The sequence below is a fragment of the Arachis ipaensis genome, chromosome B2, assembly GCF_059453495.1.
Source record: "Arachis ipaensis isolate K30076 ecotype BB chromosome B2, ASM5945349v1, whole genome shotgun sequence".
Classification (NCBI taxonomy): Eukaryota; Viridiplantae; Streptophyta; class Magnoliopsida; order Fabales; family Fabaceae; genus Arachis; species Arachis ipaensis.
In genome coordinates, this window is record NC_142437.1 from 119,219,274 (window position 1) to 119,363,452 (window position 144,179).

Sequence of the window (144,179 nt, forward strand, 5' to 3'; positions counted from 1 at the left end):
TTGAAAATACATAAGAACAAGGTCTAGGCATGGCCGAAGGGCCAGCCTTCAAACGTGTCTAAGATAGCATAAGACTTATCAAAGATGAAAATACAATAGCAAAAGATCCTATTTATAGAAAACTAGTAGCCTAGGGTTACAGAAATCAGTAATTAATGCAGAAATCTTCTTCCGGGCCCACTTGGTGTGTGCTCGGGCTGAGCATTGAAGCTTCCATGTGTAGAGACTTTTTTTGGAGTTAAACGCCAGCTTTTGTGCCAGTTTGGGCGTTTAACTCCAGCTTTTGTGCCAGTTTTGGAGTTAAACGCCAAAATTCTTGAGCTGACTTGGAACGCCTATTTGGGCCATCAAATCTCGGGCAAAGTATGAACTATTATATATTGCTGGAAAGCCCAGGATGTCTACTTTCCAACGCAATTGAGAGCGCGCCAATTGGGATTCTGTAGCTCCAGAAAATCCACTTTGAGTGCAGGGAGGTCAGAATCCAACAGCATCTGCAGTCCTTTTTCAGCCTCTGAATCAGATTTTTGCTCAGGTCCCTCAATTTCAGCCAGAAAATACCTGAAATTACAGAAAAATACACAAACTCATAGTAAATTCCAGAAGAGTGATTTTTATTTAAAAACTAATTAAAATATACTAAAAATATACTAAAAATAATGTCAAAAAGCGTATAAATTATCCGCTCATCACAACACCAAACTTAAATTGTTGCTTGTCCCGAAGCAACTGAAAATCAAATAGGATAAAAAGAAGAGAATATACAATGAATTCCAAAAACATCTATGAAGATCAGTATTAATTAGATGAGCGGGGCTTTTAGCTTTTTGCTTCTGAACAGTTTTGGCATCTCACTTTATCCTTTGAAGTTCAGAATGATTGGCATCTATAGGAACTCAGAATCCAGATAGTGTTATTGATTCTCCTAGTTAAGTACGTTGATTCTTGAACACAGCTACTTTATGAGTCTTGGCCGTGACCCTAAGCATTTTGTTTTCCAGTATTACCACCGGATACATAAATGCCACAGACACATAACTGGGTGAACCTTTTTAGATTGTGACTCAGCTTTGCTAGAGTCCCCAATTAGAGGTGTCCAGAGCTCTTAAGCACACTCTTTTTGCTTTGGACCACGACTTTAATCGCTCAGTCTCAAGTTTTCACTTGACACCTTCACGCCACAAGCACATGGTTAGGGACAGCTTGGTTTAGCTGCTTAGGCCAGGATTTTATTCCTATGGGCCCTCCTATCCACTGATGCTCAAAGCCTTGGATCCTTTTTATCACCCTTGACTTTTGGTTTAAAGGGGTATTAGCTTTTTCTGCTTGCTTTTTTTTTTTTGCAAGCTTTCCACTGCTTTTTCTTGCTTCAAGAATCAATTTTATGATTTTTCAGATCATCAGATAACATTTCTCCTTTTCCTTTTATTCTTTCAAGAGCCAACAATTTTAACATTCATAAACAATCAAATTCAAAAATATGCACTGTTCAAGCATTCATTCAGAAAAACAATAGTATTGCCACCACATCAAGATAATTAAACTGTTTTAAAATTTGAAATTCATCCACTTTTTTTTCTTTTTCAATTAAAAACATTTTTCATTTAAGAAGGGTGATGGATTCATTTTCATAGCTTTAAGGCTAATGATCATGTAATAAAGACACAAACATAGATAAACATAAAGCATAATTTTCGAAAAACAGGAAAATAAAGAGCAAGGAAGTTAAAGAACGGGTCCACCTTAGTGATGGCGGCTTGTTCTTCCTCTTGAAGATCTTATGGAGTACTTGAGCTCCTCAATGTCTCTTCCTTGCCTTTGTTGCTCCTCTCTCATGGTTCTTTGATCTTCTCTAATTTCATGGAGGAGGATGGAGTGCTCTTGGTGCTCCATCCTTAGTTGTCCCATGTTGGAACTTAATTCTCCTAGGGAGGTGTTGATTTGCTCCCAATAGTTTTGTGGAGGAAGATGCGTCCCTTGAGGCATCTCAGGAATTTCATGATGAGGAATTTTCTCATGCTCTTGATGAGGTTCTCTTGTTTTCTCCATCCTTTTCTTAGTGATGGGTTTGTCCTCATCAATGAGAATGTCTCCCTCTATGTCAATTCCAACCGAATTGCAAAGGTGACAAATGAGATGAGGGAAGGCTAACCTTGCCAAAGGAGAGGACTTGTCCGCCACCTTGTAGAGTTCTTGGGATATAACCTCATGAACTTCCACTTTCTCTCCAATCATGATGCTATGTATCATGATAGTCCGGTCTATAGTAGCTTCGGATCGGTTGCTAGTGGGAATGATTGAGCGTTGGATGAACTCCAACCATCCCCTAGCCACGGGCTTGAGGTCATGCCTTCTTAGTTGAACCGGCTTCCCTCTTGAATCTCTCTTCCATTGAGCGCCCTCTTCACATATGTCCATGAGGACTTGGTCCAACCTTTGATCAAAGTTGACCCTTCTAGTGTATGGGTGTGCATCTCCTTGCATCATAGGCAAATTGAATGCCAACCTTACATTTTCCGGACTAAAGTCTAAGTATTTCCCTCAGACCATTGTAAGCCAATTCTTAGGGTCCGGGTTCACACTTTGATCGTGGTTCTTGGTGATCCATGCATTGGCATAGAACTCTTGAACCATTAAGATTCTGACTTGTTGAATGGGGTTGGTGAGAACTTCCCAACCTCTTCTTCGGATCTCATGTCGGATCTCCGGATATTCGCCCTTTTTGAGCTTAAAAGGGACCTCGAGGATCGCCTTCTTCTTGGCTACAACTTCATAGAAGTGGTCTTGATGCACCCTTGAGAGGAATCTCTCCATCTCCCATGACTCAGAGGTGGAAGCTTTTGCCTTCCCTTTCCTCTTTCTAGAGGTTTCTCCGGCCTTTGGTGCCATAAATGGTTATGGAAAAACAAAAAGCTTTAGCTTTTACCACACCAAACTTAGAAGGTTGCTCGTCCTCAAGCAAAAGAAGAAAAAAGAGAGTAGAAAAAGAAGAAATAAAGGAGATGGAGTGGGCTTTGTGTTTCGGCCAAGGGGGAGAAGTAGTGTTTAGGTTGTGTGAAAATGAAGGAGTGAAGATGGGTTTATATAGGAGTGAGAGGGGTGTGTATGGTTCGGCCATTATGGGTGGGTTTGGGAGGGAAATTGGTTTGAATTTGAATGGTGAGGTAGGTGGGATTTTATGAAGGATGGATGTGAGTGGTGAAGAGAATGGTGGGATTTGATAGGTGAGGAGTTTTTGGGGAAGAGGTATTGAGGTGATTGGTGAATGGGTGAAGAAGAGAGAGAGTGGTGGGGATCCTGTGGGGTCCACAGATCCTGAGGTGTCAAGGATTTCTCATCCCTGCACCATGTGGCGTGCAAAACGCCCCTTGCTGCCAATCCTGGCGTTAAACGCCAGGCTGCTGCCCATTTCTGGCGTTTAACGCCAGCTTCTTGCCCATTCCTGGCGTTAAACGCCAGTCTGGTGCCCATTTCTGGCGTTAAACGCCAGTTTGGTGCCCTTTTTTGGCGTTAAACGCCCAGAATGGTGCCAGACTGGGCGTTTAACGCCCATTTTGCTACCTTTATAAACGCCAGTAACTATCTCCTCCAGGGTGTTCTATTTTTCATTCTGTTTTTCACTTTGTTTTTGCTTTTTTAATTGTTTTTGTGACTTCACATGATCATCAACCTACAGAAAACATAAAATAACAATAGAAAATAGAAAATTATCATAGAATAGTAACGATTGGGTTGCCTCCCAACAAGCGCTTCTTTAATGTCAATAGCTTGACAGTGGGCTCTCATGGAGTCTCACAGATGTTCAGAGCAATGTTGGAACCTCCCAACACCAAACTTAGAGTTTGAATGTGGGGGTTCAACACCAAACTTAGAGTTTGGTTGTGGCCTCCCAACACCAAACTTAGAGTTTGCCTGTGGGGGTTCTGTTTGACTCTGTATTGAGAGAAGCTCTTCATACTTCCTCTCCATGGTTACAGAGGGATATCCTTGAGCTTTAAACACAAGGGAGTCTTTATTCACTTGAATGATCAATTCTCCTCTGTCAACATCAATCACAGCTTTTGCTGTGGCTAGGAAGGGTCTGCTAAGGATGATGGATTCATCCATACACTTCCCAGTCTCTAGGACTATGAAATCAGCAGGGATGTAATGGTCTTCAACCTTTACCAAGACATCCTCTACAAGTCCATAAGCTTGTTTCTTTGAATTGTCTTCCATCTCCAGTGAGATTCTTGCAGCTTGTACCTCAATGATCCCTAGCTTCTCCATTACAGAGAGAGGCATAAGGTTTATACTTGATCCCAGGTCACACAGAGCCTTCTCAAAGGTCATGGTGCCTATGGTACAAGGTATTGAGAACTTTTCAGGATCTTGTCTCTTCAGAGGTAATCTCTGCCTAGTCAAGTCATCCAGTTCTTTGGTGAGCAATGGAGGTTCATCCTCCCAAGTCTCATTACCAAATAACTTGGCATTTAGCTTCATGATTGCTCCAAGGTACTTAGCAACTTGCTCTTCAGTAACATCTTCATCCTCTTCAGAGGAAGAATACTCATCAGAGCTCATGAATGGCAGAAGTAAATTCACTGGAATCTCTATGGTCTCAGTGTGAGCCTCAGATTCCCATGGTTCCTCTTTAGGGAACTCCATGGAGGTCAGTGGACGTCTATTGAGGTCTTTCTCAGTGGAGATCACTGCCTCTTCCTCCTCTCCAGGTTCGGCTGTGTGGGTTGTGGTTATGGCCTTGCACTCTCTTTTTGGATTCTCTTCTGTGTTGCTTGGGAGAGTGCTAGGAGGGAGTTCAGTAATTTTCTTACTCAGCTGACCCACTTGTGCCTCCAAATTTCTTATGGAGGACCTTGTTTCAGTCATGAAACTTTGAGTGGTTTTGATTAGATCAGAGACTATGGTTGCTAAGTCAGAGGAGTTCTGCTTAGAATGCTCTGTCTGTTGCTGAGAAGGTGATGGAAAAGGCTTGCCATTGCTAAACCTGTTTCGTCCACCATTGTTGTTGTTGAAACCTTGTTGAGGTCTCTGTTGATCCTTCCATGAGAGATTTGGGTGATTTCTCCATGAAGGATTATAGGTGTTTCCATAGGATTCTCCCATGTAATTCACCTCTTCCATTGCAGGGTTCTCAGGGTCATAAGCTTCTTCTTCAGAGGAAGCTTCCTTAGTACTGCCTGTTGCTGCTTGCATTTCAGACAGACTCTGAGAAATCATATTGACTTGTTGGGTCAATATTTTATTCTGAGCCAATATGGCATTCAGAGTATCAATCTCAAGAACTCCTTTCTTCTGAGTTGACCCATTATTCACAGAATTCCTTTCAGAGGTGTACATGAATTGGTTATTTGCAACCATTTCAATGAGTTCTTGGGCTTCTGCAGGCGTCTTCTTCAGATGAAGAGATCCTCCAGCAGAGCTATCCAATGACATCTTGGATAGTTCAGACAGACCATCATAGAAAATTCCTATGATGCTCCATTCAGAAAGCATGTCAGAAGGACATCTTTTGATTAATTGCTTGTATCTTTTCCAAGCCTCATAGAGGGATTCACCTTCCTTCTGTCTGAAGGTTTAGACTTCCACTCTAAGCTTGCTCAATTTTTGAGGTGGAAAGAACTTTGCCAAGAAGGCATTAACTAGCTTTTCCCAAGAGTTCAGGCTTTCTTTAGGTTGTGAATCCAACCATGTCCTAGCTCTGTCTCTTACAGCAAAAGAGAAGAGCATAAGTCTGTAGACTTCAGGGTCAACCCCATTGGTCTTGACAGTGTCACAAATTTGCAAGAATTCAGCTAAGAACTGATGAGGATCTTCCAATGGAAGTTCATGAAACTTGCAATTCTGTTGCATTAGAGAGACTAATTGAGGCTTAAGCTCAAAGTTGTTTGCTCCAATGGCAGGGATTGAGATGCTTCTCCCATAGAAGTCGGGAGTAGGTGCAGTAAAGTCACCAAGCACCTTCCTTGCATTGTTGGCATTGTTGTTTTCGGCTGCCATGGTTTCTTCTTCTTTGAAAAGCTCTGTTAGGCCCTCTAGAGAGAATTTTGCTTTAGCTTCTCTTAGCTTTCTCTTCAAGGTCCTTTCAGGTTCAGGATCAGCTTGAACAAGTATGCCTTTATCTTTGTTCTTACTCATATGAAAGAGAAGAGAACAAGAAAGTAGGGAATTCTCTATGTCACAGTATAGAGATTCCTTGAGGTGTCAGAGGAAAAGAAGAATAAAAGGAGGAGGTAGATAGAAGAGAATTTGAACTTATCAAGAGGGATAGAGTTCGAATTGCACCTTGAGGAGGAGTGTTAGTCCCTTAATTAGAAGGATGTGAGAAGAGGGGAAGAATTTTCAAAAATAAATTAAAAAGATTTTGAAATAAATAAAAAGAAATTTGAAAATTTGATTGAGATTTTCGAAAATTAAGATTAGGAAAGAAATTAAGTGATTTTTGAAAAGATTTTGAAGTTAGAAATTAAAAAGATATGATTGAAAATTAATTTTGAAAAAGATGTGATTGAGAAGATATGATTGAGAAGATATGATTGAAAATCAATTTTTTAAAAAAGAAAGTTTTAAAATTAAAGTTGATTACTTGACTAACAAGAAATTAAAAGATATGATTCTTAAAATTTAAAATTTGATCCTTTCTTAATAGGCAAGTAACAACTTAAAAATTTTTTAAGAAAATCTTGAATTGAAGCAAGGATTTTTGAAAATAGTAAAAATAAATATAAAATAGAAAGAAATTGATTTTGAAAGAGATATGATTGAAAAGATATGATTTGAAAAAGATTTAATTTTGAAACATTATGAAAACTTGAAAAAATGTGAATTAAAAACAAAATCTTCCCTCTAGTGTCATCCTGGCGTTAAACGCCCAGAATGGTGCCCATTCTGGCGTTTAACGCCCAAATCTCTACCTTTTTGGGTGTTAAACGCCCAGCCAGGTACCCTGGCTGGCGTTTAAACGCCAGTTTTCCTTCTTCACTGGGCGTTTTGAACGCCCAGCTTTTTCTGTTTGATTCCTCTGCTGAATGTTCTGAATCTTCAATTCTCTGTATTATTGACTTGAAAAGACATAGTTTTTAAAAAATATTTTTGAATTTTTGATGATGGGAATCAATAAAAATGCAACTAAGATCAAATAAACAATGCATGTAAGACACCAAACTTAAAAGTTTGTATACTAAGGACTATAACAATGTAAAAATGCATGTAAGAAACAACAAAACATACAAAACAAGAGAATTTGAAGATCAGAGCAATGAAATCATCAAGAACAACTTGAAGATCAATGAAGAACAATATGTATAAATTTTCGAAAATTAGAAGGATAAAGACATGCAATTGACACCAAACTTAAAATTAGACAATAGACTCAAACAAGAAACATAAAATATTTTTGGTTTTATGATTTTAAAAATTTTTTGTATTTTTTTTCGAAAATTATATAGAAAAGAAAATAAAGAGAATCAAAACTTTTAATAAGAATTCCAGGAATCATGCAATGTTAATCTAAAGTTTCAGTCTAAAAAGGATTAGACATGTTTGGCCAAGTTTCAGCAGGACATAACATTCAATAGCTAAATTGATGAGAATCAATCAGCTTTTGTGATGGTGGGAACATCACCTTGAAACTCTAGGATTCATTCTTAAAAATTCTGAAGAAAAGATACCTAATCTAAGCAACAAGATGAACCGTCAGTTGTCCAAACTCGAACAATCCCCGGCAACGGCGCCAAAAACTTGGTGCACGAAATTGTGATCATCAATAATGGTGCCAAAGGACTTGGAGCTCTCAAACGTGAATCACACTTTGTCACAATTCCGCACAACTAACCAACAAGTGCACTGGGTCGTCCAAGTAATACCTTACGTGAGTAAGGGTCGATCCCACGGAGATTGTCGGCTTGAAACAAGCTATGGTCATCTTGTAAATCTCAGTCAGGCGGATTCAAATGGTTATGGAGTTTAAAGTGATGAAAATAAACATAAAATAAAGATAGAGATACTTATGTAATTCATTGGTGGATTTCAGATAAGCGTATGAAGATGCTTTGTTCCCCTTGAACCTCTGCTTTCCTATTGCCTTCTTCCAATCATTCATACTCCTTTCCATGGCAAGCTTTATGTTGGGCATCACCGTTGTCAATGGCTACATCCCGTTCTCTCAGTGAAAATGGTCCTGATGCTCTGTCACAACATCAGCTAATCAGTTGTCGGTTCTCGATCATGTCGGAATAGGATCCATTGATCCTTTTGCGTCTGTCACACGCCCCACAATCGCGAGTTTGAAGCTCGTCACAGTCATCCCTTCCCAGATCCTACTCGGAATACCACCGACAAGGTTTAGACTTTCCGGATCTCAGGAATGGCCGCCAATAATTCTAGCCTATACCACGAAGGTTCCAATCTTAGATTAGAAACCCAAGAGATACGCATTCAAGCCATTGCTAGTAGAACAGAGGTGGTTGTCAGGCACATGTTCATAGGTGAGAATGATGATGAGTGTCACGGATCATCACATTCATCAAGTTGAAGAACGAATGAATATCTTGGAGAAGAAATAGACTTGAGTTGAATAGAAAAATAATAGTACTTTGTATTAATTCATGAAGAACAGTAGAGCTCCACACCTTAATCTATGGTGTGTAGAAACTCCACCGTTGAAAATACATAAGAACAAGGTCTAGGCATGGCCGAAGGGCCAGCCTTCAAACGTGTCTAAGATAGCATAAGACTTATCAAAGATGAAAATACAATAGCAAAAGGTCCTATTTATAGAAAACTAGTAGCCTAGGGTTACAGAAATCAGTAATTAATGCAGAAATCTTCTTCCGGGCCCACTTGGTGTGTGCTTGGGCTGAGCATTGAAGCTTCCATGTGTAGAGACTTTTCTTGGAGTTAAACGCCAGCTTTTGTGCCAATTTGGGCGTTTAACTCCAGCTTTTGTGCCAGTTTTGGAGTTAAACGCCAGAATTCTTGAGCTGACTTGGAACGCCTATTTGGGTCATCAAATCTCGGGCAAAGTATGGACTATTATATATTGCTGGAAAGCCCAGGATGTCTACGCAATTGAGAGCGCGCTAATTGGGCTTCTGTAGCTCCAGAAAATCCACTTTGAGTGCAGGGAGGTCAGAATCCAACAGCATCTGCAGCCCTTTTTCAGTCTCTGAATCAGATTTTTGCTCAGGTCCCTCAATTTCAGCCAGAAAATACCTGAAATTACAGAAAAATACACAAACTCATAGTAAAGTCCAGAAGAGTGATTTTTATTTAAAAACTAATAAAAATATAATAAAAACTAATTAAAATATACTAAAAACATACTAAAAACAATGCCAAAAAGCGTATAAATTATCCGCTCATCAGATGTCTTTTCCTTAACTTTTGTTGAACGCAAAAATCCATGACGAGCATTCTATGTTGTGTTGTTAAACTCTCTCCCGAAATAATTTACAATTAATGCAAAATTTCTAGTCGACTCTTTTCTACAAGAAGAAATCGATTTGAGAGCTTGTCATGCCACTCTTATAGGTTATAAGATGTTCGTCTCTCTTTTTAAAACATGTATTTGCGATGAGAAGATCAAAAGTTGAGAAAAAGTCCAAGATAGTTTTACCCTCGGCATTGATCAATCCGAAACCATGGCCTCCGTAAATACTTTCATACCCGGTCACTTCTCTTCCACCATGGCCATTTAAATCTCCTCCTAAGAAAATCTTATCTCCCGATGGTATGTCTTGGACTAAACTCTCTAGATCCTCCCAAAATCTTATCTTGTGTTGTTCGTCCGAACCCACTTGCAGTGCGTAGACGCTAATCACATAAAAAGTACCTCCCTCCACCATAAGTTTGATAGAGATGATCCGATCTCTCACCCTCTTGACATCCACTACATCCTTCTTCCACTGCTTATCCACAATAATACCCACTCCATTCCTATTCTTCACATTTCCTGTATACTAAAGTTTGAATCCGGAAGTATCCAACTCCCTAACCTTCACACCAACCCATTATTTCTTGTAGGCACATAATGTTAATCCTCCTCCTTGTCATGGTGTCCACCACCTCCATGAATTTTCCTATTAGAGTGCCTATGTTCCATGTCCGAAATCTCAACCTTCTATCACTCCGATCTTTACCTTTTACTTTGTGAACTAGCTTATTTACCCTCATCCGTTCACGAAAATGTGGGAACTCTTGCTCATTTAACACTACATCCGGACATCGATGCAGTGGCCCTTGCTCATTTGACATTGTACTCGAGCCATACAGCGCGTTGCTTCCGGACAACAATCTAGCTTTAGCGCAATAACGCCTTTGATTCATGTCATGAAGATTCGACTAAGTTTCTATATTGGTTGTCGAAAACCTAACACAACCCTCCTCTTTTATCCGGACTTGGGACCGGCTATGTATCACAAGTGTAACTTAGGCGGAGTTATCTCAAATTTTTTACCATTTGCTAATTAACGATAGAGAGGGAGAGAGAGAGGGGGAGAGGAAGAGAGAGAAAAAGAGGGAGGAAAAGAGAGAAGGTAACTACTTGGTAACTGCCATAAGCTTGTTGTTTTTAAGTTTTGTTTCCATCTCAAATTCTTAACCATTTGCTAATTAACGATATAATAATAATAATAATAATATAAAAAAATTCATAAAGACAAGAGAAAGCAAGTAGTGAAAGAAGCTAATGTAACTTATGAAAAAATATAGAGTATTAATATACTATTTGTCAACTTATTGCCAATAATAATTAATTATCATATTTTAATTACAATTAACATTGACACATTCAGGAGACACATCTACAAAGACACTTTCATTAGACACAGTCATAAAAAAGACATTTCTATTAGACACATCCACAAAGACACTTCCATTAAACATAATCATAAACAAGAGTTGGCAAAAGTTGGTAAAATCCTTGTTAGTTTGGGGTTGACTTAATTATTTTATTTTATTTAAGGGTTAATACTTAATACTAGCTATATCTTTTTTAAAAATTTTGATAGGTAAAAGTATTCAACAGTTTCGATTTTAACAATAACCCATCCCTAATCACTCCAACATATATATACATGTTACAAACAAGACAAAAGATGAAAATATTGTTAGTTCAGTTGTCGCCAGAAGACAATTTTTGCTTCTTCTTCCACTGGTATGCAGCTTCTAAGATCTTAAGATTAGTCGTCTGAATTTCTTCAGGGAACAAATAGTCGATATTTTCCCCAATTCTGCCAAATCAAAAGAACAGGAGTTAATATGAAATCTAGTAAAGGCTTTTATAACCAGAATGGCAAAAATAGAATATTGACAGTAACAAAATACAAACCTGGCAGAACCATCTTCAGTAGTAACTTTTCTTCTCTTTTTGAGCTTCTTCGGCAGCTTAGACTGGACTAAGCTAATATCACCAAGCTCCCCAGAAGAAGCCTCCATGTTGAGCCATTTCTCCAATAGCATTGCCCTTTCTTCCTTCAGTTCCGGAGCTGACGATCTGAAGTAGTTAAGAGCTTCCTCAAACACCCCTGATTTAAGCACGAAACAAAAGTAGAGTGAATCAGGATATCATTCCAATTCAGATAAAAGAATAAACAAACAACAAAAGCATCGGGATCACATACTTCTAGCACGCTGAAGGCATTCCCTCCCTTGCTCTTCTTCTGTCAAGTCTAAACTGTTCTGATCTATTGCTGTAGCCTCGAATTCCACATAGCTTATCCATACCTTCAAGTGCTTTGTTTTATTAAGAAGCCTTTCATAAAGCGCTCTTGCTCTCTCAAATTCACCTTCTGCAGTCTCAAAGTCAATATATGCCTGATTTGAAATCACAAATTGATAGACAGGTTAGCACAAAAATGCACATAGCATATTAGAAAAATTATGCATTACATAAGATGTCATAATACATCAGAGAAAAGAAATGATGAAAGAATGATATAACAAGAATGGTTAGGCATTGATTGGTACAAGGCATTAAATGTACCTTCCACAATAGCTCAGGCATATCCAATGCTGGTTGAGCGATTGCAAGCTCGAATATTGCTCTAGCTCGATCAGTCTCAGATAAAGATCTCTCCAATTCTGCATACTTGCTCCAAGCATAGCAATTTTCAGGCGACCACTCCAGATACTTTTCATATAGTTTTCTGCATCTATCTATGTTACCAAGCTGCAGTTCTATCTCTATATACTTCTTGAAAATCTGTTGTCCAGAGAGCAGGGCTGTGTAAGATAACCATGCTTCAATAAAAAGACATCATTGCATTTACATCAGCATATATATTACCTTGTCTTTTGGAGCCTTTCCAATGGCATTTCCTAATATCTGTCAAGCACCCTTGAGATTCAGCTGACGTATTTCAAACTGGGCTGCTAGAAGCCATATCTTTGCAAATGAAAACTTACTATGTGGTATCAAGTTGAGACACTCCCTATAAGAAAGAAAGCCACAGAGAGGAGCAGCAGTGTCAATATACAATACAAAAGATCAACACTGGAGTTTGGCTTCAGTTCCACAGATGTTGTGATATTCATTCATAATTATTGAAATTGCAGTGCTATGACCATTATCCAAATCAAATCACTATATGTTAGACAAGGTTATGCTATATCATAAAGCTAATTATCATGGTAACTCCAACCAGTCAATTTGATAGGGTTCAAAATTGAATCTATTTGAGTCTACAGTATCTTGAAGCACATAAGATACTTTAAATGCAGTACATATGCTAATTGAAGTAACACATTCTCTTTAGACTTGAGTCCACCTATTCACTAATACCAAAATTACGAAATTTATGAGCAATTTTATTTTATTATAAGAACTTAAAGATTGAAGCAAGAGCCACAAACAGATGCGAACATTATATTGAAATTTAGAAGAATTCCAAATTTAATTTCTGAACTTCAGTATTACAAGGCACAAACCTGTATACATCTCTTGTTCGATCCACATCTTCAGCATCAAGCTCTTTGTAGAGTGCATAATTAATCCTAAGTAACACAGACAAATGGCAAATATTAGGGGGCAAATGAAAAAAGTAAAAATCCCGAATAAAAACACATTAAGGAATAAAGTTAGTCGAATCAAACAAACCACAAATAGATATATCGCTGCCAGAATCGCTTCTCCTCTGCAGGAGGAACATTGGCTATAGCTCTCTCATACACCTCCTTGATCCTTTCCTTATTGCCCACACTCTCCTCCAATCGTATATAGTCAAACCATGAATCATAGTTCAACGGATTTTTCCTCACTTCATCCTCATACTGAAACCTCCTTTTTCCGACAATAGCATCCTCAATCCCTTCCCTGTCACCATACTGCTTCTCAAATGCCACAAATTTACGGTACAAGTCTTCTGCCCTCCCCTTGGGAATATGATCAAGAGCAAACTTATATATACGCCTTGCACGCTCAGTCTCCTTACATCTCTCCTCAAACTCAGCAAAAGCAACAAACAGCTGCTCAGCTTCCTCATCATCAGCAAGCTTCTCCACCGCTCTCTCATAAACATTCCTAGCCTTTGCCACCTCCCCATTCTTCATCTCGAACTTGGCATGCCGAATCCACGCCCCAACCCTAGGGTGGCACTGCACAAAACGCTCGAATATCCCCCTGGCTCGCTCAATTTCATTGTACCTAAGCTCAAACTTGATGTAAGAGAGCCATCCCTGCTGATCAGGCATCCACTTCATCCACCTCTCGAAAACCTGCCATTGTGAAAAGTCAAGTTGCTTACTCTTCATATAATCAGTAATATTTGTTAGCTATTAATTGTTTCAACTTATGCAGCAGTAGCATTAGAGACATATAAAGTGTGATGTTATATAAACTGTAATCCATGTGTGAGTAATTTAATTCAGTTCATTCACTCATAAAATACCTGTCTGGCACCAGCAACATTGCCAAGCAGTTCCTCCATATGTATATACTTGTACCATAACTGGTCGACCCTCGGTAGGCGGGTGACAGCGCGGTTCCACACGTTTCGCGCATGGTTGATGAACTTGTTCTTCATCTCCATCTCTGCATACTTGAGCCAAAGGGTGTGGTTCTTGTTGTCAACTTCCAGTGCTTTCTCCCAAGCAGAGCGTGCTCCCTTGAAGTCCTTCTGAGACTCTTCCCACTGTGCATACTTAATCCGCACGCCAATGTTCCGTCTCACACGCCGAATCAAGTCCTCAAACTCTTTTCGCTTGCGGAGGCGGTACTCGCCAAGCTCAGTGGCATCGGGGATCTTCTGCTTTGGCGGGCGGATTTCAAGCTCTTGCCGCTCCCGAGCCTCCCGGAGAATCTGCTCCGCTGTGATTTGAATCGGAGCAGGTGTCTTGTTCTTGACCCGCGTTGGCCGTGGAAGCTTCACCTCCGTGTCCTTGAGCGTGAGGTAACCCAATGTTGAGTCTGCTTCTTTTGACAAAGACATCGCCCCAGTTGAAAGGTGCAGTAAAACGAAGGATTTTGCTGTAAGAAAATCGCGGTTGCGGAATTTAAAGCGTTTGTTTAGTCAGCTACAATTTCTTTGTCCAGCTGGTTTGAACTTCAGATGTCCTGTGTTCCAGCTGCATTATAAATTACAAATTGAAAGTTGAATTCAGCAACACAGATCACATAACAATAGCAACGGCAATTCACATAACAAATGCTAAGTTGAGTTCTTCTTTTACATTATCTTGATGATGTGCCAGGTTCCAAAAGCATCAGTATGTGGTGAGGGCAAATCATTATGAGGGAAAATTCTAACTAGTTACTTAAAATTAGAATAATTTTAAACAAATGCTATATCGAATTATCAACTTTGAACTTCAGAAAAATTAACTAGCAAATAAGGAAAAATAACAAGGTTTTGTACCTATCTGGCTAGAACGGCAACAGTCGAGAGAGAAAGAGAGGAGAGCAGAGGCATAGCTCCGAAGGAAAGAGCAGAGTGGATAAGGAACGGCGGCAAAGGCGGTGGCGAGGCAGACGCAAAGGCGGCGAATGACACCAACAACACGACCCTGGGGAGTACCTGGCGGCGCGATTGAGAAGCCTTGGCGACACTGTGGCGCGCCTTGATCGACGGGATCCTTGGCGGTACTGCCGGCGGCGGGGTTGACGGGAGGATTCCTTCACTGCTCGAGCTCAGGCTAGAGGAGAAAGGAGAGACTGAGACTGAAAATTGAAATAGGAGGGGGTTAGGGACTCGCGGTATAGTTCTAAACTTAGGAGTATTTTAATAATTTCAATTTCTAGGCTTAAAGTAGTTTTTTTATATTTTTTTTTTTATATACGAAAGAAAGGAGACTCGAACTCTAAACCTCTTAATTGAGTATGAGGAGATTGTGTCATTTGAGCTATAAGTCTATAACTCATTGGCTAGGCTTAAAGTAGTTTAATTGTAATTAAAACTTAAATTTGATTTTAGAAAGATTAAGATAAAATAACTTTGTAGTTAAAGATTAAATTATCTTTTTAAAATTTATTTTTTTTAATTGTATTATACATTTGAAACAATAGTTCAATTTAAAAATACTAAAAGATTCTCTTAATCATATTTTAAAAAACAAAATATTTTTTTAAAATTAATTTTAAAAGACTAAAATATCCTTTCTGAATTAAAAGTGTTTATACAACCATATTTTAGGGCTTGTTTGGGCCATTTTTGAAAAAGATATTTTTTAAATGAAATTTTTTTTAAAAAAAAATTACAAAAATAAAAGAGATTTTATATTTGGATAACTTATGTAAAAATATTTTTTTATTTATTAATCATTTAGATAAAATAAAATAAAAATATTTTTTTGTTCATTTATTATATGAAAAAATATTTTAGAAAAAAGATCTTTTAAAAAAAATATAAATTATAGTTTCTCAAAAAAGATGTTTATTTTATTTTTCTAGTATTTTTATTTTTACTATTAAAATATTTTCAAATACACTAAAAAAAAGATTATTTTTCATTAAAAAATATCTTTTTATCAATTTAATAGCGCTCAAACAAGCACTTAATCTTTTAAAAATAATCTTAAAAGATATTTAGTCTGTTTTTTTAATATACCTTTTGTTTGCCTAATAATAAAACCCCATCTAGTTTGTTGACAAATTAGGCAAGTTACTACATATGAAATGTTTTGCTTGAGTTTAACTATTTATCAGAGGATATGAAATGTTAAAAAAATATATATATATATATATTATAATCTTTTCTTAATTTTTTATATTTAAGCTTTTTTAAAAAATTAAAAATAATGGATGTTGCAAGGAAAAAGAGAAAATGAATTATACGTACCTCTTCAATACAAGCTTTGTTATTATTTAATTAATATCTTTTGTAAATGAAACACTACATACAAAGTGTAGCGTTCTTTGCTTTTTTTTTATGAATTATGAAACACTGCATTCTTTGTTATAGAATGCGACACTCCAGTCAGAGCATTTAGCAAAGTGCTCAAAATGATGTCATATATATATTAGTTGTTTAAAGTGATGTCATATTTTATTCGACATAAATTTCAAAAGATCACACTTATATAACCTATTTTAAAATATTACATATTGAAATATATGTTTATTTTTATTATCTTGGATAATTTTCTGTATAATAGATAATAGATAGGTAAATAACATATTTTCCCCCTATAAATAAGATCATTATTTCTTGTTATTTATTTGATCTTATTAGAAAACTTCAGTTAGCACTTAGCAATTAGCTAACAAAATAGTAGATAAAAATATATTAAAAGTGAAAAAATTTGGCCAAAAAAAGTTGATTTATTGATGCAAACAGAATTATAGCATTTTAGTTTTCATCAAAATCTGAAGAAGTTCTGTACATTACTGGACAAAAATCACCTTAGGTTTTTCTTTTGAATTTCAACTGATGAGAAATTTGTAAACTACTACACCTTTATTGGTTTTCAATAGGAAGGGGTCAATGTATTTTAGAATTTAGAGTAAGAAACGACAATATCATGATAATCTTGGTTTGAAAAAAAGAAAAAGAAAAAATTAAAGTGTTCTAAATATTAAAATCATTAGCCTAGACTTGTTCATTTTCTTTATATTACTTTTGTGTTCATTGTTGTTTAATCTATTTCTTCTGTATTATAGTGTGAATTTGTGATGGATTAGATGATTCGGACAACAGTGTATTCCTTGAAATTGCATGCTTTTTCAAAGGAGAATGCAAGGATAATGTCTTAAGGTTTCTAGACTCATGTAGTTTCTATGCGGATGTTGGAATAGACAATCTTGAAAGTAAAGCTCTTATAATTATTTCCTACAATAGAATACAAATGCATGACTTGATATAGCAAATGGGTTGGAAAGTCATTCGTCAAGAATCGAATAAAGATCCTACAGAGCTCACTCGAATAAATAAGCCTGAAGATTTCCATAATTTATTGAAAAATAGCAAAGTAAAAACACACAGTACACTCATTTTGTTTTTCCTTGTTTTGAATTAATACAATAGCCTTTTCTTACCATAAGTTTTTGTTTTTAAGGAAAAAAATTTAATTGAAAGTATAATAATAGACTTGTGTCAAATTAGAGATCTACACTTAAATGCTGACAACTTCAAAAATACGCCTCAACTAAAGTTTCTTAAGTTTTATGCTCCATGGGATGAAAAACAATTGAATGTGTACATTCCATACCCCTGAAGCCGTTTTCTGCTAGACTCAAGTATTTGGAGTGGAATAGTTATCCTCTGAATTCTCTATCATCAATGTTCTGTGTGGAGCAGCTTGTTGAGTTTAGGATGACAAACAGTCAAATTTCTAAACTTTGGGATGGAACGTAGGTACTAATACCAACATGAACTTCATTTTTAGCCGTTTTGTTTTGATTGGAAATTGAAGATTTTTGAATGTGATGAATGTATCTCTGAATTGTTACAGGAACTTCCGAATTTGATAGTGCTTTACCTTTATGGATGTAACAAGTTGGTAAAGCTTCCAGATTTCAGTAAAGCAACAAAGCTTAAAATGATAGATCTTTGGAATTATGAAAAACTATATCAACTTCATCCATCTATTTTATCCAACCAAACTCTTGAGGAATTATATCTTACTCGTTGCACAAAATTGGAGTGTGTCAAAGGCAATTTGAAGTCTCTTAAAACATTTTATGGTTATAATTGTTCAAGCCTAAAGGAATTTTCAACGTCATCAGAAAACTGCCGGATTTGGATATCTCTTTGTGGAGAATTAAAAGTATACCAAATGAAATAGGTAGCTTTTTTTCTTTTGAGTATCTTTGTCTTAGTAATTGCAGAGAACTAATTGAGTTCCCAAACAACATCAAAGCTCAATCAAGGTTAAGGGCTCTTGATGTAAGTGGTTGTAGTGGTCTTCGATCTATACCAGAGCTTCCACCAAAAAATGTCACTCAGATTCAGTGTTGATAGACCTAAGAAAGGGAAGAGAGTCCAAATAAGGAGAGAAAATGATGGGGTTATTCCAATGTATGCCTCAACTCTCTTGGATGCCATTCAAAATCTTGAATTGGAGTTCAACTTGAAGCCTCATCATAACCCCATCCCAAGGATAAATTTGGACGAAGTAAAAAGTATGATGATCTGGAAGAGCAGAGGAAAATCAAAACTCCACTGATATCGCTTGCTGTATGAATATGAAATTAAAAGAAAATTCTTCATCAACTTATGACAAACTTTCCTGAGAATGATTCATTGGTAAATGATTTTAATAAGAAAGTTGGAGTGACTCAGAAGAAGAATGAAAGAAAGTTAGTTACTTCATCAAAAGGTATTATTAATTAACCCCTGTATATATATTAGGGACGATGCAAGTGCCTGCGATATACAACATTTATGGTGGTGTTTTTATTCCATCCTTTAAAGTTCAACTAAACAGGGAATTCGAAAATGTGCATTCATTACTAATTACTAGTACATACTAGATAGATTTCCATGTAAATTATCAGAATAAGCTATATACTTACTCCCATGAATGTATGTATTTGGGTTCCTGGTGATTGGGAACTGCTTCTGAATAAAGTGTGCCTAATTTCATTTAAGATGTTATTGAAATATACTTATTTATTTGCTGAGGCAGCAAGGGGGAACACTGCATTAGCTTTTTTAACATTAGCAAAAGCTTCATGGCTGTAATTCCACCTTGTAGTACAAACTGATGTACCTACATTCACTTTTGTGTATCTCAATGGCTGTCTGAATACTGGGCATTAATGTGGATGGATAGTATCAAAGGCAATTCAGGAATTCTTGCATTTGATGTCATCCCCTAAGTAATAGTATAAGGTAAATTCTGCTTTTTTGAAAAAAGTACTCATTGTAAATATGTATACAATAATATTGTATATGCACCTTCCTTTTATATCTTCTTTTACCAAAGTATTGACCTTTAAACAGATCAAGGTACACATTCCTAGTAAAAACACCACATTTTAAAATAAGTTTTGAGATCAGTTTGCTCTCAAACTAAGAAACCTATATGATCTGTAATGATTTCCATACAGAGTTGATAACAGAATGCACAAAAGACTATACCATAGCTAAAAGAAAGCTAGTGCATCTAATTTGAGGAAGAAACTTAAAAAAGTATGTAATTACAAGAAAACAGAATCTAAACCAGTGAACCCTCAATCCGCATTCTCCAGGTGATTTCATATGCCCCTTAGATCAGCCTTGTCAGTTTTCACATAGTACTTTTTTGCATTTTCTTCTTGGTTAATTTTGAAGACTAGTTCTTGTCACATATCACCTTAGTTTCTGCGTTATTGATACTTATAGGCCCATGCATTTCTGTAGTAGTTTACAAATTGCTATTTTTTCATCGTAATTTGCAGTGATAGTTTATGCATATTATATTATAGTAAGATGTGATTTCTATTTGTTACTATGTGACAATTGGCTTTGCTAGGTAGACAACGGAGAATCTAAACGACGTGAATAATAGGTTGGAAATTTATGGCGTAATTGAAGGGGGATGAGCCCACGGAAGAAAAGGAAAGCAAAGCATGGAGTTACATCAAATTTATGGCGGATTGGGAAAAAGTAGCCACCCACGAAACAGAGGCACAACCACACGATATTCTGTTTTAGATTTCATTAAAAGCTATCATAATAGAGAGCTCCAAATCTCCAATAATGAAGAGGAATCAACGAAGAAACAAGAAGGAATTGAAGAACCTAGCTACCTATATATATCTTGGTTGACTTGACTTAACTTGCTTCTTTATTTAACCCTTAGCAAGCTAAGGAATCACACGCATACAACAACACTACAAGCATCATCAACTCCAACTTTCAATGGCATCTTCTTCTTTCGATGTTCCTTTAATCAAACATGATCTCTTCATAAGCTTTAGAGGAGAAATTCGCACTTCTTTTCTTTGCCATTTGATAAAAAGATTGCGCGATGACGGAATCATTCGTTTCTTTGTTGACGAGGAAAATCTTGGTGCTGGAGATGAGATCTCATCCGCACTTCTTCAAGCAATTGAGGAATCTTCCATTTCATTGGTCATCTTCTCGAAAGATTATGCTTCTTCGAGATGGTGTATGGAGGAGCTTGTGAAGATTATTGAATGCAAGGAACAATATCAAAGGACTCTGGTACCTGTTTTTTACAATGTTGATCCTTCTCATGTAAGGCACCAGAAACGAACTTTTGAAGAGGCTTTTGATGTCCACACTGAGAAGTATAGAGAAAACATGGCAAAGGTGCAGAATTGGAGATCTGCATTAAGAAAGGCTGCTGATTTGTCTGGAATCCATTATCCATCAACCTTGATCAGGTCAAACTTTACTTCCAAACAAAGGAAAAAACATGCTTTCGTTGTTTAGACTCTTTATTTTATGTTTTAATTTATTATTCTGGCATATGCATGCATGCATCCTTAGATCCTTTAAACATGTTTTCTAGTTTAAATTCTTCACGTAGTATAGTGTTACCCCTAGTTTAATACTATTGTGTTACATTTACACACACAAAAAAAAGGATACATTATATATATACATATCTAGTAGTTGTTAGCTCATTTTTATGTAGTTTTCAAGTATTCATCATGGAATATATGCTTGTGTGTAATAACTAGGTTTAGATCCAAACAATATATATAAATTCAGGATTGCTACACATTCAAGTATTTTTTTATCCAAGTTCATTCAAGTAAGTCTAATACTAACAAAAATTTTCTAGTAGTGTATTAATTTTAATTGATCTATTGTAATATTATATTATAACACAGAGAAAATTATTCAAAAAAATTAAAATATGTATTATAATATTTTCTTAATTTTTTTATATTTAAGCTTTTTTGAAAAATTTAAAATAATGGATGTTGCAAGGAAAAAGAAAAAATGAATTATACATACCTCTTCAATACAAGCTTTGTTATTATTTAATTAATATCTTTTGTAGATGAAACACTACATAGTAGTACATACAAAGTGTAGCGTCGTTCTTTGCATTTTTTTATGTATGAATTATGAAACACTGCATTCTTTGTTATAGAATGCGACACTCCAGTCATAGCATTTAGCAAAGTGCTCAAAGTGATGTCATTCATATATATATATATATATAGAATGCGACACTCCAGTCATAGCATTTAGCAAAGTGCTCAAAGTGATGTCATTCATATATATATATATATATATATATATATATATATATATATATATATATATATATATATATATATACACATTGGTTGTTTAAAGTGATGTCATATTTTATTCAACACAAATTCCAAAAGATAACACTTATATAACCTATTTTAAAATATTACATTATTGAAATATATGTTTATTTTTATTATCTTGGATAATTTTCTGTATAATAGATAATAGATAGGTAATAACATATTTTCCCCCAATATATAAGATCATTATTTCTTGTTATTTATTTGATTTTATTAGGAAACTTCAGTTAAAATTTAGCTAACAAAATAGTAGATAAAAATATATAAAAGAGAAAAAATTTGGGCAAAAAAAGTTGATTTATTAATGCAAACAGAATTATAGCATTTTAGTTTTCATCAAAACCTGAAGCAGCTCTGTACATTACTGATGAGAAATTTGTAAACTACTACACTTATTGGTTTTCAATAGGAGGGGGTCAATGTATTTTAAAATCATTAGCTTAGACCTGTTCATTTTCTTTATATTACTTTTGTGTTCATTGTTGTTTAATCTATTTCTTCTGGATTATAGTGTGAATTTGTGATATATCTGCCTTTTTTTTGTTCTTTATGGGACATGATAGAAATGAAGTTGAGCTCATTGAAAAAATTATTGAAGTTGTGAATGAGAAGTTGCCGCCTATTTGTCCAAATAAATCCAAAGGTGTTGTTGGAATTGATGAACAAGTTAAGTCTATTGAATCGTTATTGGCAAAAATGGAGCCGAATGAAGTTGGAATCCTTGGAATTTGGGGCATGGGCGGTATAGGTAAAACAACCATTGCTCAAGTTATATTCAATAAATATTCCTCACAGTATGAAGGTTGTTGCTTCTTGAAAAATGTCAGAGAAGAATCAGAAAGGCACGGTCTGGATTATTTGTATGAGCAACTCTTTTCTCAACTACTGAAGAAACAAAATCTCCTTGTGAAAGGTTCTGCCAATGCAATATCTGCCATTTACGAGAGAAGATTGAGTCAGAAAGAAGTTCTCATAGTACTTGACGATGTGGATACATCAGATATATTAGATTATCTAACTGGAGAACAAACCTGCTTGGCACCAGGTAGTAGGGTCATTGTAACAACCAGAGACAAGCAGATACTCATTGCTGCAAGAGCACATGGAATATATGAGGTCAAGCGATTGAGCTTTATGAGCTCCCTTGAGCTTTTTTGCATAAAAGCCTTTAACAAAAGCTATCCTGAAAATGGATATAAAAAGCTTTCACAAATGGCAGTTAATTATGCAAATGGCATTCCACTAGCCTTAAAAGTATTGGGTTCTTTTTTATGCTCAAAAAGTGCAGTAGTTTGGAAAAATGCACTAAAAAAACTCCAGAGTTGCCCTGATAAGAGGATTTTCAATGTGTTGAAATTGAGCTACGATGGATTAGATGATTCGGACAAGAGCATATTCCTTGACATTGCATACTTTTTCAAAGGAGAATGCAAAGATAATGTCACAAGATTTCTAGACTCATGTAGTTTCTATGCGGATGTTGGAATAGACAATCTTGAAAGTAAAGCTCTTATAACTATTTCCTACAATAGAATACAAATGCATGACTTGATACAGCAAATGGGTTGGGAAGTCGTTCGCCAAGAATCAAATAAAGATCCTACAGAGCTCACTCGAATAAATAAGCCTGAAGATTTTCACAATTTATTGAAAAATAGCAAAGTAAGAACACGGTACCTCCACTCATTTTGTTTTTACTTGTTTTGAACTAATACAATAGCCTTTTCTTACCATAAATTTTTTGTTTTTAAGGGAACAAATTTAGTTGAAGGTATTATGATAGACTTGTCTCAAATTGGAGATCTACACTTCAATGCTGACACCTTTAAAAATATGCCTCAACTAAGGTTTCTTAAGTTTTATGCTCCATGGGATGAAAAACAGTTGAATGTGTACATTCCCATACCCCTGGAGCCGTTTTCTGCTAGACTCAAGTATTTGGAGTGGAATAGTTATCCTCTGAATTCTCTATCATCAATGTTTTCTGTGGAGCAGCTTGTTGAGCTTAGGATGCCAAACAGTCAAATTTCTAAACTTTGGGATGGAACGCAGGTACTAATACCAACATGAACTTCATTTATAGCCGTTTTGTTTCGATTGGAAATTGAGGATTTTTAAATGTGATGAATGTATCTCTGAATTGTTACAGGAACTTCCGAATTTGATAGTGCTTTACCTTTATGGATGTAAAAAGTTGGTAGAGCTTCCAGATTTTAGTAAAGCAACAAAGCTTAAAACCATAGATCTTTGGAATTGTGAAAAACTATGTCAACTTCATCCATCTATTTTGTCCATCCAAACTCTTGAGGAATTATATCTTACTGGTTGCACAAAATTGAAGTGTGTCAAAAGCAATTTGAAGTCTCTTAAAACATTTTATGCGTATAATTGTTTAAGCCTGGAGAAATTTGCAGTGTCATCAGAAAAACTGTCGGATTTAGATATCTCTTTGTGGAGAATTAAAAGTCTACCAAATGAAATATGTAGCTTTTTTTCTCTTGAGTATCTTTGTCTTAGTAATTGCAGAAAGCTAATTGATCTCCCACGCAACATAAAAGCTCAATCAAGGTTAAGGGCTCTTGACGTAAGTGGTTGTAGTAGTCTTCGATCTATACCAGAACTTCCACCATCTATTGAAGAGCTTTATGCTGTTGATTGCACATCACTTGAAACAATATTCAATTTGAAGGCAGTATTTAGTTTGAATAGGAGAAAGATCTCATTTGCAAATTGTGTGAGATTGGAACAAGAGTCAGTGAATGATATTATGGAAGATGCTCATCTCACAATATTCAGAAATGTTTTATTGTTGTCAGCAGATCCAGATCAGATGATAAATTATTATTATTATCATAAAATGTTAGGTTGTGTTTGTTATCCTGGGTACAAAGTTCCAAAGTGGTTCGGATGTGAAACAAGAGGAGCATCCATAATAATTGAACTTCATCAACCTTACTACGAGTTGTTGGGTTTCTTCTTCTGTTGTGTTATTTCTCAAAACTTACCTTCTTATTATTTTGAAGAATTGGATCTTGTCAATATCAAGTGTGAATACCGCCACTTCGGAGATGGCGTAAAGGACACATTTGTAAGTAAAAATCTAAACTTTGTTTCTAAACGACGATGTAGCTGTGATCATGTTTTAATATGGACTGATCCATTTGGTAGTGAAAACATATTGGGTGAAATTGAGAGGTGCAGACTCAGAGGTGGCAGTGATGATGATGATAGCACTTGCAACCAAAAGATGTCATTCAGATTCAGTATTGATAGACCTAAGAGAGGGAAGAGAGTCCAAATAAGGAGAGAAAATGATGAAGATTGTTTTATCAAAGGGTGTGGGGTTATTCCAATGTATGCCTCAACTCTCTTGGATGCCATTCAAAATCTTGAATTGGAGTTCAACTTGAAGCCTCATCATAACCCCATCCCAGGGATAAATCTGGACGAAGTAAGAAGTATGATGATCCGGAAGAGCAAAGGAAAATCAAAATTCCACTGAGATCACTTGCTGTATGAATATGAAATTGAAAGAAAATTCTTGATCAACTTATGACAAACTTTCCTGACAATGACTCATTGGTAAATGATTTTAATCAAGTGCTTATATAGTGTTTAATATAAAAGAAAGTGAATATTCAATCAAAGATTCTTATTTCATTTTTAACGTTTTCAATTGTGTATCGCAGTTTAAATCACTAAATCAGAGACAATTCAAATATATTTTTCAAATAACATTCTACCTTATATAAATTCTTTGAGTCATTGTCAACTATAAACTCTGAATATTGAAAATTTTTTATTATATAATTTATGGTCAGTTAATCTCTAGTCTATGAAATCACCTTTTCTACCAACTTTCAATGGAATCTCCGATAAACTATGCTGTGGCTAATGATATATGAGTGCAATTCAAAATTAATTTCTCAACCAAAATTTCTCATATTTATTTATTGTTTTGTGTGGCTGACATATCCATGTATTCTAAGAACTAAAATAATGACCATATAATAAGACAGCAATATCTTTTATTAGTAGATATGAGTGTATGGTTTGAGTAATCATTCAAGCCCTGAAACCAACATAATACAACCAATAATCCGAGTCTGCCTCCATTGAATTTTCAAGAAATAACATATCCTTACTTTTAACTACCATGTTTCTTCATAAAAAATAATGATAACATTCTTCAACTTAAAATGAACTAAAATCCTACATCCACATACCCGAAAACAAAAGAGAAAAATTTACTATGATCAACTAAGAATACAAAGAGATTACAAGAATTTGAACTCAATTGGGGAAACTAGCCAAAGCTTCTAATTATGAGAGCTATATTTTTTTTTTTTTAATATTTTCTCAAATAATTAATTACGAACTTATTTATTTATATAAATAACAGCCTTACCATTTTCTGATTTCTCATTTCTCTGTACCTTCTGTTTTCCGCATTAATAGTTAATCTTAAACTCTTAACCATGGAAGCACATATTAAAGAAAGTAATAAAAATAAGAGAGACAAAACTTGCTCATACCTATTAGTATTATGTATCTTTTTCTACTTCCTAAGTCTCACTGTCACTGATGAGACTTTCTTTGCATGTTAAATTTAAATTTTCATATGACACACTACACTTTGTTTTGCTGCCACAATTTTAAGAAATTACTATATTCGTAGCTTGAATAATTGAATCTATGCAATAACATAGCCAACTGCTCATCAAGCCAAAACATTCACAATCTCAGTGCTGGAAAGTAACCAAGACTTCTCAGCTTTGCTATCACTTCACCAAAACCCATGGCCCATATACATCCAACAAATTCAGTGTTTCTTCGAACTTTTTCGCAACCACGCAGTTGGAGGTAGTACTCAAGCAAGCCTCAGTACAGCCAGAGCTAGTAACACCACAGCTCGAAAGCAAACTTCTTTTACACTCTTATCCACCTTTCGAATTGCTCCCTCATCTTTTAGTCCTAACTTCCCTGCATGCTTGCTTATGTTGATGATTGTATCCCTTAGCTTGCTTACTGCCCAAGAAAGCCAAACTAGCCCAAATCCAAATCCAGTATTTAAGAGCTTAGATGTGCAAAAGGGAACTCTCCCACATGCGAGTTTACAGATGACAGAAAGCAGGACAGCAAGGTCAGTACCAGTAATGCCAACAGAAAATTGTGTCAGAAGGTGTGGAAGCTCGGGGCAGGATTTCTTTAGCGAGAGAATTGCTGTTTTCCGGTGCTGTCTCTTGCAAGGATAGAAGACTCTCACACGCGTGTAAGTAGTTCTTCTTGTAGAGATCCCTCTCGGTCGCAACTTTCTTGTTCTTTTTCTTCAATGGCTTGCCTTTAACTCTCTCAGGACTGTAAATCAAGAGAAAAGCATTAACTTAATACATTTCGTTATCAAGATATTACATTAGCCATTACATAAGAAAGATTATACAATTTCTTTTGTTCTTTTTTGGTTTGGCAACACAAGTGGAAGTTACGCACAATAAGTGGTTCATCTTTAAACAGCAAAGGAAAAAAAACACATTTTAAATGCTACGAAAGATGGAAAAAATTAATTTTCTCAGAGTAACATTGAGCAAAAATAAGGAGAAGGGTTCAACTGTCAAAGAAATCATGTTTTGAATACCTTCTTAAAGGAACAGTTATTGTAGAATGAATATCCATTGTGGAGGAATGACTTCTGGTTTCTGCTTCATACATGTTCATGATCAACCTGTCCATAGAAAAATCTCAATAAATTCTGTTCGTTGATACGAACTGAAAAATCTACTCAAAAGAAGGTTCATTAAATAATGATTAGTAGTGTGTTACAAACACAGTTGACATATTCAAGTGCAACTACAAAATAGTATGCTTTTAGTAACATAAATAGTCCTTTTTTTTCTAGAAACAATCAGAATTTCAAGCATGGAGTTGAAGCTAAATCAACAAAATTATACCTACTGAAGTGTGAAAAAAGAATAGACTGTTTCTCTCCCTTATGAGATTTGTGATAAGTATGACTCAGCAACTAGAGAAAGAAAATCTTTCATCTCAATTGCGAAACCCAAAAAAGTAACTTGACCATCTGGATGAACTTGAATCTTTGAACTTAGAGCAGGGTCTTGAAAAACATCTAGCAAAGGCTTCAATGTATAGCCGATTTGATAGCTAAGAGGTGTAAACAGTTGTTGACACTCATCAATGTGAAAGCTGAAAATAATTGTGTTTGGGAATGTTGCTGCAACAAAAGATGAATGAAATTAAGCAAAATAGATTTCATCAGAATAAGTTACATTTATCAGCTAATGAAGTCTAAAGACGACAAACATAGTGAAGAAGCTTTTGTAACCGGGTAAACACTAATAGTTAAACATCATGGTCATGCTTTCTTAATGCCGGTGCCTTAACCCACAAGTCCTTGGAGCTTATACTCTAAGAGAACCTTTGATCACCCTTCTGAGAGTTGAAATAGGTTATTGGTGCCTTGATCAGCATGTCGAAATAACATAACCTTTCTTGTAACTACAATATTTTTTCATAAAAGTAATGATAACATTGTTCAACCTAAAATGAACTACAATCCTACATCCACATACCAAAATACAGAAGAGAAAAATTTAATATAATCAACTAAGAATAAGAGGACATTACAAGAATTTGAACTCGTGGAAAACTAGTCAAAGCTTCCACATTTGCCATGAGACAACTACGAAGAAAATAGAAGAATACATAACTCATGTACCTCACAAATATTCTAAGTTCTAATAGTACACGGAAAAGATTCGCGAAACTATATAACACTTCAATGAGCAGCATGCACACCTTGGGAATCAACAAGCATAGGCCTTTGAGCTGTGAAGTCAACATTGGCAAACTGGTTCAAATTTCACCATTCATTTTTGTGATTTTCTTGATTCCTCGCCAAGAATAGGACTAAGACAAGGATATTGATATCTAACGATGGTTTCCATGCAACAGAGGAAAACAGCTGTTGAGAACCCTGTCATAAACAAGAATTCAAGAACAAACAAACAAATTATGTTAATCAACTGTAAAACTATGCATGTATTGATGCTCAAATTTATCAGTCATACAACTGTAACAAAAAAAGTTACTAAAACAAAGTCACAAAACATAGCATAGCCAATTTTGTCTTTTAATTGAGCTACTCTATTATGATTTGAGTTAAGCCAGCTTACAATCCAAGTTGCATTTGGAGGAAACCAATTCATTACTGCTAGCATACTTGAAATTTTAAACAAAATATAAAAATTATACATCAAAACCCCAATATTATTACACATTAAAAAAACTAAAAACTTTGCCATGACTTTTGATACTATAAAAAAAGGTGTTAGTTACCTTGAAAATGTTGCTAAACATGCAAGTTCTTGCTGTAAGACAAGCCCTGCTGAAGAGCAACCAAAAGAAGCCATCAAACACAGCTTCTGAACTATTTTTTGTGTTTTATATGAGAGAATTAAGGTTTCTTTTTAATGTTTTCCTTAAAATAACAAAAATTCTCCTACTTGTGTGACTTTGTGACAATCCCATCAGTTTATCCCTTTCCTGCACCTCAGAATCAAAAGGATATTTTTACAAATTGGACTTTTGGGTGACACTGAAAAAGTTTAAGTAGGAATATAAATAAATGAAAATAAATGATTTTCTTCTTTTAAAAAAAAAAGAATAAATAAATAAATAAATAAATAAAGATTTTTATGTGAGCCATTGAAGTCTGAACCGTAATCATCCAAATAAATAAATGAATAGAGGTTGGAAATTAGGAACCGTTTTTGACTTTTTGCTGTAGCTTAAAGGATTATGAGATGAGAATTAATTTCAAACATGTTTCTGCTAATCAGTCTAGCCTTTGGTCGTAGCTAGTTTCTGCTTTTTCTTTCTGGACCCTTGACAATAAAAGTTTTATTTTTCTTATGTAGATATGCTTCCGAAAACTAGTAGGAGTTTTGCACTATATTTATGAAAGTTGTTTAATTCGATTTATTTTTATTGTTTTGAATTGCATGATATGAGTACCTGATATTCAAATTGTTGTGCATGTAGAGATTGGTTTCATAAAATAAATTGCTTATAAATATAGTCATACTTGATAAATAAAATTTTGTGTTATTTATCAAATTATCAATTGCATCGTTTCGATTTATTGTTTTCTGGTGTTGCTATGCACTGGAGTGGAGAGATTGTCACTGAAACCGGAGAAAAGAAAGTACTGATCAGGTTAATGATTTTCTACCATTATAATACTGGCTACTAAATTGGATAGCTTAATACACTGCATATCTATCATCATCAGGTCTTGTTCACTATTCACATGTATGGTATACTTTTTAGTTTTCTTTCTCTTAATCTAATAAAATATGGATTTGCCAATTGATGAATCAGCTTAACTTAGATACAAAAATATTATTTGTGTCCATCTTAATCCTGCATCTTGTATTCTTAATGTAAAAAAAAATTAAAAATACTATTAATAACGTCACATTCATCCCAAATTGAACAATTATTGTGAAAATTGAATTACAAAGGAATTCTTTCAAAAATTCAACCCAATTCTTTTTCCAAATCTACAAAATACAATTAGAAGTAGCATGTCTTTTTAATTCTTAAACCATAAATACATCAAAGCAAAACCTAAACAAAATATCAATAAAAGAAGTATGTTAAAATAGAAATAACTCTAGAAGAGCTTTGGCCTCTTTTGACTCAGGAGAAAGAGAATCATTTGACTCCATCCAAGAAAATTTCTTAATTTAATCTATAAATGGGTACAAGTCATCCCTTCTTAAAAGAGCTCTCAAATCATCTACCATGGAATAGACATGTTTACTCTTTATATTAACAGTTAAGAAGTTTTGAACCTTTCGAGAAGCAGAACTGTTAATGTAATACATATCAATAGCATCCTCCATGAAAGATAATTGAAATACAGATACACAAATCAATGGACATTTAGATTTATGATGCTCATCTGCAAAGCCAATTAACATGGCACAAACCAAGTTGCTACAAAGGTAGACGAGAGCCGGACATGCAGCAGAAAATGCAGGTTGGATGCCCTTAAAAGAACCCTTGATTGGCTGAACAAATCGAACACCTTTTTTGTTCACAAGCAAGGCATGTAAGGTTGCTTTATACCCATTTTTCCATTCACCAAAATAATCGGATCTTTCAATGTGAGAAGTAGAGAAATGAAGACTATAATTCCCGAGAACTGCAACAAAAAAACATAACGAAACTGCTTTATCGTTATGTTTTTTGTTGCAGTCCTCCGGGATTATAGTCTTCATCTCTCTACTTCTCACATTGAAAGATCCGATTATTTTGGTGAATGGGAAAATGGGTATAAAGCAACCTTACATGCCTTGCTTGCTTGTGAACAGAAGAGGTGTTCGAATTGTTCAGCCAATCAAGGGTTCTTTTGAGGGCATCCAACCTGCATTTTCTGCTGCATGTCCGGCTCTCGTCTACCTTCTTAACAACTTGGTTTGTGGCTTTGTGCCATGTTAATTGGCTTGCAGATGAGCATCATAAATCTAAATGTCCATTGATTTGTGTATCTGTATTTCAATTATCTATCATGGAAGATGCTATTGATATGGATTACATTAACAGTTTTGCTTCTCAAAAGGTTCAAATTTTCTTAACTGTTAATGTAAAGAGTAGACATGTCTATTCTATGGTAGATGATTTGAGAGCTTTTTTAAAAAGGAATGACTTGTACCCATTTATTGATCAAATTAAGAAATTTCCTTGGATGGAGTCAAAGGATCCTCTTTCTCCTGAGTCAAAGAGGCTAAAGTTCTTCTAGAGTTATTTCTATTTTAACATACTTCTTTTATTGATGTTTTGTTTAGGTTTTCCTTTGATGTATTTATGGTTTGAATAATTAGGAAGAAATGCTACTTCTAACTGTATTTTGATTTGAAAACTTCACACCGAAGGAATTGGGTTGAATTTTTGAAAGAATTCATTTGTAATTTAATTCTCACAATAATTGTTCAATTTGGGATGAATGTGATGTTATTAATAGTATTTTTAATTTCTTTTACATTAAGAATACAAGATGCGGGATTAAGATGGACACAAATAATATTTTTTATCTAAGTTAAGCTGTTTCATCAATTGGCAAATTTATATTTTATTAGATTAAGAGAAAGAAAACAAAAAAGTATACCATACATGTGAATAGTGAACAAGATCTGGTGATGATAGATATGCAGAGTATTGAGCTATCCAATTTAGTAGCCAGTATTATAATGTTAGAAACAGAGATCATTAACCTGATCAGTACTTTCTTTTTTCCGGTTTCAGTGACAATCTCTCTAGTACATAGCAACAGAAAATAATAAATCGAAACGATGCCATTGATAATTTGATAAATAACACAAAACTTCATTTATCAAGTATGACTATATTTATAAATAATTTATTTTATGAAACCAATCTCTACATGAACAACAATTTGAATATCAAGTACACATATCATGCAATTCAAAACAATAAAAATAAATGGAATTAAACAACTTTCATAAATATAGTGCAAAACTGCTACTAATTTTCGGAAGCATATCTACATAAGAAAAATAAAACTTTTATTGTCAAGGGTCCAAAAAGGAAACGATCAAAGGCATTGATTAGCAGAAACATGTTTGAAATTAATTCTCATCTCATAATCCTGTAAGCTACTCCAAAAAGTCAAAAACCGTTCCAAGTTTACAACCTCTATTCATTTATTTATTTAGATGATCACGACTCAGACTTTTAGTGGCTCACATAAAAACCTTTATTCATTTATTTATTTGTTCTTTTTTTTAGAAGAAGATAATCAATTATTTTCACGTATTTATATTCCTACTTAAACTTTTTCAGTGCCACCCAAAAGTTCAGCTTGTAAAAAAATCCTTTAGATTTTGAGGTGCAGGGAAGGAATAAATTGATGGGGTTGTCACAAACTCACATAAGCAGGGGAATTGTTATTTTAAGGGAAACATTAAAAAGAAACCTTAATTCTCTCATAAAAAACACAGAACATATTTCAAAAGCTGTGTTTGATGGCTTCTTTTGGTTGCTCTTCAGCAGGACTTGTCTTACAGCAAGAACTTGCCATGTTCAGCAACATTTTCAAGGTAACTAACACTTTTTTCTATAGTATCAAAAGTTATTGCAAAGTTTTTAGATTTTTTTTTATTGTGTAATAATATTGGGGTTTTGATGTATAATATTTATATTTTGTTTAAAATTTCAAGTATGCTAGCAGTAATGAATTGGTTTCCTCCAAATGCAAATTGGATTGTAAACTGACTTAACTCAAAGCAAAATAGAGTAGTTCAATTAGAAGACAAAATTGGCTATGCTATGTTTTGTGACTTTGTTTTAGTAACTTTTTTGTTACAATTGTTGACTGATAAATTTGAGAATCAATACATGCATAGTTTTACAGTTGATTAACATAATTTGTTTGTTTGTTCTTGAATTCTTGTTTATGACAGGGTTCTCAATAGCTATTGCCCTCTTGTTGCATGGAAACCAGAGATCGTTAGATATCAATATCTTTGTCTTAGTTCTATTCTTGGCGAGGAAATAAGAAAATCACAAAATGAATGGTTAAATTTGAACCAGTTTGCCATTGTTGACTTCACAGCTCAAAGGCCTATGCTTGTTGATTCCCAAGGTATGCATGCTGCTCATTGAAGTTATATAGTATCGCGGATCACTTCCGTGTACTATTAGAACTTAGAATATTTGTGAGGTACATGAATTATGTATTCTTCTATTTTCTTTCATAGTTGTCTCATGGCAAATGTGGAAGCTTTTACTAGTTTTCCCAATTGAGTTCAAATTCTTGTAATATCCTCTTTTTCTGAGTTGATTATAGTAAATTTTTCTCTTCTATATTTTGGTATGCGGATGTAGGATTGTAATTCATTTTAGGTTGAACAATGTTATCATTACTTTTTATGAAAAACTATTGTAGTTACAAGAAAGGTTATGCTATTTTGACATGCTGATCAAGGCACCAATGACCTACTTCAACTCTCAGAAGGGTGATCAGAGGTTCGCTTAGAGTATAAGCTCCAAGGACTTGTGGGTTAAGGCACCGGCTAAGAAGGCATGACCATGATGTTTAACTATTAGTGTTTACCCGGTTACAAAAACTTCTTCACTATGTTTGTCTTCTTAAGATTTCATTAGCTGATAAATTTATTTACTGCATTTGATGGTGAGATAAATGTAACTTATTTTGATGAAATCTATTTTGCTTAATTTCGTTCATCTTATGTTGCAGCAATATTCCCAAACACAATTATTTTCAGCTTTCACATTGATGAGTGTCAACAACTGTTTACACCTCTTAACTATCAAATCGGCTATACCTTGAAGCCTTTGCTAGATATTTTTCAAGACCCTGCTCTAAGTTCAAAGATTCAAGTTCATCCAGATGGTCAAGTTACATTTTTGGGTTCCGCAATTGAGATGAAAGATTTTCTTCCTCTAGTTGCTGAGTCATACTTATCATAAATCTCATATAAGGGAGAGAAACATTCTATTCTTTTTCCATACTTCAGTAGGTATAAATTTGTTGATTTAGCTTCAACTGCATACTCTAAATTCTGATTGTTTCTAGAAAAAAGAAAAGGACTATTTATGTTACTAAAAGCATACTATTTTGTAGTTGCACTTGAATATGTCAACTATGTTTGTAACACACTACTAATCATTATTTAATGAACCTTCTTTTGAATAGATTTTTCAGTTCGTATCAAGGAACAGAATTTACTGAGATTTTTCTATGGACATGTTGATCATGAACATGTATGAAGCAGAAACCAAAAGTCATTCCTCCACAATGGAGATTCATTCTACAATAACTGTTCCTTTAAAAAGGTATTCAAAACATGATTTCTTTGACAGTTGAACCCTTCTCCTTATTTTTGCTCAATGTTACTATGAGAAAATTAATTTTTTCCATTTTTCATAGCATTTAAAATGTGTTTTTTTTTTCCTTTGCTATTTAAAGATGAACCACTTATTGTATGTAGCTTTCACTTGTGTTACCAAACTAAAAAAGAACAAAAGAAATTGTATAATCTTTCTTATGTAATGGCTAATGTAATATCTTGATAACGAAATGTATTAAGTTAATGCTTTTCTCTTGATTTACAGTCCTGAGAGAGTTAAAGGCAAGCCATTGAAGAAAAAGAACAAGAAAATTGCGACCGAGAGGGATCTCTACAAGAAGAACTACTTACACGCGTGAGAGTCTTCTATCCTTGATGGTTGACAAGAGACTGCACCGGAAAACAGCAATTCTCTCGCTAAAGAAATCCTATCCCGAGCTTCCATACCTTCTGACACAATTTTCTGTTGGCATTGCTGGTACTGACCTTGCTGTCCTGCTTTCTGTCGTCCGTAAACTCGCATGTGGTAGAGTTCCCTTTTGCACATCTAAGCTGTTAAATACTGGATTTTGATTCATAATAGTGATAATACTAATAGGTATGAGCGAAATGTGAAATCAGAAAATGGTCAGACTGCCATTTATATGAATAAATAAATTTCTAATTAATCATTTGAGAGAAATATCAAGTGAGAAATATTAACCAATCTAACACAAAGCATCATTTTAAAAAAAAAAATCTAGACCATTCAAGTTGGGGGGATTGTCACATTTGTCTAGACTCTAGACCAATAATTATATTGGGTACTTTTTCTCAAAAAAAAAAATCAGAATTATTTGCCTTATGCTGTAGCTTCTTGCTTGCTGTTTCTTCACGGGTTCCTCTTCCTGAAGGGGAAAAATTATTAAAAAAAAAAAAACAAAAAACGATTTGCTTTTGTAGCTTTACTTAATTATTAATTAATTCTTTTATAATTTAAAATAAATAAGTTGTGTGCATATATATATATATATTGAAATGAAATTTATAAATATTTCAAACAATATACTAGTTATTACGAAAATAATAAAAGAAATACTAATGTGACATATGATGTGGTATTACCCAATTAAAAACAGTTGTTACTTAAAAAAAAAAGGAAATAAGGTTGCTTGAATTTTAATATCCGATGACAACCTATATGAATTATATCGATTTAATTGAGTTCTTATTATTATAAATAAGGCCATGATATAAATCAATCCGTTTGTCCATTACGATTTCTGTCTCTATAACTTGATTTAATGAATCTTAATAGATATTACCGGAATAAAAGCTAAATTATATTAGTTATTATTAAAATGACACTCTTCTCTCCTCTATTTGTAAAATATATATTTTTCTCTCTTATAACTTTTAAAAAATTTCTTTAATCAATTTTAAATTTTTTGTCTTAACTTTATCTATTTTTGAAAAAAACATTATTTTTTACAAAAATACCGTTTAGCAAAAATTTAAATTTTTTTATTAAATTTTAGTTATTATATTTTTACCAAAATATTTTAAAACAAAATTAATAATTAAATTTTTTTTTCTAAGATACTCTTCAATAATTTTTTAATTATTAAATTGTGATTTTGTTAAAATTTTCGTTAATAATTATTTTTTATATTTTACTATTAATTTTTTTATATCAATATCTTACTTTAACATTAAATAAAAAATAACAATTAATATATATTATTTTTTATGAAAAATGAATAAAATTAACATTAGTTAATACACAAGATTGAATGAATTTGAGATGAATTTGAAAGGTTTTGAGCAAATAAGATGATGACAAGAAGGAGCTCTTTACCTTCAAAGAAGTGGACTCAATCTCTAAACCACCTATACATTTCGGTAAGAATGTGTACGAAAATTAGAGGAGATTATTATTTTATTGTGTTCTATACTATCAATCTCTACCGTCTCATCCCCTCTTGGACGTCAATCTTCATAATGTACTTATAATTTATTTAAAAGATAAGGCACAAAAAGCATTTATAAGCAAAAAGGCTCACATCCTATATTAGAGATTTTGAAAGTGTATTTTTCTATTAGTTTGATACATTCATGGGAGATAAGACATGCACTATACCTTGTGAAATTGATGAATTCCTAAAATCTTTTGGCTTCATCGATTTCAAGTATAACTATCAACAATAATAATGAATGAATTAAAATTTTTATGTATTTAGCTTTGAATACATTGTTAAAGTATACAATTTATTTTAATTGAATTGTATTAGATTATTAAGGATGATAATATTCATATTTGTAATTGAATTCAAATCTAACCATTATGGTTTTTTACAGACCTCAAGAGGAATTATATCTCTCTATTTCTCACGTTGAAAAATCCGATATTTTTGGTGGATAAAAAATGGGTATAAAATCACCTTACATGTCTTACTTGTAAAACAAAGAGTTTGAATTGTTCAGCCAATCAAGAGTTGTTTTGACCACAACCAACCAACATTTCAAGTTCTCATTTACTTTGATTACAACATGATTTGTGTCATGTTAATTGAATTTTTAAGAGAACATCATAATTACAAATGTCCATTTATTTGTGTATCTATATTTCATTTATCTATTGTAAAAGATGGTATTTACGTGAATTACATTAACAGTTTAGTCTTCAAAAGTTTTAAAATTTCTTCATTGTTAAGATAATGAGCAACCATATCTATTACATGGTTGATTATTTGAGATGTCCTTTCTCCAAAGAAGATTTTATTTATTTTAGATGAAAATATGAGATTTCTTTGGGTAGAGTTAATGGATCTATTACTTCCTCCTTTCCTAAGCCAAAAAGACCAAAGTTCTAGAATTATTTCTATTTTAACATGTTTCTTTTATTGATGTTTTGTTTAGGTTTTCTTTAGTTGTGTATATGGGTTAAGAATTAAAAAGACATGTATAAATTTAAAATTAATGTAATGTTGTTAATAGTATTTATAATTTTTCTTTACTTTAAGAAAACAATATATGTGATTAAAATGAACACAAATAATATTTTGACAACCAAGTTACGCTGATTCATCCATAGACAAATACATATTTAGTTAGTTTATGAGAAAGAAATTTCAGTTTATCATACCCTACGAGAGAAACTAAGAAAAAAAAAATTCATTTGATGTATTCTTACGAAAAAAATTACTTAGAGGTACTAAAAAGTATATTTTCTCTCAATTATTCTCTAATTAGTCACAATTTTTCCCCTATGTTTTATCATTTCCAAAGAAAAAGTACATCTTATTCTAATTCTATCTGCTTTTTTAAAAAAATATTTTATATACTTCTATTATTAGTTATAAATTTAAATTGTGTTGTTTAAAATATAAATAAATATCAATCATTTTGATACTATTAGTATATACTTAGCAACTCAATAAAAACAAATTAATATATCATGAAGAGAAATTTTCTAAAAATAAATCATATTGTCAATCCTTTTCATTTTTAATGGATAATCAAATAACATTATAAAATATATTATTAGCAAATTAATATTTTTTTTTTTTAAAATAATGTTCCATCCTAATATACAAAATAATTGTTTGAAAAATGGTAACCCTATAATGAATTCATATATGTAAACATTATAATATTATATGTGTGACAAAAATATACCCGTTCTATTTTCTTCTGATGACAGATGTGCAGCGTTTCAGATTCTTAAAGCATCAATAAGCAAATCAGCATCTCCATGTTACTTAGGCCGCCAGACTCTTCATAGACAGGAATTTGGTATGTTAACTCATCTATCTAAGAATAGAACATAGAGGTGCATGGGAATGTTGAACAATGATTGGTGTGTAATTCTGGGTAGGTTTTTATAATTGTTTTATTAAATTGGTTAACTAAAATATGATTATGATTTTTTACCAGTTATTTATATACCCTAGTGCTAGAAAGTGAAGAAATCCCAAGTAATGTCACAAATCACAAGACCACATATTTCATCACTAGTAACTTGGTAAAAAAACACAGGTATCGCCAGTAGCAATTTAATAATACATATGATCACACTATAATAACAAGTCATCGATACTAATCCAGGTGAATATAAATCCACACAAGTACTAGTTGGAAAGTCCTTGGAGAAATAAAAATTAAACTACATATTAAATATAAATATAAGTTACACAGAAAAACATAAGAGGTATGAATCATGCAAGAAAATAATTAGAAACATAAATTCTGAAGCAAAAACTCTCTTCCAGAGATAAAAGTTAAGCAAAAGAAGTGGAATAAGATGGCAAAGAAAAAACTTTAGAACATAAATTTAGATGTGAACTTATGCAGGTTTCGATCAAGAACTGTGAAGCCTTAATAATCTAGGATTGGAGAATACTCATTCTTTAGGTCCAAGTATATTTTTTATTTTATTTTCCTCTTCATTTGCCGTTCTCTTGGTTTTTTGTTAGAAAATTCGTCCAAAAACATAGGATAGACGTTGAACAGAAAAAAAAATGAGGAAAAAAAAGGAATATCTCAAGACTAAATATAAAATTTGAAATCTTCTTTTTAAATTAAAATTAGGCCAACAGTTTATGAATTGCAATCCATTTCTTTTTGTAAATATATATTTGGAATGAAATAAAATTAAGCCATAAAATTTATCATACTCTAACACAGAAAAATACATTTATTGAAATGCAATGTTGCAAGTGAAATGCAAATATTCTAACACAGAAAAGCTAAGGGAATGAGTAAATAGATAATTTAAGCTAAGGGAATTAATTTATGCAAACATTCTATGCTTATTGACTCCAAGGTTCTCTTAATTTTTCATATTGACGCAGAGTAGTATGTTACATAAAATATCCTATTGGAAGTATTGGCATTCAGGTAACATGTTTAGATAAAAAACATTCTTTTAGTGTGTTTGAAACACATTAAGAAATAAAAGGCACTAGATTCGGATAACATTAGCATATTGGTAGTTCAACCCAAATATAGGATAGAGAGACATTTGTATCTAACCTGATTCGGGACATTTGTATCTCAAGTTGTTCCAACTCACCATTACTCCATCCACTTTGGTCTTCCTCAATTGTTCCTTCTCATCCTCCTCACTATAATCATTGACATCAAAATCATCTTTTGCATGCTCCATCTGCATTACAAAAACAACCTGTCAATCACAAATAGAAAATAATGAACCACTATACTTGCAAAACATTCTAGAAATCTTGCATCACCAACATTTACCTCTTCAAGATTGATATCACTGTACTCATCCGAAACATTGTCACTTTTTCACATCATCTTAGATTTCTTTGCGGAAAATCCCACTATCAAGCCTAACTTTCAAAAAAGTAAAAAGAAAATTTTCCATCAAATTCAGAATAAAGTAAAACCATCGTTAGGAAACAAACATTACAGAGAGAGTAAATGAGTAAGCAAACAGCTAAAGTAGGCCTTAATCCATGTAAAACCTTAGCACTAAAAGTAACCCCAAAAAGCAAGTAATCAAAGAAGCTCTATCTGTATTCGACTATTCGTCTTGGCAACTACAAATAGTTCAAGTCGCACAGTCAATGTTCCACTTGATGCTCATAAAAGATAGCATTTTCTATGCTCTAAATTGTTTTAGAATTCAAATTCATTAACATGACAAACGAAAAAAAAATAACAAAGAACAAATTGGAACAGATGGTGACATCTTTGACAACAACACTGTACAAAAGTTTTTTTTTTTTGGCTCCTCTTTAAGGATTTGGCACTCATGCAGCATATCACCAAGAAAGTTTTTTTCAAACGTTAATAAAAAATAGAAAACAAAAATGAATTTAAATTTTGATACCAGAGAATAACAGCACGGAGAGACGAACAAATCCCCAGAGATTCTCAAAGGCCTTTATCGAGAACCCACTCCACGCGTCCCCTTTTGTGCCGCTCAGGATGTACACAATCTGTGCCACCACTATGAACCACCACGACCTGTTCAGCGCCGCCGCCCCCAACCGTCCCCCACCCCAGCCACAGCAGATAACAGCTTCTCGTGCTCTTCATTGTACACCTGAGGCTTAGCACCATCCTCGATTCAAAGCTTCCAATGATCCCCAAAATCTTATTTCTTCATAGGAGCCTCAAAGTACAGATCCTATATTAGATTTTTATGCAAAAATGAGATGTAGGTACAGCTTCTCCTTGACCCGTGTTTGGCTACATAGCATGGATAGAGTCACCAATCAAGGTCACACAAAGATAAAGGGCAGAGCAAAAAGTTGAGTTTGTAGGTGCCCATTGAAATGGAGGAGCAAAAATTGGAGTCTCAAGGGATTTAGGGTTTGTTTTGAAGTGGGTGGTACGTTTTGGGGAGGTGAAATCTGGTGAGACTTGAGACTTGATAGTAAAGAGGAGAGAGGGAATGAATTTGAAATGGTGGAGATATCTCGTCGTAGAATAGCCTCCTCTTCTGTTGCAAGTTGCAAGTAGCAAATCTCCCTCACAAGATGATCTTCGCGATGATGAAGATCCCTAAAGCTTAGTTTTCTTTTCTTTTGTTGCTTTTTAATGTTCAATCACCAAAAGTAAAAGGCGAGAGGGAATTTGATTTTGAGAATGGATTTGTACGGGAAGATTCCCGCTTCGACGCAATGGAGGAAATGCTGTTCTTTGCCTGCCACGTGTCGTCACCACCGATAATGCAAAATAGGAGGGAACATTGTTCTTTGCTTCGTGTACCCAACTGCATAACTATAACTATAAGTCTATAATAACTACTAGTGTGTTTCCCGCGCTTCACTCTTTTTATAAATCTATTTCATCGTATAATTTTTTAATTTATAGATAAAGAATTTTATAAATGAATAATAAAATTTTTACACGTTATAGGAAATGAGAGATTAGTCTCTTTATATTATATTGATATAAAAAAATACTATTTGTAAAATAAAATTAGTCACTAATATATTTATATATAAATATATGTATATTTTTATTTATTTCAATATATATTATATTACAATATATATTTTATTCTGATAATTGACTTTGATAATTAATTAATATGCATAACACAGTTGATTAATATTTAATCATATTATAAAAAATAAATATTTAAAAATTGGAATAAATTTGTTGTTATATAAAAATAAAATTAACTATTAAAATTGTTCCTCTTATATATTAATAAATTATATTCATCCAATATTTAAATTATCTCTTTTTATTTGTAAAACTATTTCGACATAATATTTAGTACATATTTAATTCATTTGTTTTTACTTCATCAGACACAATTCTTTGTATGATAAATGACAATATAGAGTATAGAAAATATTCAAATAGCAATTTTTTTTAAATATATTACTTGAAGAAAATACTTTAATATCATGACACCTAGTGAGCTCTTTTTCATCTATGATGTATGTGTATAATTCAATTAGTTCATTCATCATTATTATAACAATTATGTATTATTTTTCATTTAGTAATTATATCATCCTGAAAACAAACTATTAATTATATCATCCTGAAAACAAACCAAAAGCAATAGCGAAAAGCTAACTTAGAATAGCAATACAATTTCAAGCAAAAGAAGCCCAGCAAATCACCACATAAAATTTCCAAAATCAACTGCTTTTTCTCAAATCAAATAATCGATACACAACCTTACCCTAGTTCAAAAATAACGAAACACAAATTATCAACATATATAAAATCAGAAATTTGAACAAATGGAAAATTATGTTTAAATTTTAAAAAACCAAGAAACAAAGGTCAATGCAACAACTTCTGGAATAACAAATAATAAAGGGCAAAAATGGAGGAACAAAACCAACTCAAATATAGATTAAAAACTTCATAGCTTACATGACTGACCTGGTTGTGATGAATAGCAGGCACAATCATGGATGCCGGCCACAATGCAGTCACAGCAGCGGCAGGATCAGAGACAGCAATGAACAAGAGTTGCCACTTGAAGCTTTAACTGCCGCCACAGCAACAGCAACCGGACCACCAGCAGGAGCAGCCTTTGGAGGATGACTTGGGTTCCTCTTCGAGCTAGGAGGATACCATATCCGACACAGCATAGCAACAACTGGCCCAACTCATATACTTAGAATATATACTTTAGGTTCATCGCACCACATCTATGTCCACCACCTTCATCACGTAGAAAATAAGAGAAACAAAATAAAGGAATGAGAGCATGGGACATTTTCAAATGAATGAAATGATAGATTCAAAAGCTTTTTTGGGAAATTTTATGCTCAGCTAATATCAAGTTTCAAAAATTAAATCTAGATAACATAAGCATTAAGGCCAAAAGGATGAAGAAGTTTCATGTCAGTAGAAAATGCCCCATTACTCTCCATATAAAACCAAAAAAAAATGTTAGTATCCAACTCCAGCTAGACAAAACAACAATGCCAACATTCATTGAACATTTTTTGAATTCCAGTTATCATTCTATTGGAATTATAGAACTTCTGATTACCTACCTATATTCACTTATATCTTATTGGTATTTAAATAAAATAAAATAAAATACCCCCTTGGTGAGCTACCCAATTTTCTTCCCCTTCCTCTCCAACTCCGAACTAAGCCCCAAAACCTTGACATCCCACCTTTAAGACACTATCAATAAGAAAAGCCTTAAGACAAACTTCAAGTAACTATCTTCCACTTGCAATCACTATCATTGCTAAAAGAAAAACATATCTAAATGCCCAATTGTAACATGGATGTCAACAACCCAAGCAATTTGTGATAATAATGTGAATCTTGGTTATGGTTTTAGCAAAATAAATCACAGGCAAGTAAAACTGTTTATAGTGTTGTATTTTTTAAATATATACCAAAAAAACTGATAGTGACATTTAAAGATGTTGATATGCAGTTCTCAGTTGATGGACACAGAGATAAAGATGGAGGATTTTCTGCACTCCAAGATAATCAAGTTTATTTTCACTGTACAAATATTCAATAAGAAAAAACATAAAATCTTAAATTAAGATATTCCAAATTTGAATGAAAATAATTACAATATAAAAAAATTGAACAACTTTTAACGGTGATAATGATAACCAGGGGGAAAAACGAACATAGATAAGGGGTTACCTAAAATTGAAGATGGGTAATGAAATGGTAAAAAGATTTGAACTTCAGAAATTTTAGAAAATGGGTAATTAAATTCAATAGTTTCATATCTTTAACAAAGAGAAGATAATAAAGTGTACCTTCAGTTCAAGTCGCTGGAGAAGCTTTGTTGTTGTTGGGTTTGGTGCAAAACTTGAGGTTGGTGTAGAAGCTGCAGAAGAAGACGCTGCCATTGAAGCCATTGTTGGTTGTTACTTGTTAGAAGAAAAGAGCTTAGAAAATTGAAAGGCTGTGTTTACAACAAAGCATTATATATATATATAAAATAATTGTGTCAATTTATTGTATTCTGAAGGCATCTACAAACAGATCAAAGTGTTTTTCAGAGGAGAAACCCTGGAATCAGAGCTGCATCAGTTAAGGGTACAACGGAATAGAAAAAAAAAAAAAGCAGCTTCCATTGTGCTTACCTGTAACATCCTTTGAGTATCACCACCGGTCTCACCTTCCTGCTCGGATCCGACGATCTCTTCTAGAAGAAGAGATCAGCATCCCAGTTATCAGTGCCACCAAGGTCGTCACCGTCAGGACCACTGAACCCGACACGGTGTTGCCGAGCGACACGCCCAACACTGACTGGAACGTATGCACAAAACCGGTGTTCGAAATATCGCGAGCGAATGTGAGTGAGAAGGACCGATTCTCTGTTTCGGTTGTGACCTATTAGCTGAGAATTGAATTGAGAAACAAACAAAATGTGGGCAAAAAATATATTTTAAAGAATAAATTTGAAATTAAAAAATTTTTTGGAAGAAGATTCCCGCTCAACGAACGCGTTTTGTCTGAATATTGAACCGAGGAGAGAATTGTTGAACACAACACTTCTCATTTATTGGTAATAATAACAAGAAAGAGCAACTGTGGCATTGTTCCATTTGAGTGATATCACAGTCTTTCTCAATATAATAATATTCCAATTTTAATGCAGGAATACTTGCATTTTTAATAATCCAACTGAGGAAACATAATTCAATTAAGCGAGCACGTTTTCAATGAATGCACAACAATTATGGTTCTGTTTCTTTTATTTTTCCTAGAAATTTTGTCTATAGTAGTGCAGATTCATAAGAAGGGAAAGAGAAGAGGGGAGAGGGGTGTTAAGAAGCTGAGCTTGCTTGCACAATATTTCATTCGAAAACTTGAATTATCATCAAATAAGTTAGTAATATTTTATTGGTAACAGTGAGGAGCATAAATAAATAAATAAAACTAGAGAGCAATGGTAGTATATGTTGCCAAATGTCCTTTTAATTCCATACATCTAAAGAAAAATATAGATGATAAATAATAAAGATAAAAAATTTTAATACTGGATCAACCAGATAAAATACACGTAAAAAGAAATTAAAATAAATTAATTTAATTAATTTCTAATTATTTCAGATTTTGAATTTAAAAAAAATAAGGATTTACAAATGATGCAGTTATATTCAGTATTATGCTAACCTTTTTTGTAATGTATTTTTATTTTATTTGGCCAATTTTAAAATTTATTATTCATATTGTTTACAAAAATTATTGTTTTACTTAACAAAATCATAATGTATTTTTATTTTATTTGGCCAATTTTAAAATTTATTATTCATATTGTTTACAAAAATTATTGTCACTTAACAAAATCGTATATATAATAGTACTACGAAAATAAATCAGCAAACCGAAAAATCTCCATTCAATTACAGTACAAAACAACCCAATATAAATACTATACACCAAACGTAACAGTTGGGTATGACTTGTGATGCTATACATATAAGGAAAAGTAGCAACAACTTTATTAAATTCTGACCAGCATATAATTAGCAAAAGAAAAGTGAATAATTCTATATTATTGGATGAAATCTCACATTATTAAAAATATCATTGATGACTGCAAATCACAAAAATTGCTGACCCCTAACACTCCTCTAAATATAATGGTTACATTAGAAAAAATAGTTTTGTCCAAATTTTATGCATGATTTCAATCTCTGACAAAAGTAAACTCTAAAATCTTCAAGTTACTAGTTAGAAATATATATAATTTAATATTTTTGTATTTTTCATGTTAAAATAGATATAATTTAATATTTTAAAATATAATATTTATATTTTATCTTATTTATTAAATATAATTTTATATTTCTATATATTTTACTTTAGTGTTCTGTATTTATAAATACCGCCTTTATGATTAAAGTAATTTTTTCTTTGGTTTAGAAGGATTAATTAGATGACCATTTCAAATGAAAAAATCAAATCACATAGCAATTATGCTCATTTCTTAATCAATAATGTAACTTGTTAGGTGAAAATAACAGGTCTCGTGTAAATGTGTAATGCTCTAATTATATTAAAGTCTTTTCATTTTTTGTTCAAAAGAACTAATTGGATTTTAATTTATAAGTTTTCCTAAACAAGTTAAAATTGTTGTGCAAGTATGATAAGCTAACAATAATTTTATCTTAATTTCTTTTTAATACTTCAATAAATTAAATTTACTTTTAATTACAACTTTTTATTTATTTTGGACTTGCTTTTGATTAAAAATATTATCTCCATAATTTTCTTTTTCTTTTTAAACAATTGTACCATGTTTTAAATTTATTTTCCAAATAATAACATTCTCTTTTTGGAGTTGCTCATAAAATCTTAATTAAAAGTATATTTATCACAATATTTTTTTTAAGGATAAACTACTAAAATAGTCACTAATTTTTGAAAAACACTCACAAAAGTATTCTTTATTTTGGTTAACAATAATTTTTTTTAAATTTTAAAATACAATAAAAATACCAACATTAAATATATATATTCTTAAAAAAAATTAAATTTAAATTTTAATGTGATTTTTTGCAAGTATGATTAAAAAAATAAGATATTTTATTTTAAAATTTCATAATTTTATACTAAGCATTTTTTTTGTACTTTTTTTTAATAACCAAGAATACTTTTAAAAATAAAAAATTATAGAGATTGAATTTTATCACTTTTTTGGTATGATTTTTTAAATAGTTATCCAATTATTCTTATAAAATTTTAGATAAAATATATAAATGGTATGATAATATAAAAATTATTTGTCATTTATAAAAAAAATAATATTTTAATTATTTTTGTCATATTTTAAAAATATTTTTATTGTTAACAAAAAAGAAAAATTTCGTTGTCAATATTTTTAAAAATTGATGCTGAATTTAGTAGTTTATCTTTTCTTTTTAGTTACAATAACAAGATTCATCCGCCCTATAATTTTTTGAAGAATTTGAGAAGAGAAATGGAAAGTAATTGTTACCGTTGACAGCTTCAGGTTGTCATGTTTTTATGTTTGTAATTGATAATTGATTAGTAGTTGTAATGGGTTAATGTGTAACTTTTTTTTTTATTAGCTGTTCAAATGGGCTAAAATTTTTATATATGATTAATTTTAATGTGAAATACAAAAATATTTGATTATTTTAGTGTTTTATATAACTGTGATAATAATACAAAAAATAAATTTTTAATTATAAAAAAACAAAATGTCACTGATATTTTATAATAAAAAATATTATTTTAATTATTAAAACACAAAAATATTATTTTAGCTGTAAAAACACAAAACGTCATTAACGTTTTGTAAATAACCATATTTAACATATAATTTAGTCTATCATGGAGGATTTCATATTTAGTAATACAATGCAAAAAATAAAAAGTTCGATCCTTATATTTTGTATATTTATTTTTACAAATATAAATGAATATATAATTAACTTTGAAAAAAAATTAAAACAGTGCTTTGAACAAGAAAAATTACCTGAATTTTATTTAAACAACTAATTTATCCTCACTAGTTAGTAGAAAAAATTACTGATTTGAAATAAATATTTATTTTATTTTTTGACTTATTTGTTTGTGCTAATTATTAAAAAATATAAATAAAAAATAAATAGTGTTTTGAAATTTTTGAGAAGCAAATAAAGACTTGCTTTTGGCAAAAATAATATCAGTAGAAGAGAACAAATATAAACATTTATTATCATTAATGTTATTAATTAATATTTTTTATTTAGAATCGTGTATAGGACTATAATCGCTATAAATCGATTCACTTTAATCATATTATGTCAAATTAATCCAAAAAAATTCTACTAGCCTAATTAAGTATTGCTATACTAAGATTTATTAATTATTAATTATTAATTATTAGATACGTTTTATAATTTTAAAAAAGTCACGTCACCGTCGAAAGCAAAAAATGTGTCTAGGATAAGCATATGTCAGTGGCTCCCTTGTTTATTAGGATGCTAATGTTCCAGTATTTTGGAGGAATATCTTAGATGTGACTAATTAAATAATAAAGTCTCTACACTCGAGGACAAAAGAAAATTTAGAGACCAATAAAAAATAAACCAATCAAAACAAGTTGTTCTAAATACATGAATCATCGAGTGAAAAAATAGCATGGGAATCTCTTTTCTTATCATTATTTCAGTTTTTATTGCCAATAATAATAAGAGATAATTTTTTAGTACAAGTCTATCTAAAAGAGGTGTCACATAACTCCTGATGTTGTAAGACCGAAAACCAAGAATTTAAACTTGTAAAAGCATCACATGGACATGAACTTCTCAGTTCTCATTTATAAGGGTTGGGCAGGGGTGATTTTTAAAGGACCTTAGAGTTGACGGCTCATCCTTAAACGCTCCTTGCTAAGTATGGAGTGCTGCACACCTTGTGAATTCATTAAATCTGAACTCTTCATTTATTATATTTTATTTGAATGGTCTGGATTTAAGAAGATAACCTATTAATCAGGTTAATCATTTTTTTCAAGTTTTAGATTTTTTTTGTAAGTCTCAAATATTGGACTGAAGTTCAAAATAAAAAAATAGTATATAAATATTAAAAACAATATGTCTGTACACAAAAAAAAAGTTATTGGACTTTATAATTAAAATAAATAATACATAAAAAATAAGTTGAAAATTCATGTACTAAATCTAGAAAAAAAAGATATATTAGAATCTTAAAAAAATAATATTAAATATATATTATGTATATAATATTAAAATTTAACTAAATTTTGTTTTGTGTGAAATAAAATTATAATATTAAATATAAACACAATGATAAAAAATTTTGTGTTACATATATATTATGTATATAATATTAAAATTTAAATAAATTTTGTTTTATGTGAAATAAAATTATAATATTAAATATAAGCACAATAATAAAAAATTTTGTGTTTTATATATATATTTATTTATATATATATATATATAATTTTATTTTGTGAGAAACAAAATTAAAACATTAAATATGAATAAAATGATAAAAGATTTTGTATTATATTAATTTAATTGAAAAAACATATATACAACGTAAAAAGCAAACAAACATATAATAATTTTATTTTGTGTGAAACAAAAATTCATATAATTTTTTATTAACAATTTTTTTATTGAAATATGTCATTTTACTATATTTATAATATATTATTTGGAATAATTATATCATTTTAGTTAATATATATTATTTAAAAAATATTTAAAATTTATTATTTTGTATTAAGAATATTATTAAAAATATATTATTAATTTTTCTTAAAATAATACTTTCTTTTCTTTGGTTCAAATACTATGACAATAAAAAAATTTTACGTAACTGCGTCTACTCAATAAATATTATATTCATTTATTTTTATATTGTATGTAAAATAAATAATTAATGTTTAAAAAAGTTAATAAAAAAAGAAGTATTCTTTTTTTTTTTTACCAACTCTTAGGTGAATATAGAGACTATGTCATTTGAACTATAACTCGTTGACAAAGAAACAAATACTCTTAATTATATATTAAATAGAATAATTATTTATTAGACTCATTCTTATACAAATAAAATTTTTTTTAGTTTTATATTTGTAATATTTTATACCAATTAGCTTCAAAATTTAATTATTTTTTGAATAAATTAATAAAAAAATACAAATAATTGTTTAAATATAATTGTATTTTAATTTTTCATTCTATTACGTACACGTTGAGGATAATTTGAAATAAAAAATAATGGACTTGTTGTAACTGTCATGTATTTGCTTTGACTGCGTCGTCATCTGAGAATCATGGCGCCTTCATGGAGACCAGGTTCTTCTACAGAATCAATTTTACGTTCGGAGTTAGCCAACCAGCAGCGGCGATAGACAACGTCTTTCTTTTCTATGGTAGCAATTTTTCGGGCTTTGAAGGCCAATTTATGGTAGAGGTGAAATGGGGTGGGTTCAAGAGCGTCAAAATCTGTGCCTAGACAGAACAATAGTGGAAGAATTCGATCAATTTTTTCTGAGTACTTTTCTGGTGTAAAGATAGTCCTATGTTAAACGAGCGAATTAGTTTTTTTTGTTAGTGTCGGTTTGTTTGTTCAACCCATGACAAAAAAAAATAACAATAATAAATAAATTTAATTTACTTGATCACTTTTGATAATAGGTTAACTTTTAAAGAGTGCTGCACTCCCTACTTTGTCTGGAGTGCACTAGCTTTCGCCAGAGTTGACAGCTAAAAAAAAAAAGTTGCTGTTAGTACTACTGAAATATTTTCTCATGTTTTATTTTATTCATACAACTAAAAACACTTAGCAACAAATTAATATAATTTAAATAATAAAACTTAAATTAAATAGAATCTTTATAAAAAATAATTTTAAAATTAAAAAAAAATCCATTTCAATATAAAAATTAAATTTTTATTATAGAAACAAAAGAGTTGGTTTTAATATATATACAATTTTGTTTCTGATCACTTCATATTTAAATTTTTTTATAATTTAATAACATATTTAATTTTTTTATAATTTAATAAGATAGTGATATATATATATATATATATATATATATATATTTTATAAAAATTATATAATTTTTTTGGTTGTCCGCGGTATTCCTCCAACCCGACTGGCCAATGGGTTGCTGCATGCATAAGGCGGGATTCGAACTCCCCGACACTTGCTTAAGCGAACGAATGAGCTGACCACTTGACCAACCCAAATTGGTTTAAAAATTATATAATTAATAGTGATTAACCCCTCACTCTATTAATTTTTTCACTTTAAAAGATTTAAATACAAAAGCCACATTATGTTTATTTTAGTGTCATTGTCTTGATAAAAAAAATTTAATAAAAGATATTTTTTATTTTTCAGTGAATTTATCAAATTTTTAGTAATAAAAATAAAAATACTAAAAAATAAAAAAATATTTTTTTAAAAAATTACAATTTATATTTTTTTAAATTTTTTTTTAAAAAATGATATTTTTATGTAATAAATAAAAAAATAATTTTATATTATTATAACTAAACATAACTGATAAATAATAAAAAAATTTTACATAAAATATCCAAAGTTGACCGGGTTAACTGCCGATTAACTTTAAAATGTGTCTAGCAAAAAAATCGGTCAAAAATCGGTCGAACCGGTGAACCGGCAATACCGGCCGTTTTTTTTAAAAGTTTTTCGGTTTAAAAACCCCTTCAAAACAGCGTCGTTTTTGGCCTTTAAAAAAAAAACCTAAATAATCTACCCGAAGCCCAGACACCCAACAAAAGTCCAACACTCCCAATCATCTCTCTCTCTCAAAAAATCAAAGTTGAAAGAACAGAAAGAAACCCTAGCGGACTAGCCGCCGCACCCACCGCAACCACCGCAGCCCCACAGCCCCGCGGAACCCACAGACACTGAATCTCCTCTCCTCTGCTCGAGCGTGCTTTCTCTCTGTTCTCCGGTGTCGCGCCGTTGAAGCTCCGTCGCCGTCGCAGCAGCTGTGTCGCCGTCGTAGGAAGCTCCGTCACCGTCCTAGGAAGCCGTGTCGCCGTTGTAGGAAGCTCCCTCGCCGTCGCGTGGAAACTCTGGCCGTCGCCGTCTCCTCTGTTCAAGCGCTCTCTCTCTCTCTGTGTTTGCCGGCGTGGCCGTCTCCTTTGTCGTCGCCGTCACTCCCCTTCCTCCTCGCCGCCGGGAAACAGTAAGCACTCTGACTCTGAGTGTTGATGCAGGTCCCAATCTTCATATATGCAATTCACTTCACTCGAAAGCATGGCAGCAAAATTTTCATTATTTCTAAAATTGTGAATGAGTACATAGTCTCTTATTTTATGAAACTGGAATAATCCTGTTGATTGTTGATTTATGATTCTAGAATGATTTTCTAAAATGATGATGTTGTTACTGATATGTTGTTGGCTTCTTGTTGATTTTCCGATGATTACTGATTAGTGATGATTAGTGGCTTTGTTTAATTCTGAATTGGAGTTGGATTTAGTTGTGAGTTACTGGTCTGAGTTGCTGAGTTAATAATATTGATTTTGTTGATGTTTGCTTATTCTGAAATTCTGATTTTCTGATATGAGGATGATGTTGCTGGTTTTCTAATGATTACTAATTAGTGATAATTAGTTCCTGTGGGTAGTTGAATTTTGTTAATATTTTTTTGGTGTTGAACATTAGGTGAAATTTTGAATTTTATTAGGTTAGAAATGATCAAATTTAAATATTTGAAACTATATATTAAATTTTTAATTAATATTTAATTAAACCGGTCAAATTTCGGTTGAACTTCGATCGAACCAATGAATCAGTGAATCAGTTATTCTACCGGTTCATTGACCGGTTCGGTTGATCCAAACATAAAATACTTTTATTTTTGTAAATTATTTTTTTTAAAAAATAACTCGAATTTTAAAAAAAATTCAGCCAAATAAAACCTATTGTCTTCTTCAATTTTACCAAGTATTCCAAAACACCCTGGCCATTTTAAAGAAAGCCTTGCTCACTTTTGAAATTGTTTTTCTCTTTTCCACGTCCAAACTAATTTGGATTCTACTAATAAAGGTGCTCCTACTAATTTGTTTTTCCCTTCCCGTATCTTTATATAATCAATGAATCAATCTATATCTTCGTCCTTTTAGATTTTCAGCAAATTTGTTTCCATTTCTATGAAAACTAACAAGGGTCATGCATTACACCATTAGGTAAAAGGGCTGGCCATTTGCATTTAAAGTTTCTCTCATAAAGTCTCACCAACAAACTGTCCTTGTAGAATTTGGACTGTGTCTTTTATTGTTGCTTTCGTGAGCTTGCTCTCTTTTACCCAGTCTCAGTAGCACGGTTATATAATAGAGGTGTTCAACTATATTCCTCTAACTCAAACTATCACACCATTTCTTCCTTTGCCTTCTTTTTTTTTTTCTTCCTCTTCTCTGAACTTTTTCTGTATGTATCTTTCTTTGTTCATTTCTTTTCTTGTTCTTTATAATGTTGTTGTGCTTAAACTTTTCTTGTTCTCTAATTATTCTTTTTACTTTGTATATTGTTGGAATGTTTTGCAGTTGTTTTTGTTCAATATCTATCAAGATGGCAACTGGTGAGTAATATTTTAAATTTAATATTTTCAGTTAAAATGTTTATTTTCGTTGGTCTCCGGAAGAGTGGACCAATAATCAATCTCATGCATGGACCAAAAAGTTACAATCTTCAAAGGTTTTACCTGGTGGCCTATAAATCAAGCAATAACTAATAATTATGAAGGGAAAAATATTAGAATTGTTCTCGTAGCTAATTTTTTTAAGAAATAATAATACTAATTTTTTTTATAATTATTTGTCGTTAATTATTTGACCTGTGATTATCAAATTAACATTTTCTAATACCTATATTCTTTTTTGCATGCATCAGGTAGTATTCCATTATCATTGTCAGGGGCCAATCTTATTGAACAGAATTTTGAGAGGGGTTATGAATTATATGAAGTACTTTTAGACAGAGGATTTCAACAAGAAGAAACTTTAAAACTGAAAAAAATTGATTTCCAGAATGTTTCTATTTATGATCAAGAAACATTATTTTATAAAAGTTCAATTGAATGGAATCATAATAACATAATCAAGGGAGAATATTTTTGCAATGATAACAATGGAAATCAATGTTTTTATTATGAAAACTATGAAAGGTTGGATAGTGCCATTGATCTCAATGTTAGGACTATCAAACAAATCATCATAGAATTCTGTTTAGCATTAGATTGCATTCACAAGAATGGTTACTGTGTTAATGAGTTTTATAAAGATAATTTTGTGCTACGGAAAAGGAGTCATAAGGTGGAAGGATGTCTTGTCAGCTTGGACCTACAGCCAATTCCGCAGATCCGAAGTCATGCACAATGTGCAATCAGAAAGGATTTTGGGAATCTGGCCAAAACAATTAAAAAATGTCTGAGTCAAAATCAATATGCACAAGTGGAGTTACTTTTGCAATTCATCAATGATTTTGGAACAAGGTTAGTATTTGAATAATATTTTAAATGATTATCTTCAAAGATTAAAGTAAACTAGTACTGTTTTAGAGATTTAGTTTACACTTTTAAAATGTGAGGCAGTTTATTTAGTTTTCCTATCTTTTATGTGTGTTTATTTTCTTTTTGAAAATTTTATGCATTCTATGAATATATAATTTTTTTTATGATAATTTATTTTTATTAAGCTTATTTATGAATTTATTATGTTTTATTAAGGACTTGTGTCTATGTTAAAATATTTAGGTTATTGTATCTATTGTCTTTGTTTAGTTTTTCTCTTTGTCCTTATCTTTGTTTAGTTGGGTGTCATCAAAGTTTAAATTTTTATTTTTAATTTTTTTATTTATGTTTAATGATGTTATTTTTGTAGTGACACTTTATGGAGTTTTCCTTCCTTATTGAGCCCTTCGGACAGAATCTATTATTACAACAAAATTGGAAATATATTCCAAGGGTTAGGTGATGATATTCAATCAAAAATAGAAGTTGATTTCATGAAAAAAATTGGACTAGAAGGACAATCTTTTGAGTGGGTTGACAAGGCAAAGAGGAATCAATATCTTATAGCAGTCCTAACATATGATTCAGAAAAAACTGGAGATACTTCAGTAAAATATGAAGATGGATATAGACAATTCATCCGGTTTTGCCAAAATATATCAGCACATGTTAGGAGAACAAATTTGGTAAGGTTTTTATTTGTTTATTTTTGATTATTCTTAATAAAAATTCTAAATATCTATTTTTGTTTTAACAGGGATTTCTGATAGATATTGAGAATCAAATTGATGAAGCACTCACTCAATTGTGTCCAAATTTTTTGGATGTGATGCACCTGGTGCTATACAAACATTATGTTTTCATTGTGAAGAAGTAAGTATTGATAAAGAGTTTAAGTTTTTTTATTATTGTTAAATATTATATTAATTAATTATTTTATTTATTTATTTTAGGCAACGAGAATAGACTTGAGAAGGATCACAAAGAACTCTGACTTTGGAATTAGCTTTTATTGATTTTTTATTATGGATATTGCAAGTGTGAGTCATTTAAATTTGACAGATGTTGATTCGTGTTAGTCTTTTGTAATTTAGTTATTTAGTTGTAACTAAGCTCCAGGTTTTACTGTGTTTCTCTTTTGTTGGAGCATAATACTTTGTTAATCCTTTTAATTATTGGATTGATGCTAGTACTTATTTATTGGTTTGTTTTGTACTTTTATGGTTATTAAATTATAATCTTAAGAATTGTATTCACATCATGGCATCCTGCGGATTTACGTGGATAACCGTTAACTGTTGACCCCTTTTGTATTCGCGCCTTTGCTGCCCTGCCTTACGCCGTCGTGCCATCGCTGCCCTGTCTCGAGTCGTCATGGGGTCTCCTCCCTTGAGTATGACTCACTGCTCGCGTCTGCTCACCTCTGCTCTCTTAATTTGGTTTTGCTTTTGTCTTAAATTTTGATCATTCTTATGGATTTGATTAGGTTTTAAACATGCTACCCTTGCTGAAACTTGGAATAGGTGTGCATCATTCTCGTTCACATACAATTCTAAAGGAAGTGATTGAGATTTTATTTCAAGAAGGACTAATAAAGGTTGGTAGATAAATTATGATATAAGTTGCTTTGTTTATCTCGAAGCTGTGTACCTGCAACACAATTTTTTACTTTAATTTTGTAATTTACTTTAATTATTTTCCCCAATATGATTTTCATTTTGTAATTGATCTTTCCGTGTATGATGTGTGTATATGTGAGGCATATTGAACCCAAAATTGTTGAGTTTTATAACTACAGCTTCTCTGAATTAACATACTGCTGTGTTCTTAGTCAAATGAAGATTAAGCTTTATTTTAAGGGTTTTTTGTACTTTTTTTATTTAGCTCTATTTGCAAGCTGTCTTACTTGTACTTTTCATGCTTCTGCAGTCAGTTAGTGAGGATTATTTCACAAAGAAAAATATTAGTTGTTGAAGGACCTCACTGGAAAATAAACTTGTGTGGCCATTCATTGACACATTATTGCACAGAGGAAAAATCCATTGTTTGAAGGATACTCACATGTTTGGTTCTTAGGGAAGAAGATTTTAAGGATAACAACTTCTTTAATGAGGATTTGGAAGAAGTTTTCTGATATTGTTTAATTTTGAGTAGTATTTGATTGTTGTTAATTTGAAACTGACTTGAAACAATTGTAAATATTATGTTAGCATCAATGACATTGTTTATATCATTAATGTTACTCTCATTGTTGATTTCATAGTGCAAAAAATGTTCATTTATGTCTGATTCTGTATACTATGTTGGGCGTGTTCAGGTTTTTACATGTGTTGGTCTCACCATAACAAAATCTGTCACATATAATATAATATAATCATTATAGAGCAGGTCCAAGAAACCAAAAAAGATCATTATATATAATGTTTACAAGAATGAAAATTTCAATTTGTGCAGAGTCTATTACTCTATTACAGTAATGCATTATATTTAGGATGTTGTTAGCATTAGTATTAAGTCACATTATGTCTATTATAATTCTGTTATAACTATAGTTTGTTAATTAGATGATTTTATTCTGTTTATTAGGTAAATCAGTTATAGTTCTGTTATAAGAATTTCTTATGTATGGTTGTGAATAGCTATATTAATTATTAGATTTTCTTATAATTTGTGTGATGATGTAAAAACACATTGGCCTTCTTTAGGTATGATTCTCTCATGTAATGAATGTTATATTTGCATGAAAGCACTTGAATACAGCAATAATTGCTAACCTGACCTAATATTGTTACTTAATCTACAAAATTGGCCTTCTTTAGTTATGATTCTCTCATGTAATGAATGTTATATTTGCATGAAAGCACTTGAATACAGCAATAATTGCTAACCTGACCTAATATTGTTACTTAATCTACAAATGTTGCTTTGTATGTAACTATGCTTTGTATATTAGCATGACATAGCATCACTTTTTGTTTTGTATATTGGGTTGATAATGATATTTTTTTGGATTATAGATTATTGGGATATTAGTATTAAATGTGACATCGTTTAATTTAAAATATAGAAATCGAATCTTCGATTTTTTAAAAGAATAAAAATCGGACCATTTGATTTCCACTTCAAAAAAAATTTGAGGTACAAAAACTTTTTACAATTTTGAAAAACTCTCAAAATTACAATGATAAAAGAAATACTCATCTACCTTCTACCAAAAAAAATTAGCCACGTAACACTTGAAATGTTGCACTTTAATTTTTACTTATACAAGTGGCCTGAGGCATCTCTATAACGGGCATCCCATCCCAAAATAGAGAAAGTTTCAAAGCTCAAAAAGCAATTATAGGAATACTTATGTTTATCTTGCAAAATTATAAGCAAGGGCTTGAAATTGCAACTTTGTCTAATGTGGTATTCTAATTTATATTGGCCATTGCTACGGTGCTTAAGGTAGATTCCTTCATTAGGTGTAGAAAAGTGGTGGCGAAATGTGAGGATGACGCGTGTGAGGGTTAGGCTGACACTCAGTGGCAGATTCTATGCAAAAGCAAAAGGTGCAGTAACTCTTGGGTAATGAAGTTAGATTAATCCACACTTAAATCATTATAATTATGTTAGTGGACTTTTTTGGTGTCGATCCATGACCGTTTTTGTAAGAGGGCAGTTGGTGTACAATATAAAAGGTACAGCATTTTGGGCCTCCGAAAATTTGATAATTCAAAAATAATAATAATAGAAAGAGTAATTTGAATGTCAACCCAAAACAAATATATACACACAAAACATTACCCTACTTTGTGTTATCACCGTTTGAGTCTTTAACGAAATCTCCCCTGCATCATAAGAAATCTTTCGAGGTACTCATACGGATTTAAATATTTAATTTGAATTTTGAACTAAATTGATAAGCCATTTACAAGGAATAACAATTTCATTTTACTGCTTAAATATGATTTTTAAAACATATTTCTATATATAATTATGTCAAAAAAATATTATTAGTATTGAGACAATTTAACCTATTTTACTTCAATAATTAGACCCCTAAATAACAAGAGTGTTTCCCAAAAAAAATAAGAAAAATAGAAGACAAGAATTTGTATAAAGAAAAAAAAATTTATAAAAAAATAATTATATACCGAAAAAAAATAAGAATTTGTATAAGAAAAATTTTGTTTAATTTTAAATTTTTCCTTTATTTTGACAATGATTTAAATTTAGAAAAATCAAAAATAAAAATATTGTTGAAATATAAAACATTGTGGTCTTTTGTTAAAATTTTGTAACATTTTAAAGAGTTAATAAATATTGTATAGTTATAGTGACAAGAAAAAATATTATATAATTACTAGAAGGAATTATAAGTGTCATTTATTTAAAAAGTATAATGTCTAAATTATTTATAAGTATGAGACAATGTTCAATTCGTCTCTTAAAATTTTAATTCTGTATTTTGACTCTGTATAGTTTAGGATTTATGGTTTTAGTATTTATTATGTAAGGTTTTTAATGATTGAATTATGTGTGTTGTGTAGGATAGCAAGTATAAACTTCAGAGTTTAGACTTTAAGATTTTGGAATTTTAATTTGTAACGAGTCAATTATATTTATCGTTTTGTAATTAAATATAAAACATAATATATAATTATGTAATTTATAATTGAAATTAATTTGTAATTTTATAAGTATGGTTACTATTATTATTATCATTATTTATTTTTTCGGGCTTTACCTTTTTTTTTATGTCAACACCCAACATTTGTTGGACCCAAAAAATGTCATGTCGCATAATTTTTGGATACCTCAAAAAAAGTCTAACAATAAAATATGCTATCGTAATTAAAGTTAAATTATATTTAGAAATTAGAAAAAAAAAACTTTTTTTAGTATTTTGTAATTTGATGATTTTGATCTTTTAATTTTTTATAAAAAATTTGAAGAGTACAGTATATACAAAATAATTATTAGTTAATGAATCATTAAAAGTTTAAAAGAATAGTGAATTTATGAGAAAACAAAACTAAAAGAAATATATATTGGATTTAAAATTAAGGATAATTTATGTTAATAAATTGATTGGAAGTCAAAATTACACCGATGTTCTAAATAAAAATTGGTTACATACATATCCTAAACAGGTTTATATAAATTGAATCAGACAAACTTGATTTTTAGGTATTTATATATAAATTAAATCAGATTGAAACAATTTATTATGCACAAGATATACACAATAAATCGAATACATACATAATAAATAAGTATGAATTAAAATAAAAATTTTATTATAATTAAATATTTATTTTAATTGATACATTAAAATTTTGTAAAGTATTTATTAAAAAAAATTTATATTTAGGATTTATAATAATAATTTACATATTTATATGAATAGACATGTTAACAACTTAATATTTAGTTGTATGAATATAAAAAATGAAAATAATAAAACATAAAAGTTATTATTTATATTACAAATTTAAAAAATATATATTTGGAATCAAATTTTTGTATTGACGTTTAAATATCTATATGTTAAAAATATGTGTAAAATAATGGGGTAAAAAACTAAAAATAGGCATGATGACAAACTCTTTTAGGAAAGAGGTGATAATAAATTTCATCTCATTTTTTTTGGCCCCCTTCGTGAAAAGAAGGTGAGACACTCCGAAATGTGAGTTTTGCTTCAAATAAAGTTCTAATACTCACCACATCTTTAGTTGTTGTTATTATTATTATTATTATTATTATTATTATTATTTTTTTTTTGGTTAAGGTAAGGGGCCAGAAGCCCAAACAACAAAAGGAACTACACTAAATTAATCATTCTGGGCCAAGAGGTGCCAGTAATATCACTAAGTACCCAAAGATCGCTCCCTGGAGGAGGGGAATTCCATACCATGAGGCTTTGTTCTTGTGCCGCTCCAAGATTGGCGAGAAAATCTGCACAACCGTTTGCTTCGCGATAAACGTGCTCAATCCTAACTTGCCAACCCCTGTCAAGGAGCTCGCTGATCCTGTAGTAGAGGACCGACCCAGAATTCCTCTTCAAGGAAGGGTTTTTGACACTGTTTACTACTGCACTTGAGTCACAATCAAGCCAAATTCTTCTGAACCCCATCGTCCAGGCTATTTCCAGGCCGGTGTATACCCCCCAAAGCTCAGCAAGGTGTGCGGAACAGACACCCAGATTTCTGGAAAAACCCATGATCCATCTTCCTTCACTATTTCTTAGAATACCACCGCATCCCGCCCTCCTTGGATTATCTTTTACTGCCCCATCTGTGTTAATTTTAATCCAATTACTTTGTGGGGGTTGCCACTTGATACTGATAGTCATTCTCCTGTGAGTATTGGTCCCAACGAGATACTTCTCAAAGGCTTTTTGAATGGTGTTAACATAATCCTGAATAAGATTGTACGCTACCACTGGTCTCTTGAAGGATCTTTGGAATATTTCCATATTTCTCCAATTCCAAATCCTCCAACAAGCAACCATATAGATACTAATCCATTCCGCTTGAATCGAGCAACCCCAATCCTTGTTCAAACACTCATGGAACCAATCAGACGTTGGAATGGAAAAGAACTCCAACGCTAACTCGCTTCTAACCAGCTTTTTCCAGATAACCTTTGCCCCCTCGCAATCTCTCAAAACATGCATAGTGTCTTCAACTTGATTTGTGCAATAATGGCAGAGGGGGGAAGTCCCATACCATTTACTCCTTCTGTAGTTAGTGATCAATCTACCATGTATGGCTTGCCACATGAATATTTTTATTCTTTGAGGGCCGTGCCATTTCCAAATCTTCTTCCACACATTGCTGGTACCAATAGGAGGTTGGATAATAGCTTTATAAGCTTCTCTAACTGAGAATCTTCCATCTGAGGAATTCTTCCATGCTCTGCTATCAGGAGGATCTGAGGGTCTAGGGGCAGGGATGGCTTTAATTAAGGGAATGCACTCTGTCTCAATTACAGAGTTGAGCACCTCCAAGTTCCATTCTCCCTCTGAGTTCACATAATTCTGGGCACTTGCATCCATATCTTCAATTTGCACGTTAGGCCTAATATGGTCCGCAAGGCACCCATCCATGTTAAGCCATTTATCCTTCCAAAATTTGGTATTTTCCCCGTTGCCAATTCTGTGAACAATATTCTCCTCAAAGGTTGGCCATACTTGCTGCAAAGCTCTCCAAAGGTTGGAGCATCCCACTGTAGGGTTATGAGGTCTATTAGTGTCCCCATTACAATACTTATACCATAACACCCTCGCCCACAAAGTGTCAGGATCTTCGTTCAAATTCCAACAAATTTTAAACAAGAAGGCTTGATTCATCACTTCCAGCCTTTTGAACCCCAAGCCTCCAGCATCCTTCGGGAGACAGAGGGTTTCCCAACTAATGAGATGCACCCTGCGGTGATTTTCGTCCGAACCCCAAACAAAATTACGTTGAGCTTTCTCCACTTTGCTGCAAATGCCTTTTGGCAATTTGCTGTGTTGCATCGCAAAATTGGCAATCGGGCCAATAGAAGATTGAGCTAGCACTACCCTTCCCGCTATGGACAAGCTTTTCTGCTTCCATCCCTTGAGTTTATTCTTCACCTTGTCTAGAATGTGCCCATAATTTCTCTTGCTATCCCGTCCCTCCACAATATAAGATCCCAAATACCTTCCAATCTCTTTTGTTTCTTTATAGCCTGCCTCTTTAACAATCATTTCTCTACACTCATTATTCACCTTTTTTGAGAAGAAGATTTGTGTTTTCTGGGCATTGATCACTTGACCCGAGGCCTCACAAAAAATTTCAAGACATTTCTTGATGTTACGAATTTGTCCCTGAGAAGCTTCAGCAAACAACATGATGTCATCGGCAAACATCAAGTGGGATATAAGAGGTCCGTTTCTCCCAACACGGAAAGGAATCCACTGCCCCTCATTTACCATGTCCTCAATCAGATGAGACAGCCTATCGATACATATGACAAAGATATATGGTGAAAGAGGGTCACCTTGGCGGATGCCGCAAGTTGGAGAGAAGACATTAGTTTTTTCCCCATTCCACAAAACTTGAAAGCTGGTCGACCTAATGCAATTCATAATGACACTGATAAGCTCTGGAGGTATTGAGTAATCTTGAAGACATCTCTCAATGAAGTTCCAACTAAGTCTATCATAGGCCTTTTCTAGGTCAATTTTGATCGCCATGTGCCCATGCTTAGCTGCTGACTTCCTCATCGAATGGATGATCTCATGTGCGATAATAATGTTATCTTGAATTTTTCTACCCGGGATAAAGCTAGACTGAGCAGGAGATATACGGTTATTCAAGGTGGTTTTGATCCTATTAGCCAAAATCTTTGTTATGGTCTTGTAAGATACATTACAAAGAGAGATTGGGCGAAATTGATTCACAAACTCAGGGTGGTCCACTTTAGGAATGAGAGTCAGGAGAGTGTTATTCACATCCTTGATGCCGCTTGGGTTCCTCCATGAGTCCAATACAAAATTAATGACACTGCTTCCAACTACCTGCCAATTTTCTTTAAAGAATCCTGCCGGGAGTCCATCATCTCCGGGAGCTTTGAGGGATCCCATAGCAAAAATTGCATCCTCAATTTCCTTTTTGTTGACGAATTGACTCAGGTTGTGTATCTCCCCATCTTCCATCGGGGGGTAGAAGGTTGTGGTGTTGATCACACTATTTCTTCTAGGGTATTTGTCCTGGAAAAGGTTTTGGAAATACTGACAAACATGACTTTTTAGAGCTTCGTGGTCTTCCATCCAGACCCCACTATCATCCCTCAGCTTTAAAATCTTGTTCCTCCTCCTCCTAATGATGGTTTTGGTGTGGTAATATCGCGTGTTGCGGTCCCCTTCCACAATCCAGTTCTCCCTCGATTTTTGGAGCCAAAACGTTTGCTCCCTATCAAGAATAGCTTCTAGCTCGCCATTGAGCCTTTCCTCCAAACTATCCAAAAATTCACTCTTCCCATATCTGGGTGAGTTTTGGATGCCTCGAAGCCTGTTCAAGATGGTTCTTTTTTGCTTAAACAGATGCCCAAAATTATCCCGATTCCACAATTTAATTTTTTCCACAAAAGAGCTGATGGCACTAGTCAAATGGTGGTTGCCGAGCCAGGCTTGTCTAATAAAGGGTTGGAAGTCATGGTGTTGCATCCACATAAACTCAAATCTGAATGGTTTTTCCCTAGGGTGATTGTGCGTACCTTTGCATTTAATGAGGATAGGGTGATGATCCGACCTAACCCTTGGCAAAGTATCTACCACCGCTTCCTGGAATCTGAGTCTCCAATCCACATTGCACAAAGCTCTGTCCAGACGTTTGAAAATACGCTCCCCATTTTGCCAAACTGGTCCTCTCCAAGTAAATTTTGTGCCATTAAAACCCAAATCAATAAGACTGCAACGGTCAATCCACTCTGTAAACCTCCTAATTTGAGCTTTATCTGGAGGAGCCCCACCCTTTTTCTCATCTATTCTTCCAATATCATTGAAGTCTCCACAAAGTAACCAGGGGCCTTGGACTGTGTCTGCAATGTCGCTAATGAAGCTCCTAATTTCTCTTCTCTTGGTCTCCTGAGGACTAGCGTATACCACGGTTAGATTCCAATGCTCCATACCATTCTCAATCTGAACGTGCAAGGCTTGGTTATGCCTGCTAATTTCTTGAATGTGAAAATTTGGGTTATTCCACAAAAGCCAGATCCCTCCAGAGAAGCCTTGGGCATCCACCGTCAGATGAAAATTGAAGCCACAATTCTGAATAGATCTCTTTGCTACTTCTCCGCCACACTTGGTCTCCTGAATCGCAACCAAGTCAGGTTTAAATTGCTGAGTATATTCCTTTAATGTTTTTGCAAAGCTTGGGCCAGCAGCCCCTCTAGCATTCCAAGAAAAAATGATCATTAAGACTTATTTTTAAAGAAGCCCAAAGCTTCAAGGATCCAAAATTCAGAGACAAGTTAAACCATGATTGGCCCAACTAGGCCATGTGCACATCGTTCCCCTTCGGGGCTTCTCTTTTTCCCCATTCCACTATTGTCGTAGTCCCTTCGGCCATGACTTCGTCCAGATCCGAGCCCGAAAGGAAAGGTTGCCTTGGGTCTGGGGGTTTTGGATCCATACAAAGGTCCACTTGGGTCTCCAACACCATATGAGTGTCAGATGTCTCTAAAGATTGAGACACATGCGATAAGATTGGGCTGGGGGTAGGGTCAGAAATGGGGGCTATAATATGGGCTTGATGGGTCATGGGCTGTCTTAGGGACAGTTGAGGGGTTGGCTGTGATGAGGCTGGAGTAGCTTGGTGGTGTTGTTGTGAATAAGTTGGGCTTTGGGGTTTGCGTTTGGATGATTGGGCTAGGTTTGGATGGTCAGAAGGATATTCATCATTGATCTGCACTGAAGTGGTAGCCTTGGCCTTTCTCATTTGGGAACCTGTTAGAAATTCCTTCGAAACAATCTCAGCCTGCTTCCTAACAGGGGACACATTGTTTTTCTGAAGACTGCCTTGATCATGCATTGGTTGGTCCCCTTTGTCCTTTTCTGCCAGAATCTCGTACCTTCCTTTTTCCTCCACTGCCTCTATTTTGTCTCTTTCGCTTTTATGCTTCGACCCACTACTTATGTTGGAGGTGTCCTTATTAGTGGGTGTTCTTCTTGTCCTTTTCTGCTTTTGTACTATCATCCATACACCAAAATTTTGGCTTGTTACAATGACTTCTTTACCCTTGTCGTTACATTTCCCTCCTTCTTTGTTCATAGGATCAGCCTGCATCTCTTCCGTCGGAGTATTCTTTTCTGCTTCTTGATGCTGCACTTCTTTAGCCTTTCCTCCCTTACCTTCTTGATTGGTATTAGCCATGCAACTATCACTCACATGGCCAAACCTTCCACAACTGAAGCATACCATATGCAGGCCCTCATATTCTATGTAGAATCTTTTTCCATTCACCAAGTAGGAGGCTTCCAAGGGCTTGCTCAAGTCTAGTTCAACACAGAGTCTCGCGAACTTACCCCGGGATTGATTCGCTGTGTTCATGTCGACTTTAAGCGTCTTACCAATCTGATCACCTACTGTCCCCAGGAAACGCTTGTCGTAGTATTCAATGGGAAGGTCTGGGAGCCTAATCCAAGCTGCCACCTTATTGATGGTAGTTCCGAAGGGGTTGAAGTCTGGGGTCCAACTTCTTATCGTTAGATAATGATCGAAAAGTAGCCAGGGACCTCCTTCCATCACATGCCAGTAATCTTCTTCATTAAACAATCTCACCACATAGAAGTCATTACCAACATCGATGAGGTCCATGCCTCCTGACTTGGCCCACATGGTGTCTAACCTTCTTTTCAGCACTCCATACGTAATCTGCCTCCCCAGGAGTTTCACTATCAACGTGTGTTTCCAAGGCTTCTCTAACCTTTTCTTCTCTGTTTTATTAACTGTAATACTGATGGTGCCGTTAGGGAGTCTTTCAACAGAAATTGATGGTTGACGGTTGGCCTCCTTTCTCTCCTTCTTTAGAGCGTCTCTTTGCATCTGGCTCATATTGAAAAGCTCTTCCATCGGTATTTGCTCTTCCGTTTCCTCTTCAGAATCATCTGATGAACTCCTATCAGAGTCAGACTCTTCGTCATCCGATCTTGGTTCTGCACTTCCATTCATAACAAGATCGGCATACGTTCTTCTTTTGCCATTAGTTCCCACAAAAGACGTTTTCTCGCACATCCACTCCTCTTCTCTAGCTATCCTTGATGTCTCCCCTTTAAATTCTCCTCTGTCATTACGGAGTTTCTTTTTGCTTCGTTGCAGTTGATCCGCTTCTTCAGCGGTAGTTACCGGTGAATTCATGGGAAGGGTTTTTCGATTCCAGTGTCCTACGATTCCAGTGGCTGGTCAAGTGTAATATGACCTTCATTATTATTATTATTATTATTATTATTATTATTAGACTGGGACTAAGCCCAAATAGGAATAAGGCAGCACCCCAATTTATTTTTGTTGAATGAATAACCTAGGTTCAAAAAAATTTTATTGGACTTGAAATAGAAATAACCCAAACATTTAATCACAATAATTAACATAAAATAATACTTATCTCATAAATCAGTTTCAGCCTGCTGTCTCTTCTTTTGTTCAGAATTACTGTTTCTTGGGGAACAACTCTACACACGTCCACCAATTCTCTACTCCACGTTACTTCACCATGAAAGAAAAATTTTTCCTTTCATCAAGATAGCACTGCCCATATTTCTTTTGATTTATGGTGCAGAGAGGTAGACCTACCTGTATGTGTATGCTACTGAATGGGACCCATCCTCCTCTCAGATTGTACTATACGATTGTCGCCTCTTTTTCTACAAAGATCACATTTATTTATACTTGCCTGCTTTTTACCATCTGATCTTGTTTTTACAGAGTTTCATTCATCTATCATCTTGTTTGAAATTGCAAAATGAAAAAAGAATTGGCAAAAAGTTGTTATATCCAAATGAAAGGAGTCAAAATTAGAAGCTAATAATCTGCAACCAAAAGCAAAAAGACTTTATGTTTTTTGGTAAACTATAAAATAGTATCCGAAAATGTACTTAATTTACATAATTGACAAAAATAATTTAAAAAAATGTGAATGATAAATAAATTATAAAAGATTAAAAATGTGACTAAAAGAATTAGATATTAAATATATTCTAAATAAAAATTTTATGGTTTTTATAAATAAATAAATTAAATATTTTATTTATTAATATATATAATTTATGTAGTATTTGTATTTTTAAATCGTATAAAATCTTGTTTACAATGTAAATAAAATCAATATATATAGTTATACTGTTATAATTTTTAAAATGTTATCTTAGATAAATACTCTTCAAAATTACATATATTGATAAATAAAATATTTAATTTATTTATTTTTAAAAAATTCAGACTTTAGAAATCAAATTTTAATATAATTTTTTTAAATATTATTAGAAAAATAAAAATTTTTTACCTTTAAAATTAAATAATTTTATGACACTTGATTTAAAAAAATATATTTTATAATGAATGACCAAGTTTTTCTAAAAAATAAAAAATCTAAACATCAAATTGTTCTATTTTTTTTTTGGACCTAAATATTTATTATTTATTGTTATAAAAATTTGGATCAAATAGATAATTTATTATTAAATACAAATTTTTTTATCAATTATAAAAATTATAATATTTATTAATTATTTTTTGTTAATTTTCAAATTAACAGTTTATTTATCATTCGTATTTCATGGAATATTTTTGTCAATGATATACACTTTCCTGTACCATTTTAAGATTTTACCTTACAAATGTTAGTGCATACATATTTTGTTCTGTAGCCATGGATAAATCACCCATGCTGCACGAACTTGAAAACCTTAACAAAATTTAATAGTTTATGGAATATAAATGTCGATAATTTTTATACTCAAATAAAATATCAAAAATCAAAATGATCAAGATTAAAATTTTAATTTTAGATTTTGGTTCGTCCGAACACTGGGGAGGCCGAGCTTAAGCGCTTCCGAGTGGATTGACACCGAGGAGGAAGAGCTTGACGTCGGCCGGAAGTCAAACACCGCGGCGGGAATACCTGCACAAGATACTCCGACGCTCAAGTCAGTATTGATTCACAGTGAGTGAGTTAAGAGAAAAGAGTGAGAGAATGAGAGTGATAGAACCTGAGACCTAGCCAAGCATATTAGCTAGGTTTTATAGAAGTTGTCTTCTGCCCGTTAGTGGATAAGTCCTAGTTTATAGGTTAGTTGAGATATTCTGTTTTGGTGCTATAAACTAGTTGAGCATGTTTCCTATTTTCAGTTGAGTGATGCTGTTTCGGTCCTGATCACGTGCCGAGATTTTCGGACGGCTGATACGGGACCGAGCTTTATGATGCACGTGTCTTTTTATTTGAATGGGTGAGGCCGAGCTTATCTGCTATTGTTCCGAGCTTGTTTATCGTGACGTCAGCTTCGGATATTTGTGTGCCGAGTATTTCGGGCGACCGAGGATGCAGGTAACGTATCATAGCCCCCAAGCTTGCCTTGGTTTGGACAAGACTAAGGCGAGCTTTGTATACTTCGGATGGCAAAATCCTCGGTCGCTTGGTTTATTATGCGTGCTCCTTACAGCCCCCGAGCTTGTCTTAGTTTTGGCGCATTGGTGTTTTGAAATGGTTTGTGGCATTTATTGCCTGCGTTGTTCTTCGTGTGGTAATGAATGATTGATTTGATTGCATTGTAAGTTTCGAGGAGCCCCTGACCGTTTGATCTGCTGAGCGTTGATCGTGGGCTTTCTAAGGGTGTAGATCAGAGGGAAACGTTTCATATGTAACTTCCTTTCCACTATGTAATAAACGTGCTCCCCTTCCCTAATATTTTTCCTTTTTGTGCTGGGTGCTTCTGCGTTTTCGGAGAAAATGAGTAAGAAAGGTGAGTGTTGATTCATCTTTTTGCTGCTTCTCTCTTCTTCTCTTACTTTTGACTTTCTGCTCCCTGTTCATATGGAAGTTAAAATGTCTAATGAGGGTGAGGGGGGTTTATATAGTTGGGTTGATTCTAGGGTTAAGGAGTATGTGTCTCAGTTCAGTGATGAAGAGTCTGTTGATATGCTGGGTTCGAATGTTTGGGTCAGGAGTGGTAGTGATATAAGGATAGAGATACTTCCCTGTGGTGTTGATGACCGGGTTTTTCATTCTCGTGATGATTGGGCTTACTTTTATATGTACAGCTGCCTTTTTACTGAATTGGGAGTTAGGGTCCCTTTTACTGATTTTGAATGTGGTGTGCTTTATTGGTTGAATTGTGCTCCGAGTCAACTTCACCCAAACTCCTGGGGGTTCGTTAGGGCTTTTGAGGTGTTGATGGAATTCCTTGAGCATCCGCCCTCTCTTCGGTTGTTTTTCTCCTTGTTTCAAGCTAAAGGGGTTAACCGAGGTCTCTGGGTTAATCTAAGTAGTTACCCTCGTCGCGCTATTTTTGGCCTCTACAAGTCTTCTTTTAAGGACTTTAAAACCATGTATGTTAAAGTGAGGAGTGTACCCGAGGAGTTTCCTTTTTATTTAACTGAGTTTCTTGTTGAGAAGTTCCCTTTGTCTTGGTGTTCCGAGCCTGTGCAAGCTTTAGACGTGGATGATAGGTCGGTTGATGATCAACTTGTGATGGAGTTTCTGTTTGAGAAGTTGGGCCCAAAGGGGTTGCTATCTGTGTCTGAATTGTTAAAATGGGATTCTGATAGAGAGGCGGTTCTGAGATATCTAGGTAAATTAGTTGTTTTTAGCTTAGTTTGTTGTTTTGTCCTTGTCTGCTCTTACCTTGTTGGCTTTTTGGTGCAGGTGAGAAGGTGCCTACGATTACTACTGCTGGCTTGAAATCATTCTTCAATCAGCGGAAGAAGGCTGAGAAGGAGAGCTCGGCTACTAATGCTGATAAAGGCCCTGTGATTCAGTCCGAGGCTGCTCTTAAGTCTAAGCGAAAGAGGGGTTTTGCAAAAGAAAAAATTGCTGAGGCTTTCCTGAAGGAAGGGGAGTCTTCTGTGGAGCTTCAGCGAGTGGAGTCTGCTTATGAGTCTCAAAAAAGACTGCATGGCTATTCGGAAAATGTTCATTGTCGTTCATTATGGGGAAAATTGTATCCTTTTTCTGTCATGGCTGATGAGCTTTGTTGCTTCCCGGATGATATGAAGATGATCGAGGATGTCGGCCATGTAGGAGTGAGCCGTTTTATGCAGGTGAAGGTTGTATTTTGTCTTGGTGTGCGTTTGTTATATTGTGTTTGATGTTCTTTGTTTTTGTTTCTAGGTGATTGGTGCACGTATGGTAGCTGTTGGTCGTGCTCAAGAGCTGGTTTTGGAGAGAGAACACAAGTCTGCTCTGGATGTTGCTGAGCTTTCTTCAGCTTTGGAGAAGAAGGAGAAAGCTATTACGGAATTGTCCTCCTCATTAAAGTTGAAGGAGTCCGAGCTTGCTGAGGAAAAACGTCTTCACCTCTCTTGTGCTGAGGAGATGAAGACTGTTCAGGCCGACAATGATCGCTTGGGGTCAAGGGTGAAGGAGTTGCAGACTGAGGTTTATGAGTCGTATGCACAAGGCTTTGAGTGCGCTGTTTCTCAAGTGCGGGTGTTATTTCCTGGATCAGATGCGGACATGCTTGATGCAACTAAAGTGGTTGTGAACGGGCAGCTTGTGGATGATGGTGCTGCTGCTTCAAATGATAGCGGGGAGTCTAGCATTGGCGATAAGGCAGACTAGGCCTTTAGTATTTGATTATTTTGTACATTTGTAGCCTCTTTTGAACTTTGTGGCTGTCTGTCTTGAACTTTGTTTTTGAATATTTGGCGGTAATGTTTTGGGTACCAAGTGTATAACTTGGTTGTGGTACTTTTTGTTTTCCGAGCCTATAGCTCGGCTTGGTGATGACTTATCTTATAAAATTTGATTTTTTGGATAAACTCATGATTGTGTGTTGGAAGTAATCGTATGTATCGAAGATGGCCAAAGCTATTCTCTATTTAAGTGAACTTGTTGGAAATGAGAGTAGATGTTCTAATGTAGAACTTGTATAATGGAAGCGCGTTAGGTTTTGTTTAAATGACTTGGTGATATTGTTTGTCTGTACTTCCTCCGAGCAGTATGCTCGGCATGCGCATGTTGTATTCCGAGTATGAAGCTCAGATCAGTTTAATTAGATAAACTTTGACTTATTCTTATGCTGGTAATTTTTCGAGGAATATGCTCGGCTCATGATGTTTAGGGTTCCGAGGCTTATGCTCTGATAGTTTGGAGTGTTTTCTAACTGAAATGTATGCTAACTGTCAAAATGAGAACATTAAGTCGTATGGATACAATGATTTGTTGCGTCCGGCCTCGTTAAAACCCTTTCCGAGTAAAACCCTTGTGTTTTGGGAAAAAACCGTCGGAGGGAAAAAGAGTACCATCATTCGCTTATTACACAGGCTGTGTCACGATTGATATTCCCTTAGAGAGGAGATGTTCCATGTTCCCGGGAGTTGCTCTCCTCTAAGGGTTTCTAATTTGTAAACTCCCTTTCCGAGGTTTTGGAGAACTCGGAAAGGACCTTCCCAATTTGCCGCTAATTTGCCATGTGCTGGTGGTTTCCGTGCATCCTCTGTTCGTCTGAGTACAAGGTCTCCATTGTTGAAAGACCTGTGGACTACTCTTTTGTGGTGTCTTTGCTCTAGGTATCATTTTCTGGCTCGCTGCTTTATGGCAGAGATGTCTCTGTCTTCTTCTACGAGGTCCAGTTCAGCTGACCGAGCTTGTTGATTGTTTGGTTGGTTATAGAGCTCGGTCCTTAACGTTGGGACGCTGACCTCTACTGGAATGAGCGCTTCTGCGCCATATACCAATTTGAAGGGAGTTTCCCCTGTGGCAGATTGGATGCTGGTGTTGTAACTCCATAGAATTTCTGGAATGAGGTCGGCCCACTCCCCTTTAGCTTCGCCGAGTTTTTTCTTTAATCCCTGCAAGATAATTCTGTTAGCTGATTCAACTTGTCCGTTAGTTTGCAGGTGCTCTACTGAGCTGAAGTGATGTTTGATGTTAAAATTTGTCAGAAAAGTGGCGAGCTTATGATCTGTAAATTGTCTCCCGTTGTCCGAGATTATCTCTCGTGGGATACCGTATCTGCATATGATATTTTTCCATATAAAGGATCGCACTTTTTCTGCTGTTATGTGTGCTAGTGGTTGTGCTTCTATCCACTTGGAGAAATAATCGATTGACACTAAGAGGAACTTTACCTGGCCTGGCGCTTTCGGAAAGGGTCCGAGGATATCCAATCCCCACCTATCGAAAGGCCAGCTTACCTCTATGGTATGGAGCTCCTCGGCTGGGGTCTCTGAGAGGGTGGCATGCTTTTGACAATTGTCACATGCTTTGACTTTTGTGATGCAATCCTGTTTTATCGTCGGCCAATAGTATCCTGTTCGCAAGATCTTTGCTGCTAATGCTCGGCCGCCGATATGGTTGCCACAGACTCCTTCATGCGTTTCGGCCATGACCTCCTCGGCTTCCTCTTTGCTGATGCACTTGAGTAATGGTTGTGAATGTCCTCGCCTGTATAAGGTGTTTCCGAGCACTGTGTAGAAGCTTGCTCTTCTTCTGAAGAGTGGCAAGTTCGGCTCACCTTTTGGAATGGTGCCTGTATTGATGTAATCGAAAAAAGGTGTTCGCCAATCTGGGACCTGTGTAATACTTAAAATTGTTTCTTGCTCAAAACTTGGTTTGTCAAGTGTTAGCTGGGACAGTGCCGATGTGTTTTCGGCTTGCCGTGTGGTGGCTAACTTAGATAACACATCGGCCCTGGTGTTTTGTTCTCGGTTTACATGGATAATATCAAATTCTTTAAATTGTGAAATTAGATCCTTTGTTATGAGCCAATATTTCTCTAACAAAGGATCTTTTACCTGAAATTCGCCCTTTATTTGATGTACCACCAAGGAAGAGTCGCAGTAGGCTGTTATTCGGGGTATTTGTAGTTGTAGGGCGAGTTTTAGCCCAGCAAGTAGGGCCTCATATTCTGCCTGATTGTTGCTTGCGTTGAAGCGGGGCTGTAGTGACTGTTCGGCCACCACTTTGTCTCCTTCTTTTAGTAGTATCCCTGCCCCACTGCCTTCTTTGTTTGATGCTCTGTCCACATGTATGCTCCACCTGACCTCTGTATTATGTGTGTCATTAGTCATCTCCGATATAAAGTCGGCCAGCATCTGTGACTTCAGTGTTTTCCTTGATTCGTACTGGATGTCGAACTCGAAGAGCTCGACCGACCATTTTATCAATCTGCCGGCGAGCTCGGGTCTGGTTAATATCTGCCTTAGTGGTTGGTTCGTTCGAACTATGATTGTGTGGCTCTGAAAATAGTGCCGCAGTCTTCTTGCTGTGGTGATTAGTGCTAGCGCCAGTTGTTCTATCTTCGGGTACCTTGTTTCTGTTGGTTGTAGCACCCTACTGATGAAGTATACTGGGCTTTGCTTTCTTCCTGTTTCTGTTACTAAAACCGAGCTTATAGCATGGTTAGATACTGATAGGTATAAATACAGTGGGTTACCTGTCTCTGGTCTTTGGAGGATTGGTGGTGATGTTAAGTGTTGTTTAAGTTCGGTAAAAGCATTTTTGCATTCGTCTGTCCAGTTGAACTTCCTGCCTTTAGAGAATGTCTGGAAAAAGTGATAAGATCGGTTTGCCACTGCAGGTAGGAAACGTGACAGGGCAGCTATTCGTCCTGCAAGTTGCTGGACTTCCTTTACCGTTTTTGGGCTTGTCATGTTCAGCACGGCCCTGCACTTTTCTGGGTTGGCCTCGATGCCTCGAGATGTTAACATGAATCCCAGGAACTTCCCCCCTTGTACTCCGAACGCACATTTGTCTGGATTGAGTCTCATGTTATATGCTCGGAGTTGTCTGAAGATTTCTACTAGGTCGTCACAGTGTGACCCCTGCATAGGTGTTTTTGCTACCATGTCATCTACGTATACCTCCATATTGCGGCCTATCTGTTGTTGGAACACTTTGTCCATTAGCCTTTGATATGTCGCACCTGCATTCTTTAGGCCAAAGGGCATTACCTTGTAACAAAAATTCCCATGTTCTGTTATAAAAGCTGTTTTGCTTTGGTCTTCTGGGTGCATTAGAATCTGGTTATAGCCAGAGTATGCATCCATAAAACTCAAAGCTTTATAACCAGAGGCGTTATCAACTAATTTATCAATGCAAGGCAGTGGATATGCATCTTTGGGGCAAGCTTTATTTAAATTTGTGAAGTCGACGCACATGCGCCATTTACCTGAGCTCTTCCTTACCATTACCACGTTGGACAACCATGTGGTGAAGCGAATCTCTCTGATGAAACCTGCATTGAGGAGCTTCTGGGTTTCTTCGAGTGCTGCTTGTTTTTTCTCTTCTCCGAGGTTCCTTTTCTTTTGTGCAACTGGTCGGATTGTTTTGTCGATTGCTAGCTTGTGGCAGATGACTTCGGGGTTGATTCCGGGCATGTCGTCTGGTGTCCATGCAAAAAGGTCGGCGTTTTGACGCAGTATGTGAATGAGTCTTGCTCGGTCTGCTCCTTCTAATGCCTCTCCCACATATGTACATTGTTTGTCGTCTGTTGTTAGTGTTATTTGTTGAAGATTGTCCATTGGCCGAGGTCTTTCGCCGAGGTCTTCCCTTGGGTCTAGATCGGCTAGTGTTGCTGAGTTGGCCGTCGTGTGGATTGCTTGAACCTGGGGCCGAGCTTCCTGTTCTGTTTGGACTGGTTTTAGACCAGCGTTGTAACACTGCCGAGCTTCCTGATGGTCGGCGTACACCGTAGCGATCTTGTTTTCCTGCACTGGGAACTTGACACACAGGTGTAATGTGGACACCACTGCCCTGAATATGTTCAGTGCGGGTCTCCCAAGTATAATATTATAAGGGCTGTAACAGTTTACTATTAAATATTGAATATCAATTGATTTTGACATAGGGATCTCTCCCATTGTGGTCTTTAGCCATATGTGCCCCATGATCGGGACTCTCTCTCCGGAGAACCCAATTAGCTCTCCAGAGGAGGGTTGTATCAATTTCTCTGATAATTTCATTTTGGTAAAAGTAGAGTAAAATAAAACGTCAGCACTACTACCTGGATCTAATAATGTTTTTCTTACCACCAGCTCTCCGACCTGGATGGAAATTACCATGGGGTCGTCGAGGTTAGGGCTTGCCGATTTGAAGTCTGTTTGGTTGAAGGATATTGTGACGTCTGGCTCTTTGTCCTTCCTTGGTTGTATGGTTCCTTCGATTGCCAGCATTGCTCTATAGCTTCGCTTCCTGGCCGAGCTTGTTCCTCCTCCGCCTGCGAATCCTCCCGATATGTGGTTGATGACTCCTCTTGGTGGATCAGGAGCCGCCTTCTCTTTTTTGTCGTCGGTGACTGCTCGCTCATATTCTACTCTGTCTGAGTTTCTGCCCTTCCGGGTCTCAATGTATTTGTCCAGGAGCCCTTGGCGTGCTAGCCTTTCCAGGAGGTCCTTTGCCACGATGCAGTCATCCGTAGTATGACCGAACTTCCGGTGGAAGGCACAATGCTTTGTCTTGTCCACGAACCGTTGATCATGGTAGTTTCCTGCTCGGGCTGGTGGCTTTATGATTTTGGCGTTGAGGATTTCTCTGATAATGTGCTCTCTTCTGGTGTTGAATCTGGTGTATGTGTTGTACTTTGACGCGGGCTTGGGAGGTTTCTTGGTGTCCCTGTTGCCTGGCGATCTGGAAGTCCTTTCCTCATCTCTCCGATGTGGCTGTTTGTCTGATTTTTGGGCTTCTCGGAGTTCTTCAATCTCCATTTGCCCAGCCGCCCTTTCTCGGAATTCCTCTAGCGTCTTTGGTTTTGTTATGGCAATGGTCTCCCGAAATTTGCCAGGCCTGAGGCCGGCCTTAAGAGCGTGCAGGTGAACGGCTGGGTCCAAGTCTTGGATCTCCATAGTGGCGTCAGCGAATTTGGTCATGTAGTCTTTCAGACTCTCGTGCTGACCTTGTTTGATGGTGCCGAGAAAGTCCGAGCCATGTACATAGATTCTTGATGCAGCAAAGTAATCAATGAATGATCTGGCGAGGTCTTCAAAGGAGGAGATCGAACCTGCAGAAAGTTTAGAAAACCAGAGTAACGCAGCACCATCTAGGTAAGTGGGAAATGCTCGACAGAGGACGGGCTCATTGTTCGGGCCGTTGAAGAACATCATCGATTGGAACTTCTTCACATGGGCTCGGGGGTCGCCGAACCCCTTGTACGGCTCCAGCGCGGTGGGCAGCGTAAAGTTTTTTGGCATCTGGTAATTCGTGATCTCCTCGGAGAAAGGGTTGTCGAGGGTGAGCTTTTCCTTTGGCGGGACGATGTTTAAAGGGTCCGTCGCACTTTGAGCCGAGCCTTTGGAGTTCTCTCCATTGTTTTGCGTTGAGAGCTCGGCTATCCTTCGTACCTCCGCCTGAAGCTCAGCGATTTGAGCCAGGAGGTCGTCCTGTGAGAGTTGTGGATTTTCCTTGTCAGCCATGTCCGAGGATCGGGAATCCTGCAAAACAAAGTAGAAGACTAAACGAAGGAAAAGATGGGGTTAGATGTACTCCGGGCCCCACGGTGGGCGCCAAGTGGTTCGTCCGAACACTGGGGAGGCCGAGCTTAAGCGCTTCCGAGTGGATTGACACCGAGGAGGAAGAGCTTGACGTCGGCCGGAAGTCAAACACCACGGCAGGAATACCTGCACAAGATACTCCGACGCTCAAGTCAGTATTGATTCACAGTGAGTGAGTTAAGAGAAAAGAGTGAGAGAATGAGAGTGATAGAACCTGAGACCTAGCCAAGCATATTAGCTAGGTTTTATAGAAGTTGTCTTCTGCCCGTTAGTGGATAAGTCCTAGTTTATAGGTTAGTTGAGATATTCTGTTTTGGTGCTATAAACTAGTTGAGCACGTTTCCTATTTTCAGTTGAGTGATGCTGTTTCGGTCCTGATCACGTGCCGAGATTTTCGGACGGCTGATACGGGACCGAGCTTTATGATGCACGTGTCTTTTTATTTGAATGGGTGAGGCCGAGCTTATCTGCTATTGTTCCGAGCTTGTTTATCGTGACGTCAGCTTCGAATATTTGTGTGCCGAGTATTTCGGGCGACCGAGGATGCAGGTAACGTATCAGATTTTATTTTAAATTTATAAAAGATTGTATTTTTAATTTTCTACATATATTTTAAATATTCGTAATATGAAAAATTCAAATATTATTTAAACTCTTCATATCATAAACTTTTAAAGTACATATTATTTATGAATTCAAAAAAAAATAACTGATTTAATAAGTTTTATTAATTTTTTTTAATTTTTATTGGCATATGAAAAATTTTACCATAACTTTTATTTTAAAAAAGACACCTAATGATTTATTACACGAAAAAACAAACAACACAATATTCCACTCCAATCATTCCACTTCAACACAATAATTCAATAAAGTGTCCTGATATATGATGTACTGACATAAACACGATACAACAGAAGACACATAGACATACGAATTTAAAATTTTTATAAAATACAGAGACACAATATATCTATATATATAATATTTAAAATATTTTTTAACAATTAATAATATATAATATTTTTAAATTTATTTAAAAAATATATAATAAAAATAAAACTAAATATATTAAAAGGTAATAATATTTAAATATGTTTAATGTCTAAATATATTTAAAGAAGATATAATTAAATACAAAATATATATATATATAATATATATCAATAAATATTATTTTTAAAATATATTCGAAACGAATAAAAAAGACTTCAATCATTTTAATGTATGTAATTAAGAATATGAAAGTAATTATACTAGTTATTATTGAGGTAATAGCAGGGGTTGGAGTTCAAATGAGTGTGTCACGGCGAGAATGAAGCAAAATTAAACAAGGATAAAAGGTGAGATGTAGCAGTCGTAAACAAAACTGGGAAGAAGGTAAGTGCCAACTTGCAAAGTGACATTATATTATATATTACATTCAATAAAAAATTAATTATTAATCATCAATCATGATATATAAAAATATGTATTTAGAATTTCAAAAGATTATTTTATTATATCATTGTAAATAAATTTAATCAATTATTTAATTTAAAAATATAATCAAGATATAAATAATTAATTTAATGTCTAATTTTTAATATTAAAAACATGTTTATATTATATTATAGCATCTAAGTATCTCTCTCAATTTATGCGCACAGATATGTGTCATTTCCTGTCTATTTAGTATCTCTTTTTTTATTGCCTCACGTGGCTTGCTCCAAACCCTATATGTCATGCCATTCCTGTCTCACGAGGAATCAAATCACAACTCTCTCTCTCAATGCACTAAGTTTCTCATATGTTGTGGAATTTTTGTTACATTTGACTCTCTCTCTATCTCTCTCTCATTGCGCTGAACTTGTCATATGTTGTGAAATTTTTGCTACATTTGACTCTCTCTCTCTTTTCTCCTACACAGTTAAGTATTTGTATTTCCATAATTTTCTCCTGTATAATTTATTTACATATGCAATAAGTCCTTGATTATTAACTGACTCTTAAATGAAGTTTTGGCACAAAACAAATTAGTTTTTAATTAATTGAATTAAAAATTATTGTAAAAAAAAACTAAAAAATAAATAAATGAATTAAAAAAACATGCATTAATGTCTAATTTTATTTAAAATTTAGCTAGTTTTACTTTCATAGCTTACAATTTTTAATCGATCAACAATCAATAAAATTTCTTCATTTTTTTTCTTTCGTTATTCTTTTACAATTTTATTATCTTTGTGTACTCTTTATATAATCTTTCTATTTTATTAATGATTGAATTAGATGGTTAGTGGCTTCCCATTTGTCACATTGGTCAAATTTGATGGCTTTGTAAAACCAGCAAGAGTTGGCACCGAAAGAAAAAAAATTTGGCACTCTATAAAGTTGGTGCTATAGTGCAAAAGTTTGGCCTATAAAAGGACGCCTTTGAGTTTATATACTTCAATTTCAAGGCCTCACCATCCTTTTTTGTAAGAAGGGATAAAAGTTATTCATTCCATCAAAATACATCTAAAAAAAATATTTACACTCATAAAATATGTTTAGTTCTCTTTATAATGAATCTAAAACTTTACAAATAATGTATTTAATTATCAAGATTATTTTAATAAAATTCAATTTTATTTCAATAAATTATTATATTATGTCACATGGCAAGAGTCTCACATGTCTTTTCAAGCCAACTATAACCAGGACTCTTATGAACATTTTTTTCCTTCATCACCTTCCTCAAGTTTTCAACCTGGTCCCACTCACCATCAGCTGCATAACGAAAATGGTTGGTAACCAAAGAAAATCAGCCAAAAGCATCCATAATTTGCCTTATTTAGCATTTATTAATTGTTGTGACAATTAATGAATGCTAAATAAGGCAAGTTCTGATACCACTTGTTGGGATCTAATACAACTTGTTCGGGTACTGTGAAAAGTTTTTGACCATCGAATCGCCTCTGATACCACTTGTTGGGCCACCGTGCGGCTCTGATACCACTTATATGGTCACTCTGGGGAGCTTTTGACCACCAAAACAGCTCTGATACCACTTGTTGGGACACTGTATGGAGTTCTCGACCACCGAAAAGACTCTGATACCACTTGTTAGGCTACCAAATCTTCATTTTTAAGTCGAGGAAAGAAGCTTGACCAGAATCTGCTAGGAAGTTTGGAGACAATTATGAACGTGGTTGAAGCTGTGCTGAATGATGTTGAGAAAAAATAGATCATTGTCCATGCTGTCAAGAGGTGACTTCAAAATTTTCAAGATGCTGTCTGTGATGACTTGTTGGATGAAATTATCACTAAAGTTGCCATTCAAGAGGATCCAGGTAACTTCCTGTCTCGCATCTTCAATTCACAAGATAGAGATATGGTTGTTACTAGGATTGAAGAAGTCATTGCTAGACTAGAGGTTATTGCAAAACACAAAGATATCCTTGGTCTGAAAAATATTGCAGCCAAGAATATGTCTGGGAGGATTCCATCAACCTCACTAGTTAAAAAACCTGATATGTTTGTTGGGAGGGACAAAGAGAGGGATGCTATAATGAAATTGTTGTTAGATGATACTAACAATGATGATTTGTCCGTGATTCTCATAGTAGGCATGGGTGGGATAGACAAAACTACTATGGCAAAATTAGTTTATAATGATGTCAAAGTGAAGCAAAAATTTCATGTTAAAGCATGGGTTTGTGTTGGTGAGGAGGAATTTGATGTTCTTAAGATGACAAAGACTGTGATAGAGAAAACTGGTAGTTCTTGTCACTCAAGCGATTTAGATACAGTTCAAAATCATTTGAAGGAAGAGCTAGCAGGGAAGAAATTCTTGGTTGTTATAGATGATGTATAGAGCAGTAATCATGAGGGTTGGAGAAATTTCTTAACTCCTTTTGAATGTGAAAGTGAGTGAGGTCATATCCTTGTAACAACCCGTCTTGATCCGGTTGCTTCTATGGTGAAAACTAATCATAATCAACCTCTCAATTTGAGTTTTTTTCATGAGGAAGATTGTTGGATAGTGTTTGCAAAACATGCATTTTTTTCTACTGAATCTAGAGACCGTTCAGCCTTAGAAATTGTTGGTAGAAAAATTGTTGAAAAGTGTAAAAGGTTACCATTGGCTGTTCAAAAAGTTACAATCTTCAAATATCGAGCTACCGTAGGGAGCTTTCGACAATCAAATCAGATCTGATACCACTTGTTGGGGTCTAATACAACTTGTTCGGGTACCGTGAGAAGTTTTTGACCATCGAATCGCCTCTGATACCACTTGTTGGGCCACCGTGCGGTTCTGATACCACTCGTATGGTCACCCTGGAGAGCTTTTGACCACCGAAACGGCTCTGATACCAACTTGTTGGGACACCGTATGGAGTTCTCGACCATCGAATTGGCTCTGATATCACTTGGTGGTTTGAAGGTGTCTATTGTGTGAAGAGACAGTAACAACTTCTTTTAGATTTCTACGCTCACTCTTGTTTTCTATTGTGCTCAATTCTACTTACCATGAAAATTATAAGCACTAAATCTTCTTTTTTTTTATTGATTGTTTATTTTCAGTTTTGCTCTTTGTTGCTTAGGGCTACGAGCAAACTGCTGTACACCACCGCAAGCCACCAAATTTTTTCTCCCTGTGTCTTGATTTTTTTTGTAAACTAATTATCTTCTCCTTATTCTTTTCTTGCAGCGAGAGATAACTGTATCTCGTGATAACCCAATTAAGCAATCCCAGCAAAGTTGTAGAGGGAAAGAAAGAAGAGATAATAAAAAGAACTCAGATGATGTAAACAAGTTTCAAAATGTCTCCCCCGTTGCTTACAACAATTATAATACTCCATAAATGAGTATAACTCACAAATTAAACTCATATAAAAAAAAATTAGCCACTGTTTGTTATCTTTTATTTCTTTTTTCTCCCGAAATTGACATCATTATTTTTGCCTTTGATGTTAGATACATTATTATAATGAGCTAGTTGTGGGTCATAGCAAAATAATGATGCAAATGCAATGCAATAATTCGGCTGAAGGACATTGATTCAGCTTCATTCATTGTATGGGCAGTGCTACGGTGATGAAAGGAAAAATTTTTCTTATATGCTGAAGCAATGTGGAGTATAGGGTTGGTGGACGTGTGTAAAGTTATTCTCTAAAAAATAGCAACTCTGACCAGAAGCAGAGACAGCAGACTTTATTACTTTAACAGGTAAAACTGATTAATGAGATAAGTACTATGTTATGTTAATTGTTGTGGTTAAATGGTTGGGCTTTTTTTATTTCAAGCCCAATAAGATTTTTTGCAATGGATATATAAAAAATATATTAAGTATAATATAATTATTATTTGTATCTCAAAAAGTTTGAAATAGTTGAGTTGAATTTTGTTATCATATTATAAAAATACTAATTATTTTATCCTTATGATATGTTATCACAAATTAACGTTTTATAATTAAAATTTATAAGCAAATTAAAATCAAATGTAAAACTGGTTTCAAATATATGAATATAAATTTTATTGGAATCTCGTGATAAAATTTAAATTTTTTTTAAATTTAACCAATAATCAATCTCATGCATGGACCAAAAAGTTACAATCTTCAAATATCGGGTCACCATAGACTTGACAACTAAATCGTATCTGATACCACTTGTTGGGGTTTAATACAACTTGTTCGGATACCATGGGAAGTTTTTGACCATCGATTCGCCTCTGATACCACTTGTTGGTTGGGCCACCGTGCGGCTCTAATACCACTTGTATGGTCACCCTCGGTCGCACTCTTCTCTTCCTCGTCGCTCTCGTTTCTTCCTCGGTCACGGTCCACGCTTTCTATCGCTCGCCTCCTCCCCGTTTCACCGATCTTCTCCTCACCTCTGTTCATCGTCTCTGTTCCAGTGTTCCTCGAGGTTCATTGTCACCGTTCTGGATTCTGCTACTGCTTAGACTGCTTCTGTTCTAGTGTTCCTCTGTTTGTCTTGTTTCTTCTTCTAGCTTCTGCTTCTACTATTGATTCTTCTCTGGCTTCTGCGTTTGCTGGTTCAACCGGCTTCTGGTTCTTCTTCATCTGGGCTTTTAGCTTCTGCTATTTCTTCTGTGTATGTTCTGGAAGTTTAATTTCTTCTACTATCATATTCTCTCCCCTAACTCCCATTAACTCTCAAAAGTACCCTCTCTTCTTTAATCCTCCCCTCTCCTCATCTCTCTGATGTCATTTTGACGGGAGAGATTCTGCAGCAGATGACGGCACAGTAGCTGGTGGTGGCAGACGTGGTGCTGTTCGGTTTCGAATCAGGTGCGGGAGCATGACGACGCAGATGAATCCTTTCTTTGCCTCCACTGGTCAGCTGTGGAAGGAGCAGAAGCTCCCCGAAAAATCCGCAAGGTTCGTCTTTATCACCAATTTTTTTTTTTACATTTGAAAAGAACATGGCGAAATTAAAATTAATACAAATAATATTTGGAGATTTAAACTAATTGTTTCATCAATTGACAAGTTTATATTTAATTAGATAAAGATAAATAAATTTAAATTTAATAGTTTATCTGTCTCATGAGAGAGAAAGTAAAAGAAAGCAATTTATTTAATGTATTTTTTAAAAAAAGTTACTCAACATAAAAAAGTTAAAAGTATATTTTTTTCAATTATTTTCTCACCAATCATAATTTTTCCTTCAAAGTTTAATTTTTTATAAAATTATCCTATCATCTTTTCTAAAGAGAAGTATATATTTTAATTCTATCAACTTTTTTTCAAAAATCTTTGTTATGTTTTTATTGTTAGTTAAAAATTTAAATTGTATTGTCTAAAATATAATCAAATATTAATATTTTTCATACTATTTATTATATGCTTAATTGAAAAGTGTAAAAGGTTACTATTGGCTGTTCAAAAAGTTACAATCTTCAAATATCGGGCTACCGTAGGGAGCTTTCGACAATCAAATCGGATCTGATACCACTTGTTGGGGTCTAATACAACTTGTTCGGGTACCGTGAGAAGTTTTTGACCATCGAATCGCCTCTGATACCACTTGTTGGTCCACCGTGCGGCTCTGATACCACTCGTATGGTCACCCTGGAGAGTTTTTGACCACCGAAACGGCTCTGATACCAACTTGTTGGGACACCGTATGGAGTTCTCGACCATCGAATTGGCTCTGATATCACTTGGTGGTTTGAAGGTGTCTATTGTGTGAAGAGACAGTAACAACTTCTTTTAGATTTCTACGCTTACTCTTATTTTCTACTGTGCTCAATTCTACTTACCATGAAAATTATAAGCACTAAATCTTCTTTTTTTTATTGATTGTTTATTTTCAGTTTTGCTCTTTGTTGCTTAGGGCTACGAGCAAACTGTTGTACACCGCTGCATGCCACCAAATTTTTTCTCCCTGTGTCTTGATTTTTTTTTGTAAACTAATTATCTTCTCCTTATTCTTTTCTAGCAGCAAGAGATAACTGCATCTCGTGATAACCCAATTAAGCAATCCCAGCAAGGTTGTAGAGGGAAAGAAAGAAGAGATAATAAAAAGAACTCAAATGATGTAAACAAGTTTCAAAATGTCTCCCCCATTGCTTACAACAATTATAATACTCCATAAATGAGCATAACTCACAAATTAAACTCATATAAAAAAAATAGCCACTGTTTGTTATCTTTTATTTCTTTTTTCTCCCGAAACTAACATCATTATTTTTGCCTTTGATGTTAGATACATTATTATAATGAGCTAGTTGTGGGTCATAGCAAAATAATGATGCAAATACAATGCAATAATTCGGCTGAAGGACATTGATTCAGCTTCATTCATTGTATGGGCAGTGCTACGGTGATGAAAGGAAAAAATTTTCTTATATGCTGAAGCAATGTGGAATATAGGGTTGGTGGACGTGTGTAAAGTTATTCTCCAAAATATAGCAACTCTGACCAGAAGCAGAGACAGCAGACTTTATTACTTTAACAGGTAAAATTGATTAATGAGATAAGTACTATGTTATGTTAATTGTTGTGGTTAAATGGTTGGGCTTTTTTTATTTCAAGCCCAATAAAATTTTTTGCAATGGATATATAAAAAATATATTAAGTATAATATAATTATTATTTGTATCTCAAAAAGTTTGAAATAGTTGAGTTGAATTTTGTTATCAGATTATAAAAATACTTATAATTATTTTATCCTTACGATATGTTATCACAAATTAACGTTTTATAATTAAAATTTATAAGCAAATTAAAATCAAATGTAAAACTGGTTTCAAATATATAAATATAAATTTTATTGGAATCTCGTGATAAAATTTAAATTTTTTTTAAATTTAACCAATAATCAATCTCATGCATGGACCAAAAAGTTACAATCTTCAAATATCAGGCCACCATAGATTTGACAACTAAATCGTATCTGATACCACTTGTTGGGGTTTAATACAACTTGTTCAGATACCATGGGAAGTTTTTGACCATCGATTCGCCTCTGATACCACTTGTTGGTTGGGCCACCGTGCGGCTCTGATACCACTTGTATGGTCACCCTCGGTCGCACTCTTCTCTTCCTCGTCGCTCTCGTTTCTTCCTCGGTCACGGTCCACGCTTTCTATCGCTCGCCTCCTCCCCGTTTCACCGATCTCCTCCTCACCTCTGTTCATCGTCTCTGTTTTAGTGTTCCTCGAGGTTCATTGTCACTGTTCTGGATTCTGCTACTGCTTAGGCTGCTTCTGTTCTAGTGTTCCTCTATTCGTCTGGTTTCTTCTTCTAACTTCTGCTTCTACTATTGATTCTTCTCTGACTTTTGCGCTTGCTGGTTCAACCGGCTTCTGGTTTTTCTTCATCTGGGCTTTTAGCTTCTGCTATTTCTTCTGTGTATGTTCTGGAAGTTTAATTTCTTCTACTATCATATTCTCTTCCCTAACTCCCATTAACTCTCAAAAGTACCCTCTCTTCTTTAATCTTTCCCTCTCCTCATCTCTCTGACGTCATTTTGACGGGAGAGATTCTGCAGCAGATGACGGCACAGTAGCTGGTGGTGGCAGACGTGGTGCTGTTCGGTTTTGAATCAAGTGCGGGAGCATGACGACGCAGATGAATCCTTTCTTTGCCTTCACTGGTCAGCTGTGGAAGGAGCAGAAGCTCCCCGAAAAATCCGCAAGGTTCGTCTTTATCACCAATTTTTTTTACATTTGAAAAGAACATGGCGAAATTAAAATTAATACAAATAATATTTGGATATTTAAACTAGTTGTTTCATCAATTGACAAGTTTATATTTAATTAGATAAAGATCAATAAATTTAAATTTAATAGTTTATCTGTCTCATGAGAGAAAAAGTAAAAGAAAGCAATTTATTTAATGTATTTTTTAAAAAAAGTTACTCAACATAAAAAAATTAAAAGTATATTTTTTTTTCAATTATTCTCTCACCAATCACAATTTTTCCTTCAAAGTTTAATTTTTTATAAAATTATCCTATCATCTTTTCTAAAGAGAAGTATATATTTTAATTCTATCAACTTTTTTTCAAAAATCTTTGTTATGTTTTTATTGTTAGTTAAAAATTTAAATTGTATTGTCTAAAATATAATCAAATATTAATATTTTTCATACTATTTATTATATGCTTAATTAAAAAGTGTAAAAGGTTACCATTTGGCTGATCAAAAAGTTACAATCTTCAAATATCGAGCTACTATAGGGAGCTTTCGACAATCAAGTCGGATCTGATACCACTTGTTGGGGTCTAATACAACTTGTTCGAGTACCGTGAGAAGTTTTTGATCATCGAATCGCCTCTGATACTACTTATTAGGCCACCGTACGACTCTGATACCACTCGTATGGTCACCCTGAAGAGCTTTTGACCACCGAAACAGCTTTGATACCAACTTATTGGGACACCGTATGAAGTTCTCGACCATCGAATTGGCTCTGATATCACTTGTGTAAAGAGACAGTACTTCTCCAAAGCTCATCACTCACCTCCAAAGCCCAAAGAAAACACTTTCAGAGAGCTCACCATCGCGAAGATCGAAAATCCTCTCGCTATCGCCATTGACCATCGTCGCCCCCCACTCCCCACTCACCACTCACCACTCAGCACATCGCTGCACACTCACCACTCACCGCTACACACCACTCACCACTCGACCGTCGCTCCTTCTCGACCCTCCTGCACTGATCGTCGCTGCGCCGCCCTCACCATCGTCGATCTCTGCGCTTCTTATCGTCCTCTCTGTGCTCACGTCGTCGATTAGGTATGTATTAATTTCTATTTGGTTATGAAATTTGAGGGGTTTAGGGTTCCGATTTTAGAAACCGGTTTCCGCTCGGTAATCACAAACACAACAATTATGCTCTTATTTGTTTCTTATATTTCAATTAGAATGTTGAAATTTGAGAGTAAACTAAGTTGATGCATGAGCCAGATACGCTTGGTGCTAAACCCCTGAATAAATAAATAAGATGATTTGTAATTTTCTAGTAAGGAATAAATGAACAATCCAAAAGAATATGGTCAAGGAAGGATGCATGTAAATCTTATAGGCAACTTTGAAATAAAATTTCTTGTACCTGAAAAAGTTCTGCTAGAATATTTGGTCATGTAAAAGAGGGTCATATGATTGAAGATATCACACACGTCTTATCCTAGCAATGAGTATTTTGAATTGTTTGAAATGGGGAAAAAGTTACAAACTTAAGAATCAGAAGGTGATTTTGTTACTTAAGACACATTATATAAGTGAAATAATGTGAGGAATATATATAGTAGAAGCAGCAAATTAAGGATTAGTAGTGAAGGAGGGAAACTAAACTAAGATTAGAATGCTCTCCCAGATTAATGGAATGAACATGTAATTCAGGGCAATCTGCAATACACAAACTCAAGCATGCTACTGAAGTAATCTATTATTCAGATAAATTGGTTCTTTAAAAATAGACCACTTTTAACTAAATTGAAATTCATTTTGAAAAGAATATAATATTTTCTTTAAAATTATTTTGAGCTGAAATCGTATTTGGTTTGGGTTCTTTTTTCTTATGATGAGGCTGTGTGCATAAAATACATATGATGGCATTTGTACAAAATGGGTGTCAAATAATATATTATTTTTTGTCCAAGGACAGAACATGATGTTGTTATGGCAATTTCAGAGATAATAGTGTGTTGAGTTCTTTTCAGAAGGGAGCTCGAAGAAGAGTTAGGTGTGACACTTCCAAAGGATGCATATGAACTGATTTTTGTTTTTCTCCAAGAGTGGTAAGTGGTGTCTGCTCTCTGCTGCATTACTTTAGTTTTGTCTCCGTATTGATTCTATTTTTATTTTTATTTTTTTAAGTTGATACGTTCATAAGCATGATTAGGATGATTAAGATAATGAAACTTTGCCTCCTTTTGTTTGCCTATTTTTGCCATTGTTTTTAGGTAAAACTGCAAGCATGATATAAAATTAAAATGAGGCGTCATTTGTGTTATTGTCGTGAAAGCATATCAACTGAATATGAAAACAAGAAAAAAACCTAAGAATTCTCTTTATCTTCTAATTAAAGACTTAAATAAGCATCATCTCTAATGATATCTCTTAGGATCAATTAGTCGGAATAGTAAAAAGATTTCACTCCCTATCTAATATTTGAAGATGTTGGTAATAGGTCTTAGCTAAGATCACCATTACACAAGATAGATCATAGATGCTTTGAATTTTAGTGATAATAGCCAATTAAAATGTGTCAAAAAAATAACAGCAAATGGGAAAAAGGGAAAAAAACTTGGTCCTAGAATGTATAATATTGTTATTTGATGAAGCACAGTGGAAATAGGAGTTTTATTAGCCGAGTTTTGAGTCAATTACATTACATATGGATAAAAACAACTGTATAAATTCTTATGTAGCTTCTCATTCTTGTTGCAATTAAACGGCCATTCCTTATAAAAAGAATTTTAATGTATTATTATTTGATAGAAGCTCTAACATATGATTCGAAAAGAACTGGAGATATTTTAGTAAAATATGAAGATGTATATAAACAAGTTATCCGATTTTGTGAAGATATATCCACACATGTTAGAGAATAAATTTGGTAAAAGTTTTTATTTAGTTATTTTAAATTATTTTTAATAAAAAATAAATATATTTTTGTTTTAATAGGATTTTCTTATAGACAAAGGATCAAGTTGACGGAGTCCTCACTCAATTGTGTCCAAATTTTTTGGATGTGATGCACATGGTATTATATAAAAATTATGTTTTTATTGTGAAGGAGTATTTATAATGGGTTTAAATTCTTTTTATTATTATTGTTAAATATTATATTAATTATTTTATTTATTTATTTTAAATAATTAGAATAGACTTGAGAAGGATCACAAAGAACTCGGACTCTAGAATTGGTTTTTGTTTATTTTTTATTGAATATGGATATTACAAATGTGAGAACGTTGATGGAGGGTGATTCTTGTTGGTGTTTTATAATTTTTTTATTTAGTTGTAACTAAGGTCTACGTTTTACTGTGTTTTAATTATTGGATTGATGCTCGTACTTATTTATTAGTTTGTTTTGTAGTTAAAATCTTGAAGAATGCATCCTGCGGATTTACGTATGATAATAACAGTTAACCTTTTTTTACTCGTGCCTTTTCTAAAATATGTGATAGTTTAAAACATGCAAGGACATTGTTGGAAATCAATTTTAATACATGGCATGATTCCTCAAAGCAAATTGGTTCTTGTAATCCTTGTTGCTTACTTGCACAGTTGAAGCATGTAAGGGTTTTGTCATTTAATTTTTTTTCCTCTTAAGCATGATTCAGTGCTCAATTCAATAGGTGATTTGATTCATTTGCGTTATTTGGATATCTCTGACATCACTCTATTGGCTACAGGATGCAGTGGACCATACACTTTTATGAAAGCATTCAAACATGTCACTATTTTTGAGGAAAAGACCCAGAAGCATCATGTGAACTTGTCCAGAAGACCAATAAGCATCTCAATTTTGAAGTCAATTTACAATACCATATACTTGGCTAAACTAGACTGCAACCTACCACTTCCTTCTTACCTTTTTGTGTTTGTCAGAATTTTTGAATTCTAGAGCATACTATAAACAACTTCCCTGACCCTTTCATACTTTCTTGTTCTTGTGAACATGGCTGCATCACTTGTTGAAGGAGCTTTTCTCTCTTCTTTTCTCAATGTTCTTTTCGACAGGCTGTCCGATGATAAGTTTGTCAACTGGATCCGAGGAAAGAAGCTTGACCAGGATCTGCGTGGAATGTTGGAGAATATTTTGAACGTGGTTGAAGCTGTGCTGAATGATGCTGAGAAGAAACAGATCACTCACAATGCTCTCAAGAGGTGGCTCAAAAATCTTCAAGATGCTGATGACTTGTTGGATGAAGTATGCGCCAAAGCTGCCACTCAAAAGGATCCAAGTAACTTCCTGTCTCATATCTTCAATTCACAAGATAGGGATATGGTTGTGACTACGATTGAAGAAGTCATTGCTAGCCTAGAGGATATTGCGAAATATAAAGATATTCTTGGTTTGGAAAAGATTGCAGCGAAGAACATGCTAGGGTGGATTCCATCAACCTCACTAGTTAAAAAATCTGATATGTTTGTTGGCAGGGAGAGAGAGGCATACCTTAGTGAAATTGTTGTTAGATGATACTAAAGATGGTGAAATATCTGTGATTCGCATCGTTGGCATGGATGGGATAGAAAAAGCTACTCAGGCAAAATTGGTTTATAATGATGCGGAAGTGAAACAAAAATTTCATGTTAAAAGCATGTGTTTGTGTTGGTGAGGAGGAATTTGATGTTCTTAAGATGACAAAGACTGTGATAGAGAAAACTGGTAATTCTTGTCACCTAAATGATTTAGATACAGTTCAAAATCATTTGAAGGATAAGCTAGAAGGGAAGAAATTCTTGGTTGTTGTAGATGATGTGTGGAGCAGTAATCGTGAGGGTTGGGAAAGCTTTCTAACTCCTTTTGAATGTGGAAGTGAGGGAGGTCATATTATTGTAACATCCCGTCTTGATTCAGTTGCTTCAATGGTGAAGACTAATGACATTCAACCTCTCAATTTGAGTTTGTTGCATGAGGAAGATTGTTGGTTAGTGTTTGCAAAACATACATTTTTTCCTACTAAATCTAGAGACCGTTTATCTTTAGAAATTATTGGTAGAAAAATTGTTCAAAAGTGTAAAGGGTTACTTTTGGCTGTCCAAACACTTGGGGGCTTATTAAGAACAAAAGATCATGAGAGGGAATGGATTGATGTTTTGAATAGCGAGATTTGGGAGTTTTTTGAAGATGAGAGTAGCATTCTTCTTGCATTAAGAATCAGTTATTACTATCTCCCTTCGTACTTAAAACGTTGCTTTGTTTATTGTTCTTTATACCCAAAGGACTACGAATTCAAAAGAGATAAACTGGTGTTATTGTGGAAGGCAGAAGGTCTTTTGCAGCAACCAAAGAGTGACATCAGTATAGAAGAAGTTGGTTATAAATATTTTATTGATTTAGCTTCAAGATCATTTTTTTCAACATTCTAACTCTGGTAAAAATTTATTTGTGATGCATGATCTCATGCATGATCTAGCGATATTCTGTGATGGAAAGTTCTTTTCTGGAATCATTGAACTCAAAAAAAATGCAGCCAAGTGATGCTTATCCTCGTCATCTTTCATATGATCATTCGCCCTCAAAGTTCATGGAAGGATGTGATAATTTACAAACACATGAAATAATACCATGAACGGCCAACCCAGGTTTCACGCGTACGCGTCACGCCCCGTCTTTCATTTCCCTTTCTTGTTCTTCTCTCCTTTCTTATTCTTTCTTCCTCCTTTCTTATTTTCTTTTTCTTCGTTTATTTAACTTCTCATTTTCATTCTTTTTCATTCTATTTATTTTATTACATTTGCATACTTTCATTCATTGCATTTTCATCCTGTGCTTGTTTTATTTTCTTTTTTTAAATTTATAATTTTATTATTGGTGTTCAAATGTTCTTATTCAACTGTTGTATCTTTTTTGGTATTATTTTAGTGTTTTAGTGACTTGTTTTACACTGTTGGGTGACATTATTTATCTGTCAATGCCAATCTTCTATGATACCTATGTTCCTTTTGCATTGACATGAATTTATATTGTCTTTCTTTACCCACTCTCTTCCCAATTGTTGTAAATTTTGCACCACTGGTATACCATGTGCTTCTATTGTTTTCTCACTTGCATGTTGTAGCTACCATGTAGTTGAGACCCCCCATTATTTGGTATTAACCCATCCATATTTTATTTATTTTCTTCTCTTTATTCCTGGGTTACTTTTCTTCTTTTTCCTCTTCTTTCAGGATGGCTACCGAGGAAGAAAAACGAAAAACCTTTACATGGGGCAACAGATAAATCTATCTGCACAATCTTTGGAAAAAAGCATCAGTTGCAGTAACTCGTCCACTTGCACATCTTAGCATGCACCGAGGACGGTGCAATCTTTAAGTGTGGGGAGGTCGATACCGATCTCCATGGGTTAGTTATTTCCTTCTCAACACCAATGTTTAATTTTCTTTGTTAAATTAGTTGTTACATGTTGCTTGATTTTGTACATAGTTTACCACTACTTAGTTAAAGTAATGAGTCTCTTTTTCAAGAAATTTTTATAGCATTTCACTAATTTAAATTTAAAATTTTGTGTTAAATTTGTTTGAAGTTGTAATGGGAACATGAATTATAGCTAAAAGAACATACAACCTGTGATATTTGAGCTTAACTACATGGTTACATTATTTAACCATAAAATTTTATTCTTGTGTATTTACTTCTCTATAATTGTGATCTTTATTTTGTTCCAATCTATATATCCAATATTTAATGTGTTTTATGCATGCATATGATTGAAGCCATTACTTGTTTTTGCTCACTTATTCCAAAAATAAGCCAACCCTTTTAAATCATCATTGTTAGTCACTTTGAGCCTATCAATCCCCATTTGTTCTATATTTTACCACATCACTAGCCTTAAGCGGAAAAACAATTAAATACCCCAATTGAATCTTTGGTTAGCTTAAGATATATGTTGTGTATCAACTAATTGTGGGAAAACTTTGGGAACATGGGTTAATAAGGGAATGTGCTATGTTTTTATTTTGACAAAATATTGGAAATTTGGGTGCATACTCATATGAGACCAGAAAAAAAACTCATGTGCATTGATATGTTATGTTTACTTTTATATTTTCAATTAAAAAAAAAAGAAAAAGGAAAAGAAAAAGAAAAAGAAAAAAGAAAAAAATATAATGTAAATAAATAAATAAGGGGACAAAATTACCCCAGTACTAAGTTTAATAAAAGATCAATGCACATGTGATAAAATTTAAGAAAATTTGGTACATGAGTATAGGAATTATACAAAAGTGGGAATTTTGGGTAGTTAGGTGTGATTTTAGAATTACATAGAGCGTGTGTGTTAGGTAAGAGCTTAGGTTAGTCAAAGATTCATATTATAGCTCACTTAACCATATATACCCTCACCTTTACCTTAGTCCCATTACAACCTTGAAAAGACCTCATGATGTTTGCATTGGTATATTAAATATTTGTTGATTGGTTAGATGAAGAACAAAGTTTAGAAAGCATGATTAGAGAAGAATAGAGTGATTAATCCTAGACACTTGAGAGATTAGAGTACATATACACTACCAGTGAGGGTTCAATTGCTTGATTCTATGTTCCCTGCTTTCATGAGCTATCTTCTTACAAGTTTACTTGTCTTTTATTGTATAATTTGAATTAGTGAAATCTGATTTATGTTTGTCTTGAAGAGCTTATTTACTTTTAACCAAGTAGGTAGAAACATCTTAGCATGTAGTTGCATTCATATAGATAGGTTGCATTTCATACATTCTACCATTCATCTTCACTCCTTTATAGCTTCTCTTGAGTTTAGCATGATGACATGTTAATGTTTAAGTGTGGGGAGATTGATAAACCACTATTTTATGGTTTATCTTGTGCTCAATTGAGTGGTATTTATCTAGTTTTTGCACACTTATTCATATTAATTGCATGATTTTACATTTTCCTTCCTAATCTTGTGATATGATTGAAAACATGTTTCCGGGGCCTTTAAATTGCTAATTTTAATCATCTCTTATTACCATTCGATGCCTTGATATGTGTGTTAAGTGATTTCAGGATTTATAAGGCAGGAACGACTTAGAGGATGGAAAGGAAGCATGCAAAAATGGAAGGAATACAAGAAGTTGAAGAAATTGCTAAGCTGTTAAAAAAGTACACTTTCAAAAATGCAGCCAAGCACATGCTTCCATGAACTTTGAGAGCGAATGATCATATGAAAGATGACGAGGATAAGCATCATGCTTGGCTGCATTTTTGAGTTCAATGATTCCAGAAAAGAACTTTCCACCATAGAATATTGTTAAATCATGCATGAGATCGTGCATCACAAATGAATTTTCACCAGAGTTAGAATGTTGAAAAAATGATCTTGAAGCTAAATCAATAAAATATTTATAACCAACTTCTTCTAAACTATTGTCACTCTTTGGTTCCTGCAAAAGACCTTCTGCCATCCACAATAACACCAGTTTATCTCTTTTGAATTCGTAGTCCTTTGGGTATAAAGAACAATAAACAAAGCAACGTTTTAAGTAGAAGGGAGATAGTAATAACTAATTCTTAATGCAGGAAGAATGCTACTCTCATCTTTAGAAAACTCCCAAATCTCGCTATTCAAAACACCAATCCATTCCCTCTCATGATCTTTTGTCCTTAATAAGCCCCCAAGTGTTTGGACAGCCAAAGGTAACCCTTTACACTTTTGAACAATTTTTCTACCAATAATTTCTAAAGATGAACGGTCACTAGATTCAGTAGGAAAAAATGTATGTTTTGCAAATACTAACCAACAATCTTCCTCATGCAACAAACTCAAATTGAGATGTTGAATGTCATTAGTCTTCACCATTGAAGCAACTGAATCAAGACGGGATGTTACAATAATATGACTTCCCTCACTTCCACATTCAAAAGGAGTTAGAAAGCTTTCCCAACCCTCACGATTACTGCTCCATACATCATCTACAACAACCAAGAATTTCTTCCCTTCTAGCTTATCCTTCAAATGATTTTGAACTGTATCTAAATCATTTGGGTGACAAGAATTACCAGTTTTCTCTATCACAGTCTATGTCATCTTAAGAACATCAAATTCCTCCTCACTAACACAAACACATGCTTTTTTAACATGAAATTTTTGTTTCACTTCCGCATCATTATAAACCAATTTTGCCTGAGTAGTTTTTCCTATCCCACCCATGCCCACGATGCGAATCACAGATATTTCATCATCTTTAGTATCATCTAACAACAATTTCACTAAGGTATCCCTCTCTCTCTCCCTGCCAACAAACATATCAGATTTTTTAACTAGTGAGGTTGATGGGCATGTTCTTCGCTGCAATCTTTTTCAGACCAAGGATATCTTTGTATTTCGTAATATCCTCTAGTCTAGCAATGACTTCTTCAATCGTAGTCACAACCATATCCCTATCTTGTGAATTGAAGATATGAGACAGGAAGTTACTTGGATCCTTTTGAGTGGCAGCTTTGGTGCATACTTCATCCAACAAGTCATCAGCATCATAGACAGCATATTGAAGATTTTTGAGCCACCTCTTGAAAGCATTGTCAGTGATCTGTTTCTTCTCAGCATCATTTAGCACAGCTTTAACCACGTTCAAAATATTCTCCAACATTCCACGCAGATCCTGGTCAAGCTTCTTTCCTCGGATCCAATTGACAAACTTATCATCGGATAGCTTGTCGAAAAGAACATTGAGAAAAGAAGAGAGGAAAGCTCCTCCAACAAGTGATGCAGCCATGTTCACAAGAACAAGAAAGTAAGAAATGGTGAGGGAAGTTGTTTATAGTATGCTCTGGAATTCAAAAATTCTGACGAACACAAAAGGGTAAGAAGGAAGTGGTAGGTTGCAGTGTAGTTTAGCTAAGTATATGGTATTGTAAATTGACTTCAAAATTGAGATGCTTATTGATCTTCTGGATAAGTTCACATGATGCTTCTGGGTCTTTTCCTCGAAAACAGTGACATGTTTGAATGCTTTCATAAAAGTGTATGGTCCACTGCATCCTGTAGCCAATAGAGTGATGTCAAAGATATCCAAAATTATGCATAAGATGCCTCAATGGAAACCACAGATAGAACTACTTTTGGATTTTATCTTTTAAGTTTGGAATAAAGTTAGTATTTGAATAATATTTATAAGTTAAAATATGCATTTGTCCCGTACAATTTCAGTGAAATTGTAAATTGGTTTCTAATTGCATAATTTAATCTTTAAATATTATTCAAATACTAACCTGATTTTAACCTTAAATATGAAATTCAAAATTAATTTCACCTGTGGTGTATGTTAATTTTTATTGAGACATCCTTTAACTGTTTTGGCTATATTTTTGAAATTTATTCTGGTTTCATTTTGTATGTGACTTTAATATGCCAAATTGGCTTGAAGCTTACACTAACCAGACATTCTTTCATCTTATTATTTTTTTTGTCTTTATGAAACTCAGGATCAATGTAATTATCTCTATGAATGAAATCTAGTGCTTTACAAAATTTTAAGATGATATGTTTAATCGTTTTAGAATTAAGATTTATAGCATGGTTTAGCATTTCATAATTTTTATGTTAAAAGTATGAATTTCATCGTTATTATTAAGAAAATATTTTTCCATTATAATGTTAGCATAATCCCAATCAATATCATTTTTATAAAATAATGTTTTCTTTTTTATAAAGAAAAAATTTTAAAAATCAATTTTTTTCATTTTTATAATCCTGTTGATGTCTTTTTTTAGGATACTTTGTATAATTTATAATCTTTGAGAGCATTTCTTTCACTGAAAATAACTCTTAGTACTGATAACGATAAAATAGCAGCTGATGTATAAAAAGAATTATAGATATTAAAAAATATTAATTTGATAATGACAAACGATAAATGTTTATAAAAGAATTACTCTTATTACATATAACATGTACTCTTCGAGAGTGGAATGTAAAAAATTAAAATTCACCATCATGCACAATAAAAAATTACTCTTGTTATAATATAACATATTTAAAATAATTATCTTCAAAGATTGGGGTAAATTAGTATTTTTTTTAAAGGTTTAATTTATACTTTTAGAGTAAATTAGTATTTTTTTTAAAGGTTTAATTTATACTTTTAGAGTGTGAGGCGGTTTACTTAGTTTTTCTATTTATTTTTAATTTTTTATTTATATTTATTGTTATTTTTGTAGTGCAACTTTGTGGACTTTTTTTATGAACTGTTCAAATAGAATCAATTATGAAATTAAAGTTGAAGATGAACTTTAAAAATTAGATAATACTATTCAATTATATATAGAAGTTGAATTTATAAATAAAATTAGGCTAAGAGGACAACCTTTTTAAGTGAAAAGAGGAGGCAAAAAGAATCTGTATCTGTATCTGAAGGAAACTCTAACATATGATCCCAACACATTGAAAATACTATTGGAAAATATAGAGAAGGATTTAGACAATTTATCTGATTTTATCGAAATGTATTGGCACATATTGAGAGATCGAATTCGATAAGATTTTTTTTATTATTTTTAATTATTCTTAATAAAAATTCTAAATATATAATTTCGGATAAATATTAAGAAACTAGTTGATGGAGTTTTTATTGAATTGTCTCCAGATTGTTTGGTTGTGATACACATACTGCTATACAAAAAAATATATTTTTATTATGATGAAATAACTATTTATAATGAGTTTAATTATTTTTGTTATTATTGTTATTAAATATTATATTAATTATTTTATTCATTTTATGAAGCCAAAATATACGAGAAAAATGATCACAAAGAATTCTAAATTTTAGAATCAACTTTTATTTATTTTTTATTGAATATATTACTTTATAAGGTGAATATGAATATTGTAAATGTATGACATTTAAAGTTGATGAATGGTGATTGTTGTTACTTTTTTGTAGTCTTGGTAATTAATTGGAACTAAATTTCATGTTTTACTATTTTTTTGCATAATTTTTTTAATTTTTAATTATTAAATTGATACTTTTAGTTGTTTATTGATTTGGTTTGTTTTATTTATTAGTTGTTTGGTATTCTTAGGGTTTAGTAGGATGAGCTTTTAAAAAAGATTTTTTTAAAATTATTTTTTTTCAAAAATTCTATAAAAAATAGAAGTAATTTTATGTTTAGATATTTGATACAAAAAAAATTAACTATGTTTGGGTATGATCATATTTGGTTTATTTATTATGGAAAAAGAATATAATGGAACACCCTGTGTTATTGTATGGCAGTAATAATTATGTTAATTACTAACTTTTATTGTTTACTGAACGTTCCATTACTTCAGCCATCCTATTAAATGCTTCTTTGAAGCTTTGACGAATTATTTCACCGGTGGAACAAATTAATTCTCCCAATTCTATTTTATCTTTTATGTTTTTTTAAATATCATTTTAATGTTATAAATATTTCAGTCTTTTATTTTTGAGAAAAGGACAAATAGATCCTTGACCTTTTGTCTCGCAGACATTTTTGTCCTTGATTATTGAAAAATACTTTTAAGTCTGTGACCTTCATAAAACTTGAACGGATCAGTCCCTGACGGAAGCATTTGGACGGAAGGACTGATCCGTCCAAATTTTATGAAGATCAGGGACTTAAAAGTATTTTTCAATGGTCAGAAGCAAAAATGTCCGCGCGACAAAAGGTCAGGGATCTATTTGTCCTTTTCTCTTTATTTTTTCTCACTCACCCACAAAGAAGCAGAGAGTGCAGCTTCAGAGTTTGCTTCTTTATGTTCAAAAACATAATTTTTTTGCCTTGCTCTTCTTCTCTCTCTCCTTGTACATCTTCTTCCGGGGGATGGACCGCTACAAACTTATCACCAGGAACTTGGATCGGAGCCAAAGAGAGGTGGTAGATTAAGATCTAAAAAGGCTGGAAGAGGATCCCGCCGTGGTAGTTAGGACCTTTTTGCATCACTCGCTGGAAATTTTTCTGCTGACAAAATGCATGCTCGTTGCATTTGAAGGTTTCCACTTTTCACTCTTACTTATTCTTATTTTTTAATTTGTTGGTGCATATTGTTATTGTTGTTCTTCTTTTAAAGATCAAAGAAAATTTTTTTTCTTATGTGTTGGTTGAGGATGTTGGGAGAAAGATGGCTAGGGCGGCATACGGATCGGATATAGGCTAAAATTCTATCCAATCCGCACTGCATTCGTCCGATCGGATACGATATCCGCATTTTTTCATGACCGATCCGATCCGGATCATATATCGGGTATATCAAGAACTATTTTAAGATTCTATTTGGCTATTTTAAAAAAAAATATCCATAAAATTCATTTTTCATCTGTTTAAGCGTATTTACTCCCAAAATATTATCAATATCTCTTGAATAACAAAAAAAAAACATAAAATTTAAGTTTAATTATTCTAAGTTGACGTACAATATAAAAAATTAAAAACAAGATATCATAAAATTCATAAAACAACACATTCAAATTCATATTACATTAGGGTTTACTTTCTTAAACTATGCTATTTATATGAGACATACGGATATGCGGATTTGCGGATCAGATCTGCGAATATCACTGCTAAATCTGCAATCTGATCCTATCATAATGCGGATCGGATAATATCCGCAAAATTCGGATCGGATGCGGATAATCACCGCGGATATGCGGATATTATCCGATTCATGTGCAGCCCCAAATATGGCGTTTTTGTGAAAGAAGCTATGAAGACTCTATTTTTATCAATGATCTTATGCTGTGTTCCAAAAGATGCGGTTGCAACATTTTTTTTTCTTTCTCACCATTTCTTCTTTTTTTTTTTTTTTTGTTAAAAATAGTATATTTTTACCTAGATTCAATTTGTTACTGTTGATGTACAACTTGAAACCAAAAATGGTTCTTTTTCTGCTGAAGAAAGTTTGTCTCTCTTTGGGATAGATAAAATCAAGTTTATCCAACAAATGTTCTGTATATTTCTTTTTGGTGTTGTGATTTTTTTTAGTTCACTACAAATCAAATTTTCCGTTGCAAAAATCATTTATACTTAGTATTTATTTATTGTATTTGGTATATAAATGAACGAAAATAAATTTAAGATATAATCAAATAGTTTATTTTTAGATCAATATATAAACATAATTAATGGATGATTTGGTACTTTATACATTAAGGAGTTATTAGATCTTATTAGTGTTTATAATAGTTAGTTTAGCAATGAAAATCTTATGGTTTATCCTATGAGAATAAGATTTTGTATCTTTCTTTGAGTGCAGGGTATAATTGTGGTCATTTTTCACCTTCATTATATAATCTTTAGCTGTAATGTGTTTTTCACAAGTTATGATTTAATTTTTTAGTTATTTTACAGGGGTGATTAAAGCGAGCCATGCTTTACTATCTCCACGTGACAACAAGCCCAAAAGGACGAGGCTAATGCTTCCCTTCATTGATCGAGGCCCGGGCTAAAACTCACCTTAAATCACCCTTATTCAACCCCTATGAATGAAACAAGTCCATGTCCGTGTGATGTTTTAAATCCTTGGTTTTCGGATTCACATTGTCACATAAGTTATATGCAAGCTGTCAAGATTCTTTTATTTACACAAAAAAACTTAAACAGAGTAATAATCACCAACCTGACATAACATTATTACTTATTTTAAAAATATTATTTTAAATTCTATATCTTTGTATCAATAAATTCATCTATCCTTATATCAATCAATTCCCTTTAAAATCTCAAATCTCACCAACAAACTCCATTTGCTCTCTTCTTCTTCTTCATTGATGAGTTTGTTCTGTTTTCAATTATCACTCAAACCATCACACCTCCTTTACTTTCTTTTTCTTCTTCACACCATCTCTTTTCTCTTTTCTTCTGTATGGATGAATGGTGTCTCTCTGTATGTCCCCAATTCACAAAAGACGTTCACAAATTTCCCGTTGCATTATCATTGACCATTGTTGTTCTGCAGGTAAATAACCTCACTACTATATGCCTTTTTTCCCTTTCTCTTTTTCTTTTCCCTAAAAAAAAAACAAAACTTTTGAAGGTTTGAATATCTGAACTTTTGGGAGGTAGACTTCATTTTAAAATGTTATTTTGGTGAAGTAATTGCAATTTTTTCTTGTAGCTCCCATTTGCTGATTAAGTGTACTAATACCAATTAATATTGTGGATTAAAATTTTCTATTGTAATTTTCTGGTACATTAGGGAAGACTTTGTGTGTCTATACGGTTATGGCAAGGACTTTGATGTCATTTTCTGGTCTCTTTCTCAGGTATCCAAGTGATGCAGATATTTGGTGGTGGACATGAGATATGTGCAGCCAATATTCAACCAGTTTTTTGAGTCTACTTGGTAAGCAGTTTTTTCTTCTTCCACTGCTTTTGCTTATAGGCTTAGTGTTTGGTGGGGTTTGAAAATTGATAAAGAAAAAGAAAAGAAAGAGATTTTTACACTTCAAAGTTTACTTATTGTGTCATTTTTTTGTGGAAGTTGATTTAAAGCATTGATGAATGGATTTTGGGCTTGTCAATTGAAAATCAAGATGTCAAAAGAACGTGGAAAGAACATAATTAATCACAATCAAACATAAAAAAATTCTTATAACAGAACTATAACTGATTTACTTAATAAACAGAATAAGATCATCTAATTAACAAACTATAATAGACCTGTATATAATAGACATAATGTTATTTAATATTAATGCTAACAACATCCTAAATATCATGCACTATTTTTTTTTGGTGACTAAATATCATGCACTATTATAATAGAGTAATACACTCTGCATTAAAATTTTCATTCTTGTCAACATTATATATAATATTTTTTTTGTTTCTTGGACCTGATCTATAATAATTATATATTTATATCTGACCGATTTTTTGTTTTGGTGAGCCCAACACATGCGAAAACCTGAACACGCCCAAGTCCCAACATAGCATATAGAATCAGGCATAAATGAACATTCTTTTGCATTATGAAATCAGCAATGACAGTAACATTAATAATATAGGAAACTTTTCCAATGATCCAGTCCACTTTTCTGGATCTCTGATGATCCATGTACGGCTAAGTAGCAAGTTTATAATTTGTCTTATAGCAAGCATGAGAATTACAAAGGAACCCTTGAAACGGTGGATGAAAATACTCAAAAATAGTAGCCACTTGGATAGATAACTAAGGTGGGGAGGATCGAAGCTGGACTGCGCCTTCATAGAGCCAGGGTGCAGTAAATGACAAAAAGTTAAAATTTTAGTACTACTTATAATTAATATTAAATCTACAATATTTTTAGTTTTAATTTTTTATTATAATAAACTTATTCTAAGAGCACTTTATATTCGTATAATAATAAAAATATTAAATTTTTTATGTATTTAACACATTAAAAATATAAAATAAATTATATTTTCGATAACTTTTAATGAAATATATTTTTTTGTCCAATTTTAATTAAAATATTTTTTGCATACATAAAACAAAGAAGAGTACTTAATCTTATTTTAAAAATTGACAAAAATAAAATAATATATTTTAGAGTAAAGTATTGTTTTTGTTTCCAACGTTTAGGGTAAGTCCTAAAGTTGTTTTCAATCATCGTATTTAAGTCCCTAACGTTTCAAAATTGGCTTAATGTTATCCTGCCGTTAGAGATCCGTTAACGGAATTGACGGCGGGACAAATTGAGACGCTTTTGATACGTTAGATACTTAAATAGAACGAAAATGTTGGGAACAAAAACGATAGATAGAAATAAATTTTAATTTTATCTTTTAATAATTTCAATTTTTACTATATATAATATTTAATTATTTTTTAATCACATCTAAGTAATTACACTTAATCACACTACTTTCATTCCAAATAAATTTTTTTATATTTTTATATTAACTTATAACTTTAAATGTAAAATTATAAAAAAAAATTAAATTTATTTAGAATGAAAGTAATATGATTAAGTGTAATTTATTTAGATGTGATTAAAAAATAATTGAATACTATGTATAGTAAAAAATTGATATTATTGAAAGATAAAACTAAAATTTATTTTTATGTATCGTTTTTGTCCCCAACATTTTCGTCATATTTAAGTCCCTAATGTTTCAAAATCGTCTCAATTTTGTCCCGCCGTTAATTCTGTTAACGGATCCCTAACGGCAGAACAATATTGAGTCAATTTTAAAACGTTAAGGACTTAAATAGGACACAATTGAAACGTTAGGGATAACTTTAGAATTTACCCAAAACGTTGAGAAAAAAACCAATACTTTACTCTATCTTTTATATAATAATTATTCAATCACTCATTAAAAAATTAGTATAATTAATAAAATTACAATATACATTTGTACTAAAACTGTTTAATAAATTAAAAAAATTTAGAAGCAAATAATTAATAATTTAACACACATATGTAATTAAAAGTTTTTTTTTTGGAAAGGAGACCATGGTCCACGCTGGGCTCCTCGGTTCCGCCACTGGTGTTCGATGAAGAGAGAGATCGAATAAGAAGAATTTGGATTCTCTAAAATAAAGTGAGATCTTTTATTATTGAATGTTTTTCCTCTTATGTTTTTTCTTGGTCCCACCTATGAAATAAATGGTGATAGATCATATTTTATTCTCTAAAGTAAAATTCAAAATTTAGAGGATTCAAATTCAAATAAGAGAGGTTGATTTGTATTCGATCTTTATATGTATAAAAATATAAAAAATACATAATAGCTCATGTAAATGTATAAATAACATTTTTGAATTAAGAATATATAAAAATCTGTATGTTCATCATTAGAGGGAGAAATGTTCTGGGGCTTACCTGGAGCTGGATGGTGGTTGGGCTTGTTTGTAAGGCCCAAGCGCTAAAGGATGGTGGCCTCTGACTTGTTTTACGTCTGGGAGCCTCCGTCCGAGTTATGTATGTGAAAGAATGGAGGTGGTACCTGCAAAGACACTCCGATGCCTAAGTTAGCAATGAGGTAAACATGTTTTTAGAGTATTGGAACTTAGAGATACCTGAGGGATGTCAATGTATTTATAAGTGATGTGTCAATAACCACCGTTGAAGTGGATCCACTATTAGTGGATAAACGTCCCTTTTTTCTAGGGATTGTTGAGGTCTCCCCTCTAGAAGTGGGGGGAGGGGGGGAGAGATTTACGAAGGCAGTTACTCACTTAGATAAGTATGAGCTGCCTGCTTTAGTCTATTCCGACCTTTTAGAAAAGGTCGGATAAGTGGATAAGGCCACTCTTTTTGATTGGCTCTTTTAACTTTATTGGATTTGACTTATGTTTTGGGTTAGGGTATGAACAAGAACTATCATAATATTGTTTCTGATCAAATTATAAACTTTTACAAATTCAAATAAATTGAATTTCACAATAATATTATGCAATTAACACTACATTTATTTCGACTTAAATACTCACTTATGAGCAACAAGAAACATATTAACTTCCTATGGCAGATATGTTTTTGCAAGTCTTTGTTGACGTAAACAAAGGTTTTCAAATTCGATTCATCTTAGTTTAGCGTTTAATCTTATGAACAATTCTTTTGAATAAGTTAAACTTAGAGTGTATAATTTCTACCAAATTCAAATACTTAAAAAAATTAAGTTAATAATCAATTGATTCGATTAAGATAAATTACAAGCAACGAGTGTCTAAATGAGCTAAAATAACTTGTGCACATTAAAGATAGCACATTTTATAAATCATTGAATTTTAATAAATATAAATATATATTTTTTTAAATTATTCAAGTTCTTAATAATAAAATATATTAAAATATAAATAAATAAGTAACATATAAAATAATAGTAAAAAATAATTATTTTATTTATATATATTAAAAATAATTCGTATTCATCATCTTGATGAAGTCAAATTCAATTTTTTTTTTACCTGCTCTTATAAACAAATAAAAAATAACATAATCATAAATTCATTATGAGATATATATGTATATACCGTTAGATACATATAATTTTGACGTACCTAATTTTTTTAGATATTTAAAAATTTTTAAAAAATAATAATATTATTTATTTTTTATTTCTATTACTAATCTTAGGTATAAATGAAACAACTAAAAAGTTTTACTGTTTTTTTTTTCATAAAAAGGATCAATTTCTGTATATAATTATACATGTAATATTTTAAATAAAAATCTATTTTAATAATATTTTTAACAAATATAGTTATTTAACATATTTTTAATAATTATATGAAATAATATATCATATATCGCGAATTAATATAAAATTTATTTATTTTATATTTTATTTGTTGTAATAAAAAAATATGCTAATATAACTTTTATTTGTTTTTTGGCTGGAATATAAATTTTATTTGTTAAAATAGTCACATTATATTATTGTTGCCACATACATTTAATGGTCTATCTCACATTCTTGCTGTTATACAGTGTTACTCATTGACCCAATCTTTGCATCGGCTCCCATAACACTCCCGCGGCTTGGTTCCAAACAATGGCTTCACAAAAAGACAAAAAAATGCATTCAACTGCCCACCATGTAATATACTCTGTTACTTTTCAGTTCACCGTGTGAACAGGTTTAGGGAAGACCTTACACCGTTCTTCTGTGTTTCTACCACAAAATAATTCCAATAAATCTACACCCTCTACATTTTTAACTATATATCTTAACGGCACTGCACCATGGCACTTCAGAGTTCCAGTAAAGGTGACTGGATCATTTGAAAACTTTCCAATAATATAAAGGGGTTAATGATTACTAATCCATGTAAATCCGCAAGATATCACAGCATGTGAATACAATTCTTAAAATTATAACCACAAAACAAATCAATAAATGTATTAGTATTACTCCAATAATTAAAAAAAATTAGCAAAAAATTATATCCCAACAAAAAGAAAAATATAGTAAAATGTGGAGTTTAATTATAACTAAATAATAAAATTATAAAAACTAATAAGAATTATCATACGTCAACTTTAAGTGACTCACACTTTTAATAGCCATATTCAATAAAAAATAAATAAAAGTTAATTTTAAAATTCGAATTATTTGTGATGTTTCTTAAATTTATCTTGATTGTCTAAAATAAATAAATAAAGTAATTAATTAATATAATATCTAACAATAATAAAAGGAACTTAAACTCGTTATAAATATTTACTTCTTCACAATATAAACTTAATATTTATATAACACCATGTACATCACATCCAAAAAATCTGAACATAATTGAGAATATAATTGAGCAAGTATTCCATCAATTTGATTTTCAATATCTGTAAGTAAACTCCATTTTGTTTATATTCGTTTGTCTATCACATTTTCCATATTAGATTCATCTTTTCAATTTTTATTAGTGTAATAATTATATAATTATAAGATAATAATGAATTATTATTTTAACATACTTTTTGAAAATAATAAGAAAATTCACTTTTCTCTCCTATTAAAATGATACTCTTCTCTTCTCTATTTGTAAAATATACATTCTCTTTCCTTATAATTTTTAAAAAACCTCTACTTTAATTCTTTTAAAAATGTGTTAACTAATGTTAATTTTAACCATTTTTCAAGAAAAAATAATATATATTAATTGTTATTTTTTTATTTAATGTTAAAGTAAGATATTGATATAAAAAATTTAATAGTAAAATATAAAGATAATTATTAACGAAATTTTAACAAAATCACAATTTAATAATTAAAAAATTATTGAAGAATATCTTAAAAAAAATAATTTAATTATTAAATTTTTTAAAAATATTTTGGTAAAAATATAATAAGAAAAATTTAATGAAAAAAATTAAATTCTTGTTAAGGTGTTTTTTTTTACAAAATAATTTTTTTTTTGAAAAATAGATAAAGTTAACACGAAAAATTTAATTAAAGAGATGTTTTAAAAATTATAATAAAGGAGAATATATATTTTACAAATAGAGGGGAGGAGAGTGTCATTTTAATAATAACTAATATAATTTAGCTTTTATTCTGGTAATATTTGTTAGGAGTCATTAAATCAAGTTATAGAGACAGAAATCGTAATAGACAAACGGATTGATTTATATTATGGCCTTATTTATAAATTTATAATAATAAGAACTCAATTATGATATAATTCATATAGGTTGTCATCGGATTTTAAAATTCAAGCAACCATACAAATTATGTTAATCATATTTAAAATTATGCATGTATTGATGTTTAAATTTATCAGTTATACAACTGTAACAAAAAAGTTACTAAAACAAAGTCACAAAACATAGCATAGCCAATTTTGTCTTCTAATTGAGCTACTCTATTATGCTTTGGGTTAAGTCAACTTACAATTTAATTTGCATTTGGAGGAAATCAATTCATTATTGCTAGCATACTTAAAATTTTAAACAAAATATAAATATTATACTTCAAAACCCCAATATTATTATACAGTAAAAAAAATTTTAAAACTTTGTAATAACTTTTGATACTTTAAAAAAAGGTGTTAGTTACCTTGAAAATGTTGCTTAACATGGCAAGTTCTTGCGGTAAACCAAGCCCTGCTAAAGAGCAACCAAAAGAAGCCATCAAACATAGTTTCTGAATTATTTTTTGTGTTTTTTATGAGAGAATTAAGGTTTCTTTTTAATGTTTTCCTTAAAATAACAAAAATTTTCCTGCTTGTGTGACTTTGTGACAACCCCATCAATTTATCCCTTTCCTGTACCTCAGAATCAAAAGGATTTTTTTACAGCTGTACTTTTGGGTGACACTGAAAAAGTTTAAGTAGGAATATAAATAAATGAAAATAATTGATTTTCTTTTTTAAAAAAAGAGAATAAATAAATAAATGAATAAAGGTTTTTATGTGAGCCACTGATCTGAGCGGTAATCATCTAAATAAATAAATGAATAGAGGTTGAAAACTAGGAACGGTTTTTAACTTTTTGTAGTAGCATAAAGGATTATGAGATGAAAATTAATTTCAAACATGTTTCTGCTAATCAGTCTAGCCTTATCGTAGCTAGTTTCTGCTTTTTCTTTTTGGACCCCCTGACAATAAAAGTTTTATTCTTCTTATGTAGATATGCTTCCGAAAATTAGTAGAAGTTTTGCACTATATTTATGAAAGTTGTGTAATTCCATTTATTTTTATTGTTTTGAATTGCGTGATATGAGTACCTGATATTCAAATTTTTGTGCATGTAGAGATTGGTTTCATAAAATAAATTGCTTATAAATATAGTAATACTTGCTAAATGAAGTTTTGTGTTATTTATCAAATTATCAATGACGTCGTTTCGATATATTGTTTTCTTGTGTTGCTATGCAGTAGAGAGATTGTCACTGAAACCTGAGAAAAGATAGCACAATCTCTGTTTCTACCGTTATAATACTGGCCACTAAATTGGATAGCTTAATACTCTGCATATCTATCATCATCAGAAGAGAAAACAAGGGTTTTGTTCACTATTCACATGTATGGTATACTTTTTAGTTTTCTTTCTCTTAATCTAATAAAATATGGATTTGCCAATTGATGAAACAGCTTAACTTAGATACAAAAATATTATTTGTATCCATAATCCCGCATCTTGTATTCTTAATGTAAAAAAAATTATAAATACTATTAATAACATTACATTCAACCCAAATTGAATAATTGTGAAAATTGAATTACAAAGGAATTCTTTCAAAAATTCAACCCAATTCTTTCAATGTGAAGTTTCTAAAACCACAAAATACAGTTAGAAGTAACATGTTTTCTTAATTCTTAAACCATAAATACATCTAAGAAAAACCTAAACAAAACATCAATAAAAGAAGTATGTTAAAATGGAAATAACTCTAGAAGAGCTTTGGCCTCTTTGACTCGGGAGAAAGAGGATCCTTTGATTCCATCCCAGGAAATTCCTTAATTTCATCTATAAATGGGTACAAGTCATCCCTTCTTAAAAGAGCTCTGAAATAATCTAACATGGAATAGACATGTCTACTCTTTACATTAAAAGTTAAGAAATTTTGAACCTTTTGAGGAGCAGAACTGTTAATGTAATCCATATAAATAGCATTCTCCATGATAGATAAATGAAATACAGATACACAAATTAATGGATATCTACCTTTATGATGCTCATCTAGAAAGCCAATTAACATGGCACAAACTATGTTGTTACCAAGGTAGACGAGAGTCGGACATGCAGCATAAAATACAGGTTGGATTCCCTCAAAACAACCCACGATTGGCTAAGCAAATTGAACACCTCTTTCGTTCACAAGCAAGGCATGTAAAGTTGTTTTATACCCATTTTCCCATTCACCAAAATGGGTATAAAGCAACCTTACATGCCCTGCTTGTGAACGAAAGAGGTGTTCGATTTGTTCAGCCAATCGAGGGTTGTTTTGAGGGCATCCAACCTGCATTTTCTGCTGTATGTCCGGCTCTGGTCTACCTTCGTAACAACTTGGTTTGTGCCATGTTAATTGGCTTTGTAGATGAGCATCATAAATCTAAATGTCCATTGATTTATGTATCTGTATTTCAATTATCTTTCATGGAGGATGCTATTGATATGGATTACATTAACAGTTCTGCTCCTCAAAAGAATAAAAATTTTATAACTGTTAATGTAAAGAGTAGACATGTCTATTCCATGGTAGATTATTTGAGAGCTCTTTTAAGAAGGGATGACTTGTACCCATTTATAGATGAAATTAAGGAATTTCCTGGGATGGAGTCAAAGGATCCTCTTTCTTCTGAGTCAAAGAGGCCAAAGCTCTTCTAGAGTTATTTCCATTTTAACATACTTCTTTTATTGATGTTTTGTTTAGGTTTTCCTTGGATGTATTTATGGTTTAAGAATTAAGAAGATATGTTACTTCTAACTGTATTTTGTGGTTTTAGAAACTTCACATTGAAAGAATTCCTTTGTAATTCAATTCTCACAATTATTCAATTTGGGTCTGAATGTGATGTTATTAATAGTATTTATAATTTCTTTTACATTAAGAATACAAGATACGGGATTAAGATGGACACAAATAATATTTTTGTATCTAAGTTAAGCTGTTTCATCAATTTGCAAATCCATATTTTATTAGATTTAGAGAAAGAAAACTAAAAAGTATACCATACATAGTGAACAATACCCTTGTTTTTTCTTCTGATGATGATAGATATGCAGAGTATTAAGCTATCCAATTTAGTAGCCAGTATTATAATGGTAGAAACAGAGATCATTAACCTGATCAGTACTTTCTTTTCTCCGGTTTCAGTGACAATCACTCTAGTGCATAGCAACACAAGAAAACAATAAATCGAAATGATGTCATTGATAATTTGAAAAATAACACAAAACTTCAATTATCAAGTATGATTATATTTATAAGCAATTTATTTTAAGAAACCAATCTCTACATGCACAACAATTTAAATATTAGGTACTCATATCATGTAATTCAAAACAACAAAAATAAATGTAATTAGACAACTTGCATAAATATAGTGCAAAACTCCTACTAATTTTCGGAAGCATATCTGAAGAATAAAACTTTTATTGTCAGGTCCAAAAAGAAAAAGCAGAAACTAGCTACGATCAAAGGCTAGACTGATTAGCAGAAACATGTTTGATATTAATTTCCATCTCATAATCCTTTAAGCCACTGCAAAAAATAAAAAACCGTTCTTAGTTTTCAACCTCTATTCATTTATTTATTTAGACGATCATGGCTCAGTGGCTCACAAAAAAACCTTTATTCATTTACTTATTTCTTCTTTTTTTTTAAAGAAGAAAATTAATTATTTTCATTTATTTATATTCCTACTTAAACTTTTTCAGTGCCACCCCAAAAGTTCAGCTTGTAAAAAAATCCTTTTGATTCTGAGGTGTAGGGAAGGGATAAATTGATGGGGATGTCACAGAGTCACATAAGCAGGAGAATTTTTGTTATTTTAAGGAAAACATTTAAAAGAAGCCTTAATTCTCTCATAAAAAACACAGAACATAGTTCAGAAGCTGGGTTTGATGGTTTCTTTTGGTTGCTCTTCAGCAGGGCTTGTCTTACAGCAAGAACTTGCCATGTTCAGCAACATTTTCAAGGTAACTAACACCTTTTTCTATAGTATCAAAAGTCATTGCAAAGTTTTTAGATTTTTTTTACTGTGTAATAATATTTAGGTTTTGATGTATAATATTTATATTTTGTTTAAAATTTCAAGTATGCTAGCAGTAATGAATTGGTTTTCTCCAAATGCAAATTGGATTGTAAGTTGGCTTAACTCAAAGCATAATAAAGTAGCTCAATTAGAAGACAAAATTGGCTACGCTATGTTATGTGACTTTGTTTTGGTAACTTTTTTGTTACAATTGTATGACTGATAAATTTGAGCATCAATACATGCATAGTTTTACAGTTGATTAACATAATTTGTTTGTTTGTTCTTGAATTCTTTTTTATGACAGGGTTCTCAACAACTTTTGCCCTCTGTTGCATGGAAACCAGAGATCGTTAGATATCAATATCTTTGTCTTAGTCCTATTCTTGGTGAGAAATCAAGAAAATCACAAAATGAATGGTTAAATTTGAACTAGTTTGCCAATGTTAACTTCACAGCTCAAAGGCCTATGCTTGTTGATTCCCTAGGTGTGCATGCTGCTCATTGAAGTGTTATATAGTTTCGCGGATCGCTACCGTGTACTATTAGAACTTAGAATATTTGTGAGGTACATGAGTTATGTATTCTTCTATTTTCTTTCTAGTTGTCTCATGGCAAATGTGGAAGCTTTGGCTAGTTTCCCCAATTGAGTTCAAATTCTTGTAATATCCTCTTATTCTTAGTTGATTATAGTAAATTTTTCTCTTATGTATTTTGGTATGTGGATGTAGGATTGTAGTTCATTTTAGGTTGAACAATGTTATCATTAACTTTTTATGAAGAAATATTGTAGTTACAATAAAGGTTATGTTATTTTGACATGCTGATCAAGGCACCAATGACCTACTTCAACTCTTAGAAGGGTGATCAGAGGTTCGCTTAGAGTATAAGCTCCAAGGACCTGTGGGTTAAGGCACCGGCATTAAGAAGGCATGACCATGATGTTTCACTATTAGTGTTTACCCGGTTACAAAAGCTTCTTTACTATGTTTGTCTTCTTTAGATTTCATTAGCTGATAAATTTCTTTTGACTGCATTTGATGCTGAGATAAATGTAAATTATTCTGATGAAATCTATTTTGCTTAATTTCGTTCATCTTTTGTTGCAGCAACATTCCCAAACACAATTATTTTTAGCTTTGACATTGATGAGTGTCAACAACTGTTTACAACTCTTAGCTATCAAATTGGCTATACCCTGAAGCCTTTGCTAGATATTTTTCAAGACCCTGCTCTAAGTTCAAAGATTCAAGTTCATCCAGATGGTCAAGTTACATTTTTGGGTTCCGCAATTGAGATGAAAGATTTTCTTTCTCTAGTTGCTGAGTAATATTTATCACAAATCTCATATAAGGGAGAGAAACAGTCTATTCTTTTTCCACACTTCAGTAGATATAATTTTGTTGATTTAGCTTCAACCGCATGCTTGAAATTCTGATTGTTTCTAGAAAAAAAAAAGGAACATTTATGTTACTAAAAGCATACTATTTTGTAGTTGCACTTGAATATGTCAACTGTGTTTGTAACACACTACTAATCATTATTTAATGAACCTTCTTTTGAGTAGATTTTTCAGTTCGTATCAAAGAACAGACTTTACTGAGATTTCTCTATGAACAGGTTGATCATGAACATGTTTGAAGCAGAAACCAGAAGTCATTCCTCCACAATGGAGATTCATTCTACAATAACTGTTCCTTTAAGAAGGTATTCAAAACATGATTTCTTTGATAGTTGAACCCTTCTCCTGGTTTTTGCTCAATGTTACTCTGAAAAAATTAATTTTTTCCATCTTTCATTGCATTTAAAATGTGTTTTTTTTTGCTTTGCTGTTTAAAGATGAACCACTTATTGTGTGTAGCTTTCACTTGTGTTACCAAACCAAAAAAGAACAAAAAAAATTGTATAATCTTTCTTATGTAATGGCTAATGTAATATCTTGGTAACGAAATGTATTCAGTTAATGCTTTTCTCTTGATTTACAGTCCTGAGAGAGTTAAAGCCAAGCGAATGAAGAAAAAGAACACGAAAGTTGCGACCGAGAGGGATCTCTACATGAAGAACTACTTACAGGCGTGTGACTGTGTGAGAGTCTTCTATCCTTGATGGTTGAAAACAGACAGCACCGGAAAACAGCGATTCTCTTGCTAAAGAAATCCTGCCTGAGCTTCCACACCTTCTGACACAATTTTTTGTTGGCATTGTTGGTACTGACCTTGCTGTCATGCTTTCTGTCGTCTGTAAACTCGCATGTGGGAGAGTTCCCTTTTGCACATCTAAGCTCTTAAATACTGGATTTAGATTCGGGCTAGTTTGGCTTTCTTGGGCAGTAAGCAAGCTAAGGGATACAATCATCAACATAAGCAAGCATGCAGGGAAGTTAGGACTACAATCATCGAGCAGTGGCGTTGCTAGCTCTGGCTGTACTGAGGCCTGCTTGAGTACTACCTCCAACTGCGTGGTTGCGAAAAAGTTCGAAGAAACACTGAATTTTTTGGATGTATACGGGCTATGGCTTTTGGTGAAGTGATAGCAAAGCTGAGAAATCTTGGTTACTTTCAAGCACTGAGATTGTGAATGTTTTGGCTTGATCAGCATTTGGCTATGTTATTGCATAGATTCAATTATTCAAGCTATGAATATAGTAACTGGTTGAAATTGTGGCAGCAAAACAAAGTGTAGTGTGTCATATGAAATTTTAAATTTTACATGCAAAGAAAGTCTCATCAGTGAGACTTAGGAAGTAGAAAAAGATACATAATACTAATAGGAATGAGCAAGTTTTGTCTCTTTTATTTTTATTACTTTCTTTAATATGTGCTTCCATGGTTAAGAGTTTAAGATTAACTATTAATGCGGAAAACAGAAGGTACAGAGAAATGAGAAATCAGAAAATGGTAAGGTTGTTATTTATATGAATAAATAAGTTTCTAATTAATCATTTGAGAAAAATATTAAAAAAGAAAACTATAACTCTCATAATTAGAAGCTTTGGCTAGTTTCCCCAATTGAGTTCAAATTCTTGCAATCTCTTCGTATTCTTAGTTGATCATAGTAAATTTTTCACTTCTGTTTTCGGGTATGTGGATGTAGGATTTTAGTTCATTTTAGGTTGAAGAATGTTATCATTATTTTTTATGAAGAAACATGGTAGTTAAAAGTAAGGATATGTTATTTCTTGAAAATTCAATGGAGCCAGACTTGGATTATTGGTTGTATTATGTTAGTTTCAGGGCTTGAATGATTACTCAAACCGTACTCATTTCTACTAATCAAAGATATTTAGACTCTTTTCTTAAATGGTAGACATTTTTTACTGTCTTATTAGATGGTCATTAGTTCTTAGAATACATGGATATGTCAGATTGTCAGCCACACAAAACAATAAATAAATATGAGAAATTTTGGTTGAGAAATTAAATTTGAGTTGCACTCATACATCATTAGCCACAGCATAGTTTATCGGAGATTCCACTGAAAGTTGGTAGAAAAGGTGATTCCATAGACTGGAGATTAACCGACCATAAATTATATAATAAAAAATTTTCAATATTCAGAGTTTATAGTTGACAATGACTAAAAAAATTTATAAAAGGTAGAATGTTATTTAAAAAATATATTTGAATTGTCTCTGATTTCAGTGATTTAAACTGTAATACACAATTGAAAACCTTAAAAATGAAATAAGAATCTTTGATTGAATATTCACTCTCTTTTATATTAAAAGCTATATAAGCACTTGATTAAAATCATTTACCAATGAGTCATTCTCAGAAAAGTTTGTCATAAGTTGATCAAGAATTTTCTTTCAATTTCGTATTCATACAGAAAGTGATATCAGTGGAGTTTTGATTTTCCTTTGCTCTTCCGGATCATCATACTTTTTACTTCGTCCAGATTTATCCCTGGGATGGGGTTATGATGAGGCTTCAAGTTGAACTCCAATTCAAGATTTTGAATGGCATCCAAGAGAGTTGAGGCATACATTGGAATAACCCCACACCCTTTGATAAAACAATCTTCATCATTTTCTCTCCTTATTTGGACTCTCTTCCCTCTCTTAGGTCTATCAATACTGAATCTGAATGACATCTTTTGGTTGCAAGTGCTATCATCATCATCACTGCCACCTCTGAGTCTGCACCTCTCAATTTCACCCAATATGTTTTCACTACCAAATGGATCAGTCCATATTAAAACATGATCACAGCTACATCGTCGTTTAGAAACAAAGTTTAGATTTTTACTTACAAATGTGTCCTTTACGCCATCTCCGAAGTGGCGGTATTCACACTTGATATTGACAAGATCCAATTCTTCAAAATAATAAGAAGGTAAGTTTTGAGAAATAACACAACAGAAGAAGAAACCCAACAACTCGTAGTAAGGTTGATGAAGTTCAATTATTATGGATGCTCCTCTTGTTTCACATCCGAACCACTTTGGAACTTTGTACCCAGGATAACAAACACAACCTAACATTTTATGATAATAATAATAATTTATCATCTGATCTGGATCTGCTGACAACAATAAAACATTTCTGAATATTGTGAGATGAGCATCTTCCATAATATCATTCACTGACTCTTGTTCCAATCTCACACAATTTGCAAATGAGATCTTTCTCCTATTCAAACTAAATACTGCCTTCAAATTGAATATTGTTTCAAGTGATGTGCAATCAACAGCATAAAGCTCTTCAATAGATGGTGGAAGTTCTGGTATAGCACGAAGACTACTACAACCACTTACGTCAAGAGCCCTTAACCTTGATTGAGCTTTGATGTTGCGTGGGAGATCAATTAGCTTTCTGCAATTACTAAGACAAAGATACTCAAGAGAAAAAAAGCTACGTATTTCATTTGGTAGACTTTTAATTCTCCAGAAAGAGATATCCAAATCCGACAGTTTTTCTGATGACACTGAAAATTTCTCCAGGCTTAAACAATTATAAGCATAAAATGTTTTAAGAGACTTCAAATTGCTTTTGACACACTTCAATTTTGTGCAACCAGTAAGATATAATTCCTCAAGAGTTTGGATGGACAAAATAGATGGATGAAGTTGACATAGTTTTTCACAATTCCAAAGATCTATGGTTTTAAGCTTTGTTGCTTTACTAAAATCTGGAAGCTCTACCAACTTTTTACATCCATAAAGGTAAAGCACTATCAAATTCGGAAGTTCCTGTAACAATTCAGAGATACATTCATCACATTTAAAAATCCTCAATTTCCAATCGAAACAAAACGGCTATAAATGAAGTTCATGTTGGTATTAGTACCTGCGTTCCATCCCAAAGTTTAGAAATTTGACTGTTTGGCATCCTAAGCTCAACAAGCTGCTCCACAGAAAACATTGATGATAGAGAATTCAGAGGATAACTATTCCACTCCAAATACTTGAGTCTAGCAGAAAACGGCTCCAGGGGTATGGGAATGTACACATTCAACTGTTTTTCATCCCATGGAGCATAAAACTTAAGAAACCTTAGTTGAGGCATATTTTTAAAGGTGTCAGCATTGAAGTGTAGATCTCCAATTTGAGACAAGTCTATCATAATACCTTCAACTAAATTTGTTCCCTTAAAAACAAAAAATTTATGGTAAGAAAAGGCTATTGTATTAGTTCAAAACAAGTAAAAACAAAATGAGTGGAGGTACCGTGTTCTTACTTTGCTATTTTTCAATAAATTGTGAAAATCTTCAGGCTTATTTATTCGAGTGAGCTCTGTAGGATCTTTATTTGATTCTTGGCGAACGACTTCCCAACCCATTTGCTGTATCAAGTCATGCATTTGTATTCTATTGTAGGAAATAGTTATAAGAGCTTTACTTTCAAGATTGTCTATTCCAACATCCGCATAGAAACTACATGAGTCTAGAAATCTTGTGACATTATCTTTGCATTCTCCTTTGAAAAAGTATGCAATGTCAAGGAATATGCTCTTGTCCGAATCATCTAATCCATCGTAGCTCAATTTCAACACATTGAAAATCCTCTTATCAGGGCAACTCTGGAGTTTTTTTAGTGCATTTTTCCAAACTACTGCACTTTTTGAGCATAAAAAAGAACCCAATACTTTTAAGGCTAGTGGAATGCCATTTGCATAATTAACTGCCATTTGTGAAAGCTTTTTATATCCATTTTCAGGATAGCTTTTGTTAAAGGCTTTTATGCAAAAAAGCTCAAGGGAGCTCATAAAGCTCAATCGCTTGACCTCATATATTCCATGTGCTCTTGCAGCAATGAGTATCTGCTTGTCTCTGGTTGTTACAATGACCCTACTACCTGGTGCCAAGCAGGTTTGTTCTCCAGTTAGATAATCTAATATATCTGATGTATCCACATCGTCAAGTACTATGAGAACTTCTTTCTGACTCAATCTTCTCTCGTAAATGGCAGATATTGCATTGGCAGAACCTTTCACAAGGAGATTTTGTTTCTTCAGTAGTTGAGAAAAGAGTTGCTCATACAAATAATCCAGACCGTGCCTTTCTGATTCTTCTCTGACATTTTTCAAGAAGCAACAACCTTCATACTGTGAGGAATATTTATTGAATATAACTTGAGCAATGGTTGTTTTACCTATACCGCCCATGCCCCAAATTCCAAGGATTCCAACTTCATTCGGCTCCATTTTTGCCAATAACGATTCAATAGACTTAACTTGTTCATCAATTCCAACAACACCTTTGGATTTATTTGGACAAATAGGCGGCAACTTCTCATTCACAACTTCAATAATTTTTTCAATGAGCTCAACTTCATTTCTATCATGTCCCATAAAGAACAAAAAAAAGGCAGATATATCACAAATTCACACTATAATCCAGAAGAAATAGATTAAACAACAATGAACACAAAAGTAATATAAAGAAAATGAACAGGTCTAAGCTAATGATTTTAAAATACATTGACCCCCTCCTATTGAAAACCAATAAGTGTAGTAGTTTACAAATTTCTCATCAGTTGAAATTCAAAAGGAAAACCTAAGGTGATTTTTGTGCAGTAATGTACAGAGCTGCTTCAGGTTTTGATGAAAACTAAAATGCTATAATTCTGTTTGCATTAATAAATCAACTTTTTTTGCCCAATTTTTTTCTCTTTTATATATTTTTATCTACTATTTTGTTAGCTAAATTTTAACTGAAGTTTCCTAATAAAATCAAATAAATAACAAGAAATAATGATCTTATATATAGGGGGAAAATATGTTATTTACCTATCTATTATCTATTATACAGAAAATTATCCAAGATAATAAAAATAAACATATATTTCAATAATGTAATATTTTAAAATAGGTTATATAAGTGTGATCTTTTGGAATTTGTGTTGAATAAAATATGACATCACTTTAAACAACCAATGTATATATATATATATATGAATGACATCACTTTGAGCATTTTGCTAAATGTTATGACTGGAGTGTGTTTCATATATAAAAAAAAATTGCAAAGAACGCTGCACTTTGTATGTACTACTATGTAGTGTTTCATTTACAAAAGATATTAATTAAATAATAACAAAGCTTGTATTGAAGAGGTATGTATAATTCATTTTTTCTTTTTCCTTGCAACATCCATTATTTTAAATTTTTCAAAAAAGCTTAAATATAAAAAAATTAAGAAAATATTATAATACATATTTTAATTTTTTTTGAATAATTTTCTCTGTGTTATAATATAATATTACAATAGATCAATTAAAATTAATACACTACTAGAAAATTTTTGTTAGTGTTAGACTTACTTGAATGAACTTGGATAAAAAAATACTTGAATGTGTAGCAATCCTGAATTTATATATATTGTTTGGATCTAAACCTAGTTATTACACACAAGCATATATTCCATGATGAATACTTGAAAACTACATAAAAATGAGCTAATAACTACTAGATATGTATATATATAATGTATCCTTTTTTTTGTGTGTGTGTAAATGTAACACAATAGTATTAAACTAGGGGTAACACTATACTACGTGAAGAATTTAAACTAGAAAACATGTTTAAAGGATCTAAGGATGCATGCATGCATATGCCAGAATAATAAATTAAAACATAAAATAAAGAGTCTAAACAACGAAAGCATGTTTTTTCCTTTGTTTGGAAGTAAAGTTTGACCTGATGAAGGTTGATGGATAATGGATTCCAGACAAATCAGCAGCCTTTCTTAATGCAGATCTCCAATTCTGCACCTTTGCCATGTTTTCTCTATACTTCTCAGTGTGGACATCAAAAGCCTCTTCAAAAGTTCGTTTCTGGTGCCTTACATGAGAAGGATCAACATTGTAAAAAACAGGTACCAGAGTCCTTTGATATTGTTCTTTGCATTCAATAATCTTCACAAGCTCCTCCATACACCATCTCGAAGAAGCATAATCTTTCGAGAAGATGACCAATGAAATGGAAGATTCCTCAATTGCTTGAAGAAGTGCGGATGAGATCTCATCTCCAGCACCAAGATTTTCCTCGTCAACAAAGAAACTAATGATTCTGTCATCGCGCAATCTTTTTATCAAATGGCAAAGAAAAGAAGTGCGAATTTCTCCTCTAAAGCTTATGAAGAGATCATGTTTGATTAAAGGAACATTGAAAGAAGAAGATGCCATTGAAAGTTGGAGTTGATGATGCTTGTAGTGTTGTTGTATGCGTGTGATTCCTTAGCTTGCTAAGGGTTAAATAAAGAAGCAAGTTAAGTCAAGTCAACCAAGATATATATAGGTAGCTAGGTTCTTCAATTCCTTCTTGTTTCTTCGTTGATTCCTCTTCATTATTGGAGATTTGGAGCTCTCTATTATGATAGCTTTTAATGAAATCTAAAACACAATATCGTGTGGTTGTGCTTGTGTTTCGTGGGTGACTACTTTTTCCCAATCCGCCATAAATTTGATGTAACTCCATGCTTTGCTTTCCTTTTCTTCCGTGGGCTCATCCCCCTTCAATTACGCCATAAATTTCCAAGTTCGTTTTAACATCAACTTAATTTTTAAAAGTTGTGCTCTTGATTATGTTGCAGTGTGTCACTACTGCTGAGCCTGATAGTCGTAAGAGTGTCCTTGTCATTGGAGGTTGCATTGCAAACTTCACTATTGTTGCTACCACGTTTAGTCACTTTAGTGGAATTATTCAAGCCATAAAAGTGAAGGTATGCTGTTTGTATGTGATCTTTCGTGAGCGTCTGAGAAAGGGTTTTAGTAAAGGCAGGAGTATAAAAGGGTATTTAAAACGAGTTCCGAGTAAAAATACCAAACCACTAGTAAACAATACAAAACAAATTAATAAACAACTAATAGCATTAATCCAATAATTAAAAAAATTAATAAAGAATCACGTAGAAACACGTTAAAATATAGAGTTTAGTTACTATTAAATACCAAAACTACAAAAGAGAAACAATAATAATTGTACATCAATTCTAAATATCACATACTTATAATGTCCGTATTCAACACATAAAATAACATATTCGATAAAAAATAAATAAGAATCAATTCCAAAGTTTAAAAATGATTGTGATCCTTCTTTTCAAATTTATTCTCACCGCCTAAAATAATTAATATAATATTTAACAATAATAACAATAAAAATTCTTAAACTCATTATAAATACTTACGTTGTAATAATAAAAATATATATCTTGTATAGCAGCATGTGCATAATATTTAAAAAATTTAGTCACAATTCGGCGCGCGGGAGTTCTAGCAACTTGTTTTTTAATATCTATTTGAAACTCCTATTAAAATAAAAAAATATATTTAAATTTTTTATTAAAAATAATTAAAAATAACCAAATAAAAATATTAACGAATTTGATCTTCTAATATACATTTTGATAAAATCGGATAAATTATCAAGATTTTTATTTCTATTTCTCATCGATATTTTCGGAGTATGTTAGAGTTTTCTTAAAATATTGATTCGTTATTGTCTTTTTTCTCTGGCCAAAAGGTCATCCTCTTAGTCTAATTTTATTTATGAATTTAATTTTTATTTGTGATTTAACAATATTATTTAACTCTTGAGTTCAGTTTCAACTTTAATGTAATAATTAATTCTGTTTAAATAGCTTATTAAAGAAAAAAAATTCCTTGAAGTGTTATTATAATATAACATTATTAAACATAAATAACAAGATTAAAAATAAAATAAACACATAAAAAATAGAAAAAACTAAATAAACTGTCTCATATTTTAAAAATTCAAACTAAACTTTTAAAAGAGTATTAATTTGCATCAATATTTAAAGATAATTATTTTAAATATTATATATGATAAGTAATTTTATTGTGCATCCTTGCGCATTTTAATTTTTTACAATCATCTCTCAGAGGAGTACATGTTATATATATAATAAGAGTAATTCTTCTATAATTATTTGTAGTTAATTATTTAACATGTGATTATCACATAAACATTTTAAAATATTTATATTTCTTTTTGTATACATGAAGTGTTCTTATCAGTACTAGAAGCTATTCCTAATCAAAAAAATGTTTTCAAAGACTATAAATTATACGAAGAATCTTTAAAAAAAGGACATCAAAAGGAACAAGAAATAAAAATAAAAGAAATTAATTTTTGAAATTTTTTTAATATCAAAGAAACATTATTTTATAAAAATTACATTGAATTGGATCATATTAACATTATAAAAAGAGAATTTTTCATTAATGATAACGATAAAAAGTCATGTTTTTATTAAGAAAATTATGAAAGGTTAAACCGTGCTATAGATTAGAATTAAACTTATAATTTTAAAATTTTATAAAGCATTAGATTTTATTGATGGAAATAATTATTTTACTCCTAAGTTTCATAAAGAATTTTTTTTCTGCTATGCCAAAGTAGTCACAAGATAGAATGATGTTTTATTAGGCTTGGTTTGGTAAAATTTTTATTTTTCGAAAGTAGCTTGTGAAAGTTGTCTTTTAAAAGACAGCTTTTTAAAAGCGGCAGCACTTGCGTTTGGTAAAATCACGTTAAAAATAGCTTTTAATAAGCACAACCACTACAATTGTGTTTGGTAAAATAGCTTTTAAAAATTAAAAATTATAATAAACATATTTATAACGAAAAATAATTTTTTTTTCAAATTTTAGAGACCAATAATTTAAATATTTATTTGATTTACTCTATATTAATATAAATAGAGTTATCATTAGTCAATAATAAAATTTGTATGTAATCCAACGTTAGTACTGATATGTCCATTACCCATCTATATATATTGACTTACTTTTACAAATCACAGAAAATGGGAGACATATATCAAGTAAAATTTTATATATATATATATATATATATATATATATATATTGTTATTATAATTTTGACTAATGTTCATAAAGTTGGTGTACGAAAATTTTATGATTGATTTTCATAAATCAGGTCTCCTTCTTCACGTTTTAAAGAACAGAGAAAAATAAATATCTACTAAAAAATACAAAAACAACGCACAAAAAATAATATAAATAGATAGAAGTTTATACCAAATACGTGATAGAGATGTATTTGTGTTGAAATTGTGAAAATTAGGTTGAAAAATAAAAAATATATGAAGATTGTGTTAGAATTTGTGAAGGTTAGGTTGAGAAATTAGAAATATATGAGTATTTCAATGGCAATAATGGGGTGTTCATGGACCGGCCCGGCCCGAAGACCCGGCCCGACCCCGAATCTTTTAGAGACTAATTTGGTGTGATTTCACTGGGTTTAGGGTCGGGTAAGGGTCTCAAAAATAAAACCGGTCATTATTTCAGGTCGGGTCCGAGCCATAGCTCGGGTCACCCGAACTTGGCCCGGTCATCATACACAATTAATATTTTGTGTTATTAGTGATGGATGATGGCTATTTTTATATGGAATTTAAGTATTGTAAACTTTAATATTTTGTGTTATTAGTCATTATAAAACTATAAGTTAATGTTTTATGTTTAAAATGCATAAGACTTTAGACTAATGCATAATATTATATTACTTGTATTGATTTAGGGAAATGCATAATATTATAAGTTAATGCTTTAATTTTAGGGAATGGTTGGTTTTTATTATATTTTCTAAGTGAATTTTACCATATCAAATAATAGTTGGAGTCTTAAAAATTTGGATATTTTCACATGTTATCTTACAAGAAGGTAATATTAACGGCTCGGTTTTCACCCAGTTTTTACCCAATATGATCGTAGCCTGAAAATGTGTAGGTTTCATCGGGTCTAGGATTGGGTTCAGGTCAAACAAATATGTCTCATATATATTTTGGGTCGAGTTTGAGTCACGTCAAACCCGGTTTCACCATGAACACCCCTTGGCAATATAATGGCAGAAAATATGTGTGGAAAAATAAATGAAATCTGGTGTTAATAATTAATAATGATAATTTTGAATATTTATTATATTAGATTTTTTTTAATTTTAATAAGCACAAGCAAACTTTAAAAAGCTCCCTCTTAGGTGCTTTCAAAAGCACCCTTCATTTTTAAAAGCCGTAAACACAAGTACTTAGACTTTTTAATTTACCAAACGCAAAATGAGGTACTTGTAAAGTACAAGCACCTTTTCAAAAAGCTTTACTAAACCCAGCCTTAATGTAGGCCTAAAGTCAATTCCTCATGTCCAAAGTCATGCCCAAAATTAAATCAGAATAAATTTAAAAAATATGGCTATAATAGTTAAGTGATATTTCAATGGAAATTAACGTGCGCCATAGATGGAATTACTTATCGATTTCATTTCTAAGTTTGGAATATAGTTAGTATTTGAATAATATTTAAATGTTAAATTATTCTATTAGTCCTTACAATTTTAACGAAATTGCAAATTGGTTTTTAATGATATAATTTAACTCTTAAATATTATTCAAATACTAACTTTATTCTAATTTTAAAGATGAAATCCAAAATAATTCCACTTGTGGTATAAGTTGATTTTTACTGAGATTTTCTTTAACTGTTTTGGTCATATTTTTAAAATTTATTCTGATTTTATTTCACCTTATGATTCATTCGTTATAATACAAAACTTTCTTTATGAATAATTCAGGAATAAAATTTAATGCTTTACAAAATTTGTAGATTATAAATTTAATCTTTCAAGAATTAAGATGTATAGCATAGTTTAATCTTTCATGATTTTCGTAATAAAAGAATAACTTTTCATGGTTATGAAAATATTCTTCCTTTATAGTGTTAGTATGATTTCATTCAATAGAATTTTTATAAAATAATGCTTTTTCTTTTTAAAAAAATTCCAAAAATCAATTTTTTTTTAATATTTACAACTTGTTCTCGTTGATGTTTTTTTTAATACTTTACATAATTCATAGTGTTTGAGAACATTTTTTTCGTTAGAAATAACTCTTGATAATAATAACGATAAAAGAGCAAGCACCTGATGTATGCGAAAAGAAATAAAGATATAAAAAAATATTAGTTTGAATGTTTGATAATCACAGGTCAATTAAGTAATTAACGATAAATAATTATAAAAAAATTATTGTTATTATATATAACATACTCTTTCGAGAATGGCTCGTAAAAAAATTAAAATTCGTCATCATACACAATAAAATAATTACTCTTATTATATATAACACGTTTAAAATGATTATTTTCAAAGATGGAGACAAATTAGTATTATTTTAAAAGTTTAATTTACATTTTTAAGGTGTGAGGCAGTTTATTTAGTTTTTTTATATTTTATGTATTTATTTTTAATTTTTTATTTATATTTAATAATGTTATTTTTGTAGTTATACTTTTTGGAGTTTTTCTTTTATTAATGAGTTGTTCAAATAGAATTAATTATTATATTAAAGTTAAAAACTAATTTCAAAAGTTTTTCTATACTATTTAATTACAAATAGAAATTGAATTCATGAATAAAATTAGGTTAAGAGTACAACTTTTTAACACGAGAAAAGAGGCAATAAAAAATAAGTATCTTAAGGAAGCTCTAACATATGATCTAAAAACCCAAAAATATTGATGAAAAATGTGGATTTGATTTAGATAATTCATCCGATTTTGTCAACCATCAAGGATAGAAAACTGTCACACACTTGTAAGTAGTAGTTCTTCTTGTAGAGATCCCTCTCGGTCGCAACTTTCTTGTTCTTTTTCTTCAATGGTTTGGCTTTAACTCTCTCAGGATTATAAATCAAGAGAAAAGCATTAACTTAATACATTTGGTTACCAAGATATTACATTAGCCATTACATAAGAAAGACTATACAATTTCTTTTGTTCTTTTTTTATTTGGCAACACAAGTGAAGGCTACAAATAATAAGTGGTTCATCTTTAAACAGCAGAGGAAAAAAAACACATTTTAAATGCTATGAAAGATGGAAAAAATTAATTTTCTCAAAGTAACATTGAGCAAAAATCAGGAGAAGGGTTCAACCGTCAAAGAAACCATGTTTTGAATACCTTCTTAAAGAAACAGTTATTGTAGAATCAGTCTCCATTGTGGAGGAATGATTTCTGGTTTCTGCTTCATACATGTTCATGATCAATCTGTCCATAGAGAAATCTCAGTAAAGTCTATTCCTTGATACAAACTGAAAACTCTACTCAAAAGAAAGTTCATTAAACAATGATTAGTAGTGTGTTACAAACACAGTTGACATATTCAAGAGCAACTACAAAATAGTATGCTTTTAATAACATAAATAGTCCTTTTTTTATAGAAACAATCAGAATTTCAAGCATGCAGTTGAAGCTAAATCAATAAAATTATACCTACTGAAGTGAGGAACAAGAATAGACTGTTTCTCTCCCTTATATGAGATTTGTGATAAGTATGACTCAGCAACTAGAGAAAAAATCTTTCATCTTAATCGCGGAACCCAAAAATGTAACTTCACCATCTGGATGAACTTGTATCTTTGAACTTAGAGCAGGGTCTTGAAAAACATCTAGCAAAGGCTTCAGGGTATCGCCAATTTGATAAGCTAAGAGGTGTAAACAGTTGTTGATACTCATCAATGTCGAAGCTGAAAATAATTGTGTTTGGGAATGTTGCTGCAACAAAAGATGAACGAAATTAAGCAAAATAGACTTCATCAGAATAAGTTACATGTATCTCAGCATCAAATGCAGTCAAAAGAAATTTATCAGCTAACGAAATTTAAAGACAAACAGAGTTTAAGCTTTTGTAACCTGGTAAACACTAATAGTTAAACATCATGGTCATGCCTTCTTAATGCTGATGCCTTAACCCACAAGTCCTTGGAGCTTATACTCTAAGCGAACCTGTGATCACCCTTCTAAGAGTTGAAGTAGCTCATTGGTGCCTTGATCAGCATGTCGAAATAACATAACCTTTATTGTAACTACAATATTTCTTCATAAAAAGTAATGATAATATTGTTCAACCTAAAATGAACTACAATCCTACATCCACATACCAAAATACAGAAGAGAAAAGTTTACTATAATTAACTAAGAATAAGAGGAGATTACAAGAATTTGAACTCAATTGGGGAAACTAGCCAAAGCTTCTACATTGCCATGAGACAACTAGAAAGAAAATAGAAGAATACATAACTCATGTACCTCACAAATATTCTAAGTTCTAATAGTACATGGAAACAATCGGCAAAACTATATAACACTTCAATGAGCAGCATGCACACCTTGGGAATCAACAAGCATAGGCCTTTGAGCTGTGAAGTCTAACATTGGCAAACTAGTTCAAATTTAACCACTCATTTTGTGATTTTCTTGATTCCTCGCCAAGAATCGGACTAAGACAAAAGGATATTGATATCTAACGATCTCTGGTTTTCATGCAACAGAGGGAAACAGTTGTTGAGAACCCTGCCATAAACAAGAATTCAAGAACAAACAAACAAATTATGTTAATCAACGGTAAAACTATGCATGTATTGATGTTCAAATTTATCAGTCATACAACGGTAACAAAAAAGTTACTAAAACAAAGTCACAAAACATAGCATAGCCAATTTTGTCTTCTAAGGAGCTACTCTATTATGCTTTGAGTTAAGCCAGCTTACAATCCAATTTGCATTTGGAAGAAACTAATTCATTACTGCTAGCATACTTGAAATTTTAAACAAAATATAAATATTATACATCAAAACCCCAATATTATTATACGGTCAAAAAAAATCTAAAAACTTTGCAATGACTTTTGATACTATAGAAAAAAGTGTTAGTTACCTTAAAAATGTTGCTGAACATGGCAAGTTCTTGCTGTAAAAAAAGCCCTGCTGAAGAGCAACCAAAAGAAGCCATCAAACAGAACTATGTTCTGTGTTTTTTATGAGAGAATTAAGGTTTCTTTTTAATGTTTTCCTTAAAATAACAAAAATTTCCCTGCTTGTGTGACTTTGTGACAATCCCACCAATTTATCCTTTCCCTGCACCTCACCTCAGAATCAAAAGGATTTTTTTACAAGCTGGACTTTAGGGTGGCACTGAAAAAGTTTAAGTAGGAATATAAATAAATGAGAATAATTGATTTTTTTCTTTAAGAAAAAGAACAAATAAATAAATGAATAAAGGTTTTTATGTGAACCACTGAAGTCTGAGTTGTGATCATCTAAATAAATAAATGAATAGATGTTGAAAATTAGGAATGATTTTTGACTTTTTGCAATAGCTTAAAGGATTATGAGATGAGAATTAATTTCAAACATGTTTCTACAATTCAGTCTAGCCTTTGATCATAGCTAGTTTCTGCTTTTTTCTTTTTGGACCCCGGACAATAAAAGTTCTATTCTTCTTATGTAGATATGCTTCCGAAAATTAGTAGCAGTTTTACACTATATTTATGCAAGTTGTTTAATTACATTTATTTTTGTTATTTTGAATTGCATGATATGAATACCTGATATTCAAATTGTTGTGCATGCAGAGATTTGTTTCATAAAATAAATTGCTTATAAATATAATCATACTTGATAAATGAAGTTGTGTTATATCAAATTATCAATGGCATCGTTTAGATTTATTGTTTTCTTGTGTTGCTATGCACTAGAGAGATTGTCAATGAAATTGGATAAAAGAAAGTATTGATCAGGTTAATGATATCTGTTTCTATAGTCATAATTCTGGGTACTGAATTGGATAGCTTAATAATCTGTATATCTATCATCATCAGACAAAAAAAAATAAGGGTCTTAGTTCACTATTCACATGTATGGTATACTTTTTAATTTTCTCTCTTAATCTAATTAAATATGGGTTTGCCAATTGACGAAACAATCTAACTTAGATGCAAAAATATTATTTGTGTCCATCTTGTATTCTTAATTTAAAAGAAATTAAAAATTCTATTAATAACATCACATTCATCCCAAATTTTTTTTTTGGTGACTTCATTCATCCCAAATTGAACAATTGTTTTGAGAATTGAATTACAAAGGAATTCTTTCAAAAATTCAACCCAATTTTTTCGGGGTGAAGTTTCCAAATCCACAAAATACAGTTAGAAGTAACATGTCTTCTTAATTCTTAAACCATAAATACATCTAAGGAAAACCTAAACAAAACATCAATAAAAGAAGTATTTTAAAATGGAAATAACTCTAGAACAGCTTTGGCCTCTTTGACACAGGAGAAAGAGTATCCTTTGACTCCATCCAAAGAAATTCCTTAATTTCATCTGTAAATGGGTACAAGTCTTCCTCTGTCAAAATAGTTTCCAAATAATCTACTATGGAATAAACATGTCTATTCTTTAAATTAACAGTTAAAAAATTTTGAACTTTTTGAGAAGCAGAACTATTAATGTAATTCATATCAATAGCATTCTCTATGATAGATAAATGAAATACAGATACAAAAAACAATGGACATCTGCAATTATGATGCTCATCTGCAAAGCCAATTAATATGGCACAAACCATGTTGTTACCAAAGAACAAATCGAACACCTCTTTGATTCACAAGTAAGGCATGTAAGGTTGCTTTATACCCATTCAAGAAAATGATCGGATTTTTCAATGAAACAAACAATCTCTGCATGCACAACAATTTGAATATCAGTTACTTATATCATATCTGAAGTCGTACAATAAAATAAGATAATAAAATTTTGCAAGTTGCAACAAAAAAGCTCAGCAACAACAGCGGCGAACACAAGATAATTAATGATCAACAAAAAAGGCATACAAGGTCAATATCAGTCTAGTAAGCAACAAATGTTCTTCAGCCATATGCAAACCAAAATCCCTAGATGGTAATATTAGTCAAAAACTAATCGAAATTAAGAAAGACGATACAAGTAACAAAAACTATTTGTACTAAATTAAACTATTTGCCATAACATAAATCAAAGAACCAAAGATGATACCAAAGTCTTCTTCTTCCAATAAAGCTATTCACACCGGATTCTTTTATAGCATGTCGTGGCAGAGCTTTTGTTTGATTTGACATTTGCAATAGTCTATATTTTTTTGGGATCAACGTTACAATATTCTTTGACATAGCCACTAGCATGGCACTTTTCAAAGTAAGTTTTATTGTACATCTTTAGATACCGCAGGAAATAGGACTCTGGACGTTAAGGATAGAAATGTTGATGGCGTATGTACGGCCCGTATTCTCTTGGTAAGAGTGTACTGAACTTCTATGGAAGTCCTAAGAATCTGATTATCAAGTTGATCGCTTTTGGAAAAGGAGAGCCTGTTGTCATAAGGTATTATTCCTTATTGGCTCAGGATTCGGTGGTCCAGGAACCTTTGGACCACTTAGTGGTCCAAGTAGAAAACATGTTTTTTAACTTTTTTTTAACAATTGTTACATAGGCCTTTAACTAATTTTAATTATAAATTGACCCTATATATTTTATATAATTATAAAAACGATTTTTTATTTTATAAATAATTAATTTATCATGTTCATTAACAATCAAATACAAAAACAACAACAATTATATCCTCCATGGATCCCAATTTTCTTAAAATATTACATTCGATCCGAGACGTTCTTGAGGATTCATGAAATCGTGTTTCGCTGAAATCCAATCGATTGGAATATCAAACCAATCGATTGAAATTTAACCCAATCGATTGGATTTCAGTTTATCACTAAACAATCGATTGTATATTGCTGGTAAGCATAGTTTTGCATAAATCAATCGATTGGTGAAAGTAACCAATCGATTGAACAATGAATTAAATGTGAAATTTATGTAATTCAATCGATTGGTCACGGCTAAACAATCGATTGGTCTCAATATTCAATCGATTGGTTACGGCTAAAAATCGATTGAACTTTGCACGTAACTTCTAATTCAATCGATTGGTTTGAAACTTCAATCGATTGGAAAGTGTCCTAAATGTGTTTTTTTCAGCTTTCAATCGATTGGTATTGTAATCCAATCGATTGAAATTTCAAAATCGCTATATATTAAACCCAAACCATGCGTATTGAATTAGAAGTTACGTTTTTTATTATTATTATTATTATTATTATTATTATTATTATTATTATTATTATTATTATTATTATTATTATTATTATTATGATTTTGAATTTCATTTGAGTATTTAGCTAATTAAAGATAATTATAGATAAGATATAATTAGATAAATTGATCAAGTTTAATTTCTTAAATTGAAAATATGTTCTTAAGTTGAAATTGAAAAGTATTTGTTTTTAATTAAAAGATAAGATATCTTAAACAGTTTTAAGATTATTCGGCTGTTTCGCAAATTTTTTAAAAGATAGAATTCAAATTTTGTTATCTTTTTTGGGTATATATATGTGTTCAATCCGACTAATTTTGTATACGTTCACAAACTATTTTAACTATTTGCCTTTCAACCAAGTCTACTCCTAATATATTCTTCCGTTGATAATAATCATGGATATTCCTTCTAACGAAGATATAGTGGGGGTCTCAAATGATGCTACCAACACAGAATATGTCACTGGACTGTGATTTTATCAAAGTTGATTTTGGTGATCAACTTGGAACTACAATTCCTAGTGCAAAGGTAATCCTTAATGGGTATTTAATATCTAGTATAACGTATTACGAGTAATTTAAACTTTAATTTTTTCTTGTTTTCTAGAGGATGACCAAGTTATTAATGACGATGTTATTCAAAGCGAGGATCTAAATAAAGTTCAAGAATTATCTAGTAAAGTGGATAAGGTCCTCTCTAATATGGAGGTAATTTGATGTGACAAACAGTAACTAATATATATTACGTAAAATAATTTAGATATTATAACCTTTTTACCATTCTTTTTTGCAGTTAATGAGAATTGTAAACATGGCTCGGGACGAAATAATTGATAAAATCTTTGAATCATTGAGACAATGATATCACAACTCGGTCTGAACAATGATTCAGTAACTCCGACCAAGTTCAGACTGAATCATTGTTCAGACTGAGTTGTGATATCATTGTCTCAATGCGACTTACAGATTCAAAGATTTTATCAATTATTTCGTCCCGAGCCATGTTTACAATTCTCATTAACTGCAAAAAAGAATGGTAAAAAGGTTATAATATCTAAATTATTTTACGTAATATATATTAGTTACTGTTTGTCACATCAAATTACCTCCATGTTAGAGAGGACCTTATCCACTTTGCTAGACAATTCTTGAACTTTATTTAGATCCTCGCTTTGAATAACATCGTCATTAATAACTTGGTCATCCTGTAGAAAACAAGAAAAAATTAAAGTTTAAATTACTCGTAATACGTTATACTAGATATTAAATACCCATTAAGGATTACCTTTGCACTAGGAATTGTAGTTCCAAGTTGATCACCAAAATCAACTTTGATAAAATCACAGTCCAGTAACATATTTTGTGTGTTGGTAGCATCATTTGAGACCCCCACTATATCTTCGTTAGAAGGAATATCCATGATTATTATCAACGGAATAATATATTAGGAGTAGACTTGGTTGAAAGGCAAATAGTTAAAATAGTTTGTGAACGTATACAAAATTAGTCGGATTGAACACATATATATACCCAAAAAAGATAACAAAATTTGAATTCTATCTTTTAAAAAATTTGCGAAACCGCCGAATAATCTTAAAACTGTTTAAGATATCTTATCTTTTAATTAAAAACAAATACTTTTCAATTTCAACTTAAGAACATATTTTCAATTTAAGAAATTAAATTTGATCAATTTATCTAATTATATCTTATCTATAATTATCTTTAATTAGCTAAATACTCAAATGAAATTCAAAATCATAATAATAATAATAATAATAATAATAATAATAAAAAAACGTAACTTCTAATTCAATACGCATGGTTTGGGTTTACTATATAGCGATTTTGAAATTTCAATCGATTGGATTACAATACTAATCGATTGAAAGCTGAAAAAAACACATTTAGGACACTTTCCAATCGATTGAAGTTTCAAACCAATCAATTGAATTAGAAGTTACGTGCAAAGTTCAATCGATTTTTAGCCGTAACCAATCGATTGAATAGTGAGACCAATCGATTGGTTACTTTCACCAATCGATTGATTTATGCAAAACCATGCTTACCAGCAATATACAATCGATTGTTTAGTGATAAACTGAAATCCAATCGATTGGGTTAAATTTCAATCGATTGGTTTGATATTCCAATCGATTGGATTTCAGCGAAACACGATTTCATGAATCCTCAAGAACGTCTCGGATCGAATGTAATATTTTAAGAAAATTGGGATCCATGGAGGATATAATTGTTGTTGTTTTTGTATTTGATTGTTAATGAACATGATAAATTTATGATAAATTAATTATTTATAAAATAAAAAATCGTTTTTATAATTATATAAAATATATAGGGTCAATTTATAATTAAAATTAGTTAAAGGCCTATGTAACAGTTGTTAAAAAAAATTAAAAAACATGTTTTCTACTTGGACCACTAAGTGGTCCAAAGGATCCTGGACCACCGAATCCTGAAGCTTATTTCCACACCGCGATTCTTATTGTACCAAGTCACTATTCCGTAGCGAGTTTCATCCATATATTCCGACATGTTAGAGAATAGAAAAAGAAAAGGTATAAAAAGTTGAAGAGAGAAGAACAAGGAGGGAAGTTGGTGATATACCAAATTTTGAATACAAGAAGATGAAGATTGCGAAAGGTTGTGCTGCTGTCCCGTAATGCTGCTGGTTGGGGCTTGGACTCTAACTTGGTTCGAGTTGGACTGCCAAGCCTTGATATTGTCCAGAAATAACAAATTTATAAGTCCCTCACATAGCTTATGGTCAATCAATATTGTATCAGTCAAGCCAAACCGAATCATATGGTTTTAACAAGCCCATAACCGTGTTAACATGTATTATGTACGTTCGTTTCTCATTTGCAACCCAAAATTTCTATGTTCCTTCCTTTCATTTCATTGTTTAAAAAAAAAAATCAAGAGAACGGCAAATTAAGAGGAAAATAAAATAAAATAAAACATGTGCTTGGATCCAAAGAGTAAGTATTCTCCAATCCTAGATTGTTCAGGCCTTCAATCTCTGGAACCATGAGAAAACAAAAAGAGTGCAAAAAGATTCAAGTAATCACAACAAGTCAACAACTAATTAAAAATCCAACGAGACACACTGCTATTTTTACAGTGGCTATTGCGTTAACTGAATGATTCCGGCCCAATAAAAAGGTACGTGGCTTATTCAATACAGAAACAAAATCTCCGTCCAAAAAAAAAAATACACAGACAAAATCTACACAGGTGGACATTTTTCTAACCTATACAGTAAAATTTGCTTTTTCAATAGTATATAATTAGAGTTAATTATCCAAAATATTCTTAAAAATGTTATTGATAAAATAGTTTATGAATAATTTAAAAATATAATAATAAATCTAATAAATATTATATTTTTTATTAATAACAAAAAGGTAAAAACTAATTTTACCACATTTAATATTTTTATAGTTTTTTTCAAATTGTTTGATCTTTCTTTCCACTAATGAGCTAACCATTCAAGCTAATTTTGCCCAATAAAAAAAAAGTTTAGCTGGCACGTATTAAGATTATTATAAATTAATTTTTTAAATTTTTCTTTCAATAAATACACAATAAGTATATTTAAAAAAAATTATATTTTTAATTTATAAAGTTAACTCTAAACTCCAAAAAAGGTTACCTGAATCCTTTAAAAAAACTACTACTTTTGCAATTTTTCAAATAAGTATTTAAAAAAAAATTCTTGGATATTAAAAAAATTTTACTTTTTTTTTAAAGATACTAAAATAATATTTTTTTATTTATAAAATATATACTCTTCCCTTTTATAATTTTTGAAAAATCTCCTCTTTAACCCATTTTAAATTCTGTGTTAACTATTAACTAACTTTATATACTTTTTAAGAAAAACTAAATTATTTTTTTAAATATTCTGCAATTAAATTTTGTTTACCAAAATGAGTTATTCTCTACATACAAGCGTCTTCTATATAAGTCATACAAGTCATGCTTTCACGTTTATCTTTGTGCCTCTTCTTCTTCTTCGTAATTTTTCTTTCTTGTTATCGTCATCATCAACACCACCTCTTCCTCCTTCTTTTTTTTATTAAAATTTCTTCTCATTTTTTCTTTTTCTCTTTATCCTTTATCTTGTTGTTGAAGATAATAAATAATTCAGGTTCATATTGTCAATTGAACCATAATGAAATTGATTATTGTTTTGAATCCAATCAAGTGGCTAAGGTGTGGTTCAATTTAGAAGAAAAAATATAGCATTAGAAGAAATATTTTTTTGCAGCGAATTTGGGTGTAGCATGAAAAAATTTGGATGTATTTTAAGAATTTTTGGGTGTATTTTTATTCTGATAAGTTCTGCATAATTTAAAACTTTTCCTCTTCCTCTTCCTCCTTCTCATCTTCTGCTGTTTCTTTTTTTTTATATCATCATCACCATTTTCTTATTTTTTTTCTTATTCATCTTTTCTGTTTTATTTTATCTTCTCAAGTTTCTTCTTGTTTTACTCTCTTAAGAAGAATAAAAACAAAAAAAATCAAGCAAAGAATAAGAAGAAACACATAATGCTGCAAAATTACTTGGAAGATGATGAAGTTACATTCATTTAACTAAAAGAAATAAAGAAATAAGGAAAAAAAGAAGAAGAAAAAACGCAGTATTAGAGAAAATATTTTTCCGTATTTGCAGTAAATTTGGGTGTAACACGAAGATATTTGAGTGTATTTTAAGAATGTTTAGGTGCATTTTTATTCTGATAAGTTTTGCATAATTCAAAACTCTTCCTCTTCCTCCTCTTCATCTTCTACTGCTTCTTCTTTCTCATCTTCTTATTTCGTTTTCTTATAATTCTTCTTGGGAGAAAAAATTGAACAAAGAAAAAAAAATACATAATGTTACAAAATCAATAGAAAGAAGAGGTGGAAAAAAATGCAGCAACAACAACAGTATTAACTAATAAAAAAACAACGATGAAGATAAAACACGTAAAGAAAAAGGAGGAGAAACGCAAAAAAGAAGGAGAAGACGAAGAAGGAAGAGGAGGAGGAGAAGGAGGAACATGAAAAAGAAGAAGTGTCTTCTATAATGGTGAGTGAGAGCGTGCTTTGAAAACGGTTGAGTGATGCACGTGTTATCACGCTCCAACTTGTAAGACTTGTAAGGCAAAAAGACTTGTATGTGTAGCATAACTCTACCAAAATATTCTTTAACAAATTATTTTTTTAGTGACTAAATTGTATTTTTATCCTTTAAAATATTTTTTAATAATTAAATTATTTTTCACTAAAATACCCTTCAATAATTTTTTAGTTTCTAAATTATAATTTTCCAAAATTTTATTTAACAACAATTTTTTTTTATATATTTTACTATTAATCTCATTATATCAATGCATATTATTAAACATAGTTTTACAAATTTGGTTTTAATATTTTTTTATCTTTTTTTATTAGTCTCACAGGAAAAATTTTAATTTAATATTAAAATAATATACATTAATATCACAATTTAATCTCTAAAAACATAATATTAAAGGATATCTTAGTAAAAAAATTAATTTAATCATTACAAAATATTTTAAAATATACTTTGATAAAAATATAATTTAATCACTAGAAAAAAGCTGTAAATTGAACTAATCCCTTCAATTTATATAGGAATATTTAGGATTAACAAATAAAAGTAGCATGTGTTACCTTCTCATATTGGTAATATATCGGGTCGGTTATATAATAATAATAAAAGTTACTAAAGATCCGTAATAAGTTTAACAGAATTAATAAATAACTACATTAAAATAATAGTAAATTATTCATGTCTCGTTAAAAAAAAAATAGTCAAAATCATAATCTTATAATTTATTAAATATCTCTATCAAAAGTGATGACAATATTATTCTAAAATGTTAAAATCCAATCATAAAATATACAAAATTCAATTATAGTATTTCTATCATACATGCTAGGGGTGCACATGGGCCGGGTGAAGCCGGGTTTGATGTGATCCAGACTCGATCCGAAATATACACCGGGTCTATTTATTAGACCCGAACCCGGCCCTAGACCCGATAAAACTAATACACTTTCGGGCCACAATTATACCGGGTGAAAACCGCGCCGTTAACATTACATTACGTTGATACCTTCTTGTAAGTTAGCATGTAAAAATATCTAAAATTCCAAGACTCCAACCATTAGTTAACATGGTAAAATTCACTTAGAAAAATATAACAAGAACCAACCCTTCTTCAAAATTAAAGCATAACCACAATCAATACTAAAGTATAACCACAATCAATACTAATATTGTCTAATAATACCAAATATTTAAAGCAATACAAATAACACAATCTTATGTATTAGTCTAAAGTCTTATGCATTCTAATCATAAAACATTAATTTATAGTCTTATAATGACTAATAACACAAAATATTAAGGTTTATAATACTTAAATTTCACATAAGAATAGTCATGATCCATCACTATTAACACAAAATATTAATTGTGTATGATGACCGGGCCACCGGACCGACTTCGGGTGACCCGAGCTATGGCCCAGACCCGACCCGAAATAATGACCGGGTCTATTTTTGAGACCCATACCTGACCCTAAACCCGATGAAATCACATCAAATTAGTCCTTAAAGTGTTCGGGACCGGACCGGGCCTTTGAACCGAGCCGGATCTGTGCACCCCTAATACATGCTACTCTATCTTTATCCAAAGAAATCAAATCCTCAATAAATTTATATTCACGTATCACTAACATTTCTAATTTAAAAAATTATAATTTTACAAAAAATCTAATTAAAAATAATTCTAGATCACTACTATCGCTAACATTTTAAATTTAAAAATTCTAACAAAAAATTTTAAATCACTACTATAACTAATATTTATAATCTAGTTACTAAAGATTGCTAAATATTTTTAATCTAATTTAAAGAAAAGAAATTTTATGTAATCACTTCTTTGTTAATGTTACCAGCAATATAGGTAATTCGGTCCAAACGTTAAATATGATCCGAATCGTCTTTCATAATTTTTGAACTTAAAAGGGATTGAGAATATAAATCGTATGAAACTAATTCGATTATTTATATAAGGTCCATCAACACTAAATCGAATCAAGTTGAGTTATTTTTTAAATAAATTGAATCTAATTAATTTAATTTGTCCTTAGAACTACAACATATTATAAATTGAATTCAGTTGTCGTGAACAAAGCATTATGACGCTATTTTACTAGTACATCGAAATGACCCATTTTAATTTACTAGGTAACAAATAAAATCAAGTTTATTTGGTAAAAATATAATTTAATCGAATTTATTTTTTGCGTATTCATACTTTTTACATCCAAAACTGTAAATATCTATCATTGTAGAAACTCATGCTCTGAGTGCAGAGTTTGTGAAGGTGAGTGAGAAGAGTTGGGAGAGAGAACTTAGAACATGCAGAATCAGAAATGAGAGAATGGAATTAATGATGAATCACTCCCAATTCAGTTTGTACAATGGTGTTTATATACACAACTAAAAATGTAACTGCCTTCTAACTACAGCTAACAAACTCAGATTAATATCTAACTCTAGTTAAGTTATTTAGTACTTAAATAGCAATTGCAGCATAACTGCCTCTGTAGTGCATCACTCTATTTCTTCTATTGCTTGTGAATGAGCTCTATTGTCCACATGCCCCCGCAAGCTAGGAGCATGGAAATTCAACATTCCTAGCTTGGAGTGAAAGGTGCGAAAGGGTCCAGGAGCCAGTGCTTTGGTAAAGACGTCAGCTAATTGATTGGCTGAAGTAACGAGAAGAAGCTTGATCATCCCATATTGAGCCTGGTCACGTACAACATGGCAGTCAATTTCGATATGTTTGGTACGTTCCTGGAAGACGGGATTTGCAGCAATATGCAAAGCTGATTTATTGTCACAAAACATGCGAATGGGCCTAGACAACGAAAGTCTGAAGTCAGCGAGCACATAAGAGAGCCAAAGACCTTCACATGTGGCCAAGGCCAGGGCGCAATACTCAGCCTCAGCAGAGGATCTAGCCACAGTTGTCTGTTTTTTACTCTTCTAAGAAATTAGGGACTTTCCAAAGAAGAAACAAAAACCAGAAACAGAGCGCCTTGAGTCTGGACAGCTGCCCCAATCGAAATCTGTAAATGCTGTGAGAGAAAGATCTGGAGAAGGAGGAAAGAGAACAGCATTGGCAGGTGATTACTTGAGATAACGAAGAATATGCAAGGCTGCCTTGAAATGAGAATCAGTAGCACAGTCAAGATATTGACTGAGTTTGCTTACCGCAAAGGTAATATCTGGCCTAGTGTTGGTGAGATAAATGAGTCTCCCAATTATTCTTCGATAGGCAGTAAAGTCCTCCAGCTTCGAACCAGTAGTTCTTGAGAGTTTCACTGTGTAATCAATTGGAGTTGATGCGGGTTTGCCGGTTTGGCATCCTCAAGATGAAACTCCTTCAAGAGCTCCAAAGTGTACTTGCGTTGATAAAGAGCAAAACCTTGAGTGCTTCTAGCAATCTCCATACCCAAGAAGAATTTGAGATTACCCAAGTCCTTAATTTTGAATCGGTCATCAAGGAGTTTCTTTATATGTTGAATATCTGTCAAACAGTCTCCAGCTACCACCAAGTCATCAACATAGATGAGAATACAAGTGAAGCCTCGAGGGGACAACCTAGTGAACAAACACGGATCAGCCTTGGATTGCAAATAACCTGATTCTGACAGAATAGAGCACAGTTTGGTGTTCCATTGACGACTTGCTTGTTTCAACCCATAGAGGGATTTTTGGAGTCTGCACACCATCTCCGGAGGTGCAGCCAGGTCCGGTGGAGGCTTCATGAAAACTTCTTCTGGCAAATCGCCATGGAGAAATGCCGTGTTCACATCCAATTGGTGCACATACCAATCTTTGGAGGCAGCAATGGCAAGTAACAAACGAAATGTAGTCATCTTTATCACCGGACTAAATGTGTCAAAATAATCAAAACCGAGAGTTTGGGTGAAACCCTTGGCCACCAAACGAGCCTTATACCTTTCGATGGAACCATCTTGCTTGAGCTTCACTTTGAACACCCATTTGCACCCAATGGCCTTCTTTCCCTTGGGCAGTTTGGTCAGAATCCATGTCTTATTTTCATTTAAAGCATCAAGTTCAGCTTTAATGGCTTGTTTCCAACAGTCATCAAGAACAGCTTGCTCATAGCTTGTAGGTTCTATGGTGTTAGTAAGTGCTATAGAAAATACTTTGTGCTCAAGTGATAAAGATGCATAGTCCAAATAATTGAAAATGGGGTATTTAGATGAGGGTGCAGGAGCGGTGTTAGAAGAGGTTTGAAAACAATGATAGTTGTGGAGATAAGATGGTTTGTGTTTATCTCTAGTGGATCTTCTTAATGCATGCGGTGCTGGAGTAGAAGTACATGGAACACTAGAATTATGAGATGCAGGTGAGACAGTGGTATTAGTGCTGTCTAAGGATGCATGAGTTGAATTAGAGGGCAAACATGAATGAGTATGAGAATGTGAGGAAGTAGGCATTATGGCATCAGAGGGAAGGTGAGTGAAATCATCAACATCATCCATGAAGTACGAAGAAGGAGTGTTGTTTATAGTAAAATCAACCTTTCTATTGGATGATGGTGAAGGTTCAGTGTTGTGATTATGAAAGGGAAAGCAATGCTCATAGAATTGGACATGTCTTGAGATGAAAACCTCTCTGGTTTGAACATCCATGAGTACATAGCCCTTGGTACCAATTTTAAAACCCAGAAAAACACATTTTCGAGCTTGCTTATCTAGTTTCTTTCGATGGGCAACTAAAGTGAAGGCATACGCTAAGCACCCAAGAATTTTAAAATGACTAATGTCAGGCAATTTATTGAAAAGTTTTTCATATGAACTGCAATCATTAAGAACGGAGCTTGGTACCCGGTTCATAATGTGTACAGCATATGCGGCTGCATAATGCCAAAAATTTTTAGGTAAATTTGCGTGAAAAAGCAATGCTCTTGTCATATTTAAAATTTCTTGGTGCTTACGTTCCACCACACCATTTTGTTGAGGTGTCTCAACACAAGAGGTATGGTGAACAATGCCTTCTTTTTTAAAGAAATCACCTAATATAAATTCTTTGCCATTGTCTGATCTTATGCATTGTATACTGCAATTGAATTGCGTTTTTATGAATTGAACAAATTGTTTCAAACAAGAGGATGTCTCAGATTTATTTTGCATGAAGTACAACCAAGTAAATCTTGTTTTGTCCTCAACTATAGTCAAAAAATACTTGTGACCAACAATTGAAGGAATGTTAATGGGACCCCAGATGTCTACATGAATGAGGGAAAAATTTCTCTCTGATTGAGTGATGCTAGTGCCAAATGAAATTTTCTTTTGTTTGGCAAAGTGACAAGAGTCACAAGGCATACCAGCATCAGGACAAATCAGAAAGGGATATTTCTTTTTCATAGAACTAAGCCTATCTAAAATTAAGTGTCCTAATCTTTGATGCCAAATGCTACTGTCTCCAATGGAATGTGTGATGTTGTTTGTGTTGTGCTGTTTGTGCTGAGAGTCATGTGTAGTGTGAATGTTGTGGTTGATGACATGTGTGAAAATAGTCTCTTTATTCATGATGTATAAACCTCCTAACTGTTTAGCAGCTCCAATCATCATCGAGGAAAGGAGTTCCTGGATCTTATATGCATTTTTATCAAATGAAAAAACACAAAGCAAGGATTTAGTGGCATGTGAAACAGAAATCAGATTGAAAGAGAAGGTAGGGACATAAAACACATTTGTCAAATACAAATTAGTTGAAAAGAAGACTGTTCCACAGATGGTTGCAACAATCTTTGAACCATTTGGCATTTTAATTGTTACTGGATTAATGTAATGATATGATTGAAAGAGTGTCAGTGAAGAAGACACATGTGCAGTAGCACCTGAGTCCAGGATCCAATCATGGTTTTTCAATTTATAATTCGTGGTTGAGAGTATTTGGAATATACCTGCGGATGGAGCAAGTACAGGTGATGCCAAGTTTCCACTATGAACAGGTTGTTGGTCATGTTGTTGAAAAAGAGCAATCAAGGCCTCCTTTTGTTTTTCTGAAAATAAACCATCAATGCTGATTCCATTCTCACCCTTAGGAGTGGTAGTGGTGCTGAGTTCTACATTTCCTTCAGCAACTGAGCTGTTCACACTGACAGCATTGACTATCTTGCGTTGCATATTTGGGGGATATTCATGTTTGGTATAGCAGGTATCCACCGTGTGTCCGTGTTTGCCACAATAAGAACAGAGTTTTGAGGCTCCTCTGCCTCTGCCACGGCCTGAGCGCCCTCTCCCTCGATAATTCGAGCTTGTTCTGCCATCTCTTTCTTTGTAGTCATTTGTCACTGCATTGATCAGCATTCTCAGGTCAGAATAGTCACCATGATGCATCTGTCGCTCTTGCTGGAGAAGCAAGGAATAGATTGTATTGATGTCAGGGAGAAAAAAAAAGGATGAAATTTGTATGTTTACTACAATATGTAGTAATATTTTTTATTTATTGACTGTATAATATATTTTCTTAAGACATATAATAGTTATTTCATTTTAAACGGCACAATTTTGTTGGATTTTAACTAATAGTAGAAGTACAGAAACGGTTTTTTTTTTTAACAAAAAAAAAAAAAAAACTAGACTTAATATTCCGTGAAAAAATATTGTCAATAATAATAATAGGGAGCAACAGTGGCATTAGTTGCAACAGTGGCATTAGTTACAACTTACAAGTAGGTGATATCACATTTTTTTCTCAATACAATAATATTCTAATTTTGCTGCAAGAATATTTATATTTTGAATGATCTAACTGAGGAAACATATTTAAATTAAGCGTGCACGCTTGCAATGAATTGAAGTGACAAATGTAAAGCATGATATGCAAAGTAATTAATACATCTATTAATTATTATAAACTTATTATGTGGAGGGAATAAATTTTCTCAATTTTTTTTTAATAATTGAGGGAGTAAAGTATCATATTTTATTATTAATTTTATAAGTAGAATAAAAAAAAATATGAGAGAAAGAACAATGAAAGATTAGAGTCTTAAAGATCAGTAATCACACTTTATATCCTAAATTTTTTTTTAATAGTTGAGAGAATCCATTTTACTATATGTAGGTAGCTCACCATCCAATTCAATTGCTTTTATACTGAATTATTCGATAACAAAAAAAAGTAAAAAATAATTAGAATTTATTTTATTTAGCATTCATTAATTATTTTAACAATTAATGAATGTTATAACGTAAATTCTGGTCGTTTCTTTCGTCTGTTTCTTTCGTCTCTTTAGTTCGCTTTTATATTTCTCTTTTAGATATCAAAACTCCAATCACAACATTTTATTTAGAATAAAGTCATAATTAGGTTCTTGAAGATTTCAATTTCGAATTAATTAATCTCTAAAAAAAGTACTAATTTGGTCCTTAAAGATAGCAAATAGTGAACATATGATATCTTTCTATCAATTCATCAACTATAACTTAACGGTGATGTTTATATGTACTGTTAATTACTCTGACATATCTATCTATGAAAGATAATCCTGTAGATAATAATTTTTGTAACTAAACTTTACTTATTTTGATAGAATTTGTGATAAATAAAGAGCAGTTGATAAAATATATATGAAAACTCAAAAGATAATAAATGCTTCATTGTTCAAAACTACATCATTTTCCTGTTTGCATGATAGACATATATGTAATGAATTTCGTTTTGCATTATTCATTGAGAAGGACATATATGTCTACCATTTACTATCTTAAAAAATTTAATTGATATTTTTTTTTTAAAAACTAATTAATCTAAAATTAATATTTTTAAGATCTAATTGTCACTTTACTACCTTTTTTTTTTACCAAAGATATGAGACTCGAACCCGCAACCTCTTAATTGAGTATGGAGAGACTATGCTATTTGAACTATTACTCATTGGCACTTTACTTTTTTATTTAAAAGCTTTAATGATCATCAAATAAGTTAGCAATTTTATTTGTAATAATGAGGGGCATAATAAATACATTAGAACTAGAGAAGGATGATACTATCTGTGAATAAATGTCTTATTTAAAATTTCCATTCAATTACGATGTAAACCAACCCAATATAAATACTATACACTAACTATAACAGTTGGTTATGGGGCTATAGATAACGATTACATTAGAAAAAATAGTTTTGTCCATCAAATTCCAAATGCTATGCAAGATTTAAATTCCTAACAAGCTTATTTGTACTTATTAGTATGTTATTGGTGGGTCTCACATGATAATTCATATATTTACTTTTTACTTTGAAAAAAAAAAGGCCTTGAAATAAATCTATACATATGTTGATTAGTATATACACTATAATAAAAATCATTTTTAATAATAAATATTTAATAATAATAATAATAATAATAATAATAATAATAATAATAATTATAATAACATTAAAAAAATGTATTTAAAATCTTTTAATATTAAAATATAAAATAATTAATATCTAATTATCAGTAAAAATAAAATAAATAGCCGCCAAGTTAAAGGTAATTTTTTTTAATTAGATACAAGGGAGATGCTCCCATAAAGACGCGTAAAACGTCTTTCAAAAAGATGTTTATGTGTCGCATTATTATTGGACGTATTAATGAACCGGTTATTTTTAAATTTCTTAACAAATTAGAATAAAACCGATTTTTTTTATAACAATAATAATAAATCCAATTTTTTAGGGATCTAATTGTATTTTTAAATTTTTAGGGATTTAAATGTCCACAAAACAAAAAGTCAGGGATATATTTGTCTTTTTATTAAAGAATTTAAAGATATCCGGTTTAGATTGTGTAATTCGATCGGATCAAACCATATCTAATAATTATAATATAATGCAGACAATTAGATTTATCACGGTTGCTATAATAAATCCATTTTATTCTAATTTATTAAAAATAAATTATTAATCGATTTAATAAAAATATCCAATAATAATATGACATATATAAATGTTTTTAAAAAAAATATTTTTAGTGTCTTTATTAGAGTGGTATCCGAAATATAAAATAGTGGAGTTTATTGCATGGAAATAAAAGGGTACGTACATTTTTCTGCCTATAAAAGGGTTGGTACATCTTTCTCCCTATTAAAACACCATCGCTACTGGTTTGGGGAGATTTACACCT

The 144,179-nt window shown here is 32.5% G+C and overlaps 10 protein-coding genes, 1 non-coding gene and 5 pseudogenes across 18 annotated transcripts; 8 read left to right on the forward strand and 8 right to left on the reverse strand.

The window, feature by feature from the left end:
- The first annotated feature begins 5,490 nt into the window (after positions 1-5,490).
- Positions 5,491-5,598, forward strand: LOC148575392 (small nucleolar RNA R71). The gene has a single exon (XR_015905524.1). It is a non-coding gene; the product is annotated as a small nucleolar RNA R71 (small nucleolar RNA).
- A 5,099-nt stretch (positions 5,599-10,697) lies between these two features.
- On the reverse strand, positions 10,698-12,196 carry LOC148575393 (pre-mRNA-splicing factor CLF1-like). Its single transcript, XM_088504035.1, has 4 exons — positions 11,984-12,196; positions 11,622-11,814; positions 11,330-11,525; positions 10,698-11,231 (listed from the first exon to the last, which is right to left on the reverse strand). The coding sequence occupies exons 1-4, from the start codon at positions 12,002-12,004 to the stop codon at positions 11,114-11,116; spliced, it is 528 nt and encodes a 175-aa protein (XP_088360161.1). The 5' UTR covers positions 12,005-12,196; the 3' UTR covers positions 10,698-11,113.
- A 100-nt stretch (positions 12,197-12,296) lies between these two features.
- Positions 12,297-15,171, reverse strand: LOC107626074 (uncharacterized). Of its 4 annotated transcripts, none has more exons than XM_088504032.1 (6): positions 14,988-15,171; positions 14,853-14,908; positions 13,887-14,464; positions 13,097-13,713; positions 12,928-12,993; positions 12,297-12,431 (listed from the first exon to the last, which is right to left on the reverse strand). In XM_088504032.1, exons 3-6 carry the CDS (start codon positions 14,424-14,426, stop codon positions 12,329-12,331), a joined length of 1,326 nt encoding a protein of 441 aa, XP_088360158.1. In that variant the 5' UTR covers positions 14,427-14,464; positions 14,853-14,908; positions 14,988-15,171; the 3' UTR covers positions 12,297-12,328. The 4 variants fall into 4 exon arrangements, with proteins under 4 accessions (XP_088360158.1, XP_088360157.1, XP_088360159.1 ...); XM_088504031.1 differs by having other exon boundaries at positions 13,887-14,520; XM_088504033.1 differs by lacking the exon at positions 14,853-14,908 and having other exon boundaries at positions 15,012-15,171.
- A 4,702-nt stretch (positions 15,172-19,873) lies between these two features.
- Positions 19,874-25,363, forward strand: LOC107626076 (TMV resistance protein N-like). 2 transcript variants are annotated; one of them, XM_088504036.1, is made up of 5 exons: positions 19,874-20,764; positions 22,237-23,335; positions 23,426-23,725; positions 23,823-24,761; positions 24,842-24,978. In XM_088504036.1, exons 1-5 carry the CDS (start codon positions 20,277-20,279, stop codon positions 24,842-24,844), a joined length of 2,829 nt encoding a protein of 942 aa, XP_088360162.1. In that variant the 5' UTR covers positions 19,874-20,276; the 3' UTR covers positions 24,845-24,978. The 2 variants fall into 2 exon arrangements, with proteins under 2 accessions (XP_088360162.1, XP_020972098.2); XM_021116439.2 differs by having other exon boundaries at positions 23,823-25,363.
- Positions 25,364-26,164: 801 nt separating this feature from the next.
- LOC107626081 (uncharacterized) lies at positions 26,165-44,681 on the reverse strand (annotated as a pseudogene). The gene is made up of 10 exons (XR_015904948.1): positions 44,139-44,681; positions 43,809-43,894; positions 42,448-42,732; positions 39,829-39,920; positions 39,601-39,733; positions 38,245-38,342; positions 34,939-35,474; positions 27,622-27,902; positions 27,309-27,395; positions 26,165-27,031 (listed from the first exon to the last, which is right to left on the reverse strand). The product of XR_015904948.1 is annotated as an uncharacterized LOC107626081 (transcript).
- Positions 27,896-30,909, reverse strand: LOC148575394 (uncharacterized; annotated as a pseudogene).
- On the forward strand, positions 30,937-31,496 carry LOC148575395 (uncharacterized; annotated as a pseudogene).
- A 6,559-nt stretch (positions 44,682-51,240) lies between the features above and the next one.
- LOC107626082 (uncharacterized) lies at positions 51,241-55,233 on the forward strand. Its single transcript, XM_088504038.1, has 6 exons — positions 51,241-51,709; positions 53,073-53,107; positions 53,419-54,019; positions 54,408-54,723; positions 54,795-54,910; positions 54,991-55,233. The coding sequence occupies exons 2-6, from the start codon at positions 53,098-53,100 to the stop codon at positions 55,001-55,003; spliced, it is 1,056 nt and encodes a 351-aa protein (XP_088360164.1). The 5' UTR covers positions 51,241-51,709; positions 53,073-53,097; the 3' UTR covers positions 55,004-55,233.
- A 13,360-nt stretch (positions 55,234-68,593) lies between these two features.
- LOC148575396 (uncharacterized) lies at positions 68,594-70,327 on the forward strand. The gene is made up of 3 exons (XM_088506211.1): positions 68,594-69,338; positions 69,413-69,807; positions 69,878-70,327. The coding sequence occupies exons 1-3, from the start codon at positions 68,594-68,596 to the stop codon at positions 70,325-70,327; spliced, it is 1,590 nt and encodes a 529-aa protein (XP_088362337.1).
- A 953-nt stretch (positions 70,328-71,280) lies between these two features.
- LOC148575397 (uncharacterized) lies at positions 71,281-76,119 on the reverse strand. Its single transcript, XM_088506212.1, has 2 exons — positions 73,897-76,119; positions 71,281-73,731 (listed from the first exon to the last, which is right to left on the reverse strand). Exons 1-2 carry the CDS (start codon positions 76,117-76,119, stop codon positions 71,281-71,283), a joined length of 4,674 nt encoding a protein of 1,557 aa, XP_088362338.1.
- A 2,730-nt stretch (positions 76,120-78,849) lies between these two features.
- LOC148575398 (putative disease resistance RPP13-like protein 1) lies at positions 78,850-80,032 on the forward strand. The gene is given in 2 exon segments (XM_088506213.1): positions 78,850-78,965; positions 79,309-80,032. Coding segments are annotated over 2 exon segments (840 nt in total).
- Positions 80,033-86,073: 6,041 nt separating this feature from the next.
- LOC107626083 (putative disease resistance RPP13-like protein 1 pseudogene) lies at positions 86,074-93,739 on the forward strand (annotated as a pseudogene). Its single transcript, XR_015904947.1, has 3 exons — positions 86,074-86,433; positions 87,363-87,437; positions 89,061-93,739. The product of XR_015904947.1 is annotated as a putative disease resistance RPP13-like protein 1 pseudogene (transcript).
- Positions 93,740-93,854: 115 nt separating this feature from the next.
- LOC148575399 (putative disease resistance RPP13-like protein 1) lies at positions 93,855-95,091 on the reverse strand. Its single transcript, XM_088506214.1, has 2 exons — positions 94,683-95,091; positions 93,855-94,348 (listed from the first exon to the last, which is right to left on the reverse strand). The coding sequence occupies exons 1-2, from the start codon at positions 95,089-95,091 to the stop codon at positions 93,855-93,857; spliced, it is 903 nt and encodes a 300-aa protein (XP_088362340.1).
- A 2,871-nt stretch (positions 95,092-97,962) lies between these two features.
- Positions 97,963-113,147, forward strand: LOC107626085 (uncharacterized). Its single transcript, XM_088504039.1, has 7 exons — positions 97,963-98,333; positions 99,692-100,298; positions 100,606-100,685; positions 107,649-110,415; positions 110,779-110,860; positions 111,581-112,178; positions 112,457-113,147. The coding sequence occupies exons 4-6, from the start codon at positions 110,341-110,343 to the stop codon at positions 111,799-111,801; spliced, it is 378 nt and encodes a 125-aa protein (XP_088360165.1). The 5' UTR covers positions 97,963-98,333; positions 99,692-100,298; positions 100,606-100,685; positions 107,649-110,340; the 3' UTR covers positions 111,802-112,178; positions 112,457-113,147.
- Positions 108,164-108,739, reverse strand: LOC148575400 (uncharacterized; annotated as a pseudogene).
- Positions 113,148-114,143: 996 nt separating the features above from the next.
- Positions 114,144-119,274, reverse strand: LOC107626080 (disease resistance protein Roq1-like). Of its 2 annotated transcripts, XM_016328859.3 has the most exons (5): positions 118,609-119,274; positions 116,149-117,247; positions 115,759-116,058; positions 114,723-115,661; positions 114,144-114,642 (listed from the first exon to the last, which is right to left on the reverse strand). In XM_016328859.3, exons 1-5 carry the CDS (start codon positions 119,094-119,096, stop codon positions 114,640-114,642), a joined length of 2,829 nt encoding a protein of 942 aa, XP_016184345.2. In that variant the 5' UTR covers positions 119,097-119,274; the 3' UTR covers positions 114,144-114,639. The 2 variants fall into 2 exon arrangements, with proteins under 2 accessions (XP_016184345.2, XP_020972093.2); XM_021116434.2 differs by having other exon boundaries at positions 114,144-115,661.
- Positions 119,275-144,179: the final 24,905 nt, after the last annotated feature.

Bases quoted from the DNA above. Each gene is read 5' to 3' on its own strand.
- LOC148575393 (XM_088504035.1), bottom strand. From the start codon at position 12,004: ATGCCTGAGCTATTGTGGAAG. The intron at 11,526-11,621 runs GTATGTGATCCC...TGCTTAAATCAG, and splicing joins ATGCCTTCAGCGTGCTAGAA to GGGTGTTTGAGGAAGCTCTT. The intron at 11,232-11,329 runs GTTTGTATTTTG...TTGATTTGGCAG, and splicing joins ACTGAAGATGGTTCTGCCAG to AATTGGGGAAAATATCGACT.
- LOC107626074 (XM_088504033.1), bottom strand. From the start codon at position 14,426: ATGTCTTTGTCAAAAGAAGCAGACTCAACATTGGGTTACCTCACGCTC. The intron at 12,994-13,096 runs GTTTGTTTGATT...TGTGTTACTTAG, and splicing joins CAGCGATATATCTATTTGTG to GATTAATTATGCACTCTACA. The intron at 12,432-12,927 runs GTTTGTGCCTTG...TCTTTCTTATAG, and splicing joins CGAACAAGAGATGTATACAG to GGAGTGTCTCAACTTGATAC.
- LOC107626076 (XM_021116439.2), top strand. From the start codon at position 20,277: ATGGCATCTTCTTCTTTCGATGTTCCTTTAATCAAACATGATCTCTTC. The intron at 23,336-23,425 runs GTAAGAACACGG...TTTGTTTTTAAG, and splicing joins ATTTATTGAAAAATAGCAAA to GGAACAAATTTAGTTGAAGG. The intron at 23,726-23,822 runs GTACTAATACCA...GAATTGTTACAG, and splicing joins AACTTTGGGATGGAACGCAG to GAACTTCCGAATTTGATAGT.
- LOC107626082 (XM_088504038.1), top strand. The intron at 54,020-54,407 runs GTTAGTATTTGA...TTATTTTTGTAG, and splicing joins ATCAATGATTTTGGAACAAG to TGACACTTTATGGAGTTTTC. The intron at 54,724-54,794 runs GTAAGGTTTTTA...TTGTTTTAACAG, and splicing joins ATGTTAGGAGAACAAATTTG to GGATTTCTGATAGATATTGA.
- LOC148575396 (XM_088506211.1), top strand. From the start codon at position 68,594: ATGTCTAATGAGGGTGAGGGGGGTTTATATAGTTGGGTTGATTCTAGG. The intron at 69,339-69,412 runs GTAAATTAGTTG...TTTTTGGTGCAG, and splicing joins GGCGGTTCTGAGATATCTAG to GTGAGAAGGTGCCTACGATT. The intron at 69,808-69,877 runs GTGAAGGTTGTA...TTTTGTTTCTAG, and splicing joins GAGTGAGCCGTTTTATGCAG to GTGATTGGTGCACGTATGGT.
- LOC148575397 (XM_088506212.1), bottom strand. From the start codon at position 76,119: ATGGCTGACAAGGAAAATCCACAACTCTCACAGGACGACCTCCTGGCT. The intron at 73,732-73,896 runs GTAAGGAAGAGC...GGCTATAACCAG, and splicing joins GGTTGTCCAACGTGGTAATG to ATTCTAATGCACCCAGAAGA.
- LOC148575399 (XM_088506214.1), bottom strand. From the start codon at position 95,091: ATGGCTGCATCACTTGTTGGAGGAGCTTTCCTCTCTTCTTTTCTCAAT. The intron at 94,349-94,682 runs GTCTGAAAAAGA...CAAATGATTTAG, and splicing joins GAAATACAAAGATATCCTTG to ATACAGTTCAAAATCATTTG.
- LOC107626085 (XM_088504039.1), top strand. From the start codon at position 110,341: ATGGTTTCTTTTGGTTGCTCTTCAGCAGGGCTTGTCTTACAGCAAGAA. The intron at 110,416-110,778 runs GTAACTAACACC...TTTTTATGACAG, and splicing joins TGTTCAGCAACATTTTCAAG to GGTTCTCAACAACTTTTGCC. The intron at 110,861-111,580 runs GTGAGAAATCAA...CTTTTGTTGCAG, and splicing joins TTGTCTTAGTCCTATTCTTG to CAACATTCCCAAACACAATT.
- LOC107626080 (XM_021116434.2), bottom strand. From the start codon at position 119,096: ATGGCATCTTCTTCTTTCAATGTTCCTTTAATCAAACATGATCTCTTC. The intron at 116,059-116,148 runs GTAAGAACACGG...TTTGTTTTTAAG, and splicing joins ATTTATTGAAAAATAGCAAA to GGAACAAATTTAGTTGAAGG. The intron at 115,662-115,758 runs GTACTAATACCA...GAATTGTTACAG, and splicing joins AACTTTGGGATGGAACGCAG to GAACTTCCGAATTTGATAGT.